Raw genomic sequence first — 107,159 nt, 5'->3', positions numbered from 1 at the left:
AGTGACTATGAATCAGTGTGATTGACAAATGGAATGGCCCTGGATTATGTTTTGAATTGCATGTTTTTAACTGATGTTTTAATAATTCATGTTTTGATAATTGGTTTTAATTGTCATTGTTTATTTGATGTAAGTGCATACAGCATCAAATTGCTGCCTGTTGTGAGGTCACCTTGAGTCCCCTGTGGGGTGAGAAAGGAGGGATATAATTGTGGTAAATAAATAAATAAATATGTAAAAGTTAATACACAAAAGGGAGTCCCCGTTGGCGTAATGGGTTAAACTGCTGAGCTGCTGAATTTACTGACTGAAAGGTCGGAGGGTCAAATCCGGAGAGTGGGGTGAGCCCCAGCTTCTGTCAACTTAGCAGTTTGAAAACATGCAAATGTGAGTAGATCAATAGGTACCACTCTGGTAACAGCACTCCATGCAGTCATGCTGGCCTCATGACCTTGGAGGCATCTACAGACAATGCCGGTTCTTTGGCTTAGAAATGGAGATGAGCACCATCTCCCAGAGTTGGACACATTTAGACTTAATGTCAGGAAAAACCTTTACCTAAAGGTTAATAAAGTTAATGACAATGATAGGAATTACTTAGTTTTTCAATTATTTTACTTCCCTTCTTCAAGTCTGTATCTTACCCCTTTCTCAGAAAACACATTTTCTTCTCTCACGATAGCTTCATGCCAACCTCATCAATTGTATCTTAACAATTTTTGGCAACCATTTAAGTATCTGGGTGTTTAGAATGAAAGTAGTATAACTGCATTCTGAGTACATGAGGCACAGGTTTCCAAATGTGAAGACAGGCTGCCTGGATCATCTGATCCTATATTATGTTTCTATCCTCTTTTGGAGGCCTTCTGCTAGGTGCCTCCACTAAACCAAGGAGGCAGGTGACTATTGTAGGTAATGATGAAAGCCAGGTTATGAAAAAGCTTTTGTTGCAAAACTTTCAGTGTTAGATAAAAACTGTTTAACTTTCCCAGGACACTCTTTATAAGTATCATTTTTTCTTTTTTAAAAAAACTGTGTTAAAAAAAGGATCTCAAATATTTTTATTCTGCCTTTCTTCCAATAAGTGGGGCACTGCTATTTGCTCTCTGGGGCATTTTCACCATTCAGTTTATAGTGGAAGATTATTTTGGATATATCCAAGTAGACGTGTAACACATATGGGAGACTCCAAGTTAAGCATGTAAGTTTCCTTGGCTTAGCAAGGTAGGTGCTTAAATCTCACTCTTTGTGATCAAACAAGCTTTAAAAACACTTAAAATTCACCAGGGAAAATCTCTATAGCAGTTAAATCAACTGTGATTGCATTAAATCATACAGTAATTTGTTCTAGCTATTTTTCGGCAATCTTTATGTCAATACAACATTTAGGAGGCCAGATTGAAATACAATGGAGATCACCCAAAGTAAGGTCAGGATTAAGGTTGTTCAGAAAAAGACTTCTACTTACATATTTGCAACTGCTGTATCAGCGATAATTTTAAAATTGGGATTAAGCATAAGTGACAAACATGAACTTTCCTAGAAATTCAATTGACTAATTAGGGGGAAAAACATATCGGCATAGAGCAAATGTTTCTATTTAGTTGGAGGGATTTTGATAGTGGTTAAACATTTCATATCACCCGTTTTTTAGCAGGCACCATCCTGTCATTCTGTACACTTAAACACTGTCTTTAGGGCCATAAACTCTGAGGATAATAGATATGCAAAAGCTTCCCATTATCGTTTTGGCCAATACCAAAATCCCACTAACATCAGCAGCAGCCAAAAAGAAAAAAGTTCAACAGTGTACCACTGTGCTGAAGACAGCAATATTGGTGTTGGAACATTCACATCATATTTAGCGTAAATCCCAACTCAACCATGAATTACTTAGTGGTTTTGGATAAAATGCGCTTTCTCAATCTCAGGATATGCCTATCTATAGAACAGCATGAAAGAAATCTATTTCAGAAGAATAATGTGAAGCATTAACTCCTACATGTCACTTGGTACACACAAGGAAATGAATGATGGCATTTTACAATCAATCAATACACCCAAATGCTTTAATGTATGGATTTGGTAATTAATTGACATACCATTTCACTGCAGAGAAGCACTGGGAAACTTCCCTAAGGATCCTTAGCCTCCATATTTGTGGTTTTTCTTATTGTTCAAATCATGTGATTCAAGTGCCATTAGAATAATCTTTCCCCTCATTAAAAATATGTTCAATCTACAACATCTTTTAGTAAAATGGATTTGACGCAAAGTGTACTACTTGCTCAGCACAGATCAATAAAGATCAATTATTTACTGGTATTAAATAATAGAAAAGCTTCATAAGAAAAGGAAATGCATTCCATCCAGAGCCAGTGTCCTCAGCATTGGACTAAGACTCTGAGATATCAGAGTTAAAATCTCTGCTCAACCATGGAAATCCACTGGTTGACCTTAGGCAAATCATGAGAAGAAAGCAATGGCAACCCTCCTCTGAATAAATCTTGCTAATAAAACCCCATAAGATTCTTAAGGCCATCAGAAGTTGGAAACAACTTGAAGACTCACAACTGAACCCACAGTCTATAACTAAGAGCAAAATTCCAGTAGGTGCGCCCATGGATATGATCATTAAAAATGCTTTGTTATGGCTCTTCTCATATCACAATGCTTTGTAAATCTGCAGCAAAGGGGATGCTGTGCAAAAAAAAAGTCATATTCAAAAACTCCATGGGACTATAAAGGTGTAAAGTTCTTAAGAGATGACCTGTATTTTCAGTATAAATTATGTTTTAACACAATTATGCAGATAGCTCTGAATTTCAGCTCAGGTATTAATCGCGTTGCTCCATCAGGAACACAGAAAATACTGGTAATGACAATTATACTGCTGCAATAGATGTGGGAGAACAATGCTCGTAACTGTACTTTTATCGAGCACACTGTTTTACAGTTAATCATCTTTTCAATTAAAATGATTGCTTTAATATAATAGTGCATAAACTCTCTTCCTTTTTTTAAAAAAAATTGAAATATTTAATCATGTTCTGTACAGAGTAAAAATGTTTCTGTCAGTTCAACCCTATAAAAAGCCTTTTCTCTCCGCCCTTTCTCAAGATACTTGTTTTACTATATGGCTAGTGTAAAAGCCTTAGTCATTTTATACATCAAAGTAGAGAATATTTTGCAGTAGTGTTTTATTGTCCATCTCAAGTTGGGTTAGATCTTCTTCCTCCTCTTTGATCTAATAATAAAAACCTATCCCTACAACTGGTTTGCTATGATTTTTTTCGGTCTGTATGGCCATGTTCCAGTAGCATGTTCCAGTCTCCTAATGTTTTGCCTGCATCTGTGGCTGGCATCTTCAGAGGTTCTGTGGGAGGAAGAACCCTTGTCTAATGCTGTAATTAGTAAGTTTGAATTATCATGAGTAGCCATGAAGTTTGCAAAGTCAATCAGTGAAGGTATCTGTATTGAGGTAATCTGGCCTTTGTTGCCTAGATGCAGGCAAAGCGTTAGGAGAGAATGCTACTGGAATATGACCATACAGTGATTCCGGCCATGAAAGCCTTTGACAATACATTATTCCTACAACTAATTGCTTACAGAAATTCAGTTGATTAAAACTGCTTTCCCAAGAATACTTTAACAGAATTAGGAAGCTTGCACCAGAAAAGTGATGGTACATAATGTTGTCATGCTAGGGTTGCTTATTCCACTGCTTCTGAAACTGTGGATTCTGACCCCAAATGGAGTCCCCTTAGCTCAATGTTGGGGTCCTGAACAATTTGGTAACCGTAGTTTTCTGAGCATCACCTAGTAGCTGTTTGAGGTATTTACACAAATCTGATGTGCAGTGTTTATGGTGGATTCTGCTGCAACTGTACATAATAAAAAGGAAAGTCAGCCTGTTTAGCAAGCCTTACAAATGCTGCATTGTTATCAGCATATGTTTGATTTTTATATCTATTTTATATACTTATATACCTGGGGTCACACAAAAATATATTGGACCAAAAGAGTCCAATGAGTGGAAATGTCCTGTCTTACTCCATTTATCCTTAAGAAAGAGGCGGGAAAAAAATGACCTCAATTTCCTTTATTGGCAAATTGGACCTCTTCCATTCCTACAAAATCTGGCAGACTTAACAAGTGTGGGCCATTGCCTGAAACTGAAATTATAAACAATCTACATACATTTGATTAGTTTACACAAGGATAAATTACAGTGTATCCTCACTTACTGCGGGGGTTACGTTCCAGGACCACCCAAAATAAGTGAAAATCTGCAAAGTAGGGACACTATATGTAATATTTACACATTATATTAGTACTTAGGTGGCCTTTGTCCCCTTTGCAAGCCTTCTTCCTGTGCTTCTTGGCGCCCTCCTCTCCGGCGTCTGCCAGTTTCCCTTTTGCGCATGCGCCTCCCTCTCGTCGGCACCCAGTGGCCCAGCTGAATGCCGATGAGTGGGAGGGCGCATGCACAAAAAGGAAACTGGCGGCAGGCACCACCGTTCAGGAAAAAACTGTGAAACAGCGAGTGAAAAGTGAACCGCAAAGTAGTGAGGGAACACTGTAATGAGATATATACAGCACAGTTACAAGTTACCTTGTTTCATATAAACCACAGTTGACAGTTTTAATCACACCTTCCTTCTAAAGGTACAAGAAGCAGTTGTGGATACCAAAAAATGAAGAAAAGGTATGTTGAAAGAAAACGAGAAAGTGGACTAGCTAGAGATCACTGCATATTATTCATGTCACAGTAAATGAAGGCAGGAGGATACTAGAAGATGTTAAGGATACGGGTGAAAGTTAAGGAAGAGAACACAGTAAGGGAAAGGGCTGGGTGGCACGAGATGCTGATAAAAGGAGTGGTCGGGGAGGGAATCACTGATGAGTTAAGACAAATTCCATTCCCTAAATCCTCCTGAGATGTGAGTTGCTCGTGCAATCTTAATGCATGTGGCCTATGAAGCTGTGAGTAAGGGAGAAGTTTCTGGTGGTCCAGTGACTTCTTTCCTAAATGTTCAAAACATCCACTGAAAGGAATTTGGTTTCTTTCATTTCTACGCAATGCTGGTCAGATTAAAGTAGATGTCAACTAATGACAACCTATGGATGAGACACCTCCAAGTCACACTGCTTTCTACAGTCCTGTTGAGGAGCTGCAAGCCCAGAACGGTAGTTTTTTTGACTGAATTTATCCACCTGTAATACAGTCTTTTTCTACTGCCTTCTTCCCTGCCAAGCATAATTTTCTCTTTCTTTTTTAATGCTGGGAAGAAAAAGGATTTTCCAAGCAACAATATATTGTAATGATCGTGTAACAAAAAAAATTGGTGGTAAAAAAAGAAAGCAGTAAATTTAGATCAGGCTTCTCATCAGCTAGTACAAAACCAATGAGGATTGAAGGTCAGTTGGCAAGCTTTAAAATCACAAAAGGAGACACCATACTATGATCATTTAAAGCAGTGGTTCTCAACCTGTGGGTCCCTAAATGTTTTGGCCTTCAACTCCCAGAAATATTAATAGCTGGTAAACTAGAGAGGTTTTCTGGGAGTTGCAGGCCAAAATACCTTGGAATCCACAGGTTGAGAACCACTGATTTAAAGTTTTGCTTCTGACATTGACCTAGCATGCTTATGTAATGCCTTTACCCCACTGCTTAGTTCCTGACAAGGCTACACAGGGTCCAAGGACAGAACCAGTAATCTGACTTTTGGGAACAAGTGAACAAAGGAGAGAGACAGATTTCATTTCTGATGTACTCACTTCCTTGTGGGCATTTGTTTGGAAAAGAAAGTAAGTTGGTTTTAATCAGGAAAGCAGCAGGTGACAAAAGGTTTTGGCTGGTTTAAAGATAAATGCATTTGTTTAAGTGTTCTGTAAAATATATTGAGTTCCAATTTAGGGGGAAAGGCAAGATATAAATGAATAAATAATAGCAATCCCTTTGCTATCTGTAAAAATCATAGCTGGTGGTGATTTTAATTCATAAATCTGATGAAATAAAGTAAACAGGTTGCAGCAGCAAACACCTTTACTATGAATACAAAGTTAACAATGGATAAACATTTTAAGGAATGGTAACAAAGTTACTGCAAGACAGCACAAAAATAATTTGGGACTCAGACAAGGATATAATGAGGAATGGTTAAAGATGTCCTTGACAAATATTTTACATTAAGACTAAAACATGACCATTTTAAGAAGCAACAAAATCCATTTCAACATATCATACATAATTATACAATCCATATAAGCTGTGATAAGTTACTTTAGGTACTTCATTTATATAAACACAAAAAAGCAGTGGAAAATGTGCAAAAAGGATGCTCAAGAACAGTGAGTTTTTAAAAGGCTATAATAAAGGAGGAAAAGTACATCAAGTAAGTACTGATTAAAAAACAGAATCCACTACAGTCAGAGGACATTGTCTAGAGTTCAAACAGAAGCAAACATAGTCCAGACTGCCTTAGTCTATCTCTTTATAAAGAGATCAACCCAAATGGGGCTTCTGATAGATTATGTACACCATGTAGAAAGTATTGTAAAAGGCACTTTTGAATTTAAGGCAAGTAAAGGTGTGCTTTTAAAAATAGAAAGTTAAGAATTAAATCAGTAGGGCAAAGTTCTGCTATCTGAGCAAATTATCTTTACATTGTTAATTTTTTTCTTAAAAGCTTCAGACCAAGATAATATTTCAAAATTTAGTGTTTGTGAACATATAATGGAAAAGGCCAACTTTAAAAAAAACCAAATATATTTGTTACCATTCCACATATCAGCCAGGCACTGATTTTGTGGGTTTGTTTGAAAGCCCTGTATTATTACTCTAAAATATTTGTTCTTTAAATACAATTACATGAAAAAAGATTCTTTAGAGATGTTTAATACATTTATATAAAATTTCAGATGTTGATACAAATCACAGGCATCTCCCTTTGGAAAAAAATCTCACCTAGTCACCACAATTACCAGAGATCACAAACATATTTGTCAGTGCAAATCTATATTTCCCTAAGACAGAAAACCGTCCACCCTCACTCAAATACAAAACGTTGTTACTAAAATGACAAATTACATTTGGTTATATCCACCCACCTTCCCAAATTACTACAGTATTCATTATCAAGGGGGGAGAAATTAAAGCTGCTTGTGCAAATATCACTACAAACAGTCCTTGTAAGTTCCTTGATTCTCATTAGCCACACACGATCCTCAGTTGACGGAGAGATCTTTGTGCTCGGTTCTCTTACTGATCTTCCAGCCAGGATGGAGCATCTACTCCAGGCGTTTTCAATTTGATATGGAATTGTTTAAGTGTCTGTTCAAGCTGTTTCTGGTTTCCTGCAAAGTATGCTGCAATGGCATTGTGGAACAGAACAAGCTGATTGTGCAATACTTTGACCTGCGGACAAGGACAGCAAATGTTAAAGAAAAAGATGCATGAAACAATACTGAAGCTAAGAACCAAAGATTAATTTACAAGCTGTACTCTTGTATGATGCATTATGACCAATACTACTCCAAATGAAGAATCTCAATTCCAGAAAAGCAAAGCTGAGATAATTAAAAGATAAAGAAAAATACTCTCACTAAATGTGAATGTGACTAAACTGAGGCAGTTGTACTTTGGACATATCAGGACAGGGCAGGACTCATTGGAAAACATTGTCATACTTGACAAAGTAAAAGGTAATACAAAAAGAGGAAGAGCACAAAGAAGGTAGCCATGATCCTGGGTTTGCTTGAACACAGCAGTTGCTGTGCAGGACTCTTGGAGTCAACTTGACTGCAAATAATAAAAAAGTAAGAGGATGTTCACTGTAATGCACAAAGAACAGGCTGATGACCTAAGGATTCTATCATGCTGAAATTCAAATCTGAAATCTGAACCATGCTTAGGTCATTACTGTATTTATTCCAGTCTAAGATACACTTTTTTCTCCTACATAAACATCTCTAAAAATGAGCTGTGTCTTAGAATTGCAGGTGTATCTCACGTATTTTTGTTGACGGTGATAGTACTGAAGTTAGTGCACATCTTACAATGTATGGCGGCTTATAATTGAAGAAATAGAATTAGAAACAGGAGCTACAGTTGAGAGATGGCTTAATAGTTTCTGACAAATTACTGCAATTAGGACTTAGGCAAATGCTCTATAGATATGTATTAAATAGTTTTAAAATTGACATCACAGAGTGTGCTTTTCAATTAATTACAGATAAATTTGTGATGGTCACTGGGCATTCTTCAGGAAAGAGTTAGGAAAAAATATTGAAGTGTTAAAAGTGCTATTGCTGAAAAGCAACTCAGTCATCTTTCCATACTAACTTTCCTGGATGAAGATGAGACAAAAATAAATTTAAATCAAAGGCATCCTAAAGAATTTAGTATATGCAGATTTTAGTGCTTCTTGAATAGACTATTGAAGGAGGTAAATAAAATGAATGTTGTGAATAATGAGTGGCGCAATGCATCACATACATCCCAATAAGTTTTGAGCCACGATTGTCTAACAAATTATTATTAATATATAGCTGTACAATTAGCCAATAACAAAGGAGAAAGCTTCCTCTGTCATTATTTTAATCTACCTTAGCAAAACTGGAAAATCAGATACTCAGTCAAAATTCTAAAAGCCAAGTAAGTACAATGCTTGAAACTTCATTCTTTAGCTTTCATTGCTGAAATATGCATGCCATCTTTCCTCCAAATAACTCAGGTTATTCTTCTATCCTCCTGTTGCAAGGCTAAACAAGTTCTCTGTGAAACACATCCCGGTGCATCACCTTATTAAAGCACTCAAAAAGTCTAGACCTAAGCGCTATCATGTAAATAAAATACACCACCTGATTAGTCCTGAAATGAACTATGGCTTAGTTCCACAGCTGAAAGAATATCTATTATCACAATAACATTGGATTTATAAGATATGAAGAAAAATCAGGAATATCAACACTATGATATAGACATAGTCTGTGAGCAGTCTGTCCATGAAAAACATGCAGTGTTTTTTTTATAAACATTGTATCTTTACTAATTATCACATCAATGGGTGACTTAGCATTCAAACAAATGTAAGTTTTCATCAGGGAAGTCTAAGAAAAAATGTAATTAAAAAAAGCAGGAAGTCACAGGTCATTTTAATGCTGCAACTATGAGAATATTTACTTGGATTTGGGCTTTATGGAACTTAGGTTTTAAACTCAGGTGCCAGATGTAAGCTTTATAAAATTATTTCAGACACTGAACATGTAGTTAAAAAGCTCACATTGAGAATTCATTAACACTAGGTATTAAATCATAGCAAGGCCATAACATCCTTTGTAAGCATTCTACAATTGAAACATAAAACTTTAAAAGTAGGGATTTGAGAGCCTGTCTTGTGAATCACAGGAGCCAAGAGGTCACCAGTGGAGGATATGACTTGACAATCCAGCTTTTCCCTCCAAGAACACAGGCCCAATTGAAAAAGATAAATGTGAATGAAACTTTCAGCCATTAACCAACGCTGTATACTGTTTGAAGTAATTTCCAAGCAAGCACTCTATTCAAGATTTAAAGTGAAATATGGTTAAGCAAGCACGTTTTTTTCTGAAGGTGAAATCTGTCAACCATCTTTTGGATTCCCTTGCTGCCAAAAATATGTACTGGGGAAAAATCAGAAAAAAATGGCAAAAAGTATGAATGTGAGAAATAAGAGGCATGTTCAAGAGTATCAAGATATGTCTTCCATCATTTTTTACCATTCCCTGTATTCGTATGGATTTACATATGTCTATGCTAAACACAAGTAAGACAATGCAATACCTATATAAAATGATTTCTACTGTAGGAATAATTCAATAAAGTGAAAATATCTATTTAAAATTTTGTTTTGTTCTTTCCTTCCATTCCTATATGTATGATGAACCAGGTGAAACTTGTGTTCTACATTTTAAATCTTTAGAGGTTCAGCAACACTGTTTTTGTTGCTGCAGCAGCAAATGAACACAGGTATCTCTCTGAAAGTATGCTAAATCAATTCTTACATCCATCCTGAGTCTTGACAACAGTTTTGGCCACAAGGCAAACACATACTTTATTCAATGAGCCCCTGGAGAAGCTAAATTGAATGGTATAAACCTTGCAGCACACAGTAAAATAAAAGCAGTTTTGAAAATGATAAAAAATGCTATAGGGCAACCATTAGTCCACAGTCCACAAACACTTCCTCTGTGTGTGTGTGTGTTTTAACTATTTCTGGTCTTCTGAGTGTTTCTAACCAAAGGCTGGGAAAGTATGCTTGTGTGAACTACGTGGGATGGACACACTTAAAAGTAATTGGAACATCTGATTACAGTACTCAGACAGCAAACCTAGGCAACATTACTTTGTCTTCCTGACTGAACAGTATTTTAAATTGGTGTATTGTGAATTAGATGTGTATGTTTGCTTATAGTGCACTATATATTTAATGATAGCCTAAACACTCTTACATACCAATGAGCAACTAATAAAAAGTAGAAGAAAGCACATACATAAAGCTCAAAAATGCACACAGGTTTAACAGGGTCAACATATAGCCAGCCAAAGAATTAACGCATCCACAAAATACTAGGTCAGTGGTGATAAAAGATTAAACATATTATTAGTAAATAAGACAAATATAAAATAAATCAATTTTACTGAGGTATACTACATTCTAAAACTGTATCGATTTAAGTTGCTATTGCACTTCTGCACCCTATTTGCTTCCTTTTTGAAATCTAAATGTTGTATAAATCTAAAGCTTTCGGTTTCTAATGCCTTTATTGGTTTGTACTCTCCTATTTTTCCTCTTCAGATACAGTAAACAAATTATATGCTCAGAAAAAGCAGATAATACGCCTACTAAGACCATGCCACACAACAATACAGGTTAAGGGTGTGAATATAAGAATAATATTGAAGTATGTGCTTTTTCTCCATGTAAATAACAGAGGGCAAACAGAGGACATGCTCGGTAAAACTTATTCCTCACAGGGAAATCTATTAGGTTTGCAGGCTTCAGCTGGAGATAAAAGGCACATTTACAACCAAACAAAAACAATGGTTGCTCAATTTGTGAATTACATGCTAAAATTATATCTAAAAACTAATTCTCCAAGCCTATGGAACAGACTATATCTAAGGACATTTTGACATGTACTTTTGAGTATTCTAGGATTTTGTATTTTAAAAAATTCTTGTCATGAGAAGATTACTTGGGTTTTAAAGTAGACATGATCTGTTGAATTTATGGCAGCTATCCAAAACCTAAGAAAATGTGTAAAATGTTGTTAAGATCACATATATGTAGGTTATTTGGGATGAAGAATCATTTATAAGTGTCATTGTTTTCAGTATTTAACACTTTAAAACAACTATCTTTCAGAAATTATACATCGGAGTATAAATTTAGCAGATTAAGCAGGAAAACTAAAAGTATGATCATTCCTTGCCATCCTTTCAGGATGCAAAAAGAGGACATTGCAAAACAATAAACCATCTTGCGCTGCACTATCTGCAATAAAATATAGTTATGGAAAAAGTTTTGCAATCTAGAAACCAGGGAAATTATTTTCAGGCAATTTTGCAGGATGTTTTTATATTTCTATAAAACTAGTTATCAATTTTATCTAAGGACATTTCTCCACTATTCTTTCTGAACATTTACTCTTCTTTCACATTAACAAAAAACAAACAAAAACTCCTACCATTCTCAGCTTCCTGCAATGGCCCCCAACTTTTGTATCATTAATCTAGTTATCACCAAGTATTTCAAGAATTACAAAGATTAAGCTAAGCAGGGCCAGCCCTGGTTAGGACTTGGATGGGAAACTGTCAATATACAGAGGAATTGTAGGCTATGGGTTGTGAGTTTTTCGGGCTGTATAGCATTCTCTCCCGATGTTTCGCCTGCATCCCTGGAAAGCATCCTCAGAGATTTTTTCAGAGGTCTATTGAAAATTAGGCACGTGGAGTGTGTATTTATCTGTGGAATGTCCAGGGTGGAAGAAAGAACCCTTGTCCGTTTGAAGCAAGTGAGAATGTTGCAATTAGCGATCTTGATTAGCATTCAGTAGCCTTGCAGTTGCAAAGTCAATCAGTGAAGGTATTTGTTGGCTGTTGGTGCCTGGAGGCATCCTTTGTTTGGGAGGTGTTAACAGGCCGGGCTGTGGTGCAGGATGGTTAGCAGCCAGCTGCAACAAATCACTCTGACTAAGAGGTCATGAGTTCGAGGCCTGCCCGTGCCTGTGTCTGTCTCTGTTCTATGTTATGGCATTGAATGTTTGCCTTATATGTGCAATGTGATCCGCCCTGAGTCCCCTTCGGGGTGAGAAGGGCGGAATATAAATACTGCAAATAAATAAATAAATAAACTAGCATTTGATTGTTTGCTGTGGAACATGACCATACAGGCCGAAAAACTCACAACCCAAGGATTCTGGCCATGAAAGCCTTCAACAACACAGTTTTAGGCTATATTTCAGAGGAAGGAACTGGCAAAACCACCCCTGAGTATTGGTTGCATAAGAAAACTCTATGAAATGGATGGTGTAACCATAAGTCAATGGAAAAATTTGAAAGCACATGCTCAATTAAGTAGTAAGTCTGTGTCTAAATGGTATGTGGAAATGTTCGTTCATGAGAAATGTTCCTCCATGAAACATGTCTGTAATGAGAAAACTAGTATGCCAGAGAGTAAACTAGATAGACCACTCTTCTCTAATAGCTAGTTTTCTACACGCAAGGAAAAACTATGGAGGAGCATTTAAACATATGAAGTCAGACCATGGTGACAGGGTAAAAAACACAATGAGCTCTAATCAGTGTTATAGTCACAATAGGTCTTGTTCTGCCTCCATGCTTAACTTAAATGAACTGGAAGGACTCATAGCACGAAGGACAGATTGGAGACTGTAGTTGTGAAACAAAATATTTTATTAATAGACAAAATTGATCTCTTTTCCTCTTGTTGCCACTATGAAGTCTCTTGTGAGGAAAGAAACCTTTGAGTCTATGCAGTTCTGGATAGATATTGCCACAGAGTATAAAGTCTTGTTATGACTGGATTCTTTGTATCTTTGAGATGACGTCAATGCAGTGTTGTTGACATGGCTTTCTCTATTGCTGTAGTCTGTGGCTTTTTAATCTAATTTGAATACAGTTCCAACGTGACGTGAATTTCTGTGATCCTTTTACTTCCTACACTTCCTTCCAGTGCCTCACCAACTTACAAATTCTAACTGACAAAAAATAACTGCCATTTCAGGCTGGCAGGAGCCAAGGCTAAGCTCCGCCCTACTTCCTACACTTCCTTCCAGTGCCTCACCAACTGACAAATTCTAACTGACAAAAAATAACTGCCATTTCAGGCTGGCAGGAGCCAAGGCTAAGCTCCGCCCCTTTGGAACCTTAAAGAGACAGGGCAGCAGGTAATGTTTTGCCTCCTCGTGGCAGGACAGGTCTATTCCTTCTTTTAGCTTTTCAAAGTGCTAAAACATTGTCCCAGTTGAGAAATTCCCTGAGAGCTGGGTTCAAGACCCACAGAAGAGCTGTGGTAGGAAAAGGCAATTGATTAAAATTTCCTCTACTATCATTCTGTGACATATACAGCATCCCACCTGCATATTCTTAATATCCATACTGCATACAAGCTGGAACATGAATGGCATTACATTCTATTTTATGTTTCTGTGATTAGTCATAGGAATGAGTTGCGAAAGCAACAAATTCCATGGGAGCAATTTAATATGGCTAGAGATTCCAGTCGCTATTGTGACTTCAGTAGATGGAAACAATTTGCCTGTGTGGTCATCTGTACACTCAGATTGCTGCTTCCTGTCCCCTCAGGTGTTCATCCACTTTTGTGTTCTTTCTGAACTGTGTCAGATATAATGTTAAAAGATGGTTTTGCATAATGGGTATGAGTCTGCACGTGTTTCATGTATTTGCCTCTTCATTTTTTTATATACCAGTGAGTTTCAATAAACAAATGTTAAAACAATTCAAAACCCATACACATCATAAGATGCAACTGTTCTTACATGAAAGTAGAACTTTTTTTATCTTTCTTATATTCGTGGAGGTTAGGGAAGCAGTTTCTTTAAATCTCAATCAGAAATTCGTGTTTCATGATTAAGGATGGGCAAACATCAAATAAGAGATTACATAGAGAAATCTATATTCAAAGATCGGACAGAAGAATTTCTGGACTTTTGCCTGAATGTGGCACAAAAATAAGTACATTTTGATTCATTTCCTTTTCAGTGATTGGATGTCTTACAGCAAAGTTTGAATCCCACCACTGTAAGAAACATTACTACCTACAACCTCCTATGTTTTAAGGGTAACAGCACACCAGTTGTTGGTTTTGGTGAAGTAAGATTAAAAACTGGTAATATCATTACTTTTCTGGGGTAATGAGAGGCTTGGAGAACATGTTTGTAGTGTCTTCTTAATAAAGAGATATATATGTGTGCATTTAAAAACTCTTTTAATGCACTTTAATGTAACATTCCACTTTGAAGTAACATTTTGATGGCTTTTGGCAGGGGAAATCACCAGTACATGCAGCAGCAGCAGCACATGTATATTGAGTGACCTTTCTCTTCAAATCTAACAGGACCTTTCAGAACTGCCACAGACAGCTTCACTTGAAAATTTGCACCAAATGTGTGGAATATAGCCATTTCAAAATCTTTCATGCTTGATGCTGCACATTTGCAGAGATCTGCAAATGTGCAGATATGGGTGGTTACATTTACTAAGCACAATCTGTGCAAATAACACTAGGCTGGTATAACAGGTAGTTCTACCACCTGTCAGGAGCACTTGACGACTTACAGACTTACTTGTGTACAATGTCACTACAGATTTTTTTTTCATTTGTGTAGGGAGCAAAAGATATCAACTTATCTTCACATCTGAAGAGCCAACAAACCACCTTTCCCTCAGGGCACCTATGAAGTCATCATGCCAGGAATCAAAAGAAAACCAACTTTAGATGAGCTGGAGCTCAAATTATTTCCTCAAAACAAAGTGAAGGAGATCTGATGCTTTTCATAGAAAGAAGGGACTATTTGCAAAACTGGGAAACCACATTTATCCACTATGCGGAGGTATCAAAATGCTCCCTCTCCCCATTCCTCCTTTCAATGTCACACATGCTCTGTGCTGTACTCCCTGTCATGATTCAAAACAAGTATGTGGCCGCATGACAAAAAATGATTTGGATGATTAAAAATACTCCACAACAGTTTAAATACAGAATAGATCATTACCTTAATACAATTTTTAAAAAACCCAAAAAAATCCAAGTACAAACAGTCTCACAGAAATCCCAAGATAAAGAACATATATTTCAAAAGTGAGAAGCCCAGAGGAAATGCTTTTAAAAGGGCCTGGGTTTGTGCGTTACAGAACACAAAAATCATGTCAGACAAACCTCTCTTAGTAACTTCAAAGGCTATAGCTGGGGTATTAGACATGGCAGACAAAAGGCACTAATAGCAGAAAAATTGCTGAAGTGTCCAAGAATATAAACAGAATTGTGCTCCCCTCATGGAGACACCCCAAAAGATGAACAAGACAGTTTTCCCCATGATAAATTGATCATGGTAACTAGTTCCAGCTCAGAGTGAGGGAGTTTGAACATCCTTGGTAATGAAGACTGGAGTTTGGCCTAGCTTTCTTTAGAAGCTGTTGAATACTCCCAGTTTCAGTGGGACATTTCCAATCTCGTTGACTGAGACTGACAGCCCTCCAAGATAAATGGAAAAAACCACGAAGGGTGCAGACAACTGGCTGCATTTGATGAAGTACATTGTTCTTTTCCATAGGCTTAACAGAGCTGAAGCTCCTCTAACAAAACCAAATGATATTTCAGAAAGCAGCACTAATGACAGGATCCAAGTCTTGATGTCAGAAATTCACCTATATGGTCTTAGATCTTAGTAAGACTTGCAGCATCAAACAGCCCTGATAAATACTACTAAGATATTGCATTGACAAAGTGTTTCCTTATTTTTATCACTTGCCACAAAGTAGGTCTGATGGGCTCTCACTTGCATCTGTTCAGACTTTCCATAAGACTTGTTTCCATGAGAATACATATGTCTGTTCCATACCACATCGTTAGACAAAATACTGTCTTTGGTTAGAAAATTGTCTCCAAAAGCAATAGAACTGGAATGCAATCATGCTGACCCATATACAAGGACCAATTGTCCTAAATTGCAGGCTTTGATTTCTTAGTATGCCAGAAAAGGAAATCTTAATATATGTTTTGGGCCACAGTGCAAACACTGGGATGAATCAAGTACAAGTATAATCGCTCCTTCTGCCCACAGTATTTCATCGAACACAATTGTTTTAAAGTCTACTAACATGTTTATCTCTCACTTTGGTTTGTCATACAAGATAATCACTACTATTAATAGCTGTGATGAACCATCATTATATTTCTAATAAATTGTTATCAGTGGTAGAGGCTAAAACTTTGTCTTTTTAACTTTGTATCGAACATTACAAGCAGTATTCTAGTTTTTCCCTTTCTGAAACTGAATTTGTACATTTATCTTCAGGGAGTCAAAAGACTCTTATGAACAGCAGAGAGCACTGTCACTTCCTGATTCTATCGTGTTAAATTTAACAGTCAATGTTTGTATACAGTAAAACAAAGGAGTAAAAATACATTACATCACCAAAATCAGTTGGGAAGTAAATTAATCATAGCGAAAGAAGTCTCATTGATTTCAAAACATTACTTAGTATTTGCCTGACCACAATTTGAGTAATTTTTAAAAAATAATCAAATATGATTTCTCGTTATTCAAAAATCGGATCAGATTACAGAATGAATTTTGCATAGCTAATAAATTATATAGCATATATTAGGAAAATAAGTCCCTTACCTTGTTTTCCTCCAAAAACTTCAATTTAACTGATACATCACTACGCATTTTGTCATATTTCTCTTTATGTATCTGGAACAGTTGCTGTGATTGCTCAATCTTTGGCAAGGTATTTGCATCACGTGGGCCAAGATTCAATTCTTCTAGATCAGTGCGATAAGCATCATATTCGATCCTAAGAAAAAGGAAGAGTTAAAACAATCTGCACAGACTTGCAAAAGGAATGGTAACGCCTAGTTTAAGATTATGTTTTATGACAATACTTGGACTGTACCTTTCCAGTTTTTACAAGTAAAGAGCTATTAGACTCCCATTTGGGTAGGACAGAAACTGAATTCTAAATTTCTAAAATTATGAAGAACGGAAGAACCCCTTATTTTTATCCTCCCCTATTTTAAACCTGATCCCCTTAAAGCTATTTAACATCGAAAGGACCAGAAGGATAGAAGGTTTAAGATACATTTCTACAGTCTGTGCCAGTTTGAAAAAGAAACCAAATTACGTCCACTTTTTGTGCTTGTCAATAAGAGTGCCTAAGATATTTTGTTTGTAAGGCAGTAGGCTTCTCCTTCCTTTCTCTTTTTGCATAGATAACATCCACAACATGACTGCTACAGACTTCATGCAATAGTTGAACAAACCAAAATCCACACTTTAAAAATTACAAAATGACTCACAATATTCAGTATTATTAATAGTATTATGAAATACTTCCACTTTCATGGGTATAGTACAGGCATGGACAAACTCAGGGTCTCCAGGTGTTTTGGACTTCAACTCCCACATTCCTAATGGCTGTTAGGAATTGTTGGAGTCGGAGTCCAAAACACGTGGAGATCTTATGTTTGCCCATGCCTGATATATTAGCACAGTAAGATACAAAGAATCCATTTTAACCTAATCAGTTTAGAGTTTGAGATAAAATTAAATGTACTCCATTGTAAATAATCCTAACTCCTTTTTGTGAATATGAAATACTTAGTTCCACCCCCATCAGAACACAGATTATGTATAAGCAATTTGTGTGCGTGCACATATATACCTTGAAATTGCTTATTGACTTATAGCAGCCTCTTGAAGTACATAGGGGTTTCTTATGTAAAGAATACTCAGAGATGGTTTTGCAAGCTCTTTCCTCAAAATATAGCCTACAGCACCTGGTATTCCTTGGTGGTTCCTCATCCAAGTCTCACTAGGGCTGACTCTGCAAAGTTTCATAAAGGATCTGGTGCTTTTAGGGTATTTATCCAATGCTTAAGTCATTTACACAGAGGTAACATGAACTCCCATTCTCATAGAGGCAAGTCCTTTAATAACAACAGAAGGTTGTTGATTCAATAAAAAGAAAAGGGCAGCTACAAAAGAGATGGGAACCATGTGGCCCACCAGCTATTATTCAACTGCAACTCCTAGCATCCTTAGCTAACACAGGCAACAACAAAACATGCTGGTAAGGTCTGAATTACTTCCATTTCTGCAGAACAGGGAAAATTAGCAAGAAGATGATTCCATAACATGGGTATCTCATATGCATAAATAAACCATTGAGGTTATAGCATCTATATGTAGGACTGAAACTGGTTTTTGTGGACAATGGGCTTGATCCAGAATTAATTATAACAGAGTGACTATAATCTATGGGATTTTATTTAATCTTGGATATTAATGGATCTGCTCCAAGTATTTTTATATCTGAAATGAAGTCTGTCAGCATTGATTTAAACTGAACAAATGGTAAATGCATTTCTCAAGGCTATGTACTTATAAAGGCTAAAAATTAAAATAGAACATATTTTTACCTGGCACTTTCATATTGTTTCACAGTCAGTAATGTATCTTCAATAGTTTTATTTACCAAAGTGTTCACACTGGCAATAAAAAAATTAATTGCTCCCAGGAGTGTTTCACCATTTTTAGCAAGAAGCTTCTGAGTATCTGCATTGTATCCAAATTCCTCCTGTTAACAGAAAGGAAGTACAATTACGTTATTGAATGTCACCCCAATATAATTACAATGATCAGGAAATGTTTAAAACTCACCTTAAAACAGCCAATGAAAATAACTTACTGAACTTCAGATTCTCCCAAAGTGTCTTCTCCGTTTAAAATACAGTCCCCACACCCATATTTAAAGGAGTTAGGTGCCTGAAACCCCCACAAAAGTGGAAACACCACAAGTATTGTAAGCCTCCACCCTACATGAATACTACGGACTCCGTCCCACAATAGCCCCTACCCATCACTCCCTTTCTCACTTTTCCACTATGATGCCTTTGCTAGATTTCAAACCCCTTTCCCAATGATCCACATTCTTGCTTCTCCTTTCACTTTTGGCAGGGAAAGGGTTTAAATGTGACAGCAGAAGGAGAGATGCGAAGAGGTGGTTAAAATAGGGCAGCAGGAAGAAGTATTTTTTGTGAGAAGGTGGTAAATGAAGTGATGGACTGCACTTTTGGTAAGACGTGGCAAGATAAATGGGGAGGGGTAGCAAAAAGAGTCAGGCATTTTTCCTTTGACAGGAGATATATAGAATCACCAATTGCTTTGGGAAACAACACTTCTAAAAGGTGTATAATTAATACACTAACAATATGACAAATATTCAAACAGGAAAAGATCAACTAATGTTAGTGTTTAAATGCAAGCCAACAATTCTTATAATACCTGCATTCACTTGACATTTCCAATACAATTTATTTATTTATTTATTTATTTGCGACATTTCTACCCTGCCTTTCTCAACCCCGGAGGGGACTCAAGGCGGCTTTACACATAGGCAACTATTCGATGCCTTAAAACAATATACAATTAAAATAAACATTTTAAAATAAAATTATAAAAGACATTAAAACATTTAAAAACAATTAAAATAGTACTTCAATTATTAACCACATTGTTGTGTAAAAATAAGCAATGATAATCTATATTGAAAACAAACTCTTACATGTAGTTCTAGTGATTTCAAACTCAAGTCCGCAAATGCATCTCCAAGCTGTCTTTGGGTATGCACCATCTGGAAAAGTTGAGTTGACAAGGTCTGGGCCAGCTTCAGGACATTCTCGTACTTCTTTTTATTATCCCGCAGAATTTCTATTTGTGCTTCCAATTCTAGATCTACTGTTCGTGAGCCTCGACCCAGTTTCTCAGAAATAATCTGACGAGTACACTGCAAATTGAGCAAAACAACATTTAAAATTAACAATTAGGTTTATGATTAAGTAGATGTTATTACTTACTCAGTATAGTATAAAACCATTCCTTAACTGTACAACCTTAGTATCCACCAGTTATAATATACTCAATTTAACTTCTTGGCATCCCCATCCACATTTCCAAATACTGACTATTTCAGTGGGTAAATTAATTTGTGCTCAAAATACAGATGTGTGGTCAAAATCAAACCAGTATAGCACTGACAGCAGTTTTTACTACTAAAAACACACAAAGAAAACTTTTAAATCTTATTCTGTCTAAACTATAGTGAAGAATTAGACTATGAAACAGAAAAATGTTTTGGAATGACATTCAGCCTTGTTTAAAATAAGCAGTAATCAAGAGGAAAGGGGAGAAAGAAAGTGATGCCGCTTCCTGAAGAAATCCAAGAAAAGATAATTAAGTCCCAGAAACGTACAACACTGAAACTGTATTTCATGGTATGGTTTTTCAAGCTATCTAATATGGTTGACCAGCAATCCCCCTGTGCGCCAGACACATAATATATTTGTGCAATATTATTGCATTTGTTTAATCTCCTGGAAACTGACAGCACAACCAGAAGCTAATGGCACCAGCCTGCAGATCACCACTTTGAGTGGCACTACCCTTAGGCCATTTTCCTGTCAAATATTTCAGCAAAAAAAAGTCACTTTGTGTTGAAAGGATGCTGAAAGATGGAAATATAATGGGTTTGGTGCATTCACTACAGGATGTGCATCCAAGCTCAAATTCCCCTTCCTCTTTAAGGCCTAGAATTCTTGCTTTCCCTGTCCATCTCCTTCCCAACCTAGTTGACAGAGAACTTTTGCTGGCATCTCCTAGCAGCCTACATTGATAGCCTTTGACACTGGAAAAGGAATCCGGATTGTTCTCCTTCAGGTGTTTATTCAAGACATGAATAATCCTACTTTCCTGGCCTTCTACCCACAATGCCTGAGTTATAGCTGTGTGTAGACATCCTCTTTTAAAATTAATTAATGCTTTTGCTAGAGCGCCTTTACACACGTGTTCTAGAACTATGATTCAAAACTCATCCACAGCAAAAACATGTAAGCAAACAAATACACACTGACTGTTAAATACAAGTATGCATGTTGGACAATAGATTTCAGACAAATTTCAGTTTCTATTACAGTGTTGTTGGTTATGAACAACGCTTTGCAGCAGTTGTTGTAAAATGAATATGAGGTTTACATGATAAACTGAATGGAATAAGCTATTAAATCAGTAACCAGCATGTGACCCAAGGTTTACATAATGAAGAACATATTACTGTTTTCTATTTGTGCAAATAATCCTTTCAGCAAGCAGATACAATTTGAACTGAGTACTGTCTGCGAAAGAGACCATGTGCATTTTCCTGGCTAAAGGGTAAAAATGTCAACTTGGGTTACTGCTGCTATGTAGAGGTTTGAGCGGGAGAGAGCTCATTAAAAAGATTAACTCATCCTGAAAATGGAGAGCAGATGACTTTCATGTTAGTCCCTCTTTTAAGAGCACTTTAAGTCAGAATGCTGCAACAAAACTGATCAGTATTGTTAAGAGCCAAGCATATACCACAAAGAATTTATAAAGATTCCTTGTTCCTCTCCTGACCATTCACCTCCAACAACTAAAGTCTAACTTCTGGAATCTACTCCCCTCCCTTGTTAGCTGCATCTTGCTTACTGAATCAATAGCTACTGTGATAATGCAATCCTAATCTCGTTCACAGATACTAATGTAATTCATTGCACTGGCAGTTTATGTATAGGACATAAAGACTCAAAGTCGGTGAAAATCACCTATTTGAAGCTCACAGATCCTGAGGACCTACTGGAGTAGTGTAGCTGAAATAGAAGCAACCTGCATGGATGACTAAATCTTCATAGTAAGGATTTTCCCCCTGATTAAGGGAGTGGCAATAACCTTGCTGAGAACCTGCTACAAGATGACATATGAAATTCTCCACCCTAATCACAAAAGCAGCTCTATGGAAACATAAATTATCTCTTGGCTTGCAATCTGAAATCCATACTACAGAACAAATCATATATAGGTATAGCTATGCAACTTAATTACTGATGCAAATTCGCACCAAATTCAGCAGTTCTCTTTGCAGACAACCATTTTGAATGTCTCCAAAATGATTTTTAACTATTTAGATGCAGTATGTTTATAAAGGAGCCTGAAAACATAGGTCCTTTGGGTGACTTTAAGAAATCAGTGCATTACTGAATATACTACTGTAATGCAATCAAGTTCATATAGAACTCAAAACCAATTACATTCCTTATCACATATTCTCCTTCCAAGAGGTCACTGTGATACAAAGTTTTAAACATTCATGTCAGTCTCTCAGCCTTCAAGCCCTGATAAAATGACAAAATCTAATAGGCAAAACAATCACACTGCAACTGCAACAGTAAAATTAATACAGACCTTGTATGTGTTCAGACTCCATCTCCTTACAAGCTCTAGTTTTTCCATTGCTGGATTCTTTGTCTCCTCTGCTAGAACAACTGGTCCACTTTTTTGTTGTACTCTTACATTGCCTGTTTAGAAACCACACATAAGAGGTCAGGTCAAAAACACTAAGTAGATGATTTTAGCAGTTGAATTAAACACAAGGCTACAAATACAATATTTCTAAAGGCATAACTCATCCATCATATAAAAGATTGTTCAGGCGTATGTTCTGAAATTAGTATTACCAATAATTTGATACTGTGAATTAAAGAGCTTTAAAATACTCTGATTCTCTTCTATTATCAGGTTGACAGAAAGTTCTATAGAACCGATTCAATTTGTTATTGTATTTGATGTGTTGATAACAGCATGAAACTGGAAAATGTATCCAATTTCACATAGAAGAATTGACCAAAATCTTGTTACTTATAACTGAATTGCACAAAACAAATAGGTAGAATTAGATAACAAAAAGTAGTGGTAGTCCAGGGACTATATTATTTTCTTCACAGAATGTTTCATTAAAGTTCTAGAAGACAAGTCTCTTCAAACCTCAGCATAGTATAGGTATAAATGTAAGCACCTTCAAACTGTACATGGCAGCAAATCCCTCGAAGCTCATCGAGACTTGCTTCATAGCTAAGAGGCACTGTATCAGTTTGCAAGATTACCTCTACTTGTCACATCTAGCAGCATCTTCTCATTTAGGGGGAAAAAAAGAGTTCTATGAGTAATAAAAACAGACCTCTGCATGCCCGCCAAACAGAACACCTGTTATGGTTGAGCCTCATGGCTCTACTACTGGGAGACGTGGGCGTAAGACTCCTCGAGAGTCAGATACTCTCGAGGAGCGAGAAAGGAAGCGGCTGCGAGATATCTTTGCAGAACCATCTGACGAGGATTCTTTTGAGGGGTTTACTGAGAGAATGGAGGAAGAGATGGTTAGCTCGGAAGAGGATGACATGGAATGGACTCGTGTAAGGGAGGATTTGGGTGCCACTGGCAATGATAGTATGGAAGGCGATTGGGGACCTTCAGGATTAGACCCGTGGACAAGCTGGAGGGATGGGACGGGATCCACAGCTGGGGATGCTGTGGGGCGTAGTCAAAGGTGTTCCAGTTCTGATGAGGAAAGTGATGAGGAAACGCCCGGGCTAAGGAGAACAGCTGATAGCGATGAGGACTTGTAACTGGCATAAAATGGGGTTTGGGAGCAATAGCAAATTGCGTTGGGCAAGGTAATCTGGACGAACGCTTGGGATCTGTGTGGGAAGTTTTCCTGAAGACGGGTGTGATTCGTTTGCTGACTACGTAAGTTATCCTGGACATTGGGCTCAGACGGCGGGAGGAATTGTGTGGGGTTTTGTTGTGCAACCTCTGCTTAATTTTAATAGCTTTGACCTTCTGTCGTCTTCTTGACGGACGCCATCTGCTTACTCTGGACTTACGGACTGAACTGACTACGGCCTCGGATTCTCCTACCTGTGTCTATCGTTGGAACTGGTGAACTACAAACGTCTGCATCTGCCTTACGACCTTCGGAACGGATTGGGACTTCGCTGACTGCTTCTGCCCTCGTCTGCTGTGTTTGTATCGGGAAATTGCCTGCTGTGTGGAGGAGTAACCTCTAAGTTACTCAAACATAGCTCTTGGCAGCAGAGAAGCATCTGCTGCCAATTAGTTGCATTCCTTTGAACTTTTTGTTCACCAGCTTCTGTTTGTTTATTCCCAGGCTGAAGCAAGCTGTTTTGATTTAACCCGGATTAAACTCCGGTTTAATCCGGTTTATCTTTTGAACGTTTTCCTTGTCTCTTTTTACTTTTAAGGCCAGTGTTTGCCTAGCCCTTGTCTTTTACGGGCATTTTTGGTTCTGTAACTCCAATAAACTTTGTTATCTTTTATCTTGTGGCGTTCTGTCTTTGACAGATTGCCCAACGCCATAAAAAAGTTTTTCTGTAGAAGTTAATTACGTCAAGAAGACGATGGAGGAGTTAAAGGCTCGTTTTGATCAATTACAGGCTGCTTTTTACGCTGCGCAAGCAGCACAGCCAGCTAAAGGACATGTTATGACTCCCGAACGCTTTGATGGGTCTAGGAGCAAACTGCCAACTTTTTTGGCACAAATTGAACTTTATTTTTCCCAGCTTAGTGCACAAGCTTTTCCTACGGACACTAGCAAGGTGGCATTTATTTTGAGTTTGTTGACTGGTCCTGCAGGACAATGGGCCACTAATTTGATTTTGGGAAATGACCCAGTCAAGGACAATTTGAGTGATTTCAAAAAACTACTAACTGACACTTTTGGGGATCCCCTCCGTACGGAGAATGCTAGTTGGGCTCTGTATCGGTTGAAACAGGGAAAGGGGACTGTTTTGGATTATTTAAATAAGTTTAATTCGTACCGTCATCAGTTAGACTGGGGGGAAAATGCATTTATGCTTTTGTTTACTGCTGGTTTAAATGATTACCTCCAGGACGAATTGGCACGCTTGGAGCCGGCAGAAAATTGGGATGCCTTAATATCTAAAGTGTTGCGTTTGGACGCCAGGTTCGAGTCCCGTAAACAATCTAGAGCAATGTGTGTGCCACCTATGTTTGAATCTAAGGCACCTGTGGTAAAGGGGGACGAGCCTATGGAACTCGGGGTGTTTAAAAAACTGTCTATAGCAGAAAAGAACCGTAGGAGGCAACTGGGGTTGTGTTTGTATTGCGGGAATGCTGGGCATTTTGCCAGAACTTGTAATGTAAAACCTTCCCAGCTTTCGGGAAAAGGCCAGCCCTAGTGCGACGTGAGTCCAACGCATTAGGGCTTTTAAAGCAGTCAACTGAGGGGAAGAAACATGTCTTTGTACCCATTTCGTTATCTGTTGGGGGAAAAGAACTTGTTTCTACTTTGGCACTGCTGGACTCAGGGGCTACGGTCTCATATGTGGATATTGAATTTGCTAGGAAGCATGGCATTCCTGTAGTGCGTAAAGCATGCGACGTATGGGTGGAAGGAGCGGATGGGAGACTATTGGAGACTGGGGTGGTTAACCATGAGACCTCAGAAATAATGTGGGAAGTACAGGGAGTAACGGGAACGTTTGTTTGGGATATTACGAGCTTACCCAGATACGATGTGATCCTGGGAATGGATTGGCTAGCTTTAGTAAATCCACAAGTGGACTGGGTGACGCGTAAGATAACTTTTAGGAGGCAGGAATGTTTTACTCTAAACCCTACTCAGCCTGATATGGAGGGAGTGCCTGCTGAGTATGGGGAATTCTCAGACGTATTCTGTAAGAAGGAAGCGGATAAGCTACCGCCGCATAGACCATACGATTGCGCCATTAGACTAGCGGAAGGTGCAAAATTGCCAGCAGGAAGGTTGTACGCCTTGACAGTACCAGAAAGGCAAGCTTTAAGAGAGTTCCTCGATGAGAACTTAGCTAAGGGGTTTATTCGCCCATCTAGCTCTCCAACTGCTGCTCCTGTGTTCTTTGTTGCCAAAAAGACAGGGGACCTCAGGTTGGTTTGTGATTACCGGGTCCTTAACAAACACACCATTCGGGATAGGTACCCGCTACCTTTAATCTCGGAATTACTATCGAGGGTGCAAGGGGCTAAGGTCTTTACCAAGCTTGACCTGCGGGGGGCGTATAACTTGATTAGAATACGGGAAGGTGATGAATGGAAGACGGCATTTAACACGTGTTTCGGATGCCACGAGTTCCGTGTAATGCCTTTCGGACTTTGCAATGCGCCTGCGGTCTTCCAGAGGTTCATAAACGATGTATTTAGAGACTTAATTGACCAATTTGTGGTGATTTATTTGGATGATATCTTAATTTTTTCTAAGGATGAAAGAGAACATCGTCAGCATGTTAAGCAAGTACTACATCGTCTGCGGGCTAATGGGCTTTTCGCTAAGGCTTCTAAATGCGTTTTTCATGTACCTGAAGTTGAGTTCCTAGGTCATGTAGTTTCAGGAAGGGAACTCAAAATGGATCCACATAAAGTTGACGCAGTCAACTCATGGCAAGAGCTCAAGACTAAGAAAGATGTTCAGAGGTTCTTAGGATTCGCTAATTACTACCGGGAGTTTATCCCAAACTTTGCCAAACTCACGGTACCTTTAACGCAGCTCCTGCGTAAGAAACAGCCATTTGTGTGGGGGCGGGAAGCTCACGATGCGTTCTTACAATTAAAGTCTAGCTTTCAGGCAGACAACATACTAATACATCCAGATGTGGACAAACCGTTCGTAGTAGAAGCAGACGCTTCTAGCTACGCGTTGGGGGCTGTATTGTCTCAAAGAGATTCATCAGGGACTTTGCGTCCCTGTGGATTTTACTCTCGGCAACTAACACCATTTGAGCAAAACTATACCATATGGGAGAAAGAATTATTGGCGATCAAGGTGGCGTTTGAGGTGTGGCGGCACTGGCTAGAGGGGGCGCGGCACCAAATCGTGGTCAGGTCTGATCACAAGAATTTGGAACATTTGCAAACGGCCAAGAAGTTAAACCAACGTCAAATCCGATGGGCTTTGTTTTTCTCCAGGTTTAATTTCAAAGTTCAATTCGTGGAAGGGAAGGCAAACTGGCGGGCCGATGCATTGTCCCGCAAGCCTGAGTTTAAGACTAATGAGCAGGTAGTGTGCCAGACCATTTTGCCTACTGCCTCTTTATGTGTTGTGGAAAATGAGATCGGGTTACATGATCAAATCATAGAGGCTCAGAAAGAAGATGTTTGGACTCAAGAGCAACTCATGCTGTTGTCAGCAGGGAATCGTACAATACTGCCTCACTTGCAAGATCAGAATGGAGTATTGGTACGCAGGGGACAGGTCTATGTACCGGTGGGGGCACTCAGGTTGGAGGTTATTAGAGCCCACCATGACGAACCCATGGCTGGGCATTTTGGCAGATTTAAGACCGTGCAGCTCATCACCAGGAACTACTGGTGGCCAAAGATGCGGCAAGACATTCTTCGCTTTTGTGATAGCTGCGCTGTTTGCCAGCAGAGTAAGACGCCTGTTGGGCGCCCTAGAGGGTTGTTGTCGTCTTTGCCTGTTCCTGAGAGACCATGGCAAATTATTTCCATGGATTTCATTTCTGATTTGCCTAAGTCTGGGGGTTACACATGTATTTGGGTGGTGGTGGATTTATTTTCTAAACTGGCTCATTTTATTCCTTGTTCGACCATTCCGGCGGCCCCTACATTGGCTTTATTGTTTACCAAACACATTTATCGTTTGCACGGAGCTCCTGAGGTGATTATTTCTGATAGGGCTCCACAATTTGTGTCACGCTTTTGGAGACACTTCCATGAGTGTTTAGGTACTAAATTGAACGTCTCCTCAGCGTTTCATCCACAAACGGATGGTCAATCGGAAAGGGTTAATGGGTTGTTGGAGCAATATTTACGTTGTTTTTGTTTAGATCAACCCACTGCTTGGGTAAAATGGCTACCGGTGGCTGAGTTCGCCTATAACAACGCTGTGCACACGTCTAGTCAGCATACTCCATTTGAACTGACTTATGGTTTTCATCCGCGGGGAGGTGTGGCGCCGTCAACCAATGTGGTTTCCTCTGACCCGGTGTACCGTTCCTCTGAAATGGCTGCGTTGCATGATGTTGCCCGTCGTTTACTATTGGAAGCCAAGGCAACGCAAAAGACTCAGGCCGACCGTCATAGGCAGGCAGGGGAAGAGTTGGAAGAAGGGGATTTAGTGTGGTTATCTTCTAAGTACATTAAACAGGCTGGGGGAAAGTTTGCGCCACGGTATTTGGGACCCTTTCCTATTGTTAAAAAGATTTCTTCCGTAGCATTTCGTTTGCGTTTACCTTCTACTTTTAAAATCCATCCAGTTTTCCATCGTTCTCTGTTAAAGTTAGATACCTCCAGTCGTCGTGGTGCTGTAGCTGAGGACATCACTGCCGTCTCTCCGCCTTCGGAGGAGGAGGCCTTTGTGAGAGGGGATAGTGTTATGGTTGAGCCTCATGGCTCTACTACTGGGAGACGTGGGCGTAAGACTCCTCGAGAGTCAGATACTCTCGAGGAGCGAGAAAGGAAGCGGCTGCGAGATATCTTTGCAGAACCATCTGACGAGGATTCTTTTGAGGGGTTTACTGAGAGAATGGAGGAAGAGATGGTTAGCTCGGAAGAGGATGACATGGAATGGACTCGTGTAAGGGAGGATTTGGGTGCCACTGGCAATGATAGTATGGAAGGCGATTGGGGACCTTCAGGATTAGACCCGTGGACAAGCTGGAGGGATGGGACGGGATCCACAGCTGGGGATGCTGTGGGGCGTAGTCAAAGGTGTTCCAGTTCTGATGAGGAAAGTGATGAGGAAACGCCCGGGCTAAGGAGAACAGCTGATAGCAATGAGGACTTGTAACTGGCATAAAATGGGGTTTGGGAGCAATAGCAAATTGCATTGGGCAAGGTAATCTGGACGAACGCTTGGGATCTGTGTGGGAAGTTTTCCTGAAGACGGGTGTGATTCGTTTGCTGACTACGTAAGTTATCCTGGACATTGGGCTCAGACGGCGGGAGGAATTGTGTGGGGTTTTGTTGTACAACCTCTGCTTAATTTTAATAGCTTTGACCTTCCGTCGTCTTCTTGACGGACGCCATCTGCTTACTCTGGACTTACGGACTGAACTGACTACGGCCTCGGATTCTCCTACCTGTGTCTATCGTTGGAACTGGTGAACTACAAACGTCTGCATCTGCCTTACGACCTTCGGAACGGATTGGGACTTCGCTGACTGCTTCTGCCCTCGTCTGCTGTGTTTGTATCAGGAAATTGCCTGCTGTGTGGAGGAGTAACCTCTAAGTTACTCAAACATAGCTCTTGGCAGCAGAGAAGCATCTGCTGCCAATTAGTTGCATTCCTTTGAACTTTTTGTTCACCAGCTTCTGTTTGTTTATTCCCAGGCTGAAGCAAGCTGTTTTGATTTAACCCGGATTAAACTCCGGTTTAATCCGGTTTATCTTTTGAACGTTTTCCTTGTCTCTTTTTACTTTTAAGGCCAGTGTTTGCCTAGCCCTTGTCTTTTACGGGCATTTTTGGTTCTGTAACTCCAATAAACTTTGTTATCTTTTATCTTGTGGCGTTCTGTCTTTGACAACACCAGAGCATGTATGATCGGTAAATGTACATACCAGAGTGTTGTACATGAAAATAATGGTCGTAACAAGAAATTCTTGATAGGATTCATAGTTTGGTTATGCTGGTTTATGATGACAACTACTGTATATAATGTTCATTTTTTTTGGTTCAACAATAAATGTGAATTCTTCTTCATGGAAAAATAAGACATCCCCTGAAAATAAGACCTAGAGCATCTTTGGGAGCAAAAATTAATATAAGACACTGTCTTATTTTCGGGAAAACACGGTACGTACTATGGCAATTAACTACTGCAATAATTACAAATCTACCTGAGAGATGCTCTATGCATTATTCACTTTTTCTAATCCCACCTTTCTCTTATAGCACCCCATCCACAATTTCAGAAGGAAGGCACTCAAGACATCTAGAAACTGTTTAAAATAAGATGTCTTTTAAGTAAGTGTGCCATTGTTAGTGTGATGAATATTTTATATATGAAGCAGACACATGTAAAACCCGATCAGACAACATGCTAGGAACCTGCAATTCTGTCATGGCAAATATGCCTGCTATGTGTTTTCTGTACATGGTTCATCATTCCTTCCAGATGCCTTTATGTGGATAAGACACATGTGAAGAAGTCATAAGCACACAGAGCTTCAGAAACAGGTGAGGACTTTTCTTCTGGCCCAAGGGACCACAAACCAAAGATAGACATCACTGTGTTGTCGAAGGCTTTCATGGCCAGGATCGCAGGGTTGTTGTGTGTTTTCCAGGCTATACGGCCATGTTCCAAAATACTTCTGGAACATGGCCATACAGCCCGGAAAACATACAACAACCCATAGACATCATTTATGAAACTGAGTAAGATCAAGTGAGTCACGACCTGCTTCTCTTAGTCACACAGAAGAATTAAGAGGTTACCAAGTGCAACCTTTCCTACAATTTCTGAAGTTAGGCTTGGGTTTTTTTTTTAAGTTTTGTGGTCCCTTCAAGTTTATAAAGCTTTTTAGTCTTCAAAGATCCACAAGAACCTATGATGGTCTTGTTTGTCTTGAAATAAATACTCCACTGATACAAATAGGGGTTGTCTTCCAAGCCTAAATGCAGCACAGAGCTGCAACTATAGGGAGGCTTGCACGGCAAACTATACCACACACCCCTCCCATTGTCCCAAACATGGAAATCTATGTTTGAAACAAGTCTTTGACAAGTCAATGGAAAACATTTCAAGCTAAACCTGGTAGTATGAGAATCAGAGTACTTTTAAGTAAGAGAAGCAGAAGCAAGCCCGGGAGGCTTCATAGTCCTGAGGTTCCCAGCTAGTTTTAGAGTAATTTATTGAGTATAGTGGATACAGCAATGCATAGGAGAGAGAGAAAAGACAATCAGATCAACCAGAGAGCTTTTCAGAGTTCAATTACAGATAAGAATAAAATTAGTATGTTTTGGTATGGCCCATCACTACAGAAATATTTTCTGCCATGATCCTCAAATCAAGCTAAATATGGAATCCATCCAGGTTAATAAAATGCTTTTTTTCTCTCTTTTTCAAGTTCATTCTTGTTGCATATATTCATTAGAAACATTCAAAAAAGGGGGAAAAAACACTGAACTCTGAGTTGTTGCCGAGCCTGTCCATATCTGAATGGCCAATTCCTGTTCTTTGAGGAGGATGCTGATGTCATTCCTATATCCTTGGCAATTTTGTGCTATGAATTTCCATACACTGCTACTCTAGCCGTCATGCTATTTAATATCTGTGTGAAGCTGGTAAGAGACATTGTAAAGAAATAGGGACTGACATCTTAACAATATGTGGTTGACACCCAGCTCCTTCTCTCCTGTTTGTCAAAGCCATGTGAGGCGGTGGGTGCTATGAATCAGTGCCTGGGTGTGCTAATGGCTTGGATCATGGCCAATAAATTGAGACACAATCCATAAAATATGGAATTACTGTCAAAGGGCGGTTTGCCTACTCAACTGAGCGGTTTGACCTTTTTTTAAGGGATGCACTCTTTTTAAAGCAGTCTTACCGATTTTGGTACTGTTCAGCTCTTTTGGACTGTTGGCACTCAACTTTTATTGGCTTATTTTTGAGATGAGTTTGTAGCTGCCTCTACCCCCAGTCTACAACCTCTTAGAACAATGACACTGCTGCAAAAATCTCCAGCAGTGTTACTGTTTTCCTCCTCTTCCGCTCCATCTCCCTACTTAACTAATACATTGGTCCATACTTCCCTTGCCTGCTTTGGCACCATGACACCTCTGCCTCCCCAATCCCCCTCTGATACTGCCTCTACTTTCCATCCTCAAGCCATCATCCTCCTCCTCATTCCACCTGATTTGGAGCTGGAGGTAGAATTCTCAGCTCCTTGCTTGTTTGCCATCCCAGCCAGAAGGCATGGAAGGAATGAGAAGTCAGATGCAAACAGACGTGAGGCTGATACAGCCACCTACTTGAATTTCTTTTGAAGATGCAAGGCACCTACATCCCTCCACCAGCTGGCCTTCTGAGCTGAACTTGGGCAGGTGCAGGTCTCCCCATCCTACTATAACACAGGCATGGCTGCCTCCACCAGCACCCAATTTTACAGTGTTCAGCTTGCAGAAACCTCACTTGAAGTTACAAAATAAGTGACCAAGAAAATATCCAACATTTTGAAAATAAAAGGCACCTAGGTTGAACTGCCTTGCTCAATTTCAAGTAACTCAATAAGTTCACCCAAAATTACATATTCAGTTAAACCAGAGAATTAAACATGATTACTACTTAGTAAGATATCAAGACAAATATAAAATTTAATTCTTTGTGTCATATTGTTATACTTTATTTTCTTGAAGACAGTATTAAATAGGCCATGCTAAATATAGAAGATAGTATGCAGAAAGAAAACCACATCTGTATTTTGCCAAGCAACAGACCCATGAAAAAAGCTAGTGTTATAATTATTCATAGCAAGGAAAGTAATCAAAGTCATGTAATTGTATGCCAACTTGTGAGTTAGTATTATATTAGCAAGGGTGTTATCTGCTTCAACCTCAGAATACCTTTTGGAATAATTAAATCACTCCCTTGTCCAGCCAGTCTGCTAGCTGCTGCACTGCTAGGTGATATAACAGGTGACATAGGTAGTGAGGGACCTGAAAATGTGACATACACCATGAAGATCCAACTTTATTGAATCAAGGTATCTTGTATCTACAACATATTGGAGGAACCAGAATGCAATCTTGTACATGAACTTAGGGCTACTTAGAGGCCCTTGATGTGAAGAAACGGGGGGGAAACACATGAAAAATTGTTTTAAAAAAGGGAAAAGATTATGAAAACAAGTTTTTCTCATTGTTTCCCATCCCCCCATACCTCTAATTCTTTGTAGCAAGCCATTTTCTTTCTACTGACTAAATCCCAAGCAATATTTCTCTCCATCACAAAATAACATTTAGAATTTGTTTTTCATATATACATTTAGCAAGCGTTGTCACTGCATACATTCTTTTGATGAATACTTCACATGTAAGTTAATAATGGTTTGCTCATCAGATTATGACTCTGGAGACCATTGTTTGATTTCCTGGCTTGGTTAAGAACACCACAGGTTCACCTTGGGCAAGTCACACACACTCTGAGTCCAGAAAACCTTGTAATAGGATTGTCTTAGGGTCAACATAAGTTAGAAATTATTTGAAGACATATAACTAAAACATCAAGTAACAATAAATGCTATTTAAAATTCTTTATCAAATATTAACATATTTTAGTAATATTAAAATTCCTTTAGTAATTATTACCTTGAAAAGGTCCAGCTTCAATGATGCCCTCTTTGGTGCTATCAAAGCCATGTGATGTAATTTGAGTTTCAGACAAACCAAGTCCAGCTTGTAGGGACCGCTTGAAGTCCTTAGAAATATGTGAATAAAATGGAATATCCATGTAAAGAGTCCAGATAAGGGAACATTTAGGCATAACCACAATCCTTCAAACTCATCTTGAATGCATTTTGTTTCTTGGAATCTACTTTATGATGTCATAATGTTCTGTTCTGATGACTTAACAGAATATATTTTTGCAGGCTACATTCCAGGCTTCACTTAAACTGGTAGATCAGATACTGTATACCAAATGCAAAGTGAGTCTATTTATGCTAGAGCAATGTTTCCAGCATTCTAGAATGTGCTTTGGTTACTTAAGTGGCTCTGTCAGAAGAAATACAAATTTCTACAAGTCAAAAATTCTAGTTTCTAGGCTATTTTTCTGTTTCAAGGGAAAGCATTTCAGAAACACTTTCATATTGAATTTCTTATTTTTATGACTTTTTCTTAACAGCTAAGTTGGACCACAACAATAATGAGTAGGCATTGAAAACAATAATTCATAGTAGAAAGTCTTCTGTTGTCCTTCTCCCTGATTAATCTTATTTTAGCATATTAAAGAGCATTTTACATCATAAGAATGTGGATATTAAAGTAAGTGTGGAGATCATGATGGTGGATGATGCCCCACTATTTGCTTTTTTGTTACAGATAATGATATCCACAGTCTAATAATAAATGCAAGACTGCATGTTCCCCATCTCTGTGACTCAGAATCTTGAGGGAATGGTGTGAATTAGAATTACACAAGTGGACTTAAAGAAGCTTACAAAAAAACTATAAAAATAAGCAACATGCTGGAAAAATAATACATTTCAGGATGCGACATAGAATAGCTCTGATTGTAATAAGGTCTATATTAAATGAAGTTTTAAAGATATTCAAAATAAGGTCTTGTAACTTCACTGCAATTTTCCTTTACTTAAGGAATGAAAAGGATCAATGCCAGATACATCAAAACAGAACTGGGAGTATGTCTAGGAGTTAATCATAAGAACTCTTAATATCTATCCATACTTTCCCCTTACTTTCTAAGGGTAAGGAGCTAGAAACCAAGACTTCTGACATGGAACTTAGCATTTTCAAGTTAAACCCATACTTCAGGGGTCTGGATCCATTTCAAAAAGTAAATCAAGAAGGGCAAACAGGTTGCCTTTACAATTCCTGGAGCTGCAATTTGAGATCTGCCATTACATTGGCTACTTAATGCTAATATCAATTAATGTTTTTGTTTTGAGCAACATCCTGGTTTGCTTTTATTTTCAGGAGCCTCAAACTCCAAGTTTGCAGCAATACAATTCTTCCATACAATTAAACAATAATTTCTAATTTTCAGCAGGGACGGCTAATGATTGTGATATCATTGGTGCTTTCCTCTCTCCACAGAATGACTCTTGACTTATCATTGAGCTCTATCAAAATCCATAATTTTGGACATAAAACCTTCCATCAACTTGATCCTGTGGTTGACTCATATTTGAGTGTACGGAGTAGTGCTGAGCACTGTAGTCCAATGCAAATGGAAAATTCAGACTACTGCCATCTCTACAACAGGACTGGCTGTAGCTCAAACAAGAGTGTGACATACATGCATTTCTGATGCATATCCTGTACCTCTTTCAGAAATGCTTCTCTACCTAAGATCATGGCTACCACACCAATGTAAAACAGAGGTATAAATTTAAGTAGAATAACAGCATGCATAATAATAAATCCTCAGAGCAGACATAAAGGGAGAGTTCTTCCCTTGGATACTCAACCTTCAAAAAATAAGACTGTATAAACTTATATGAATTAGGGAAACTGTAAAGACAATATTTTGCCCACTTGCTAAGTAAATAGTTTCTGCCATACAGCATTTTAGGTCTTTGAAAACCAGTCATGTCCTGCCTCATTTCCTATTTCTACATTGCTGGTGATGCAATGGGTTAAACCCTTGTGCCAGTAGGACTGCTGACCAATAGGTCAGCGGTTTGAAACTGGGGAGAGCAGGTGAGCTCCCTCTGTTAGCTCCAGCTCCCCAATCGGGGACATGAGAGAAACCTCCAACAAGGATGGTAAAACATCAAACATCTGGGCGCCCCCTGGGCAACGTCCTTGGAGATGGCCAATTCTCTCACACCAGACATGAAAAAAATGTACTAATTTAAGAAGGGATAGGATTTCTAAACTAATGTATGCCTGCTATGACTAGTAAGGGGGGCAATGGCTTTCCTAGCTTTCTGTAGTTTCAATACACGTGAAGAACTGGTGAACTACAGAGCATGTGCATGATTCAGTGAAGGCAGACTTATAATACTCTCCACAGTGGAAAAATCTGTGGCACGTTTGCCCACTCTTAATTTCCCTGAATTTATTTCCCATCTCCATGGATGTCTTGTAGGGCTGCTTTGTTTTCTAATGAATCTCCACTCATTCACCATTATACCCTTTTCCACACCCAAATTCTGGCAGTTCTGGGACATTTTTTTGTTATGCACTAAGTGTCAAAGTGTTCTTGCAATGAACAATCATCAGGGATTAAGCCTTTAATCTTTAATCAGCAGCATCAGTTTTTATTGAGAAGGGCTGTCAGCTTTAGTTTCAAACTCACAATGTTAATGACCATAATAAGCACAAAAACATGCCAAAGTCTACCTGTAACTTAATTTAGCACTCAACTGTTTCAAAGGATTGGAAAGCACATACAATTTCCTCAAGATTTTATTAAGGTTTGCTTGGAGTGAAACACTTGCTCTAAAGAAAACTGATTTATCTTTATGCATTCCCTTTTTAAAATAATTTACTGGCAACTCTTTGAAGTTTTGTGTTCAAAACTGTCAAAACTTAGAAACATGAATCTGAATGAACCCTGTCTTTAGTTACTATTGCTCTTATCAGAACTCTACAGCCAGTACCATATATTCCTGATTTGAGTGCACATTTCAGCAAAGAACATATTACTGGAAATGGCACCCATTTTAAGGGCTAGCCACTCTCCTTGAATTTGGTATACTTATGTCCCACCTTTCCTCCAAGTAGCTTTAAATGGTGTAACAATTCTCATCTACTGCCATATCATCTTGCTGTGCTTCTCCACTCATGCCAGCCAACAGTGTAATACAGATAATATGGTAAAGTGGACATGGCAACACAGTGGATGAAATCACAATAGGAATATGAAATAATGCATGTTAAACTAGGATTCTGATAGACCAGGGTATGAATTTCTACTTGGCCATGAAAACTCACTGGCTGACCGAGTAAATCACATCAAATCAGGTCTCATTTTATTATCTCCTTAACATAGCGTAAAGATTTGCATGCGGACCTACACTACGCTGACCCAAATATCCTGAAATTTACTCTAACAACTTGAAGCCAGTCCATGCAGGTGTTCCATGCTTTAACATGTAACATCAGAGAAGATCTAGCTACCCTAGCCCATAGCCAGGGGTCTCAGCATTTCTGTAATCATTGTGCATTTGGCTAGGGAGGGTGACTGCCAGATGCTTCTCCATGTGAAAACACAAAATGCCTGTGTGAGATCGTTTTGGGACTTTGAGGAGGAGGCCTTTGAGTGTGAGGATGGGAATATAAACATCAACCCTCCTGAAAAAGGACAATTGCAAAAATAAGGCCTACTTGCACATTTCTCAATCTGAATTCCAGTCTTGCCTCATATGAAATAAAGGCAACACCCTCTGAACAAATCCTGCCTGAAAACCCCTGTCATCATTGGCTTTCAAACAAAATAACTGAGCACTCTATATTATTCTCTAGAGAACTGTGCAAGTAGTAGTAGTAGTAGTAGTAGTAATAATAATAATAATAATAATAACAATAATGAATTTATTACCCGCCTCTCCCTGAAGTAGATTTCATAGCACAAAACTTTTAGCAAAATAACACAGCACATTTCTAACAGGAGTTAGAAAAAAGTTAATTAACAGTCCAGAAAGTGTGTGCATGCAGCAAAACCAGTATGTGGCACACACTGCAGTACATACTTCATTGTCTCTGCATCATCAAAAGTATCTGTAGAAAATAGTTTGCATGAGGTGATCATTACATGCAACATTTACAGGATGGAGGCAAGCAAAGGCAGTTTTCATTCAGATGGGAGATGGGTAATGATTAAAGGGAAAATTGAAAAAATTAGAATCACTTTAGTGTGTATATATGCCCCAAACAAAAATCAAAAAAAGTATTTTAAAAAGCTATTTGGGGAAATTGATAAGTTTGCACAAGGAGAAGTGTATTGTGCAGGAGATTATAACCTGGAATTGGTAACAACAAGGCAAAATAGTAATAGAAAGTTAAATATAAGGGAATACAACATGAATGATTTATTAGAAGGGGAACCAGAGAATAATAGATGGACATATTATTCGGGAAGACATGACACATATAGCAAAATAGATTATATTCTGGGGGAAAATACAAACCAATCAGTGATTCTACAGGCAAAAACACTTCCAATACATTTATCGGATCATGCACCATTAAGAGTAAAAGTAAAATTAGAAATAGAAAGAAAAGAAAGAACATGGAGATATAACACAGTTTTAAACAGTAGAGAGGAAGAATATGAAACATTAGGAAAGAACTAAATAAGTATTTCGAGACCAATGCCAATGGACAAGTAACTAAAGATATAATTTGGGATGCAAGTAAGGCAGTGATAAGGGGTCACTGTATAAGTTTAGAGGTAAATCTTAGAAGGAGATGGAGGAATGAACAGGATAAGAGAATAAAAGAAATAGAAACCCTGCAAGACAAACATAAAAGGACTAAGGATAGACAGATTTGGAGAGAGCTAAAGGAGAAAAAAAAACAATTAGAAGCATTTGAGGAAAGGAATATAATAAATAAATATCTATATGTTAAAAGCTATTCCCAAAGTGGGAATATAAAATCAATGAAGAGGATGGCTTACTATTTGAAAAAGAAAAAAACATGGATAAAGAGATTGAAAGACGAAAATGGGAAAGAACAAGAGGAGCAAAGTAAGATTAGGGAGATAATGGCAAAATATTATAAAGATCTATATAAGGAAGAGAGGGTAATGCAAGGGAACTTAAATATCAGAGAAAAAATTGCAGAGGAAGACAGAGAGTTATTAAACCAATCAATAACGCAAGAGGAAACAATAAGGGCAATTAAAGGGTTAAAGGGAGGCAAGTCACCAGGGCCAGATGGATTTCCAGCAGAATATTATAAAGCATTTATGGAAGAGTTGGCACCACACCTAACAGAGTTGTTCAATGAAATATACAATAAGCAAAAAGTTCCCCTAACATGGAAAGTATCAGAAATTATAACTATACCCAAAAAGGGGAGAGATTTAACACAACCAGGGTCATACAGACCCATTAGTCTATGCTATCAAGATTATAAAATATTTACAAAAATTTTAGCAAAAAGATTGGAAACAATAATGCCAAAAATAATCAAAGGGGATCAATATGGATTTGTGAAGGGAAGAAAAATTGGGGATCCAATAAAAAATGTAGTAATTGCAATGAATCATGAAAATTCGAATAAGAAAAAAATGGGAATTCTCAAATTGGATGTTTACAAAGCATTTGATAAAGTCAATCACAATTATCTGTTAAGATTATGTCAACAGTTGAATATGGGGGAAAACTTTTGCAAAACACTGCAACAATTGTACAGCAACTGTAAAGCAAAAATAAGGGTGAATAATGGAAGGACAGGAGAGATACCAATTTTAAATGGTACAAAACAAGGTTGTCCATTATCCCCCACTTTATTTGTAATAGCGATAGAAATGCTAGCTGAAAGTATCAGGAATAGCACCAATTGGACAGGGTACAAAATAGAAAAGGAAGGAGGACAAAAGGAAGAAATAAGGCTTAATTTCTTTGCCGATGATGCAATGATTATTACAAGTCAACCGTTAATTATGGTAAAAGATATTATTAAAAAACTGGAAGAATTTAAAAATATATCAGGACTATTTGTTAATATTAAAAAGTCAGAGATACTATGTCTTAATACCCCACCAAGGGAACAACTGGAGATTAGGAAAATATCAGGGTTAAGATTAGGATTAAAGAAGCTGAAATACTTAGGAGTATGGATATATAAAAACCCAAAGAGTATAGTCAAGGGGAATTATAAACAAAAATGGAAGGTAATAGAGAAACAGTTTAAGAATTGGGAAGGGAAAACATTAACAAGAGTGGACAGAATAAGGGCACTAAAAATGTTTATAATACCAAAATTGACATATTTATTTCAAACATTACCGAACACAGTAGATAGGAAGACACTAAAGACATGGGACAGGAGAATAAGAAAATGGGCAGTCGGAGGAAAAAGGCCCAGAATAAGAGACAAATGGTTAAATGCAAAAGAGGAAGAGGGAGGCTGGGGGATTCCAAGTTTAGAAGTCTATCACGATGCGTTTCAAATCCAAAGATTATTGGAAATACAGTATACTAAAAAAAAAGGGCAAATATGGAGAAGATAATAAATAATACTAAAGAAAAAGAAATAATATTTAGGGAATGGAGTAGGAGAGAAGAAGCAGAATTTAAGGAACCTTTTAAAGGAACAATAAAAGTGTGGAAAAAAAGAAAGAAGAAGCTAAGTCCAGGTAATGAGAGAATAAGATGGCAACTATATGGCAAATTAATTACAATAACAACGAAATTATAGGCAGAACATTGAGATCAATTGAAAGTAGAGGGAAAAGGTTAGTGGAGGATTTGTATACAATAGATGGAGACCCTGTAGAACAAAAAGAAATTCAGAATTGGATAGGATCACGGAATTGGATTCAAAGCTGGGCTATAAGACAGGAAATTTTTAGACTGAGAGAAAAAATTAGAGAACAGGACAGTCCATTTGAGAAGGTGATTAGGAAATGTTTGAGAGAGGAAAAGAAGGTGGCAGGAGATCTGTATGAACAAATTATAACGGTAAAAGAAGAAATAGTAGAGGAAATTTTCCAAACATGGAGAATGGACATGGAAATTGAGAGGGAAGATATGCAAAGGGAAATAAGTAATATAGCAAAAGAAAAGTACAATGTATTAAGGGAAGCAAGAAGGAAAATGTTACAAAAATGGTACAGAACTCCTGCACAACTTTCACGGTTTTTACCAGGGATGAAAGATAGGTGTTGGCATGGTTGTGAACAAAGAGGGGTGTTCAATCATATGATATGGGAGTGCGATCGGGTGCAAGAATACTGGAGAATGATTGAAGGAGAAATCAATAGAATGCTAAATCTACAAATAGTAATAGTTAATAGAAATGTACTACATGCAAGGATAACAGAAGTGAAGAATATACAAAAAGAAAAAATGATTGACAAATTAATAGCATGTGCACAAATTGTTTTAGTGAGCGGTTGGAAAGATAAAACAAAATGGACTCTGACGAATTGGTATAAGTATATAGTTGATATGTTAAATGTAGAAATCACAAATTGCAAATGGAATAATATAGATAAAATTGAAAATATTGCAATAATCAAGGGGATGTGGGAACCAGTTAAGAACTATTTAGAGATTGTACTAAGATGTGGAGTGGAAAAATTAAGATTGAGATTGATATTTCAAATGTAACTTCTGTAGTTTGTTGTATAAAGTGTATGTACAAGGAGGGGATGGTGGGAGGGTGGAAGTGGGATAAAATGACAAAACAATAATAATAATAATAATAATAATAAAAAAGCAAAGGCAGTTTTCCCATTAGACCTCTTAAGGGAGGAGACAAGCTTATCTGAAGTGGATTTCAGAGATCAAACACAAACTTTCACTGCGTTTAGTGGGGACGAGAGAGAGGGCCTTCTCAGCCATGGCTCCCCGACTCTGGAACTCCCTCCCCAGGGAGATTAGGATGGCTCCCTCTCTATCTTCCTTCAGGAAACAACTGAAGACTTGGATGTTTCGGCAGGCCTTTGGAGATACAGTCATTAATTAATCAGCCCCAGAGGGTTTTTAAAAATCTATCCTATATTTATCACGGTCTTACCATTTATGTGTTTTAAATGTAATTTTTTATCCTGTATTGTTGTTTTAATTGATATATTATATTACTATTTTATCTTTTTTATATTGTGATTTGTACTATGTTGTTTATATTTTGTCCTTATGTTGTTTGGGCCATTGCCCCATGTAAGCCGCCCCGAGTCCCCGCGGGGAGATGGTGGCAGGGTATAAATAAAGTTATTATTATTATTATTATTATTATTATTATTATTATTATATTGATAAATATAGCAATTTCCCTAGATTTTATGAAGTCAGATAATTTTAAGATGATTTAAGAAATGGTATGCATCTGCAAATTATTCTGAGTAAATCTTCAGCCTGAATGAAAAGCATATCATATCCCTATTTTTTTAATAAAAAAATACATTGTTGTTATGTAAACAAAAGTTAATTATTTAAATTACAAACGTAAATTACTAACACTAGCCAAATTGCACAAAACAACACCTTTCTGTGGCTGTGCTGAAAAATATAATTCAGTCTGTTGGACTTCCATGCTAAACTGTAGGGAACCTTAATGCTACCAGCAATAAAGTTAGGAATATAAACGATATGCGCATACCATTCTGCATCTGAATGACTACAATTACAGTAGAGTCTCACTTATCCAACACTCGCTTATCCAACGTTCTGGATTATCCAACACATTTTTGTAGTCAATGTTTTCAATACATCGTGATATTTTGGTGCCAAGTTCATAAATACAGTAATTTCTACATTGCATTACTGTGTATTGAACTACTTTTTCTGTCAAATTTGTGGTATAACATGATGTTTTGGTGCTTAATTTGTAAAAGCATAACCTAATTTGATGTTTAATAGGCTTTTCCTTAATCCCTCCTTATTATCCAACATATTCGCTTATCCAACATTCTGCCGGCCCGTTTATGTTGGATAAGTGAGACTCTACTGTAATATGATAACTAAGCCCTACTAGCTTCCAATTTGATAATGAAATAAAGACCATGATAAAGGCAATCAAAAGTATTACAAAAGTACATTATTAAAACTTTCTGCAGCCTTAATTTTTCAACTGTACTATCTGAATAATTAAATATTTTCTTTGTCTTGAAACACACAGCTGATGCTTTAGCACCCTTTCCCCAAAAGTTTGTTGAGCTCAATTATTATTTTTGCTATTCAAAGAACTCAGCTACAACAAAGAGGGGGATCATGGAAATCCTTCAGGCACAAACCTGTTCAAGTGTGTGAGCTGCCTGCCAGGCATCTAGGCAAAGGTTTTAGAAAAGCAGATGGACCTCAAGCATCTATTTTTGTACTAAAGACTGAATTTTTCTATTTCTCATGTTATTAGTCAACATTTCAATATCCCATATATATAAAAATCAAGGGCAGGTTTATGCATTTTGATATGATCGATGGGTAAGTTGAGGAGAAAGCATCACTACCATACCATCTCAGGGGTCCATTTCCCTACCCAGGCTTTCAAGGTCTGAAAACATATCATGATAAAGAGAATAAACTCATGTGTGCTTCTTTTAGGTTTCTTTTTGCGATGAACCAAGTTCTCATCTTTTGCTACTCTGCTCGGGGAAGGGCATAGTTCCTTTTTAAAAAATGAGGGTTAATGTACAGTACTTTGACCTATGGATAAGCTGACCAATGTCTGATTAACAATTTTGGAGTACATATACTAATGGTTGAGATTATACTTTAGAGAAATGGATCCAGAATCTATATTCTACTAGTAGAAAGCCTTTGCTCACAGATCGTACCACTGTCTAATTCTTAGAAGTCTCCCTCCCAGGCAATATACTTCACCCCATTCAGGAGAGTCCCTGGCTCTTTGTATAGCATTTTCAGTAGACTGGATTGAACATTGTAGGGTAAATGCAGCAATAAAGTTCATTTTCTGCCAGTTCAATTATACAGGACCAAATCTACATCCAATCCTTTATACCTTTATTCTGCAATTTATTGAAATATTGAAATACAGTCATTATCATACATATGCCACAGTCATTCATCATAGGCTAAATATACAGAAGTAATTCATTTTGTTCATAAAGTTACTTCCCTCTCTTACCTTTTGTAATTTCAGTAGAAGACTTAATAGACAGGAAAGCAGAGCTCATTGCACAACTATTTTACGTTAATCATGGTGACCCCAAAATAATTTCATCCTGTATGTTTTCCTATTTCAAATGCCTATAATCACCTGCAAGCATGTAATAAAGGGGAATAATTCCCATTGTATCTAGTCTTTCATTAGACAACAGTAGCATTTTTGCAACATCTGCCCCACAGATTAGATTTTATATTGCTTTTGCAGTTTTCTTTAGAAACAGTTTGTGATGTGAAACAGGGTCAATTAATATATGTTCCAGATCCCCCGTAATTATAGTAGTAAGCTATATCTATCTATTATCATCACCTGGTCCATAGCTTATGATAAATGGTGATGGTTATCACTTCTCTAATGTAACACACACTCTGAAGATCATTTCAGAAGGCCCATCCCATAAAGTTATATAGATTAAAACAGATATCACACTTTGGTTATTTGAATACATGAGTAACTAACTGTAACACCCAGCATTAATCAGGAAAAATAATTAAATCTCATCTGTAGCTGTTCAATTTTGACTGCTCTGGGGAACGAGGCATCTCTGTTAGGATGCCCAAAAGAGCCTTCCTCTCCCAACAAACTTTTCATTATAATATTGAGAAATAAAAAATAATTGGGGCGCCTCCACCACCACTACTCTGGGTATTTTAATGTATATCACATAACGTTTTATGTTAAAAATATCTCAATTATCCACTCCAGATTTGCTGAAGATTTATCCAACTATTTACATATGTGATAAGAGACAGACACTTAATTTTATGTATATAGTCATGGTAAAAGCTCAAAACTCTGCATGAACTGAAAAAAATGAATGCCCCCTCATGGAAATCAGAGATGAACTTTCTGTGTAAATCAGATGATCTCAAATATAGCCTTCAAATTTGCTGAAAATTCAGCCAGAGCCAAATCTGCAAGGCATTCATAGGTAATGTGGTTAAAAAAGGAGTGTATAATCTGTCAATATGGGTATGGTGGCACTATCAATTGATTTTCAGAGGGTAATGTGTTTAAAATTACAAAAACAAATAATGCAATGTTTCCCAGTTTGTTTCCATTACATAAAGAAGAAGCAATTAACAACTTGGTGCCACTGCAAGGGCCCGATAGGATTAACAGTGAATCGCAAGACTGTTGTTCCTGTGGCCCTATTAGGGGAATAAAATGGCTGACCAGAACTTTCCTGACACGAAAAAAATCCTCATCTTTCTCACTAAATTGTTTTGTACAATATCATAATACTGGGCAGATTGCTACAAATCTTCTGCTGCCTAAAGTAATGGTAATACATTTTGTGCCAAACTCCCTGTGGCTTTCTCTCATAATATTACTATTGGGAAAATAAGACAAAAATACTACCGTAAGTCTAGAGCTTTGATTTTTTAAATCTGAAGGATATTCACAGAAACTTTATTTCTGCAGCTTACACAAACAGAACTCCTTGTGCTAGAACACACAAGTGGATATTGAAGTATTTTACCATTTTATTAATGAAGTCACATTTTACAACTGTAATCCTTTCCTCCCCTGTTTTATAATTTCAGCAGAATGCTGAGGAGGCAGGAAAGCACAGCTGCTTATACAACTATCTAAAATATATATTCAATTCCAATATTTTTAATGGGAATAACAACTAATTTAATTACACAAATAGCCAATATTTAGCATAACCTTGATAGCTAAAAACAGAAATAAATATATATTCAAAAAGAAATGGAACTACGGAAGTCATTTAGGTTCCTAGATTCCAGATCACACTTGTTCAGTTCATATTTGTCTGGAAGAATTATTAATAATTCAGGAGATTAAGTTTACCCTATTAACCAGATTAAGAAAGAAAGAAAGAAAGAAAGAAAGAAAGAAAGAAAGAAAGAAAGAAAAGAAAAGAAAAGAACGAACGACTTAAAGGTCGAACAGTTGTTATTTTATGGTATCTTACACTCCCAATCTGCACTTTATGCTTGAAAAGATTTGTTGCTTTTCTGAAGTTATTTAGATGTTTGTTTATCACCAGTAACCAGGCTTCTCAAAGAAGGAGAAGCTTTGGCTAATCAAGACACTATATTGCTGCTGAATTTTAATCTAAAAGGATTACTAATAAGCAATTTAGGGGATTGCATTAGAATGATATACATACCCTATTGAAGCTGTGCTCCTGTGCATCCTCAAGTTCTCCATTGCTTGTCACCGAGATTTCTGCTGCTGAATTTTTGGGAGATTCTTGAGCCATTGAAACACCCTACAATATGAAAAGACATGTTAGTGTTCCTTAAATATTATCCACATTTCTCTACTAAATATGGTAGTCTAAAGGAAAAAAAATTCATGAACCCTGACGAGCACACTTTTACACTTCAGGATTTTATTAATTTTATGAAACCTACCCTATAAGTCTAGAATTTTGAGTTTAAAAAATCAACCCAAAAAATCTGGGTTGGTTTACTTTCAGGTTAGTGTGAGTATTGTACCTTAGGTTTTATGGGGGGAAAAGGAGCATCCTCTTCTCTGGATATAGCGATGAAAGGCAAAAACTAGGTCAGTCCCAGGTCAATCTAAAGAAGCACTGATCTCCCTCTATTTTCTCTACCGTGGTGCCGTTTTGGCTCTTCTGAATGCCTGGGCAGAGAGATGGCAGCGGTGGTTGGCCACAAGCCAGCATTGGTGTTTTTCCCTTTCCATGGAATGACCTCAACATATCCACAGATAATAGCAAAACCATAATTTTGGTCCTAAAACATACCCTAACTTATACATGATATCCATTTATACCTGGCAGCTTGTTCAATTATTAACCCTTCTAGAAACCTATGTTACAGATATCCTCCATCCAGATGATCAAAATCCTACCCTCCGAGTCTCTTCAGCAATTGAAATCCTATATAAGCAACTTGCAGCATCCCTCACCACTGACTATGCCATCCAGAGTTGACCAGACTACTCTCCAGCAACATCTAGAGGCTACAGTTGTTCACCCTCACTGTAGATCAGTGATGTCAAACATGTATTCCTCCAGGTGTTCTTGACTTCAGCTCCCAGAATTCCTGGCCACTGAACAAGCTCCTTATGGTTTCTAGGAGTTGGGGGCCTAAACATTTAGACGGCCACAAGTTTGACACCTGCACTCTAGATGGTTACTTAATGTAATGACTAAGCTATATAGCCATATAGTGACTGCACAAAAGACATTTTCGGCACTAAGTTTTACTGTACAAAAAAAAAATCCTGAGTCACAGCAGATCTCTTCTGTGAACAAAAGATAACCACAGCAAAATATAAGGCTAATGTATCAGGTACAATTAATCTGCTATTGATTGTGTAGTCTCAATATTCAGTGCCTGGAAGGCGTACCAGTGCATCCTATCAAGCAATTAATACACTGTCAAGTTGCCGGACAGTACTTGGATTTGTACTATTGCTCTTTAGATGCAAATATAGGGCCAGAAAACATGTTTCTTTTACCTCATGTTTTTCCCATATGAGCCTTAGGGTCTTATCATAAGTTTGGCACTGCTGATTAATCTGAACAGATGTACATTACTGTACTTCAAAGGAATTCATTATCTGTTTATTGGCAAATCATTTCCTCTTTTACTTAACACCTGCTGATTGTAGGAGTCTGACTCACATAATCGTAGTGTCTGTTTTCACTAGTTATTGAACAAAGATCAAAAGCCTAATGCTTTAAGTCCATCAGAATATAATACATTATTACTATCTTGGCTTATCTTAACAAAATTAGCATGTGTCCCATGGGTCACTGTAGAACTCTTCCTTCTTGACTTCATTGATTCATGGGACAACCTCAATGAATGGTCCATACTGCTGGCAGGAGGAAGCTTTTCTTTCCTACGTCATTGTATTTATACTTGTGTATTATTGTTTATGTTGGAGTGCTTCTGTGAGCCGCCCCACATCCCTTCAGGGAGATTGTGGCGGGGTACAAATAAAGACATTATTATTATTATTATTATTATTATTATTATTATTATTATTATTATTATTATTTTATTCCCCCCCCCCCCTAACGTTAGTCAGGAAGTTGGGGTGGCTGCAGTGAAGGAGTTGAGGAAGATTCCCAAAAGGGCTAGAAAGTTTTTATGCCACCAGGATTTCCACTCCTGGCAAGTTCTTTTACCTCATTTTTGGAGACACAATTTCTCCTTCAGTTCCCCCTGCTCTCCCAAAAGGATCGCCTGATGATCCCCTGTGTTGCATTTTCGGTGGGAGAGACATGAAGGAAAACAGGGTACAAAGAAGCCTACTATACAGTACAAAAACAAATATTTTTCTGCCCTGTTTTGTTTGTTTTCTAAAACTGGAGTAGGCGTACAGGTAGGATGCACCCAGCTGACAAAAATCATGTGAGATATTTGCCAAACCTGCCAAGAAAAAAAGAAGGGGGGTTGCTTTCCACTTATATAAGATACATCTATGTGGTTTGAGCAGCTAGTCTGGCAAGCTATAAATCCAGAAGAAATCCTAGGTCTAACAAGTCATTTGTGGGATGGCTGCACTTGCTTAACATCTCTGCACAAACATTTTAGTGCTGTTTAGCTGTGAAATAATGACTTCCCAAATATTTATGATATCATTTAATTTACACCCAATTTAATAATTAAAACGATCTTGAACTTTACCAACAACGTAATCTGGGATTTTTCTTAGGACCCCCTCCCTTTGGTTTTTTTGTGCAGCACATATTAAATAAAGACGACATTTTAAAGGAATTCTTAGAGAGCCATTCACCCTGTTTTCAAGGCAATTCACAAAGATAAAGCAAAACTAACCCTATAACACAACAAATGCCACACCAAAATTGATGGAATAGAGCTGTTTAATTGTTGGAAAACCTGAACTGTGAATAATTTTGGTCATATAGTGCCCTCAAGTGGCAACTCTTATGTACTGTGGCCATTTTTGCTTTAATGTATTATTTGGCCTTACATACCCTAAAAGCACCAAACTTGAAGGCAGGCACACACACATACACACGGTAGTTATTTTACAACATTACTGCTTGAATCTAGACATATATATGGTATATAAATTGATACCATTCCCAGTGCATTGCTAGAAATGATGGTGAGCTGCAGCATATTTTTTTCAATGTAATCACAAGTCATTTTTTAAGAAAACAATCCAACTTCAATAATATTTTTTCACTAATTAAATGTCCACATTTTGTTCTTTAACTATACTAAAAATCTTAATTTCAAAAGGCAATCTAAGACAGAGTCTTAAAAACTATTTCTAGCCTCAAATATAGTCCCTACAGGAAACTTTTATAACTTGAAGAGCGAGTATTAGTTAATGTTTTAAAAATACACATTATGGCAGTAACTACATTGATAACTAAGGCATACAATTATTTTTCATTGTAGGACCTAAAATACCCTAAGAACATGTAATCCTGGCTGATCTTGGAAGCTAAGCACCGTGACCCTGAGGAATACTTGGATAGCCAACAAATACCAGGTGCTGTAGGCTATGTCTCAAATGAAGAAACTGGTAAAACCAACCCTAAATATTCATTGTCTAAACAAACCCAATGAAATTCATGGGGCCAACAAAACTTAACATGCAACTTGAAAATAAATACATACATTTTTCAGATGCTTCTCCTTCTTTCACTGTACGTTTATTCTTTCACTGTACAATATTCTTTCACTTTGAGTGAAATAATAACAAAGTTTCCAGCTTTGAGTGAAATAATAACAAAGAAAAAAGCCTACATAAGCATTGGAATTAAGGAACATAAATAAGGATCTTAATTAACATCTCATTACCAGGGAAAATCTATATTTATATCTTAACTTTATCATCTTTGTCAATGATGAAGATAAGCGGAATTCATTAATATTGTTCAGGCACTTTTATTTTTTTAAAGGAAAACTACTCACATTTTTCATGTAGAATTCAGCACTGTGTTTATACAGTACTTTATTTTATTAAAGGAAAACAAATTGCTGTACTTTATCACATTGACAGCAGTTCTGACACAGTTGCTCCAATTTAACTAAGCAAATGTAACAGACGACCACAGCAGGCAAACAAAAGCCAAAGCAGAATACAAATTATACTTAACCTTTTTAAGTCAGAGAAGTCACCTAGTATGAACATAATGTATTGTTTCCAGGGATTACACAACACCATTTCAGCAAGTACATGGAACAAAGAAATACCAAACTGGTAGATACATTTATCAAATATGTCATCCACATATGCTTTTTTAAGATCAAATGTAGACTTCTCTGCTACACTATCCATATACATTAACATATACACTATATAAAATATCCCAAATAGGGAAACAAAGGTCAGGGGACTTTAAGAAACAACACATTACAAGCCCCTTAAACAAATGACTGATACCTGTGGTTTCATTTACCAATATCTGACCATGTATGTCCTCTCTAGGCATTTCTTAGGGACTCTGTGGTAGGTTTCCATGCAAAATTGACCACAGAGTCACGCCAGAAGACTTAGTGAGGCAATTTCTAGTGCATGCTTCTCCCTACAGTTGTTTGTTCAATAAGGTTTGCTATTATTCAAAAGTTTCACTTATCACAGTGAGATCAGGAATGTATCCCCTACAGGGGATCATACTGTAATTAGTTTTTCATGTATTTTATTTATACAAAATTCTGTTTAAAATCAGAAAATAATCTCATTGACTTCAGATTCCAGTTTCATGAATCACAATTCAGTCAGAGAAAACTACAGCTGAAATACAAAGAGAATTACCAGCTGAACTGGTATAACACTTCACTTCCCATTGTTTTAGTTCAAAACAAAATATGAACACCCAAGATTTATTGCCCTATGCATGTTCAGTCAGAACACGTTCCAGCTAGATGTGCTTCTAAGTAAACAGGCAAAGAACTAGACATAAAGATACACTGTCTACTAATAATATTCATAAAAATAATACATTGTTTTAAGAAAAAATCCACAAAGCAAGGCTTCCTAATTTGCCGTCCCTTCCCCTATGAGGACTGATTGAGCATTACCAAATATAGAATAGCTCAGCATTAGCTTTCCTCCGATTTCAAAAGAGCAATGTTTGGTTTCTCAGGAAAAAACAGATGAAATACATGCTTTCTCATAGAGTAGTAATATTTAATCACCAATTCGACATCAGGAGGCCAGTTATTGTTAGCATTTACTAAAATATTGATATACTCTGTGTGTGTGTGTGTGTGTGTGTGTGTGTGTGTGTATGTGTGTGTGTGTGTGTGTGTGTGTGTGTGTGTATATATATATATATATATATATATATATATATATATATATATATGGTTTAGTAATTATAAATGTAAGACATGTTGTCCCAGCCATGAGGCATTCATTTCTTCCTTTTAAAAACCCGATGGCTTCAGACTAGAAGAACTTTTACAAAGTTTCTAGAGGATCTAAAGGTCATGAGAGCTTCCAAAGTTCAGTCTGGAAGTCACATAGGGTATACTTTACCCTTCCATAGGATTTGGTCGAAATATGGCAAAATTGGGCTTAGTCTTAACTATATTTTATGAAACATATTTTCAATTCATGATTTATCTTGCCAACATGTTTTCATAAACCAAAAGTTAAGATTCATTAGGCCTTAGGGTTCAGAAATAACATTAAACTACAATGAAGCAGAAGGTTCTGATCACCTTCGAGTTGCATCAGAGGAGGGGAGGCAGCATACAAATCCACAGCTCACTAAAGATTAGCTTTACATGACAACACTGCTTTTGACAACTATATTCCAGGCTTCTGTAGTTGCCATACTTCCAAGGTACTTGCCAGTGGAGAAATATCAGGGAAGAAGCTTCCACAACAGTCCAAACCTTCTCAATAAGGCCCACCGCTTACTGCCATCCACTGTTAATGTTAGGAAAGCTATTATAGTATTGCCATTTGCAAGTTTAATGTTTCTTTATGATACAATAGAGAACCAGTATAGTGCAGTGATTTAAGCATTGGAGTAGGGAGTTCATCTCATGAGTGGGGGGGAGGGGGGGGAGGAGAGAAGCAGAGGGAACTGTCTTACTTCATCCCTTACTGTCTTTCCCAGTCTTCTTGGATGGCCTGCCTTTCCCTTTTTTAAGCCATAACAATTGACTCCTGAAGATGGACTTTTGGCTCAGTTTCCATATGCTATGGAAACAGAATGCCACAGAGTCCCACCAGAAGTGCCCTTACGTCATGTGGGATTCCGCAGTACAAGGAAACAGAGCCAAAAGTCTGTCTGATGAGGTCCTTGGACTTTGCGAGCCCAGGCCTGAATCCCTGCTCAGTCACTGAAGCTCACTGGGAGATCTCAGGCAAATCAAACTCAGTCTTAGAGGAAAGCAAGTCTCTTCTGAATCATATTTGAGCAGAAACCCTTATGACATGGTCATCATAAGGCAGAGTGGGACTTGAAGGCATGTAACAACATGCCAAAGTAATAAACAATTTTTCAAACATATAAAAAGATATAACAAAGTTTCAGAATAGGTTATAACCTAAAATGTACATGACCCTTGAATAACTCTACAGCAAAGATGGGAATCATGAGGCCCTCTAGATGTTGTTGCACTGCAAATCCCAGCACTTATCATCAGCACAATGATGATAATATTTTGAATTTTAATTTAACAACATTTTGAGGACCACATGATTCTCACCCCTGCTCTATAGCTGTATTAACATTACAATGAGTTCTAAAACCTGAGAAATCAGAACTTTGTGGCAATTTTAATTCAACTAGGTCCAATTTAATCAGCTGAAATTATTCTAAATATCTTTTATATTAGCATTCCACATTTAAAATTCTACTCCTGGCCTTCTTACACTCACAGAACCAACAAAAACTACTTCAAACACCCTAAATTTGCAATATATACTTCATGGGGCTCCCCCCCCCCCCAAAACACTATTCTAAAAACTGTTGACAGGCTTTGGTGCATCTAGCTATGCAGAATCAGCAATAATACAAGGAATAAAATGAAGAAGACTCTGTCCTTATTCTAACACATATCTGGAAACAACAAAGCAACCACTTGATATACAGTAAACATATTTCATCTGATCATTTGAAATATCTATACGTCTGAATAGAATACAAGGTACAGTCTTACGTTTGCTAGGTTCCTCAGTTCAACACAGCATTTTGCAAGAAACAATTTAGTCACCAAAGGAGAAGCTATGCACTTTACATCAGCCTTTCCCAACTACTACATTTAAGCAACAACGAAATACAATTCCTGTGATGCCCAACCAGTATGTCCATTTGAATGATTTAGCTTTGAGATGAGAAAAGCAATACTTCTCCTTCAAAATAATAGCTTGCTAGCTATAAGAGGTACTTTCCGATTTTTCCTCCCTGATAGAAACTCACAATAATAATTAATGATTCATCAATGCCAATGAATCACTGTTTTTTTACATATATTTTCTTGTTATAGTTAAAAAAATAGAATAGGAAGTGCTTTTCCAGTCTGAGCCTGTCATGGGATTGGTTGATTTTCAAATAGCCACAACCACATGTATCACCCAATCACCTCAGAGTCAGACTGGACATCTTCTGGAGCCTGGTGAGGTCCATCAACAGTTGTGGAATTCTCGCTGTGTTCTGACATACCTGAAAATGAAATAATATAGCATGCATTAAAATTCTCTGAACTAAAAATTTTATTTTAAAGAAATTTATTAAGAATCTTGATACTCTTTGCCAAACCAATACACACAGGACACAAACAGACACTAAAATTTCATTCAACCAGAAAAATCAACTTCAAAATATGGTGCCAAGTTCTTTCATAATATAATAGTTATACCTGTTGTAATACTTTCAAACATATATTTATAAATTAACTTTTAAATTGTAATTTAATTTAAAATTATCTACCCAAAAAACCCTACAAATTCTATTTGTAGATCAAAGCACTTGACATCTAACAACCTCTAGATAAATGCAAGGTCATCAGGTCAAATTGTTCTATACCAGCAGCTGGAATAATTTAGGTATGTACTATGATATCTAGATACTTAAATTTCCAGACTTACCACATTTTTAATGATGATAATCTATTTCATTTCTAAAGGTCCTATTTAAATTTTAAAAGATATTCTATTAAAAATGCTGCTATTACATTTCCACATATTGCAGGGAGCTGTACAAATTGGCCCAAGAAAGAAATACATTATTCCAAACATTATCGTCATTTTTTGACACAAAAATGTATTTTATTTTAACTGCTCCAAAATCTGAGCGGTTCCTTGCCTAAAAGTTTCAAAGAGGAACCTTTAGTAGTAAATTAAAAGAAACAGAAAAGCTCAAACAAAAAATCGGCCCTAAGGTGGGTCCTTTTGAATATAGGGGAAATAGAATTACTGAGACATAAAATTAAAAGAAAAACAGGGGGAAAATAAAAGGGAAATCTGCCCATTTGATCTCTTAACATTTTACTGTGTCTTATAACTGGGATTCATTACAGAGATTAAGGTCAAAGAAACCTTAAACATAAGGATAAATAGGTTATTCGCCATACCAAGTTGTGGTTACAGAAGGAGTAAAAGACACTATCTTTTTTCCTCCTCTTTCTCTAATAATCTTGCAACCAATCCTAATTTTCATATCCTAATTTCAAAGAACCCTGTAGGACCTTTTCTATTGTCATTTTGTAACACTTTGCCATTACAGTAGAGTCTCACTTATCCAACGTTCTGGATTATCCAACACATTTTTGTAGTCAATGTTTTCAATTCATTGTAATATTTTGTTGCTAAATTCGTAAATACAATAATTACTACATAACATTACTGCGTATTGAACTACTTTTTCTGTCAAATTTGTTGTATAACATGATGTTTTGGTGCTTAATTTGTAAAATCATAACCTAATTTGAGGCTTAATAGGCTTCTCCTTAATCTCTCCTTATTATCCAACATTTTCGCTTATCCAACTTTCTGCTGGCCCGTTTACGTTGGATAAGCGAGACTCTACTGTACATATATTTTCTTAAAGCAAAACTGTGTAAAGAAACTTTGTTTCTGAAAATTTTTATGACCCTCCTAGGACACTAGGGATTATTTAATCTTGCACTTTCAAAATAATTTCAATCAGTCAATCAAAAATATTTACAGTCCAAGGATGTAATTTGCTCAGTGGTAAAAGATGCACAACTGCAAACAGATTCATAAATGGGTAAGGCCAATTAAACAAAGGACGAGGTGCAATGCAACATTAATATGAACAAGGGTAAACAATGCCAATAGAAACAAGGCAAGTTTCAGACCGAGTCTAATAAAGGAAGTTGTCTTATCCTGGCTACATCAGAGAAAAACTTGGCAACAGCTAAGGTCATATGGGGAAAATTGTCACCTAGAAAAAACTTTGAAGAATATAAATCCTTAAAACTATTTCTTTAAACTAAAAAAATGCATTATTTCAAGGGGTGTGCATAGATCCCAAATTAATATTAGATACTGATTCATCTTAATCTGATTTAAATGGCATCCATAAGTCTGCATTTAAATCTAAATTAAGCAATCCAAAATTTTGCTCCTACCACTAACTACTACTGGAAATCAATAAAGCAGAAACTTATAAAATTAAGAATGATAGTAAGTTCTGAAGGGATTAAGTCTCCCACATCTTAGGTGAAGAGATATAAAACATTTTATGTGATACAAATCTTTGCAATTTGATGCTTGTTTTTGGAAGGAAAAATATATTCATTCTACACTGTCATAATGCAAAATACTTCCCTGAAACCTGAACTTTCTGAAGATTCCAGAAGTTAGGTATATTGATTTTGGTGGAAGAGGTTTTTGGTGGATTTTGGTTCATCTCTGCATCACTCTGAACCAAAACTGCTAACAAACCTTCAGGAGTGTCTAGACTTGGATTCAGACTATTTCAAGGAACCCCTGCTTCAATTTGGTTATCTTGCACGTCTGTCTAAATTATGGCTCGCTTTTGTTGTGGAATTATGCAAATCCAAAGAAAAACAAATTATTTTGAGCATTTAGCCTTTACTTTCAGGATAAACCCACCTCAAACCCATATGCATTCCCCCATCCAAACTTGAACACTGCATAGCTGTATTTTAACACAAGTAAAAGCAGATGGCTATCACTTCCTCTCAGTATATATCTTGTCCTATCATTTCCTTTAAGTGGGAACTTGTGGTAGGCATGGATTGAAGCTTTTGGCATGTAAATACAGTTGAATGTAAGAGTTCTAGGTTAGCTTCAGGAGTGAACACCTCAATTTCATATGCTTTCAGAACACAACATCAAGGAGAAAACAAGTAAAATATTTTCCGTTTGCAACTTTCAATTGCATTTTGTAGAGGAACAGTAATATTCATATCAACATTATACAAAAACATTCCAAAACGTTTATCCGAGACCTAATTAGGAATATTTTTGGAATGTAGTTCATGTTATTTACACAAAGTAATGTCTGCTACAATTAATAACATGAAAATGAGACACATGTATTATATTAGACTGAGCTGCACCTTGCTGTCTTACATTAGGGAAGAAATGTATACAGCTTCTATTTATGGAACTCTTGAGAATCCATTGCTAGTTCTAATGCTACAAGTACACAAGGCCAATCTGTTAGAAAGGAAGTTCGCACTAGTACAGCCATCAATCAATTAGTCAGTCAATCCAATCAATCCAATTTTAACTTTGATCATTCTTATCTAGAAGGTTAATAGTGATTCAGGGCCCTCTGTTCTTAACCGCAAATTGATTTCTACATGAGAAAGTGAATTCTACATTTTTTACAAGAAAACTCCCACATCCTCTTCTCTTCAAATCCATGTTCAACCTACATTTCCTTCCTGAAAAGAGACATGCAGAATCGTTTCTACGATTTTATGCAAATATCAACAATTACTTATTGCTGCATTTAAAGCATTCTAAACACATCACATGTTTTTTGTGTCCCAGAACATTAACTTCTATAAAAGCTAAGGGCTTACAATAAGATTATTTCTGAATCCTTTCTAGCTTTATTTATTTATTTATTTACATCACTTTTACCCCGCCTTTCTCTCCGAGGAGACTCAAAGCGGCTTACAGTAAATAGACAAAAATTCAATGCCTAAAAACAATGTAAAAACAACAATTCATATAAAACAATCTACAAAACAACAGTTCATATAAAGCTCTACTCATGAACAATGTATATATCTTTGTTTCTTGTTTGAACCAGCATTTTTAGCTGGTTCAGCTGAGAATAGTTTCCTAATTATGTGTTATGTTTTCCTCAGAGTAAAACAGGTCACTTACAAAAAGCAAAGGACACATGTAGTGTCTTGGAAAAAACCTAAATCTATAGCCAACGGGAAAAAATCCAAAATCACTAATACCTTCAATATGCCAGAGTTCTGGATTCTCCAAAACACTTCAACAACTTTGATAGTACACAGCACAGGATGTGATTATGAGAGATAAAAAGCTGGCTTTGTGCTATAGCCATTAAACCTACAAATTAATTACCAGCATCAACTTTGTTCCACCCCCTTTCTTTTACTTGGTGTGTTATTTAGTCTGATTTGAGAACTCAAAGGAGTTTATTCATTATTTTGTAGCATTATAGTTGGATGTTGGATGTTATCTGGGCATGATCCTGGGTCAAGCTCAAGATGATAATTACAATAATTTAAAAATTAACCACTGAAAAAATGTAAATAGCTACAGGAAGCAAGGTAGAGAAAGGATGATAACAATCACTCTTCTTCTATGATTCTACTAAAATACTCTCCATGTATTCATGGAAATTTCTATCCTGGGGTTAACTAAGGAATGAGTGGTGGGGTTAATGAAAGAATTAGGCATCCTAGCTGTAGGCACACACGCATCATATCACATGAGAAACTTAGTTAGGTACAAATTTCAACTTACCTATAAAATATTCTGAGCCCAAGGAACTGGTGGCTAGGTGATAATGCAAAGTTTCCCATCTGGTATTTTTGCAGTCATTTTTTTTAAAAAGTGTGGTATCCTAAATACCATGAAGGCACCAAGTCCCAGGTAATCTATGGAAGATAAGCAGGGTCAACCCTGTTTAGTACTTGGGGCGGACACCACAAATTAATGCCAGGTGCTCTCCTAGGGCATGGAGCATTGCATTCAAATTGTAGGGAAAAAGATTCCATCTAAAAATTAGGAAGAACTGCCTGACAGTAAGAGCTGTTCAATAGTGAAATATACTGCCTCAGAGTGTGGTAGAAGATCTTTTTCTGGAAATTTTTAAACAAAGGCTGGGTGGCCATCTGTTAAGAGTGCTTTGGGTGTTCTTGCATGGCAGGGGATTGGACTGGATGGCTTTTGTAGTCTTGTCCAATACTATGACTCTATATCAATGAATATATGCAGACATCTATGTCCTCTTTTTAAAAAGCAACCTGAGTTATTCTACTTAATGCACAATATCTGTCTCACATGCTCAATTTTAGCACATGGTGAGTACCTTTCTGTTGCTCTCCTTTTTTAACTATTCATGCACTGAGCCTTTCAGCTTCACAATCTGTATGTGTAATTTTGGAATGCAGTGAATTTTAGTGATATTTTAGGTTACTTGACATTATGTATTATTTTGTACTTAAATGTATTTATTGTAAGTCATTCAGTGTTAATACACTATTATAGCACTGCAAATAAAGTGCAATGTGAATGTTACATGTTATTTCAGATTTAAGGTACAATTCTTTCTTTTTCTTCTGATATTTAGGCCATATTGTAGGTCTGTCATATTTCCCTGCATCGTTTTAACTTTCTTCTCTGCACCCTCTGTTAAAGGCTTTGACTGCTTGCACTGATCTTGTACATTTCTGATATCCTACTTGCTGTTAAGTCACAATGTTCCCACTGAAGTTCTTGGTTTTTTTAAAGGTTGTATATCAATCAACCTTGTTAAACATTCATATCATTGAGACCTTGTTTTACTGTGTATTCACAAAAAGTAACTGGGATCAAGAATTAGACCTGAAGCACAAGGACAAGGTCATCAGAAACCACCCTTATGCAATATGAGTGTCCTTCATAGAGGGCCTTGATTTCTTGTAGTTCAGCTACAAGAATGGATGCATAAGAGTGACATTACATATTGGTTCTAACATCCCACTGTTAAACAACTCTTCTCGTCTCTGAAATGTATTTTAGTTGCATAGAAATATCAATAATTATTTCAAAAAGTGAAGTAGTAACTACCAGTAAACTCTGTTCCCTCTAGAAGTCAGGAAGTTAGGCAATGTTACCTTGCAAATTAGCACATTTCAGTGATTGTGGTTTTCCATGATTCTATGCATTTCTGACTTACCAAGCTCAAAGTTCCACAAATATGGTCATTAGTAGCAACCAGTTACTTAAATATGGCAGCTAGCATGGAAAGCTTGTTGTTTTTACATTACAGGAAAGGAACTGTACTGAAGCATATCCTTTGAAATTGATACCAGGCTACATTTTATAGCATATTGTACTATCTCAACCAAAAGCATAGCTAAGGTAAGTAAGAGATTTTATGACATAGTTTTAGCCATATGGTGCCTATTTGAGCAGTCACTTCTAAATATCTATTCAGACCATACATAAAACTCTTATGGTAGCAAACAGTCCATCCGTTTAAAAAATCACAGTTCTTATTTTTGCCACAAACTCTTCAGGAGTATGAAACATGCAGATCTACTTGCATTTGTCTCCCAATGCATTTTGTTATGCATAAGGCAGAATTTATGCCCTATTATTTCAACTTTACACAATTATTCGTATCATAACTTTATACAGTAGAGTCTCACTTATCCAACGTTCTGGATTATCCAACGCATTTTTGTAGTCAATGTTTTCAATACATCGTGATATTTTGGTGCTAAATTCGTAAATACAGTAATTACTACATAGCATTACTGTATACTGAACTACTTTTTCTGTCAAATTTGTTGTATAACATGATGTTTTGGTGCTTAATTTGTAAAATCATAACCTAATTTGATGTTTAATAGGCTTTTCCTTAATCCCTCCTTATTATCCAACATATTCGCTTATCCAACATTCTGCCGGCCAGTTTACGTTGGATAAGTGAGACTCTACTGTATTACATTTTAGCAATCCTGTGAATGATTTATTAAAATAACAACAATGGACAGATTTCCCTCATTATCTTTTTCTGATCTGTTAAATTGTATTTTTATTTGTATTTTTAGGGAGTGACCTGTATCTCTCTCACACATACATCCTCATAATGCAATCCTACTGTGTTTGCTCAGGAATAAGCCCCACTGATTTAAATCTATACCCACTTCAACAAGTGTGCATAGGTTTGCTGTCTGGGCTTCTAATAATGTATTCTGATATGCAAGTTTGTTCTAATATCTCAAGAAACAAAGTGAAAAAACAGAACACACATGTGTCAAGATGCACTGTTTATATTTACTGTCACATTATAAAAAAAAACTGCCATTAGAAAATTGCCTCTTATTCTTTTCATTGATATCTCATATTCAACCATAAAAGGCATCTAACCTGTTTCCATCCATGCAACCCAATAACATCAAAATAAGAGCTGATTCCAATTAGTTTTGCAGAATTCTTATTATGCTGGAACAAAAGAAATACTTCAAATTTCTTTTGAGATTTGAGGAATTAGAGCAGAATGAGACATTGTTGCAAGGTGGTGGAAAACCTGAAATTTTACTTCCCTTCTTTCTGACTTCCCTCTGTTACATCCCAGTGGCTTCTGTTCACAAAATGGATCACCTTAATCCAACTTCATAATTTGTAATTGGCTAAAAAATGGCAAATTGTAGTCAGCTAAAAAAATCATAATGCAATTTTCCTGCTTTTTGGCAGGGGGTTGGATTGGATGGCCCACAATGTCTCTTCCAACTCTATGATTCTATGTTTCATATTGCAGTGGGCCCTCAAGATTTGTTTTTTGGCTTTTCTTTCTTTCTTTCTTTTGGGGGGGGGGGTATATTTGAGACATGAATGGTAGAATCTAGACGTGGAATCTATAGATAGAGGGCTGCCTGGAGAAAGAAGAAAGCATATATGCGGAAGGATCCTCTGAGCATTTTTTTTCCTGCACAACCTTATTCAGTAGTTCTACATTAAACCTATCCTCAAGCAATGATTATCTAGCAAGGAAATATTTAAGTGGAACATCCTCAAGATGGAAAGCCCTTTGAGGAGGAAAAAAATAGGAGTAACATGAATATATGCAAATCTTTAAAAATATTTAGCTGAAATACTCCTCACTAGTCAGCACTGAGAAATTTTGCAGGCACTAAATATCATTTATGCCAATCTAGAACTGATGACTACTTCATGTGCCTTATAGCTAATATCCAAGACAGCAGGGATATATGCACCTGCCAGAAATTTTGTGACTGCCGCTTCCAGCTATCGTAGCCTGAGTAGTCAATGGTAAGAAATGCTGGGAGGTGCAGTTCAACAATGTGGAGGATAAACATTGCAGAATGAAAGAAATTGCTATGATATTTCAAATGTAAAACATTCGCTTCAACATAACCAAGTAAATGTAAGATTTACATGTAAATCTTTTTATGGAATAAGCAGACTGCTGAACAAGAATCCATTTAGATTGCTATGTGGGTTAATTATTAACTGGCAGACATGAGCCTCTCCAACCCATTTCATAACATTTTGCAGGATAAATGATTTGACAATCACTTATGTTAACATGAAGATCTGGAAAAGTTGGGATATACATTATACATACTCCAATAATATATGTTGTGACTGCGCCTTCGGGGATTATGGTTGATGGGGATGGAATTCGAAGAGGAAGAAAAAACCCTCGTGATGAGGGTTCACTGGAGGAGTTGCGCAGGAAGCGACTTAGAGAGCTATATGGGGGATCTTCTGAGGAAGATTCAGATGGGGAGATGGATGCTGAGGAACAGGTGGTGGCTGGGGAAGCGGGCACTGAATGGGCACAGCCACCGGAGATGTCTGGGGATTTGGGGTCTATGGATACTTCTGAACCTGGGGTTTCTGCAGGAGCTGATCCCAATTGGGATGCTTGGAGAAGGGAGGATGGTTCTTTAAGTGTTCATGGGGCTAAGTGTGGGCAGGATGATTGGGACTCCGACGAATTGCTAGGTACTCCAGATCCACGAGCTCTAGCTGTGTGGAGTTCAGACTCTGAGTAGATTTGGGACACCTGGTGTTTGGGTGTGAGTGTTTGGTCACCCAGGAGGAAGGGGAATAAAATGGGAATGTTTGGCCACTGCACTTTGCGTGTGGCAAGGTGTTGCTGAGGCGCCATTGGGATCTCTGTGTTTCCATGAAGACTGGACTTGGACTATGATTTGAATCTGCTGTTATCACCTAGCTTGGCTCTCGCTGTGTCTTATCGTGGACCTGTTTTGGATGACTGCACCCTCTTCAGACCTTGGATCGGAATTTGACCTTGCTACTGCCTTCGCCCTGTGATTGATGACTACTATCGGCTTTTGACTCCTGGCTTGCTCTTTGGACACCGCTGTTATCTCCTGACCTGACCTTGGAATCCCGGACGACATCTTTTCATCATCCTTTTGGAGCCTTCGGCTTTATCCACATTGTGGAAGCAGTCTACTGCATTCTTAGTTTGTTTGTTTGTTTCCTGACCAATTTGGTGTTTTCTTTTGGGAACTGTTCCTTTGAAAACTACAGAGCCGGCTGGCAGGGCTTGGACTCAGAAAGTGCAGTTTGCACTAAGTTTGTTTAGCTTTGTTTTTACCTGCTTGTGTTGCTGAATTATATTTTTGTTTGAACTGCTCTTGAAGCACTGATAGTGAAGTGTTTCAAGGTTTTTTCTGTGTTATCATTACTTTTTGGCTTATCTGCTGAATAAACTCTATTTTTGTTCGCTAATTGGCGTCTGACTCTTGACAATATATTTGGGGTTTTTTTTAAACACAGAATTGCTTCATTCATAAGAATTTGGCAGAATGCATGCTCTGAGTGCATATGTTGCATAGTGCAATCCCTATCACTCTCTAGCATCAAAAGTCTAGTTATAGGAAAGCGAAAACCAATATAAATCAAGCTCCATACAGACACAGCACATTGGGCATTTAAGTTGGTGAAAGGTAGTGATCTGAAAAGTGTGACAAATGGCTGAAGTATATCCTGCATCAATATGAGTGCCACTCTTATCATTTGCAATAATTATTTTTCTCACAACACATGGTGCAATCACATACACAACCAGTCCATGTAATCAAGTCTGGTTACCTATTTCACCTACTGAATGAAGAGAGTGCACAGCATCCTGCATAAATTTACAGACTTTAACACTTTTACTTTTTTTCATGAAAAATGAAGTTATTTGAGGCTGAAATCCAAACAACACTGGCTACAAGTTGCATACAGCAATGAGTGAAAAGAGCTAAATTTGTGCATCAGAAGCATTATAGACTTTTACAATCCTCCAAAATTGTCCACATGGGTGTCCGAGAGTGTCCCTTCTGCTTTAAGATGATTCAATATACATTTTTAAAATTTCATACACAAATTATAAACATATCTATAAAATAACCTATATGGGGAAGGTATATGTGCAATAAATGAGTTTTGTGTTAAGACTTGGGTCCCATCTCCAAAGATAGCCCCTTGTGCACATATATGCAAATACAAGTACTTCAAAATACAAAAAAAAATTCCAAAACACTTCTGCTCCCAAACATTTCAGATAAGGGATGTTCAACCTGTATCTATGACACATAATGACAGATAGTCATGCTGCCTGAAAAGCTGAAAGGATGAAGAAAGGCACCTCTCCAGGAAATGATCATTGAATATATCTCAAATGTCTCCATTTTCTGACTGAATTATCTCAGCAACAAGAAAACTAAAGAAACAAAGAAAGTCAAAGAGTCAAAGTCTTGGGCTGGGCAGGGCACTTCCTGCTACTCCCCCTCAAAGGCACACAACCACCACTGCCCTACCTGTCTCTTGACAGATTATGAAGTAGGTGTGTCCCAGGATTAACTTTTCCCCTTCCTGGCAAGTTTCCCTGCAGTTTATTCTTTCTTCAAAGTCATTTATTGAATACAAAACTCTGTGACACACTGCCTCTATATAAAGTATTACATGCAAGGAAACTGTTAGAAACAGTAAGGATAGATAAGCTGATTAATGGCCAAACATTTTCAGAATATACATTCCTCAACCATGGAATCAAATGTAGCAAATTCCTTATTCTACAAAATTCAAAACCTGCATTGCTTGTCATCAGTATGGTTATGGAGAAATTAATTAAACTTTACATTAGAACACAATCATTTGTTAGAGGAGCTGTAACTTAGGAGACCACTTTCACTAACAGCAGCCTGATGGGTACTTCTAGGAGAGACAAACCTTTCCTCCCTTAATTCTAGGAAAAAGCAAAACCTGTTGAGCTCCAACCTGTCGGGGAGCACTATGGTCCCATCTACACTGACCATTTAATGCAGTTTCAAGCTGGTATTGAAGAAAGTGGTTTCGCCGTGCAATCACACAGGAAATCCTGGAACCAGTTTGACACCCAGATTGTGATTTTAAAAACCACAGAGCATTGATGTGCATTAAGGGCTTTCTTTTGCTTGCTCTTGTGGGACTTCAGTGCCTGGCTGCAGCAATCTGAGGCCTTTTCTACACTGCCATATAAAATCCAGATTATCTACTTTGAACTGGATTATATGCAGTGTAGACTCAGGCCCCTTTCACACAGCTGAATAGAATCCCACATTTTCTGCTTTGAACTGGAATATATGGCAGTGTGATCTCAGGGCCCTTCCACACAGACATATAACCCAGAATATCAAGGCAGAAATGTGGTTTATCTGAGTCCACACTGCCACATATTCCAGTTCAATGCAGAAAATGTGGGATTTTATTCAGCTTTGTGGAAGAGGCCCCCAGTGCAAAGCAGATATTGTGGAATTTTCTGCCTTGATATTTTGGATTATATGGCTATGTGGCAGGGCCCTCAGATAATCCAGTTCAAAGCAGAGAATGTGCCTTATCTGTTTAGATAATCTGGATTATATGGTAGTATAGAAGAGGCCTGAGGCTAACTTAGAACCACATTAAATACTCAGATATGTAAAGCTGTGCTTCTCATGCTATCTGTGGGCCCTTCCAGACAGGCCCTAAATCCTAGGATCTGATCACAGGTTTTCTGATTTAAACTGGATTATATGAGTTCACACTGCCATATAATCTGGGATAAACAGAAAGCTTGGGCTCATATCCTGGGATTTAGGGCCTGTCTGGAAGGGACCTGAATGATTTTTTTTCTCCATTGGGATAGGGACCAGCACTGTATTTATGTCAATTGGTTACAAGGTTGGGGACATGCAGCACTTGTGGAGGTCTGACAAGGGGTGTGTCTACACCAGGCATGTGCAAACTTCGGCCCTCCAGGTGTTTTGGCTGCTAGGAATTAGGGGAGTTGAAGTCCAAAACACCCAGAGGGCCAAAGTTTGCCCATACCTGGTCTACACTGTAGAATGAATGCACTTTGACACCACTTTAACTGCCATGGGAGTTGTGGCTTTACAAGGCCTGTAGCCTTCTCTGCCAAAGGGTGCTGGTTCCTCACCAAACCACAACTCCCATAGTTCCATCGCAGTCCAAGGGGCTGCAATGTTGACCAGGCATGGGTAAACTTGGGCCCTCCAGGTGTTTTGGACTTCAACTCCCACAATTCCTAACAGCCTACTGGCTGTTAGGAATTGTGGGAGTTGAAGTCCAAAACACCTGGAGGGCCCAAGTTTACCCATGCCTGGTGTAGACGCACCCAAAGGAAAGTGGAGGGAAAGGAGGGCGCCCCTCCTGGCTCCTACGTGGCCAAGGCCGCATGTCCATCTTGAAAGGAGTGAACTGAAGACAGGCCAGGACAGCAGTTTCCCCTCTTGGAGGCGGGGAGCAGGAGAATGACCGGGGGGGGGGGGGGGGCTGAGGAGAACATACAAGGCCTCAAACGGGCCCCACTTGAGGGACTCTCTAACTCAGGAAGCAGCGATTTCCCCCTCCGCCACGCCCTCCATCTTCCCTCTTTACCTTCAGCCCCGCTGCCTTCTCCTCCTTCTCCTGCTTCACCACAAGCGGCAGAGCGCGACAAGAAGGACGCCAGACAGGTTCAAGTCACGCCGGTCCCGTTTTCGTCTTCTTTCTATTCCCCCCTCCACTTCCCCTCACAAACTACAGCGCCAACCGGAACTGCCTGGCCGGAAGTAGAGCGGCGGCTTGTCACTCTACTGCCTCGCATAAAGGAGCCACGGTGTTCTTTGGAACGTGGCGGCGCGTCACCATAGAAACAGCATCCGGGTCTCTCATTCTTCCCTCCCATTGGGGAACCAGGGACTCAGTAACAAATTTCCATGGCAGTTAAAGGGAAATCAATCCTTGCATCATAACAGTGTTGTGAGAGAAGAGAGTTGCAGTGCCCTAGACATAACACAACGAAAGCCCCTTCTACACAGCTGTGTAAAATCCCACATTGTCTGTTTAGAACTGGGTTATATGGCAGTGTGAATTCGGATAATTTAGGGCCTTTTACACACAGCCATATAATCCAGAATATCAAGGCAGAAAATCTCACAATATCTGCTTTGAAATGGAATATATGACAGTGTGGACTCACATCGTAAAGGTAAAGGTTTCCCCTGACGTTAAGTCCGGTCGTGACTGACTCTGGGGGTTGGTGCTCATCTCCATTTCTAAGCCGAAGAGCCGGCGTTGTCCGTAGAACCTCCAAGGTCATGTGGCCAGCATGACTGCATGGAACGCCGTTACCTTCCCACTGGAGCGGTACCTATTGATCTACTCACATTGGCATGTTTTTGAACTGCTAGGTTGGCAGGAGCTGGAGCTAACAGCGGGCGTTCACTCCACTCCCGGGATTTGAACCTGCAACCTTTTGGTCTGCAAGTTCAGCAGCTCAGTGCTTTAACACACTTTGCCACCGGGGCTCCTGCGGACTCACATAACCCAACTCAAAGTAGATATTGTGGATTATCTGCCTTGATATTCTGGATTACAGTATATGACTGTGGAAACATTAACAACCTTAGATATGCAGATGATACCACTTTGCTGGCTGAAAGTGAGGAGGAGCTGAGGAGCCTTATCACCAAGGTGGAAGAAGAAAGTGCAAAAGTTGGGTTACAGTTAAACATCAAGAAAACCAAGATGATGGCAATCAGACTGATTCATAACTCGCAAATAGAGGGAGAAAACATGGAGGCAGTGACAAACTTTGTATTTCTAGGCACATAGATTACTGCAGGCACAGAGTGCAGCTGGGAAATCAGAAGATGTTTACTTCTAGGGAGGAGCGCAATGACCATTCTCGATAAAATAGCGAAGAGTAGAGACATCACACTGGCAATAGTTAAAGCAGTGGCGCAGGCTGGAGAGCAGCTGCAATCAATCACTGCAATGAATCACTCTGACCAGGAGGTCATGAGTTCGAGGCCCGGTTCGGAGCCTATGTTTGTTTGTCTTTGTTCTATGTTAAAAGGCATTGAATGTTTGCCTATATGTGTAATGTGATCCGCCCTGAGTCCCCTTCGGGGTGAGAAGGGCGGAATATAAATGCTGTAAATAAATAATAAATAAATAGTAACCTATGGATGCAAGAGCAGGACCATAAGGAAGGCTGGGCAAAGGAAGACGCTTTTGAATTATGGTGTTGGAGGAAAATCCTGAGAGTGCCTTGGACCGCAAGAAGATCAAACCAGTCAATACTCCAGGAAATAATGCCTGACTGCTGACTGGAGGGAAGGATATTAGAGGCAAAGATGAAGTACTTTGGCCCCATAATGAAAAAAAAAAAGGAAAGCTTGGACAAGAGAATGGTGCTGGGGAAAAAGGGAGGAAAAATGGAGGAAAATGGAGGGGCTGACTAAGGGCAAGATGGATGGATGGTATCCTTGAAGTGATTGCCTTGACCTTGAAGGAGCTGGGGGTGACGACGGCCAACAGGGAGCTCTGGCGTGGGCTGGTCCATGAGGTCACAAAGAGTCAGAAGTGACTAAACAAATAAACAAATGTGCCTCATAATGCCTTTAGAATAAAGTGATTTTTTTATTTTGCTTTATAACTCCCTGCTGTTGGGGTTTTTTTCAGGGCTCTTCCACACAGCCCTATAACCCAGAATATCAAGGCAGAAAATCCCACAATATCTGCTTTGAACTGGGATATCTGAGTCCACACTGCCATATATCCTAGTTCAAAGCAGATAATGTGGGATTTTATTCAGCTGTGTGGAAGGCTTCACTGGGCCCTTCCAGACAGGCCCTATATCCCAGGATCTGATCCCAGGCGTCTCAGAAAGTAAGGTTGGGAGGCTGCCACTAAACATTTGTCAACAATTCACATCTGTAGGAAATGTATTTATTTATCATGTCAGAAGCAAATTGAGAATACAGTTATAATGTATTAAAAACCACAAAGTTAAATACTTGGTATTATGCTAAATTTCCTTTGACCAGAAACTAGCCACTTGGAGTGCCTCTGGTGTCACCATAAGAAGGTCCTCCATTGTGCATGTGGCAGGGCTCAAGTTACATTGTAGTAAGTGGTCTGTGGTTTGCTTTTCTCCACACTCACATGCCATGGACTTAAAACTGGCTCTGCATCTCGTGGTACCAGAGCGCAGTCTGTTCAGGACCTTCCAAATCTCCCAGTCTCTTCTGTATGCCCAGGAGGGAGTTTCTCATCCAGTCTCAGCCACTGACCTGGTTCCAGATTTTAGACTGCCACTTTTGGACTCTCACTTGCTGAGCTGTTCCTGTGAGTATCTCTGTAGATCTTAAAAAACTATTTCTTGATTTAAGGTGTTGGCATACTGGTTGATATCCAAACAGAGAATGGGACAGAGATGTCAATGCCTTGGTCCTTTCATTGCTGGTTGCTACTTCCCAGCAGATGTCAGGTGGTGCAATACCAGCTAAATAGTATAATTTATCCAGTGGTGTTGGCCTCAGACATCCTGTGATAATGCAACATGTCTCATTAAGAGCCACATCTACAGGAGAGCTGTAGGAAATAAAAATACAGATAAAAATTGCACCTCAGTTCCCTGTCACATCAGCATTAGACATCAGGTGCATCTGCACTGTAGAATTAATTAGAATTGCACTGCACTGTAGAATTAATTAGAATTAATTCAGTTTCTCACTACTTTCACTGCAAGATCTCTGTGCTATGGAATCCTGGGAGTTGTATTTTTACATGGTCTTTAGCCTTCTCTGCCAAAGAGAGGTGGTGCCTCATCAAACTACAATTCCTAGGATTCCACAGCATGAAGCCAAGGCAGTAAAGTGGAGATCCCAAGTAAAACAAAACCAAGTGGCAGGTATTACAGAAGGAATTGGCCTGTTGGTGATAACAGAATCTAACAAGCAGGGCCGGCCGGAGATATTTTTTAATGGGAAGCGGGGGTGCTGAAAAGCGCCCCCGCCACCGGCCCCGCCTCCCGCGCCCTGGCCCCGCCTCCCACGCTGCGTGGGAGGCGGGGCCAGGGCGATTAGTGAGGGGGGCGGGGCCACAGTTGGCCCCGCCCCCCGCCCAGCGTGCCCTGGCCCCGCCTCCCACGCAGCGTGGGAGGCGGGGCCAGGGCACGCTGGGCGGGGGGGCGGGGCCAGAGTTGGCCCCGCCTCCCACGCTACTCCCGCTTGCCCGTCTGGCCTTTTCTAGCAGGCCAGAAAGCAGCGGAGGTCCCTCCAGGCCGCAATCGCGGCCTGGAGGGACCTCCGCTGCTTTCTGGCCTGCTAGGAAGGCCAGACGGGCGAGCGGGAGTAGCGTGGGAGGCGGAGCCAGCTCTGACGCCGCTCCCCCCCCCGCCCAGCGTGCCTTGGCCCTGCCTCCCACGCAGCGTGGGAGGCGGGGCCAGGGCACGCTGGGCGGGGGGGGCGGCGCCAGAGCTGGCCCCGCCTCCCACGCTACTCCTGCTCGCCCGTCTGGCCTTTTCTAGCTGGCCAGACTACAGCGGAGGTCCCTGTAGGCCGCGATTGCGGCCTGCAGGGACCTCCGCTGCAGTCTGGCCAGCTAGAAAAGGCCAGACGGGCCAGGGCGCACTGGGCGGGAGGCGGGGCACCGTCAGGGTGGTGCCCCGCCTCCCGCCCAGCCTGACGGAGCCCCCCCGGGCCTGCGCCCGAGGCGGCGGCGTCAGGGGCCTCAATAGTGGGGCCGGCCCTGCTAACAAGGGTAAAAGAGGCTAGAATACAACCAGGCTGTATATGTGTCCCCTTTTCCAAGATTTTTTTTTCATGTCAGGAGCAACTTGAGAAACTGCAAGTCACTTCTGGTGTGAGAGAATTGGCCATCTGCAAGGATGTTGCCATGGGGATGCCCTAATGTTTGATGTTTTACCATCCTGTGGGAGGCTTCTCTCATGTCCTCGCATGGGGAGCTAGAACTGACAGACGGGAGTACATCCTGCTACCCGGATTCAAACCGCCGACCTTTCCACCAGCAGTCCTGCCGGCACAAGGGTTTAACCCATTGTGCCACCAAGATAAATGTAATCTACACTGCAGGAGTAATGAAATTTGAGATCACTCCATGTCAGGACCCAGGCTGCAGAGCACCAATAACCATGCGCAGAGACCAGAATCTATCTAATATCTTTATTATAGAAATATATAAAGTCAATAAAAACAAGTGAAGAATATAGTTCAGAAGCAGACCTAATCAGCTAATTGTTTAGCAGCGATTCTCAGGCTCCGGCGATTTGCCTCCCTGGCTCCCCTATCTCTATTATAATTGTCCCTCCGGGAAAACGGGGGGGGGGGGGGGAATTCTGCCCAAGGCCTGTTTGGCTACATTCTTGAGGACAAACATCCTCCAGGTGGAGAGGCTCCGATTCTGACTGAAACGGCGGAAATCCCATGTTTTCCTCTTCGTCTGCCACAATAGTACTAGGAACAGGACTACAAGGCCCATGAGTCATCACACTATCCCCGCCCTCAAGGCCCCTCTCCAACATGGCCCCTCTCCTCGAGTCGCGGGGCCGCGGCTTGGCAGGGTAGGCCTGATGGAAGCGGCGGACTAAGTCGGGGGCATGGACTGTGGAAGCGTCTTCCCAAGAGCGTTCTTCGGGGCCAAAACCCACCCAGTCAATGAGATACTGGAGGCGGCGGCGATGAAAGCGAGAATCCAAAATGTCCTGAACCTCGAATTCCTCCTCCCCGTCCACCAAAACAGGGGCGGGGGCCGACTGGCCCGCATCAGGGCGTACACCATCCGCCGGAAGGAGCAGGGAACGATGGAACACCGGATGAATGCGCATGGAGCGCGGAAGTTGGAGTTTGAAAGTCACGGGGTTAAGTTGCGCCACCACTGGATAGGGACCAATGAAACGGGCATCTAACTTCCGGCAGGGACGGTGGGAGGGCAAAAAGCGAGTGGACAATAGAACCCGATCTCCTACCTTGATCTCGGGACCCGGCTAGCGATGGCCGTCAGCGTGGCGTTTATAGTCCTCCTTGGCTTGATCCAGTTGTTGGTGCAAGAGTTGTTGCACCGCTGTGAGTTCTTGCAGCCAGTCCTCCGCTGCAGGGACTTCTGAAGTTTCAATGACAGAAGGAAAGAAACGTGGATGGAAGCCGTAGTTTGCAAAGAACGGGGTTTCTTTAGTTGAAGCCTGGACACCATTGTTGTAAGCAAATTCCGATAGAGGTAATAGGGAAGCCCAATTGTCCTGTTGGTAGTTTACATAACAGCGAAGGTATTGTTCCAAAGTGGCATTAGTGCGCTCAGTTTGCCCATCCGTTTGGGGATGGTGAGCTGAAGATAAACGAGAGTCTATGCCCAATAGTTTCTGTAGTGCTTTCCAGAAACGAGAGGTGAATTGAGATCCACGGTCAGTGACTAAACTCTTAGGCAATCCATGTAGTCGGAAAACATGCTGAAGGAATAAATCTGCAGTCTCTTTGGCCGTGGGGAGACCATCGCAGGGGATGAAATGGGCCAACTTGGTAAAAAGGTCCACCACCACTAGGATCGTGGTGAATCCAAGGGAGGGTGGCAGGTCAGTGATAAAATCCGCGGAGATTATCTCCCATGGGCGAGAAGGAGTGGGAAGGGGATGCAGTAGCCCTGACGGCTTCTCCCTGCGAGTCTTGGAACGCTGACATACAGGGCAGGTATTGACATATTTCTCCACATCCTTGCGAATCTTGGGCCACCAAAAATCTCGTAGGATCAAGTGCATGGTTTTAAAAAGTCCAAAATGCCCTGCTGGCTTGCTGTCATGACACAGATGAAGTGCTTTTTCTCTGCCGGGACCTGGAGGGATGTAAACATGATTCCTGTAGCATAGTAGCCCATCCTTAAGTGAGAAAGGGAAATGTAGTCCTTGGCGAATCTGTTCTTGAGCCCAGGCATCTGCCTGTTGACTGGCTCTAATTTCTTGAGGGCAAAGGGGTTCTGGGCTAGAGGAAGTTGGTTCAATTGAAGTGGATTTGGTGTTGCCCACTGTGAGCGTGGCAAAGTTTTCGGGTTGCAGCAATCGAGATTCTGAGGTCTCTCTGCGTCCTGCAACATACTCTGGTTTCCGTGATAGAGCATCTGCCTGCTTGGTCTGCGCCCGGTTACAAAAATCAAAAAGCTCAAAGAATAAGGCCCAGCGTTGCTGCCTTTGATTTAACTTTCGTGCGGTCCTTAGGTGCTCTAAATTTTGATGATCAGTATGAACTTCAATGGGAAATTTGGCCCCTTCCAACCAATGTCTCCAATTTTCAAAAGCTGCCTTTATGGCCAAAAGTTCTTTCTCCCAAATAGTGTAATTTCTCTCTGGGGCTGTCAGTTGAAGGGAGTAATAGGCACAAGGATGAAGATGTTCTCCCACTGGCTGCATGAGTACAGCCCCAATTGCCACATCAGAGGCGTCAGCCTGCACAATAAAAGGGGTTTTAGGATCAGGGTGCTGTAGAATTGGCTGGGACGTGAATAACTGCTTTAGCCGGTGGAACCCTTTCTCTGCTTGCTCCGTCCAGCGGAAAGGCTGTTTCCCACGGATGCAGCTGGTGATTGGGTCCGACCAGCGAGCGAAGTCTGGGATGAATTTGCGGTAGTAGTTTGCAAACCCCAAGAAGCGCTGCACTTCCTTCTTGTTGGTTGGCGCCCGCCATTCCAATACTGCTGAAACCTTTGCCGGGTCCATGGAGAGCCCTTGTGGCGAGACGCGGTATCCCAGGAAATCTACTTCTTGCAGATCAAAGGCGCATTTTTCTAACTTGGCATATAGTCCATGATCCCGCAATCGTTGTAGCACCATTCTGACGTGTTGCTCGTGTTCCGATTGTGATCTAGAAAACACCAAAAAATCGTCCAAATATATGATCAAGAACCGATCTAGATAATCCTGGAAGATATCGTTGACAAAATGCTGGAATGTTGCGGGAGCTCCGGATAATCCGTAATTCATGACTAGGGACTCAAATAATCCGAATTTGGTCTGGAAGGCGGTTTTCCATTCGTCCCCTTCTCTGATGCGAACTAGATTGTAAGCCCCCCGGAGATCCAGCTTGGTGTAAACCTTGGCCCCTCGGAGCCAGTCTAATAGGTCTGAGATCAAAGGCAGGGGGTAGCGATTCCGCTTCGTGATATTGTTCAATGCTCTATAGTCCACAACCAAGCGTAGGTCCCCTGACTTCTTTTTCACAAACATCACTGGGGAAGCAGCTGGGGATTGAGAGGGTCTGATGAACCCCTTGCGAAGGTTTGATTCTATAAACTCCCTGAGAGCTTCTTGCTCTGGTTCAGTCAGGGAGTAGAGGTGTCCTCGCGGAATCGGGGGCCCCTCCACCAAGTCAATGGCACAGTCGTAGGGTCTATGTGGGGGTAGTTTCTTGGCTTCCTTTTCATTGAAAACATCCCAAAAGTCCGAATATTTCTTGGGCAAGGTGATGATGGGTTCAGCGTCCGTGGCATGACAGACCTTGGCTACTAGACAATGGTTTTGGCAATATCTTGAGGCAAACTGCAGTTCTCTGTTGGACCAGGAGATGTTTGGGTCGTGGAGTGTCAGCCATGGAATCCCCAAAATCACAGGGAAGTGGGGAACCTCGGTAACGAAGAAGGAAATTTCTTCCATGTGTTCCCTTATCCACATCCTGGTGGGTTCAGTCCATTGGCTTACTGGACCTGTCTTTAGGGGACGGCCATCTATGGCCTGCACCACCCGGGCATTCTTGAAATCATGATATTGTAATCCCAGAGAGTCGGCATACTCTCTATCGATGAAGTTGTTTGTTGCCCCTGAATCTATCATGGCATGGGTCCTTTTTTCACTGACCACAGCGTGACCACCAGGAGAAATAGGACCCCGGTTTGCGGCTCTTGAGTGGGGTTTTTGACCGGGTTGGCGAGCCTCTCTACGCCCGGTCGCTGGCTTCCCCCGCCGGCTTGGCTCCACGGAGGACGCCGCCGCCAGGCGGGCGGCGGGCTTCCTTTTGGCTGGACATTCTCTGGTGAAGTGGCCCCCATTCCCGCAGTACCAACACAAATTCAAACGTTGGCGGCGGGCCTTTTCGGCAACATCCAGTCTGGGGTGGACATTGCCCAACTGCATCGGCTCCTCCTCGCTACCCATGGGGTTTGGGGCTGGCGGTGGGGATCTCCATGCTGGACGTGGCTGAACACTGGCAGAAGCGGGGGGTTTCACTCCGGCTCTCCCACTCTGGCCTCGGAGCCACTGTTTTTTGTTGGCTATCAGGGCTTCGGCACGTAGACACTGGCTGATGAGTCTCTCAAGAGTCCCTGGAGGATCCACCTTAGAGATCTCTTCCTGCATCTCGAAGTTGAGGCCCTCACGAAACTGTCCTCTAAGGGCTATATCGTTCCAGCCGGTGTTCTGAGCCAGCACCCGGAACTCGGCTATGTACCGGGACAACGGCCTGTCCCCTTGGAAGAGACGCCGAAGTTTATGGCCGGTCGCCTCCTCATCGTCTTCGATCCCCCAGGTCTTTCTAAGGTGGTTCAGGAAACTTTGCGCAGAACTTAGGTGCGTGGAACCCGCATCAAACAGCGCCGTCGCCCAATTGGCCGCAGGCCCATCTAGGAGACTGTAGATCCACACCACTTTGACATCTTCTTGGGCAAATTCGGCTTGGCGGGCTTCTAAGTACGCCTGACACTGGCGACGGAAAACATGAACCTTGGAAGCTTCTCCGGAAAACTTGGTTGGTAGCGCTAGGGCAGGAAGACGCACTCCGCGTTCCTTCAAGCCCATTATTTCACTCTCCTGCGTTTGGAGAGTATCACGGATTCTATTGAATTCTTCTTGGGAAATGGTGTAACTGGCCGGTTGAGCCTCCGCTCCGGTTCCTGTAGACATTCTGGCCTTAGGTTGTTTGGTGCTTAAGGTGGCGGAGTCAAACTGTCAGGACCCAGGCTGCAGAGCACCAATAACCATGCGCAGAGACCAGAATCTATCTAATATCTTTATTATAGAAATATATTAAGTCAATAAAAACAAGTGAAGAATATAGTTCAGAAGCAGACCTAATCAGCTAATTGTTTAGCAGCGATTCTCAGGCTCCGGCGGTTTGCCTCCCTGGCTCCCCTATCTCTATTATAATTGTCCCTCCGGGAAAACGGGGGGGGGGGGAATTCTGCCCAAGGCCTGTTTGGCTACATTCTTGAGGACAAACATCCTCCAGGTGGAGAGGCTCCGATTCTGACTGAAACGGCGGAAATCCCATGTTTTCCTCTTCGTCTGCCACAATAGTACTAGGAACAGGACTACAAGGCCCATGAGTCATCACACTCCAACTCCCATGACCCAATGCTATGGAATCATGCTCCAACTGTCCTAAATTGGCAGGGCAGTACCAATTAATCATCTTGATGTCAAGCACGCAAGCCCCCGCACTCACACTGCTTTGACACCCAGCTGATCTCTGCCAAGAGTTCCACAAACTCAAAGAATCATTGTATTTCCCCTTCAAATTAGCTCCAGCCGCTCAGAAACACTGTATTTCCACTTCGAATTAGGCACAGCCACTCGCAATACATTTTAACCAGGGTAATGAATTATATCCACTTTGCGTTTTCACTTCCATGGTCTGCAAAGGCTCCCTCTGCTTGCAGGGCCCGAGGGCTCTCGCCGGCCGCTTGACAATGGACCCAGTATAGGGTCACTCACTCATCCTTTCATAAACATATGATTGCCTTTGTTTCTCCTGTTGCCATGCCTTGATCTCTCCCATTGGCTAGTCAGGGAGAGACGTTACAGGCAAGGCTCGCACTCTCATTGGCTGAGGCGCGTGAGCCCTCGGACCACTCCTCCCAGTCTCTGACGTCAGGGATTCCCCTGACCAATCATCATGAAGCCGGTTGGGTGGGTGGGAGTGGGAAATTCAAACTGTAAAATGTATAAAATGAGGTTTCTTCTGTATAATGGGATACCGGTTCTTCTTGCATCCTACTGCGACCGTCATCCTGCTTCAGCTGGACCAGAAGTAAACTCGGTGGCCTCTTCTTCAAACTTGGTGAGCTTTTTATTGGGAAATAGGGAAATCTTTAATTTTTCTTCCCGGGAGCCTGCCAGGTGTTGTGCAACCCTCCTTTTGGGGGTCGTGTGCTGGTCTCTGCTTCAGGCAAGACCCCCTAAATCCTTGATCCCAACTTCAATCTGCTAGCCAACCTTTTCAGCTGCTTTTAAAATGTCCAAGCTTCTCTCTGTACCTCACAGGCCCCTTCTACACTGCACAATCCAGATCATCAAAGCAGATAATCTGCATTATTTGCTTTGAATTGGATTATATGAGTTTACACTGCCACATAATCCAGTTCAAAGCAGATAATTTGGATTTTATATGACAGTGTAAAAGGGGCCTCATTTTCTATCTTCATTCTAGTTTTATTTCAGTCCTTATTACAACCTGACTCAAAATGCAGAAATGGTTTGTACACAACTCATTTGTGGGAGAAGAGACAGGAAGGTCAAAATCTTGCCTTTCTCTGTTAATTCGAGCAAAGGTAAACGTTTGATACAGCGTCCCGTTAGCTTGTGTGTTCTTTCTCATTAAATCCTTTTACTATCTTGATTACTCTAATTTTGCTTGGCTGCATGTGTCCTGGTTTTCATCTGTTAAATGTGTACGCAATTATAACTCAAGGGCAGGATTACACTGTTAGAAGGAGAAGCAGACACAGGGTGGCATGCCAGAGGCATATTTTAAAACAGATCTAGGGCAGCAAATAGAAGCATCAGTCAACAGACTTCTGAAAACTCTCTGCCTCAAAGTGTGGGGGAAGCTCCTTCTTTGGAAGCTTTTAAACAGAGGTTGGATGGTCATCTGTCAGGGGTACTTTGATTGTGCTTGTTCTGCATGGCAGGGGGTTGGACTGGATGGCCCATGTAATGTCTTCCAACTCTATGATTCTATAATTCTGTGAAAATTTTTAAAATCCAGACCAAGATTTGTTTTCAAATAATAAAGAATGTACAGAAAAGCTACTAAATGACTGTAAAAGAAATAAAAGTATACCACATGCTTGAGATTACCTTGGAGAAGTTCATAGAATTGTTTTTATCAGGCAACAATGTTAGAAGATCATGTTTCTGCATATTTATGATATGCAAAAATATATTTGTGGCACTGCCAGTCTAATCATGTGACATTACTTTATTTTAGCATGGCTTCAGCATGTGACTTGAAAACCAATCTAATTAAAGCCCTTGATGGTAGCAAAGTAGCTGAGTAAATGGAACTATATGCATCTGAGCTTCCCCAAGATCTCTGACATTACGATGGCAGAGTTTTCGGACGTTCCTACAACGCTGCCTGTGGCAAGAAAAAAGACAAGTTTGACAATCCAGGACAAAATCGCCATAATAGCCGCCATTGAAAATGGAAAGAAGAAGACGGAGGTTGCAGGAAAATATGGCATAAAGCGAAACTCCTTGTCTTCCATTATGAAGAACAGAGATAACATTCTAGAAGCCTTTGAGTCTTTGCCATTTGATCCAAAACGAAAGAGGTTGCGTATGGCATGCTACAATGATCTGGAAGAGGCTCTGGTGAAGTGGTACCAAATGGCTCAGTGTTCAAATGTACGAGTAAATGGACCATTGCTACGCATCAAAGCCAACCATTTTGCACAGAAACTTGGATATAGCGATTTCAAATGCAGTAACGGCTGGCTTGATCGCTTTAAATCAAGGTATGGATTAGCATTCAGATCTCAGCCAGGAGTTGCTACCGCTATGACTCTGACCGATGCTTCTGCATCAGATACTGTAACAGTTTGGCATCAAAGTATCCTGCCTTACTATGTAAAGGTTTATCAACCAAACAATATATTTAATTTGAAAGAGACAAGATTGTTTTATCAGATGTTACCCAGTTGTACATTTTCATTTAAAGGAGAAATGTGCTCAGTGGGGAAAGTGAGCAAGGAAGAATTAACTCTCATGGTTGGTACAAATATGGATGCCTCAGAGAAACTTCCTTTGCTTGTCATTGGAAAAAACAAAACTCCCTGCTGTTTTCAGAGCACAAAGTCACCTCTTGTACAATACCACCCCAGTGCTATGCAATGGAAGACTTCAAATGTGTTTGAACAATGGCTGAGCAAGCTTGATAAGAAGTTTAAAATGCAGAAGCGTCGCGTTGTTATTTTTGTAGACCCTTTCCCAGATTTTCCAGAGGTAAAGGATTTAAAATGTATCAAGCTTGTATTCTTTCCTTCTTGCTCCGCTTCTCGATTTACCGCTATGAAGCAAGGGATTATCAAGAGTCTGAAAGTCAAATATCGGACCCTTCTTCTCAAGAGGTTTATAGACTGTGTAAACACCGGAAAGGAGTTCGCACTGACTCTACTTGATGCCCTTGGTATGTTGCATCTCTGTTGGAGGGCTGTATCCTCAGGGACAATTGTTAATAGTTACATTGCAGCAGGGTTTGGATCAGTCTCTGAGGGGAAAGCTGGAGTAGATGCAGAAGCTGAAAATAACTTCAATTTGACTGCATATGCACTGGCTGCAGCAGTACAATTTCCAAAAGTCTTATCTTTGGAAGAATATGCTGCTTTAGATGATGACTTGATAACCCCCAAAATGACTCACAACAATGAAATATAATATATCCAACATATATATTTCAAGTCAAATGTGTGGAGGAAATTAAGGCAGCAATTTTCCTGAACATCAAAAACTTTTGCCATCACAGAATGAGATCCAGACTGCTTTAGACTGGATCTACACCACCGTATAATCCAGTTTGAACCAAATTATACAGTCAGTGTAGATTAGACCCATGTAATACAGTATGAATATCAGTATATGGGTGTACAACAGGGGTCTTCAAATGTTTTAAGCAGAGGGCCAGTTCATAGTTCCTCAGACTGTTGCAGGGGCCGGACTATAGTTTGAAAAAAAAAAACATGAACTAATTCCTATGTACACTACACATATCTTATTTGTAGCTCAAAAATATAAAAGAACAATACAATATTTAAAATGAGGAACAGTTTAACCAACATATACTTATCGGTATTTCAATGAGAAGCGTGGGACTGCTTTCGGCTGACGAGATAGTCAAGTTAATTAGGATTGTTGTTGTGTGGCTTCAATTCATTTAAAACTTAGGGCGGCCCTTTTCCTAAAGTTTAGAGCAGGGGTTGGGTAAATGACTTTAAAAGGCTACGTCTGGCCCCGGACCTTAGTTTGAGGACCTCTAGTCTTCACATTGACCAAATTATGCAGTTCAAACTACATTATTTAGCAGTGTAGATCCAGGCCAGGATACTCTTTAAATATTTCTCACAAGTCATCAACTGAATTAATTTTCGTACTGTTTCATTATCTGGGCAGAGACCACAAGGGGGCACTAGACAGAAGAAAGGGGGTTGAAAGAGTTAAACAATTTCCCCCTGTTTTCCTGTGATTCACCCCACCTATTTCGCAGCATTTATGATATAGGAAGAGGTGTGTGTGTGTGTGTGTGTGTGGGTGGGAATAACCAGCAAAAATTGGGGAAATTGTTTTCCTCCTTCAACACCCCCCCCCCCCCCCCACCATTAAATTGAGTATCCTTCTCTGTTTAGGCCCGTTTTGGAGTCTGCCCGGATAATGGAACAGTACCTTGATTTCATCATAATTACCCACAAGTCTTATTTTTTAGCATGCAAATCATAACTCAGATGGAAGAGTTTAATTCATTAATATATTTTAAAAAATCACCACACAATGCAGATCTCAATTGTGACTTTCAAAGATATAATGTCAACTATCTATGGAGGCACACCAGGCAATCCTGCAGATCACATTTTGCTGCTTACGTAGACAGAAGCATTGTGAGCTCAAAATATTTCAATGTTTGATGTGAAAGAAAAGATGCCTCCTCCCAGCCCATTACAGTCTCTGGATAGAAGCTGGCGGAACTAACAGTTAAGTCATGCTTTGATAATGGCAATGGGATCCAGAAAGGGTGTGCTGTGCACACAAATCTATTATCCAACAGAAAAGAATAGCTGGGAAGTTTACAAAAAATAGTCAGGAAAGTACCACCACTATGGCTATAGCACAGTGGGCTGTGTTCCCCTTAGTGCCTAATAAGCTGAAGATATAAAATATATGTGATACAACGTTTTGTCACTTGTGTTGCAAAGATAGTATCTCATTCCTTCATACACTATTGTATTGCTCTAAAATGTTTATTTGGTTATTACAAACTGGCTAAGGATAAACTTTCCTTAAATAAAAGTAAATAAATCCTACTCCGCCTTTCTGTTTCGTTATTTTCTTTTCTTCAGAGGTTACCAATGAACCTTAATTTGAAGGCACCAGCTCATTCTCCAAAAATACACAGTGTGTTCACTCAGATATCTTGACAGTTCATAAATAATCTATGGAAAGTGGCCCACAGCATGCGCTCTTCCTTTACAGTATGTGTGGTTGGAAAAAATTAAGATTTATCTGGTCTAGCATTGTTTGCAGGAATCTCAGGAATCAAGAAATGCTTGGTGCGTTTTTAATGTGCGTACACTCTTCCTTCTGGTGTAGCTGAATAGAAATCCTCTACTTACGTCAATAGTAAAGTCATTAATGTTTAACTAAACAGTATTGAAACTCTCCTCCGATTAAATGTACTTTACATTAGAGCTGGACAATGTGTGGCCCTCCATATCTTGCTGAACTGCTGAACTTTCATAAATCTTAGCCAGCATGATTAGGGATGATAGGACTTGTAATCTGTAGGGGCAATGGTTGCCCACTATTGATTTATAGGCTGGAGATCTACTGCTTTTCCACAGATATTACATGCACAGTGCAGATGTGTTTGGCTACATCCTCTGGCATCCCAGGCAGCCCAGCATATTGACCAGGGATGATGGCAGCTGTAGTACAGGTCATCTGGAGGATGGAAGTTTGGAGAAAACTGCTCTACAGTCACTGTACTCAGATGAAGATTGTGAAAGTTACATATGGGGCTGTAACTCCCAGCTAATATGGATGTGCCCCTGCTAACAGGCACCATCCACACAGCTGAATTAAATCCCACATTATCTGCTTTGAACTGGAATATATGGCAGTGTGGACTCAGATAACCCAGTTCAAAGCAGATATTGTGGAATTTTCTGCCTTGATATTCTGGGTTATATGGATGTGTGGAAGGGCCCTCATTTAGTTTACAAAAGTAACTTTCTCAAACTCTGAATACATCCATCCTGTTCTAAGCTCAACAATTGCCTTAATTGTTTTGCTTGTGTTTGATGTTTATAGGTGGGGATAAAGTCCCCAAGCAGGTGTTTCCTGAAGACTCCAGTCAAACCTGAAGTAGCTCAGGAGTACTGTGAAAACGGAGAGTAAAAATTCTGCATTATTTGCAGTTGTGAGTGAAGAAGATTATTTCTAAGTAATTTTTTAAAATAGTATTTGAGATTGCAATTTCTCATTTCCGAACTTTCTATAAATTATTTAAAATGGTTTACTGGAGCTGACATTTTGAGGTCATTATGTTTCTTTTTCTAGACACTGGACAGGACTTTCATATTTCAGCTGCTCTGAAGACCACATTCTAAGGGTCTGTAAAAAAGTTCTTTCCTTCTGCATACGTGAATTTTTGAAAATCTGAGCTACTCACATATTCAAAGATAGTTAAATGAGTGTGATGGAGCAGTATTTGGTAACAAGTAATGCAAAGGGTTGTTGTGTATTCTTGGGCTGTATGGCCATGTTCCCAAAGTATTCTCTCCTGTCATTTCGCCCACATCTATGGCAGGTATCCTCAGAGCTGTGGAAAAGTCTACATAAGGACCACCCAATGCAGCATTGCCCAAACACAAGTCAAGGAACATGAAAGGCACTGCAGACTAACTCAATCAGAGAAGTCGGCCATAGCAGAGCACTTGATGTACCAACCTGGACACAGTATATTATTTGAGAACACAGAAATGCTGGGCCACTCCAAGAACTATCATGTCAGACTACACAGAGAAGCCACTGAAATCCACAAGCATGTGGACAATTTCAACAGAAAGGAGGAAATCATGAAAATGAACAAAATCTGGCTACCAGTATTAAAAAAAAACTCCAAAATAAGAACAGTAAAGAAGGAGCAACACTCTAAAAACAAGAATTCCAGATATGAATCAATCAGGGGCAGCTAACGACTTTGAACAAAGGATTCCCCCAGGCCAGAATATGCAGCTTGGGAGGCCATTAAATGCTACTCAAGGTGATTAATTACAACATTCACACTAGCCTCCAACAGCCAAGAGTTCTTTCCCCCACCCCGGACCTTCCACAGATATATAAACTTTCCTTGCCTAGTTTCTCCATATACCTCACACCTCTGAGGATACCTGCCATAGATGTGGGTGAAACGTCAGGAGAGAATACTTCTGGAACCCAAAAAACACACAACAACCCTGTGATTCAAGCCATGAAAGCCTTTGACAACACAGTAATGAAAAGATCTGGTTTCCAAACCTGTGTTTATCCAGCTCTCCTTCACTCTCCTCCCAATATTAATGCTGCTAAAGAAAATTCAGCTAGATAAAAGATAAGAAAGAAAAATGGGGTTGGGCAAGTGTACAAAGTCTTTATAAAAATCGTCCTTTTTGCACATGCCATTATTTCTAACCATTGGTCATGCTAGCTGGGGCTGATGGAATCGCAGCCCAACAATGTTTTGCGGATTCCATGTTCACCAGCTATGTAAGAACGAAATGACTCTGTTTACAAACAGATTAAACAGAATATTTATGATAATTCAAAAAGAGGTCCACATGGTTTTTAGTGAAGGAGGATCTTTTAGTATTCAACACCCTCATGTCTGTTTGCAATGTAATGACTCTTAAAAGCCAATGTTAATCTGATGTAGGTCGGAATCACCGATGCTAATGTTCTGCCCTGATAGACCTATGCATATTACTTCATAAATAGAAACATCCCCGGAAGAGCTTATTTCTCTACTATCTAATCTATCATTAGGACAGCACAGTTTGGTGTCTTAGTTATTATTTCCTTACAGCACAAGATCCAGATGTCTTCCCTTAAAGCATGAAAGTTGCAAAATTCTTTGTTATTTGGAAGGTGTCCATTTTGGCTCCAGTTTGCATGACAACTATGGTCTTGAAAGTGCAGCCCTATGCATATCTAGTATCTTTATCTACACAATACTAACCCCCACTGAATTTGATGAGGGCTTCTCATACGGGCTCAATGAGAACTCAACCAGACAGGCATAGAAATCCTAATGGGGTTGGAGAGGGATTATCTGCCGCCTCCAAAATCCTGTTAGCCCACATTGGCTAGAGCAGGAAATTTGACAGGTCTACATGACTCCCCTGCATATTCTTGCTTCCCTTCCACTCTGATTCCAAGAAAGCTGGAGATAAGTTTTACCAGTTCCAGGGCAGCACTGAGATAAAAGCAATACCAGGGCCATCTGTCCAGAGTCCATGAACCAATTTTCTATTCCTGAGTCACATGGATTGCAAAAAAGGCCCCCAAAAGAACGGAAAAGGAAAAGGTGGACAGGAATCAATTTCTAATTTTGAACAACAGATATTTTCAGGGAGCCCTGCCACTTCTTTAAAAGATGAATTCTCACTTGTGAAAGCTTCCACAAGATTTTTTTTGTGAACTGCATGGAAGTCATTCTGGGAAGTTTGGAGGGCCACAAAACAGCCTGAGTGGGGCCATTTGCATCCTCCAATCATCCCTGGGTTAAACAGAGGGACTTTGTATCAAGAGGCTTTGTGTTTTTGAATCTATATTTAACATTCTATATATTAAAATACTAGCTGTGCCCAGCCACGCGTTGCTGTGGCGTTGTCTGGTGGTGTTGGTGAGAAATTGTTGAGGTAGTGGTGGTATTGAATGTCTGTTGTATGGTTGTCTTTATGTTTAGTATGCACACTGAAGTGGATTATATGGCAGTGTGGAGTCAAGATAATCCAGTTCAAAGCAGATAATGTAAGATTCTAAATGGGTTATATAGCTGTGTGGAAGGGCCTTGAGTCTACACTGCCATATAATCCAGTTAAAATCTGATAATCTGTGGAAGAGGCCTAAGTGAGGCCTAACTGTGCCTGTCCCCTGGGCTGAAGAGGTTGCTAGGAGACCAAGTGGGTGGAGCTTAGCCTTCAAACTGGCAGCAATTGGATAAAAATTATTATTCCTCTCCCTGTGATTAGGACTTTATTTTTCTTTTCTTTTTTGTTGTATCAACCTAGAGCCGTGAATGATGGGTTGTGTTGTCAAATTTCGAGGTTGGGGGGCCTGTAGTTTTGTTGTTTTGTCCGCTGCCCTGATGCCATCACTCTTTTATATATATATATAGATTTCTACCCCAACCTATCTAAAAAGGTGTCAAGGCAGTTTCAAAATAACATCAAAACAACAGGTTACACTGTGTAAAAGGTAAAGGTTTCACCTTGACGTTAGTCTAGTCATGTGCGACCTCCAAGGTCATGTGGCTGGCATGACTGCATGGAACACCGTTATCTTCCCACTGGAGCAGTACCTATTGATCTACTTACATTTGCATGCTTTTTAACTGCTAGGTTGACTGAAGCTGGGGCTAACAGCAGGAGCTCACCCCGCTCCTCAGATTCAAACCACCGATCTTTTGATCAGCAAGTTCAGCAGCTCAGCGGTTTAACCCTGAGGTAAAACAAAATTGTAAAAAAGCTAAAAACATTTTAAACATAATGATGAGTTATAAAACTATGTACATCAGTGTGAAATGCTAGTCCTGCAATTCCAACCCTAGGTCTCCCATCACTCACTCTGCCATGCATGGTGGGACTTTCAGCAAGTCTTCTCTATTATTCCAGGATCTGCCCATATCAGCAGTTCTTGACTGAGGCTCCTCCCACACAGTTGTATAAAATCCAGATGTGCTTTGAACTGGGTTATTTGGCAGTGTCGACACAGATAGCTCAGTTCAAAGCAAATATTGTGGGATTGATATTGCCTTGATATTTTGGGTTATACGGCTGTGTGGAAGGGCCCTGACAGTGCTTTTGGTGTCCACTGCTGTCATTCCCAGAGAGAAGAATTAATCCAATCTATGGAAGTGATCTCCTCTCCCTAGATTCAGATGACCAATGATGCGTGCCTTGATAGTATCTGACTAAGTTCTCCAGGCATTCATTTTGGTAGTCCTTTCACTTCTTTGTTAGCCAGATTTGTCCCTTTGGAATTCTCATTTATAGTGAATTTCCAAACGCCGTGAGAGTCCCATTCAGAAGTTAATGGCAAAACTGCCATAATCTCTCCACCACCATTGATGTTCACAGACTCTACTACACTCTCATCATCTTTGAAATCTGCCATCTGGAGTAATCACAAAAAGCAACATTTCCCAGCTCTAGTAGTATTTATAAAGGTCAAGGGCTCACAAGAGTATAAAATCAGTCCCAGCAACTGCTGAAGTTGGCTATTCCGGTATTACATGCTGTGCAATCATATGCATGTTTACTTAGAGATAAATCTCACATTTTTCAACTGGATTTACCCCCCAGTCAATGTGTTTAGGACTTCACTTTGACACTACTAGTGCCTAGTCATATGACAAATCACTCACTTCTTATTTTATCATTGCACATGGAGGATTAAAATCTTGCTTTTCAGATTGTACCTTTGTTTTTAGAAATACCTATTCATCTTTAGTCGCTGGCAGACTCTCAGTTGCTAATAATGTACAGCCATACACTGATATGAATTATACCCCAGTTTTTAATCTGAAACTACCCAAGGAAAAGATAAATGCCAGAGCTCACAGATAAAAGAGATACAGGAAGGGGATTAAATGGAAGAGTTCAGAGAACTGAGACAATCCTGTTTTTTAAAAAGAGGGAGGATGCAGTGCTTTTGTAAGACACCACATTTTTATCATCATCTATGAAAGGAAAAGCAGGTGAAAACCCACATAGAACCCATGGGCAAACTTCCTAAATTTTACACAGTGAATTCATATTTTACCTCCAACTTGGGGTGGGGGGTATTTATGTGTCAGAAATGAATTGATGGTATATTTATAATGTATTTAAAAACACGAAGTTTAAAAACTTGCTAGATTTTGTTTGACCAGAAGCTGGCCACTTCAAGTGCCTCTGATATCGCTGTAAGAAGGTCCTCCATTGTGCATGTGGCAAGGTTCAGGCTGCATTACAATAAGTGGGCTGTGTTTTGCTCTTCTCCGCAGTTGCCTGTTGTGGACTTCATTTTATAGCCCCATTTCTGAAAATTGGCTCTGCGTCTTGTGATGCCAGAGCGCTGTCTGTTCAGTGCCTCCCAAGTCACCCAGTGTTTTGTGTGCCCAGAGGGGAGTCTCTCACCTGGTATCAGCCATGGATTGAGATTCTGGGTTTTAGCCTGCCACTTTTGGACTCTTGCTTGCTGAAGTGTTCCTGCGAGTATCTCTGTAGATGTTAGAAAACTATTTCTTGATTTAAGGCATTGGCATCCTGGCTGATATCCGAACAGAGGATGGGCCAGAGATGTCAATGCCCTGGTCTTTTCATTATTGGCTGCTACTTCTTGACGGATATCAGGTGGTGCAGTACCAGCTAAACAGTATAATTTCTCCAACGGTGTTGGGCGTAAACATAGACATCCTGTGATAATGCGGTATGTATGATGAGATGTGTTCTACACTGGGCATGTGTATTCAGCAGCAGAGTAACAAAGCGCAAGGGCAGATGTCTTCACTATATCTGGTTGTGATCCCCAGGTTGTGCTAGTCAGCTTTCATAAGATATTATTTCTAGCACCCACTTTTTGCGTGAAAGTCAAACAGTGCCTAACTTGCAGAGGAGGGGGGTGAGTTCCATTTAAAGCAGTGGTTCCCAACCTTTGGTCCTCCAGGCGTTTTGGACTTTTGGTGTTTTGGACAATTCCTAACAGCTGGTAATCTGGCTTGGATTTCTGGGAGGTGAAGACTAAAGGTTGGAAACCACTGATTTAAAACAATAGGACCTAAAAATATTTTTCCTCATGACCAAGGCTTGAAAAATAATTTTCAGATGAAGACTAGTAGCTAACATTATCACCTCAAAGGCTTAGGCAACATAATAAATAAATCTATCTCCACGGGATAGAATTTTAAAAATTAAACATGACTACTAAGACAGTATTTTAGTTATGCCAAGAACCACCAGCAGTGATATCAAAGAACAATAGACATTTTTTTTCAAATTAGTATAATTTCAAAAGATAAACAGTTTAAAGATTTCAATCCAAATGACAAAGTTTCTGCAGCGGATAAATGATATGAATGCATTAGCTTATGCATTTATATGGCAGGACAAAATGGCATGTTTGTATTAAAAATGGTTGCAGGTGCCCTGAAGGCGCATGATCCCAACTGACCTTGGATGCTAAGCAGGATCTGACCTGGTTATATTTTGATGGGACCTCTGAGTATTCTTTGTCTAAGAAAATTCTGTGACTTTCATAAGGGAGGAGGGAGTGCATGTGCACTCCTTCTCCTCAACAGTTAGAGCAAGCATGGGCAAACTTTGGCCCTCCAGATGTTTTGGGAGTTGAAGTCCAAACAACTTGGAGGGCTGAAGTTTGCCTATTCCTGAGTTAGAGGATACATCTTTATTGACCACTTAGATTGGATGAGCCCCAAATCAGATCTGTGGTTGTACTGATCCAGGGCAAAATGGGACAAGGCCACCTTAACATGCCCTTACCCCGTGGTAACCAAAGTCAGGGGTAGTTAAAATACTCTGGCCCAGAATTTGGTTGATCCTCCAACTTTGGACTGTTGGACTGGTTCTGGAACAAAACCAGCCACAACGTTTATCCCTGCTGTTCTGTGTTTCCTGGGCTCGAGTTGTGGGGATTTGTAAAAGGCGCTATGATGTAATGGATAGATTGGAAAGATGTGTGTCAGCAGCTGATTGGCTAAGTGTGCCAGAAGCCAACATTCTGATTGGCTACTGTCTCTGGCGTGCTGCTGAGAGAAACGTTTTGAGTGAGCACTTTTACCTCAGAGAGCGAAGAGGTAACAGCTATAGAATTAATGGCTGCCGACTCTCTGAAGCCTGATCATTTTTAAGGCAATGAGGCATATTTAAATGCCATTTTAAAAGGGCTGTTTATTCCCTCTGTTCTTTGTAAGAAGTCGGATAGACTACTGTATATATTGTTGCTCTGTTTGACCTATTGAACTGAAGTAAAGTTACTGTTACTTATTTCACAAACCTGAGTGGCCCGTTATTACACTGCAGGGTAAACTTTGCTTCAGAAGCCATGGTAAAGCTTCTATTTATTTACATCTACAACATCCAACACGGGGATAGCAGTTACTGTCCATTCCCATCCTCCGTGTTGCATTGGTCTCCAGCTATGACACAGGCCCTGCTTGTCAGGTGTCACTTGTAGCATTATCGGCTGGGGCAACAGAGCAAGCAAGGAAGGAACACTGTGACAGAAGTACCTGTCTGACCCATTCTAGAATCAATCTGGCATATGTCACATTGGAGTGGCCCCAGTTTAGTGGGTCAGTGTCAATCCATCCAGTGTCTCTCGTGGGTGAGCCATTTAAACTTCCATCTTTCAGTCAAGATCATTCATTGGAGTGTGAAGTGGGGAAAGCAAATGGAGGGTGGGGGGATCCAATGAGAATGCAATGTTGTTGGTAAGATTGACAGGCAAACTGTAAAGACTATTAGTTGATAAGTGTGGGCAGCAATGGCATGGAAATGGTAGGATGCTCCTTTTTGTTCCGGAGAGAGTTCTGGGATGGAAATGGCGCTGCTGTCAATGTACATTTTGTGCAAATTATAGCTACTAAATGTGATGCTAAAGGGAGTCACACCAGTTCAGGATAATGCAAGGTGAAAATGTATTATTTGAATAGTGTGTATGTGACTAGAAAGGGCAACAATAACAAAATGTGAATTTACTTCGAAACTGGGTCAGCTGTGACAGAAGTGTTAAGGCTTGGAAACATTTACATATAAAGTTGTTTCACTTGCATTTAATATAATAGCTCTAGCATGTTTGTGGCAGTTGTTTTCGACTAATTCTAAAGACTGGTACCTTATTTCCCCCTAGCAATTACAAGAACTGAATAAAGTCCAGTTTTCAAAACAATCATAATAATGAAAAGCTCCAGGCTCATTGAGTCGAACATCTGTCGTTGCAACCTTAAAAGCTCTCCATAAATTGTAGTGTGGTGTAGAGGCCACTAGAGGCCGCTGTTAAACAGTAATAGAATATGTTAATATCAGGGTATTGACAGAAAATCAGAATGCCCAGCCTTCAGTTAATGACAATGGTGCTTCAGTCCGAGATGCTTCTTTTTCAGTTTTAAGTAAATCTTAACATTTGGTTTCTTTATTTCATGTATGGCATCTTCTATTAAGTAGCAGTGAAAAAACAATGGCTATCATTATATTTCTGCAATTTTGTTTATAACTTTATCATTTCTAGTTCCACTAAATTGCCAATATCCACTGGATAATGGAGGAAGGTAGGAAGTTTCAGAAAAACATCTATTTTTGCTTTATTGACTATTCTAAAGCCTTTGACTGTGTGGATCATAATAAACTGTGGCAAGTTCTTGTCTATCTCCTGAGGAATCTGCCTAAGGACAAAGTAGCAACAGTAAGAACAGATCACGGAACAACAGACTGGTTCTGTCACGCCCTGGCAGCGGAGCACTAAGAACCAACACACGAAGGCCAATAACAATCTAATATCTTTATTAAGGAAATATTATAGTAGTATAAAAACAAGTAGAGAATATAGTCCAGCAGTAGACCTTTCAGGGAAGGTCTAATATAGTCCAGAAATATATTGTCCAGTATATAATATTAGAGTTCAAAGTTGTAATCCCAAAACCGAAACACACTCTACTTCCAAGCAGTTAGAGTGGGGAAAGCGTCCAAAAGTTTTACTGAAGTTTAACGTGAGTCCAAGGCAGGGAGTTGGAGACAAGACTGGATACTTGGCACAAGATGCAAGGCTGGGAAACACGACGAGATGGGTCACGGAACAAGGAAAGGCAAGGCACGAAGGAACTGGAGGTTGCAGACTCAAACGCAGTCCACAGATTGATAACTGGCAAATAGAGGGAAAAAACCTGGAGGCAGTGACAGACTTTGTATTTCTAGGCACGAAGATTGCTGCAGATGCAAACTGCAGTCGGGAAATCAGAAGACGTTTACTTCTTGGAAGGAGAGCAACGGCCAATCTCAACAAAATAGTCAAGAGTAGAGACATCACACTGGCAACGGCATTCCCCATAATAACCCATAGATGCGAGAACTGGACCATAAGGAAGGTTGAGCAAAGGAAGATAGACACTTCTGAACTGTGGTGTTTGATGAAAATTCTGAGAGTGCTTTGGACAGCAAGAAGATCAAATCAGTCCATACTCCAGGAAATAATGCCTGACAGCTCACTGGAGGGAAGGATATTAGAGGCAAAGACCAAGGGCAAGATGGATTGATGTTTTCCTTGAAGTGACTGGCTTGACCTTGAAGGAGCTGTGGGTGGCCATGGCTGACAGGGAGCTCTGGCATGGGCTGGTCCATGAGGTCACAAAGAGTCGGAAGCGACTGAACGAATAAACAACAAAAATAATATCCATATAACACAGTTTGAACTGCATTAAATGATCAGTATAGTACAAGCCTTGGTCTATTTTGTAAGCATCTTCTGCTCTCAAACTAGAAGAAAGGTGAGATGTAAAGTAGAGAAACATACACTTTCCACTGTAGACCTGTTTCTTGATTAGTTGCAATCCTGCAATACATGGATAATTGAGACATGTGCCTAGAACCGCAATGGACATGACAGGGAGACCCAGGTTTCAGTCTTGGCTCAAACACAGAGTTTTTGGTCATAGTTTTACTCTAGGGCTAATTTAACCCAACCCTATCTCGAAGGATACTTAAAAGCAGACAGGAAACAGAAGAGCCATGAGCTGAGCATGTTGTATTGTAGAGTGTGATTTTAAAAAATTAAATAGAGAAAACATAAGAAAAATGTTTCTAAAAAATTAAAGTTTAGTTGAGTGTCCAAATACCACATTGTGAACTCATGTGGAGCAATGCCTGCATTCTGAAGATACCCCTGTCCAACCCACTGACAAGATCAGGAAATATTTGCTGAGAAGCATTGCCTTCTCTTGAAATCGGTGTCTGTTTCCTGTTGTTGCAAAATTTCCCCCTTTTAGGCAGGCATTATGCTGGAGCATCATAGCCTTGTCTGCTGCTTTCATTGGTATTGGAAATGAGCTAAAAAATACCTGATTTGCCACAATTCCCCCAATGCTTTGCTTTTGTACTGCACCACTAGAAATGAGCTGCAATTCTTGCTGTTTTTGTGGGAGTAAAGTGGATTCGTGCCATCAGAATAAGAAAAAAATTGCACCCAGCTACCCACACATTTATGGCCTGCAGCGCAACAAAATGACAATGCTTAACCTGTGCTCAAACCATATGCTAAGCCTCGATGCCAGACTCATAGCTGCTGCCACTAAGGCATCTGAGCAGGTTGTTCTATAAGCATATCATTGTTTAGTGTCAACACTGACATGCCAATGCTCAGCATGGTTTTCCAGCTTGTATTAGTTCTGCATTATTCTAGACAGTGGTGTCCAGAATATTATTAACATATCAAAAGACTGAGGTAGCTAGATACCTGGTTGTTTGGCCTTGAGCCTTTTTAGGAATTGGCAAAAGTTTTACATAGGAAGACACCACCTGAAAACTTATATAGGGTGAATTTGCACCAAATCCTGTCTGATTTTGGAAGGTAGGCAGGATCAGCCTCAGTTAGTAGTTGAATGGGATAATACCCAATGAATTCCACATGCTATGGGCTGTATTACAGAGGAAGGAACTGATAAAAAAAATCATCTCTGAGTATCCATTTACTGCCTAATAAAACCCTATGAAATTCATTGATGACAAATAACTTGAAGGCACACACACTTTCACATGTTGGCTGTGCTCCATGCCATATATACTGGAGCAAATGACTAGAAATTAAGACAGGAGCTATATGTTTAGGATACTGCAATATGAACCATTTACTTTCATACTTGGAAAAGTTACTTTTTTAAAGCAACAGCATGCTCACTAGGCTGGTTGCAGAATGGACAATTAAGAATCATTGTTGTTGTTGTTGTTGTTGTTGTTGTTGTTGTTGTTGCACTCTAGACTTGGAACAACTTTTCACCCAGCCCCACACAGAGTCCAGTAGTTACTAACTATAGCAGTTTATTTACCTTGAATCATGAGCATGAGAGCTGAAACAGGACTTGAATCTATGGCAACGTTGTCTGCTCTGGAGGCACAAGTAAACAACATCACTTAATTTAAGCTCAGGCCCGATCAAGAAGCCATGAGGTCATGCTTTTGAGACCTGGGTCTCAAGGACCTTTCATAGAGTATTTCTGAATGCCTAATGATTCTACCCTTGACTCCCTCTGTGCAGAGGCCTAATCTGATATCATGGGAAAACTCCCCATCTGACCCTGCAGAAGACTCTGAAGGGAGATTCCCAAGAAAAACTGACATGTCCCTGGTTGCTAAGGAATGGATATTGGAATCCTAAACATCCCATCTCCTCTGTAACTGCCATCACTTCTCTCTAATCTGAGGTCTGCAAATCATCTTGATCACACACAGACTTATCAATGGGAAACCTATCATCCCCCTCATCCTCTGAGGAATTCCCAGCATCTTGCTGCTGAAACCCAACACTACTGCTACTACTACAACTACTACTTATACCCCACTTTATCTCTCCTGGAGGAGACTCAAAGCGGCTTGACATGAAAGCATTAGCATACAATTTAAAATATACAAATACACAAACATTAAAACATAAATAAATATAAACAGTATTTTAAAAATTCACCGTTAAAATCCATTAAAACATATTTAAAGTTAAAAGCCACTGCACCCCATGATTAGATCTTTAAAAACTTCTTCTTTAAAAGACTGCCTGAATAAAAAGGTTTTAGCCTGCTGCTGGAAGGACAGCAAGGAAGGGGTCATTCTGGCTTCCCTGGGCAGGGAGTGTCAGAGTTGAGGGGTAGCCACTGAGAAGGAGTTCCAGAGTTGAGGGGCAGCCACTCGTTCCGACTATTGAGCTTGAGATGGAGAGAAGGGCCTCTCCTGAAGATCTCAGGGCCCAGGCAAGTTCATACAAGGGGATGTGTCAGCTCACTCCAGCCACCTCCAAATGAACACAAGAGACTCACTCCGTTATCACTGAGAACTTTACTGTAGGATACCTTGACACGCATAAAGCCGAGAGTGCTGTTCGGCCCACCGAGACTCCCTTATATACACTCCCCCCACATTCAAAGTAGCAATTCCCGCCTAGAGAAAACCCCGCGTAATTCTCCCTGCCAAACACACCAGCCGTTTCTCTTCAGGGCCGAGAACTGCAGGTGCCTTATCAATCTGTGATGTCAGCGTCCTTGATTTCTGGCGCCAGAGTACAGGCCCTGAAATCAGGGTCCTGACAGGGATGCAGTCAGCCACATAGCCTGGTCCTGAACTGTCTAGGACTTTAAAGGTCATAACCAGCACTCTGAATTGTGCCCGGTAACAGACTAGAAGCCAGTGGAGCTGCTGCAGGAGCGAGGTTGTCTTCTCCCTGTAGCCAACCCCATTGAGCAACTTGTCTGCATCTGTTTTGACCAGCTGAGGTTCTGAGCACTCTTCAGAGGTAGCTCCATGTAGAGCTCATTACAGCAATCCAGACAGGAAGTAACAAAGGCATATACCACCGTGGCCAGATCTATTAGTTTTACTAGAGGCCTGTTTCAGCTGGAGATTTTATAAAATGCTAAAACTGGTTTGTTGATCTATGACTTTATCCCAAGGGCAGGAGGGAACGGGTGGAAGCAGAAGAAAGCATGGGAAAGTATCCTTAATAGTGAGGACGTGACCTATCCTGGCAATATCTATCTTCTGGGATGGCCAACTATCCTATGATTTCCCTGCTTTCCTCTGCTTCTGTACGCTGTCCACTATCAAGAATTTGGGGAACACCCAACTTCTGAAAATTCTGCCAAGAGGAATTTCAATGCATAGCCACTGGAAGTGGCTATGCAGCATGGGAAGACCTAAGAGGGACTCTCTTATGCTAGAGTGGGAAGATGGTCAGAAGACAGGAGAAATTTGGTGTGGGATAAGGTCCATAGATCACTACAGATGCCTTAATTGTGGATTGTCCCTGAAAGTGTGGATCTGGGGACTGTCACAATCCATACATCAAAATTTAATGCCACACCACTCTATATATGACAGAAGGAAAGAACTTAACATTCTTTCTTCCTATTTTTGACCATACTGTTTAGTTACATCCTAAAACTGTCAACATTAAACACTCACTATAACTAGAAAAAGTTTAAAACCAACATTACTTATTTACTTAGGCTTTTCTTTTATCTCACTTCAATTCAGGAGAGACTTGAGAAACTGCAAATGGATCTCTGGGGAAATAATATGGTGGAGAGAGAGATGAATATGTGTGTGTTTTGTTATTGCAAATTTTACTTTGGTTATGAAAAAATATACATACAGTGGGCCCTTAGTATCCACTGTGAATGCTCTCATGATATACAATAGTACATAAACGATATCCTTTGTACAAAATAAGTAACAGCAAGGCAGTTTCAAGCCAGGAGTTCAACAGTGTATAAGGCAACCTATATTTTGCAAGTTTTGAGATAGTGATATTGAAGAGGAGATCAAAGATTTGGGGGATCTCTCTGGAAAGAGAGAACCGCGCCAGACTCAAAAAGAGGGTTGCACTACACCTGGCGAGCCTGCGAGAAGCAAAATAAAGATTTCCCTATTCCCAATAAAAGGCTCACCAAGTTTGAAGCAAAGGTCATCGAGTTTATTCTGGTCCAGCTGGAGCAGGATGATGGCAGCAATAAGTTGCAAGAAGAATTGGCATGCTATTACACAGAAAAATACACATTTTATACTTTTACAGTTTGAATTTCCCGCTCCTGCCCACCCATCTGGCTCCTCGCTGATTGGTCAGGGGAACCTCTGTCATCAGGAGGCAGGAGGAGCAGTATGGGGGGCTCGAGCGCCTCATCCAATGGGAGCCTGTGACATCTCTCCCGCGCTGGCCAATGGGAGAGATGGAGGTGCGGCAACAGGAGAAACAAAGGCAAACATATGTTGATGGCAGGATTAATGTGTGGCCCTATGTCAGGTCCTTTTTCAAGCAGTCTGGTGAGAGCCCCAGGTCCCTGCAAGCCAGACCTGGCTATTGATATATTGATTGGAATGACAAATCCCATGGATGGGAGTCTGACACCTGAATGCCAGTCCTATTGTCAAAAGAGCAGCAGCATCAGAAATCTTGATGGGATTAAAATGATTCAGAGTCCAAGGAAGGGAGATGGCTTTGTCTGGACAGCTGTGGCTTACTCTTGTCTCCCTGCAAAGGGGGTAAACCATCTAGGTGAATGATTGTAATGCCCAAAGGTTTCTTCTTTCTCAAATGGCCTGGCATCAACCTCCGAAGTTTGAGAAGAAGCCTATTGTTTTATTTTCCAGAGGGTGATCATGGTAATCCATACTTGTAGTACATGGCCTGAGGCATCCTGGTGGTGCTCAGGTCAGGATGGTGTGCTGGTCAAAAGTTCACATCAGGGTCACAGTGCTTCTTTTATAGGGGGCAAGATATCATAAAGTATAATAAATAAATAAATAAATAAATAAATAAAATTGATAGGAGACACATGTGGGATCCACAATGGGGAGAAACACAAGATCCAGCATTCTCCTGTGTTGGGAGACAAATGCAGGTAGTCCCATGAGGCATGCAAAGGGGTTCGATCTCCTTTGTGTTTCTCATGGGGGGAAAAGAGAGGAATCCCAAAAATTCTCCAGCAGCCCAGTGGGCAAAAGGGCTTTTTGGGATTCTCCTAGAACTGGGAGACGGTGCAAGGGATACATGGGGTTCATGCAGAGAAAGGGGAAAGGGGTCCCTGATATCTAAAAGGTTCATAAGAAGACATAAAAGACATTTTTGATCACGTTGCCCATGCTCATTCATAAAAAGGCAGCTCATTCATGAAAAGGAACCAAATCATTGGTTGGTAGGTGAATCGGGGCCATTACAGCAAGAAGCGAGACAGAGGTTCAGTTTAAAAAGTGCTCCAGAGTGAAATGAAATTGGTCAAAGTGAATCCTTTGAGTCATGGATACAGGGACCCGGTGAGTTTCTGTATCCGCAGTTGAAAGAACTGCATTTTCTTGTTCCCAAGGTGATTCTGGACCGCCTCGGCCAAGCTGGCTGAGATCCGCAGTTCGGAAAGGGGTTTATTGTTAATTTTTGGTTATTGGAAGCAGCCTGCAAAAGAACTTTTTTGCAGGCAGGGAAGTGAAAGCAGCAGCGGATACAATTTATTACTCTGGGTTAATATGCAGCAAAGGACAATGGAGCCTCAATGGAGAGAGGCTGCCTGCGGTTTTCAGCTACTGCAAGGGAAGATGCAATATATCTATGTAACTGAAGTCTATATGGAAAGGAAAATCAGGGTTCCTGCGAACCTATGGAACCCCTGTCAGAAATCAGCTGTGTGTCAAAGCAATGTGAGTGTGGGGGCTTGTGTGCTCGACATCAATATTATGAAGTATAAACCCCTATCATTTACACATGGTAACATCATGTTCTTGAGACGTTTTGTAGTGTAGTGAGTAATAGAAAGTGCACGACAAGCTTACTTTGCAGACAGAGGCAGCTGCAAAGTCATACTCAGTTTTTGTGTTGTTTTGACTCATGCTGTTCTGTTACTTGAATTATCACTCTTCCTAGGTGTGGTGCAGCCTGGATTCAAAGACTCTTCCAATGGGGAGTTGTCTGTTCCAAGAACTTGAAATGTGGGTCAAACTCCTTTGCCAGGGTCGGGACCCAAAACCTTGTGTCTGGTAGCACGTATCAATCATCTATCTATCAGTCATTATGATGAACCATTCCAGGATCTTGGATTGGACTCAAATTAAAACACAGATTCAACACCCCACTAATGTGAGACCCACCAATTGCCAGGGGACAGTTTCTGGGGCTCAGCAGTCTGCACACCATGAAAATAATACACATGTGCTTGTTGAATTTGCTACACCTTGTTTATATGTACAATGGTTCTTCTTGCAATATCATTCAATTCATAAATAAGGCATCTATATTGTAAAATTAAAACAGTATGATACTACTTTAACTGCCATAGCTCCATGATATGGAATCATGGGAGTTTCAGTTTTAAAAGATCTTTATCCTAGTCTGCCAAATTATACTGGAGCCTCACCAAATGACAACTCTCAGGATTCCATAGCATTGACCCATAGTAGTTAAAGTGCTGTCAAACTGTGTGAATACTACAGCCAAGACCAGTGGTTTTCAACCTGTGTGTCCCCAGATGTTTTTGGCCTTCAACTCCCAGAAATCCTAACAGCTGGTAAACTGGCTGGGATTTCTCAGAGTTGTAGGCCAAAACACCCGGGGACCCACAGGTTGATAACCACTGGTCTAGATGCACCCAAAGTTTCAAATGGAAAACAGGGACACAGCTATGGATGAAGGCTTGGTACTAAAATGAGCAGCATGGCCAAACAAAACTCAAATGTGCTGTGAAGTGCTTATAAACAAAGGTCCTTGGAGTAAAAAAAAAAAAAAAAGAAGAAGAAGAAGAAGAAGAAGAAGAAGAAGAAGTAAGATAACCCACACACATAATGGCAAGTCAGAGACATGCAGTATCTAGGGACAGTCATACAAATGAGAGGACACGGGTTTCATTTTACAAATGGGAAAATTGAAGCAATAATTGAGCATCCCAAGATAAATTAATACATTCTGGAGTAGGGATATATATAAAGAGAGAAAGAGAGAAGGTTTCATCAAATACAAGTTATTTTCCTTTCCCACTTTGCAATGCGAGACTCAACCCTTTTTTCATAAAAGCCAACTAAATTATCTTCAAGCAAGGATGTGTCACTCATAGCCTCCCAGATCTTGTTGGACTACAACCTCCACCTCTCCTAGCCCAAAATTAAGGTAATGATGTGAGATTGTGGGAGTCTGAAATCAGGAGTACTACAACTTGCCTGCTCCTATACAATTTGTGTGAGTTTTTTACTTGCCACAGTGATTTTTTTACATCAAGAATTGCAGTCACTGATAAAGGATTTTTTAAAAAATAGAGGGAGTTTATGTACAATTGGAATAGGCAATTTACCTTTGGTTTTGAATACACAGCTTTCTGGGAAGGATCTGCTTGTTCTCAACCTGCTTTCAAACTTTCTATCTCTATATGGGCCTGATCACCTTTCTCTCTGCATGCTTCTTGTGTCCCTGAACCATCATTCTGCAACTCATTGATGCATCTGCCCCTGCCTCTGCCCCTAGATATAATCTCCACTGTTGCTGTTGCTCCAGACACTGTCTCACCCTGACTCTGGTCACAGTCTTGCAGGAACTTGTACCTTCAGCAATCTATCTGCTTGGCACTGACATGTGAAATATGAGCTGAAATGCACACATGTTTGGAATTGGAATTTCAGGGCCAAGGGCAGAAATGGTGATGTTGCTGTGAACATGATACTGCTTTTGACTTGTTGCTGCGTTCCCATCAGAGATGCATCTAGCTAAGTAATTTCTGCCCCTGGAGTTATGGGGATCCCCTTGAAATGGCCACAGGCAATTCTTCAGTTGCAAAACATACAACTTGCACCTCACCCTGCCCTTTCTCGTGGTTTGTAGCTCCAGCTCCTGTTGTGTCATAGCAAAAATCCAAGAAATGAAACAGCATTAACTTCATTTTTCTAACAATTTGTGTGCCTGTGTGTGTGTATAAACAATTTAAACATATGTTATTTTTCATTTAGAGCTTTTTTTTTTTTTACATCATATCAGATTTTATGAATAAAATAGGAGTTTCCTTCTATTACTGTTATCAAAATGCCAGGACCCCACAGATGACTTTTAGCCTGGACATACAAGCATCACAAGCTCTCATAACACTCACCAGTGGGGAACATAGGAAAATCCTATCATCCTTGAGGCTATAAGCATAATCCTCTAACAATACGTCCTCCTTCCTAACAATTGAGCAAAACTAAGGGTCACTGAATTTGCCTCTATTCTTCTCCTGGAAACTCATTCAAGCTGGCTAACACCCATTACCACACTTTGTTTCACCAGAACGGACCATTGTCCTCACCCAGGCTGGGAAAACTACCATCATTAGCACCCATTAGCTCAAACCCTACCCACATTCTTTCCCTTCCAACACCCATGAGAGGCGGAACAAGCAACAGACACAAAACTTCAGACTGACCAATGACAATTTATTAAAATTCCAGCCAAAGTTGTAAGCGAATCAACAACGATAGCAGACAGCACTTCTCAACCAACTGGCAAGCGGATCCTAGCCAGCCATGATCTGAACCAATCAGCAGCCAAAGCAGCAAAGTCCTTTGTTTCAAACTGCTATTAAAGTGCTATAAATGTACTCATTTATAGAGGAAGAATAGTTTAAAGCTACAGACAATGTGGTTGCTGTTGCCTGTTTTTGGTCAAAAACCATTTAGCCGCTTATGCTCCTTCTATTTTTATCAGTTTTATACTTATTTATGCAATGCTTTTGATACGAAATAAATAAATAAATAAAGTGCTATAAATATTTCTGTATGTTTGCATTGAGTTATGTCAGTCTTTGAAGCAGAAGCTCTGCTTACATCCAACTTGGCCAAGGTGAATAAATGCCCCTGTTCCTTTTGCCTTCAACCTGTCCATGTCTTATTTGGTGTTGGTGGCACAAAGGGTTAAACCCTTGTGCCAGCTGAACTGCTGACTTGAAGGTTGATGGTTCAAATCCTGAAGACAGGGTGAGCTCCTGTCTGTCAGCCCTAGCTGCCCATGCAGGGACATGAGAGAAGCCCCCTGCAGGATGGTAACACATCCAGGTGTCTCCTGGGCAATATCTTTGAATATGGCCGATTCTCTCACACCAGAAGTGACTTGCCTCAATTGGCTTCTGACACGATAAAAAAAGGGTCTTTGGAGCTTAACACAACAGGCCCCGCGGTTCTTGCGGAACTGAAATCACTTAACATTACTATGAGGCTAAATATACTATCTTGGGAATAAGCATAATTTTGTTTTGGAAAATAATAACATTTATATATGCATATCATCTCTCTGTAAATATAACCAAGGTGAAGCAACTAACATTAAAAACATCAGAACATCAATAAAACCATGCAAAATAATGTAAAAGTCTACTTTAAAAGTTTAATTTTTCTCCCCTAAAAGCAATGGAAATGCAGTTTTGATAGTTTTGAAGGAAATATTTTTCAGTGTGAAAACCCTTTTTCTTTTCCTCATTATATGTTCATCAAATTCTACAGTTTCTCTAAACTGTTGTAACTGGACAGGTTTGTGATGGATTAAGCCAGGCATGGACAAACTTTGGCCCTCTAGTTGTTTTGAATGTCAACTCCCACAATTGTGGGAGTTGATGACCCAAACACCTGGAGGGCCAAAGTTTGCCCATGCCTGGGTTAGACTGTCCTTAAACCAAGGAATATGTCTCTATGGTTCAGAGTTAAGCTTCATCCAGAAGCATTGTAGACCCAATTAATACTCTGTCACATCCACAGGAACTACTAAAGTTTCTTCTTGTTGTTTTTTTAAAGTAGAAGATCACAGTGCAAATCCTTCTGGTGTCTTATGTAATTGCATCTCTATCTAGGAAGGCATTCCATGTGCACTCAGGGCCCCTTCCACACAGCTGAATAAAATTCCACATTATCAGCTTTGAACAGAAATATATGACAGTGTGGACTCAGATAACCCAGTTCAAACTAGGTATTGTGGGATTTTCTTACTTGATATTCTGGGTTATATGACTGTGTGGAAGGCTCCTCAGTGAAGTCTAGTGACTCCTGAGTCACTTTAGTAGTAAATCTGCTCCAGAATTTAGACTGAGCTTTAAAGAGGTGATCCAAAATTCTGAAATTATGTTCATGATACAATTTAGTACCTTGGGCAGCTTCTTTAAAATTTGGGTTGGATTAATTACTCCACAAAGATGAGAGCCTCCATTCATTATTATATACACAGTGTCCATGTATATATTTCTGGACTCTGTGGAATAAATGGTGGAGATGGGATCTGTGTGCTGCTAGAGATTAAGACCTGGTCGACTTCCTGCTTTATTCATTACTATCTCTTAGAGAAAGCATGGGGTTATCAGCTTTAACCAGCATGGCCTGGGAAAATTGTTTTTAGCCAATACTGGCTGCCAGAGAAATGTCCTTGGAAATAAATTCACTGATGATCAGCACTGCGTACTACTGAGTAGACATGTTTAGGACTGAGCTGTCTCTTAAATCCCTTCTGTAAGAGTTCCTTTCCCTCTCCTGTTTCTGCCTAGCAAGGCTCTTCATTGCAATACTGTCAATTTAAAGCACCCTGATGTACATGGTCACTATTAAACAACAACAACTGGCTCAATTGTGAGCTAACAGATTAATACTAGCATTGTAAATCCATTAACAAGCTGGCCAGTAAATGAATCATTGACCTATTTCTCAGAGATAATAGCTGAGAAACTGTAACTGATGACCTATAAAAGAAGCAATGTTTTAAGAAAGATTAATCGCTGCACCAGCCAAGCCAAGAAACATTAGACACCTCCTGGGTGTCTACCAATCAGAAAACAAGGCTCTCTAGACTAGGCTTTCTAACTCTTTGCCAGCCAACAAATTTTGCTCCAGTCTGAAGATATGTACATTGCGTATTTGTATTTCATGCTCTGATAACCCAGGATATGCCTGTCATTGTTGGAGCCCAACTCACTGGCATGTTCCTCTTTCTAGGCTCGAACAGCTCTTCAGATTGTTTTCAGTGTGTGACTATGTGGCTATATTGAGCAAATAATTCATTCATGAACATGATTTGTTTCCAGAACTGTAGAAAATAAGAAACTATGAACTGAGTTTTAGACATAAAGCAATAAATCTGCACACTATAATAAATCTATTAATCTTAAAGATGTCACAAAAGTCTTCATAGGTTACTACAAAACAGCAGGCTGATACATTATAGTTGCTATTTTTTCTTAATGACAGATATGATTTTATAACACCTCCCTGGACTTTTCATTGTGTGAGAGATTATGGGCAGAATGAAGACTGGAAATATTTCAGTTGAATGTACATCCAGGCATGGAGCTCAATGGGAAACCTTGGGCCTTTGGGAACAAAATGGTTAGGAAACAACTTGTTTGGAGTTATCGTAAACCTGGGACTGAAGAATGGAGACCTCGATACACTCCTGAGATGTCATCCTCTTCCTGAGATGTCACTCTTGAGATGTCATCCTATACCTGAGATGTCATCCTCTTCCACCGAGCGCACATCTTGGGATAGGACACACATGGAGCGGTGAGGGAGGAAGGGGATACCCGGCTAGCCAGACAGATCAGCCAAATCAACCCTGATGATCAATGGGGTGACAGAAATTGCAGTCAGATCACCCTCACGTCCTTGAGAAACAACTACAAACCATGAGTTGATGGGAAAAAGTAAGATTACAAGATATGTAAAGAAAGATCTATTGACTATTATAGGTAACCAACTTTATACAGAGGTTATTTTCAAAGGAAAAGTTGTAAACCAATGGTTCTCAACCTTCCTAAGGCCCCCAACCATAAATTATTTTTGTTGTTACTTCATAACTGTAATTTTGCTATTGTTATGAATCATAATGTAAATATCTGATATGCAGGATCTATTTTCATTCACTAGACCAAATTTGGCACAAATACCCACTAAGCCCAAATTTGAATACTGGTGGGGTTTGGGGGGGGGGGTGATATTGATTTTGTCATTTGGGAGTTGTAGTTGCTGGAATTTATAGTTCACCTACAATCAAAGAGCATTCTGAAGTCCACCAAATGATAGAATTGAACCAAACTTGGCACACAGAACTCCCACGATCAACAGAAAATACTGGAAGGGTTTGGTGAGCAGTGACCTTGAGTTTTGGAGTTGTAGTTTACCTACATTCAGAGAGCACTGTGGACTCAAATGATGATGGGTCTGGACCAAACTTGGCATGAATACTCAATAAGCCCAAATGTGAACACTATGGAAAAACAGACCTTGACATTTGGAAGTTGTAGTTGTTGCAATTTATAGTTCACCTCCAATCAAAGAGCCCCTTGAACCCCACCAATGATAGAATTGGACCGAACTTCCCACACAGAACTCCTATGACCAACAGAAAATACTGGAACGGTTTGATGGGCATTGGCCTTGAGTTTTGGAGTTGCAGTTTACCTACATCCAGAAATATGTGTTTTCTGATGGTATTTGGCAACCCCTCTGACACCCCCTCGCGAACCCCCCAGGGGTCCCAACCCCCAGGTTGAGAAACGCTGGTGTAAGCTGTCCTCAAGAAACATCTACTTGGGAAATGTGATTCCATGACAATGTTTAAAGTGAGTCCCTTTATGGAGTAATAGGAATGCTCATAAGTTGATTTTACCCTTCCCAGTAATCACAAGGAAAGCATCCCATGTGGGGATATGCCTAATATATTGAAAAGTGTTTTGTTTGTTTTTTTTTTGAAATGGTTATGTTACTTGATTGTGAATTTTGGAGAGAGAAAGATTAAGAAACACAGTTTAGTAATGGGTATTACTACTTCAAAGAATTCTTCCAATGTTCAGAATATGATTGCCATTTTCACAGATATCAACATTTACTTACTATGGTTTGGATCCGGATTTATGTTCTTTCCTGGACAATCTTTTTTTTCAAAAAATGGGGTTGGAAAGGATTATAGCAACACTCCCTAATCACCTTAATTTTTTCTGATAGTTACTCCCTGTAAGAATTACCGCCGTCTTCTATCAGCTATTTCAGAGAGAACAATTTCATACGTCAGAATGTATCTAGCGTTTCTGACCATTTGTTTTCATTATTTTTGTCTCCCTTTCCATTATTTAGAGAAGACCTTACAATGAAAGAAGGTGCAGAAAATTCTGCGAAAAGCCGCTTTCCAATGCAGCCTTGCTAATTCCTTCCCTCTTTGTCTAATTTAAAAATAACAGCAGCAGCAACAAGATGAGCAAGGTGTGAAATCGTCTAAAGCTGGCACTGTTTATAAATCAATATGTATCACTACACAATTGCTCACATGTTCTCCCCTGGATATTACACTGCCCTAAAGAATCACTTTTCATCATTACGTTTAGCCATATGGTGACAACAAGTCTCTGAGAAGTGCAGAGGATATGCTAAAAATGACCCTGCCTTTTGGCATTTTGTGAAACATCTGATACCCTGGAAATTACATGCTTTTGTGGGCAATGGTATAAGCTTGTTTTGGCAAACCTGAGCTGTATAATATTAAGATAGAAAGCTGCCTTGGAAACAGAAAAGCATAGACAATTATATTGAATCCGACTACTGGCCCATCTATCCCTATAGCGCTATAGCACATTGTCATGGCTCCATCTCTACAGAGTCCTGGCATTTGTAGTTTCTTGAAGTACTTAAAAGTCTCTGCTAGAGATGTTAGAGTGTTCCATGGTTAAAGATCTTGACTTAAGGAGCAAACAAGCCAATGGCTTGGAGAAAAAAACTAAGCTTTATTATAGAAGCTCCACAGTAAGATAGGAACATTTCTCAGGATGCTGATCCAACCTAGCTTCATCTTGGAAGGTTGAGACAGGAGGACTCATGGGAAGAAGAAGAGAAACATTCCTAAGAGTATCCATTTACATCACAGAGGGGTCAGGATAGACATAGACATAGAGGGAGGACATTTCAGGTCACTCAAACTATCTAACCATATTATTACTATCAATTATGCGGCATTCTTCAAGGGAAGAGGGTCTTTTTTCCACTCTTCTTTCAGGTACATCTGGGGAGAATATGGGAGAGGGCCTTCTTGGTATTATTCGGGAAAGGATTTCAATTAATTTGCCTAATTGTCCATATTTCTTTCTTTCTAATGAGCATGTTTTAAAATCACATTTAATTCTATTGATAGCTTAATTGTGCTTTAACATTTGTATTTCTTTTTTACTGATATGAGCATTTTTCATTTTTGTAAGCTGTCTTGAGTCCCAGAGCTGAGGAAATGTGGAATATATAAATAATCAATAGCTGAAGTGGCATAATGTGCGTTTGTTTTTAAACAATATATATACTGTAGTACAGAAATAAATCATAATTTTAAAATCTTGCTTTTATTGGGGCCACGGTGGTGCAATGGGTTAAACCCATGTGTTGCTAAATTGCTGACCTGAAAGTTGGCAGTTCAAATATGTGAGACGGGGTGAGCACCCATCTGTTAGCTCTAGCTCCTGCCAATCTAGCAGTTCAAAAACATGCAAATGTGAGTAGATAAGCAGGTACCGCTTCGGTGGGAAAAGGCAAAGAGACTCTCCAAGCAATCTTGTCGGCCACACAACCAGGAGGTGACAATGCAGGCTCCTCAGCTTGAAAATGGAGAAAGCACCTCCCCAGAGACAGAGATAGGGACCACCTACAGAAGCCATAAATGAAAGGTGAAGTCTTTGCCTTTGTTTGTGTTTGTGTGTCTCATTGTATGTGGCTGTAAAGGCATTGAATGTTTGCCTATGTTTGCTGTAAATTCTGCAATCCGTTCTGAGTCCCCTAGGGAAGAAGGGCAGAATATAAATAAAGTGTAATAATAATAATAATAATAATAATAATAATAATAATAATAATAATAATAATAATAATAATAAGGAAACAATAGACATTGACAAAATTACAATCTGCCAACTGCAAAAGACCGCCCTACTGGGATCTGCGTGCATCATCCGAAAATACATCATACAGTCCTAAATGCTTGGGAAGTGTTCAACTTGTGATTTTGTGATATGAAATCCAGCATATCTATCTTGTTTGCTGTGTCATACTATGTCGTTGTTTCAACAACAACAACAACAACAACAACAACAACAACAACAACAACAACAACATTATTTATATCCTGCCACCATCTCCCGGAGGGACTCGGGGCGGCTCACAGAACACTCAAGGTGTGACATACAAAATACAACAAGTACAAAACAAAACATAGACAATAAGCAGTCAAACACAACATCATAAATTCACAGTATCCCCTGGTAAAAACAATAAAAAAACAGCAGTATTCGCTCTCAGAATTGTAAAGTGCAAATAAAGAATCTAAATGTCCTCATATGTATTATTAGAGTGTCTAAACATGATCGAAGTCTTGTAGTAAAAGCCAGATCTTTAATTGTGTGTGGAAGGTTTGGAGGGTGAGGGCTAGCCTGATCTCCCTCGAGAGGGCATTCCAAAGCTGGGGCCACCACTGAGAAGGCCTTCCCTCTCGTTCCTGCCAATCGTACTTGAGACGGAAGTGGGACTGAGAGGAGAGCCTCCCCAGTAGATCTTAAAGCCTATGCCTGTTCATAGAAAGAGATGTAGTTTCAAAGATAGGTTGGACCCAGAGCGTATATAAGTGCATTATTATTATTATCTCTTCCATTTGTTTAAAGTTATATGGAAATCATTTATCAGCTATGTGTGTATCAAAGCAACGACAGATTTAAAATACCCTTAGGTCAGACAAGGTTTTGGATAAATGACTAGGGGAAAGTATGACTATTATTATTAAAATTAGACAATTGAATAGAGGGTGATTTATTAATAATAGGACTGAGAAGGAAGTAGTTTGTAAATGGCTATGACTTCAGGAGTGGTTGAATTTAATGTATGTAAATAAATCTGTTTTAACCTTTTAGGCCCCAGTGTCACAGAGGGTTAAACCGCTGAACTGCTGAAATACACCAAAAGGTTGGTGGTTCGAATCCAGAGAGTGGGGTGAGCTTCCGCTGTTAGCCCCAGCTTCTGCCAACCTAGCAGTTCAAAAACATGCAATAGGTACCACACCGACAAGAAGGTAATGGCACTCCATGCAGTCATACCAGCCATATGACCTTGG

At 39.8% G+C, this 107,159-nt stretch overlaps 2 protein-coding genes across 6 annotated transcripts; one reads left to right on the top strand and one right to left on the bottom strand.

Moving 5' to 3' along the window:
• Positions 1-4,087: 4,087 nt before the first annotated feature.
• Positions 4,088-65,948, bottom strand: arfip1 (ADP ribosylation factor interacting protein 1). 5 transcript variants are annotated; one of them, XM_008111970.3, is made up of 10 exons: positions 65,726-65,924; positions 53,215-53,294; positions 45,822-45,923; positions 33,506-33,614; positions 32,762-32,854; positions 22,573-22,685; positions 19,880-20,101; positions 18,735-18,892; positions 16,936-17,110; positions 4,088-7,420 (listed from the first exon to the last, which is right to left on the bottom strand). In XM_008111970.3, the coding sequence occupies exons 2-10, from the start codon at positions 53,290-53,292 to the stop codon at positions 7,265-7,267; spliced, it is 1,206 nt and encodes a 401-aa protein (XP_008110177.1). In that variant the 5' UTR covers positions 53,293-53,294; positions 65,726-65,924; the 3' UTR covers positions 4,088-7,264. The 5 variants fall into 5 exon arrangements, with proteins under 5 accessions (XP_008110177.1, XP_062837159.1, XP_003221792.1 ...); XM_062981089.1 differs by lacking the exon at positions 65,726-65,924 and adding an exon at positions 57,578-57,596; XM_003221744.4 differs by lacking the exon at positions 32,762-32,854 and having other exon boundaries at positions 65,726-65,948.
• Positions 65,949-76,618: 10,670 nt separating this feature from the next.
• tigd4 (tigger transposable element derived 4) lies at positions 76,619-79,689 on the top strand. The gene has a single exon (XM_003221716.4). The coding sequence runs from the start codon at positions 77,397-77,399 to the stop codon at positions 78,762-78,764; it is 1,368 nt and encodes a 455-aa protein (XP_003221764.3). The 5' UTR covers positions 76,619-77,396; the 3' UTR covers positions 78,765-79,689.
• Positions 79,690-107,159: the final 27,470 nt, after the last annotated feature.

This window comes from Anolis carolinensis, chromosome 5, assembly GCF_035594765.1.
Source record: "Anolis carolinensis isolate JA03-04 chromosome 5, rAnoCar3.1.pri, whole genome shotgun sequence".
NCBI lineage: Eukaryota > Metazoa > Chordata > Lepidosauria > Squamata > Dactyloidae > Anolis > Anolis carolinensis.
This window is presented reverse-complemented; position numbering and strand designations above follow the sequence as displayed.

What these genes read in the sequence shown, in the direction of transcription:
- tigd4 (XM_003221716.4), top strand. Translation starts at nt 77,397, where the DNA reads ATGCATCTGAGCTTCCCCAAGATCTCTGACATTACGATGGCAGAGTTT.
- arfip1 (XM_008111970.3), bottom strand. Translation starts at nt 53,292, where the DNA reads ATGTCAGAACACAGCGAGAATTCCACAACTGTTGATGGACCTCACCAG. An exon ending in ATGTCCAGTCTGACTCTGAG is followed by an intron (nt 45,924 to 53,214) that starts GTGATTGGGTGA and finishes TTCATATTGTAG; the next exon opens with GGTGTTTCAATGGCTCAAGA. An exon ending in TGAAATCACTAGAACTACAT is followed by an intron (nt 18,893 to 19,879) that starts GTAAGAGTTTGT and finishes TTCTGTTAACAG; the next exon opens with GAGGAATTTGGATACAATGC.